This window comes from Erinaceus europaeus, chromosome 9 (assembly GCF_950295315.1).
Source record: "Erinaceus europaeus chromosome 9, mEriEur2.1, whole genome shotgun sequence".
In the NCBI taxonomy this organism is placed as follows: Eukaryota; Metazoa; Chordata; class Mammalia; order Eulipotyphla; family Erinaceidae; genus Erinaceus; species Erinaceus europaeus.
The window spans coordinates 81,653,616-81,797,794 of NC_080170.1; the positions used below are offsets into that span (position 1 = coordinate 81,653,616).

The 144,179-nt window shown below is 40.5% G+C and overlaps 3 protein-coding genes across 3 annotated transcripts; 2 read left to right on the forward strand and 1 right to left on the reverse strand.

The window, feature by feature from the left end:
• Positions 1–12,596: 12,596 nt before the first annotated feature.
• Positions 12,597–74,487, forward strand: FSTL1 (follistatin like 1). Its single transcript, XM_016192125.2, has 11 exons — positions 12,597–12,827; positions 12,976–13,032; positions 48,497–48,601; positions 50,016–50,145; positions 52,387–52,419; positions 54,151–54,281; positions 59,320–59,438; positions 61,042–61,154; positions 61,700–61,810; positions 65,115–65,191; positions 71,854–74,487. Exons 1-11 carry the CDS (start codon positions 12,612–12,614, stop codon positions 71,896–71,898), a joined length of 1,137 nt encoding a protein of 378 aa, XP_016047611.2. The 5' UTR covers positions 12,597–12,611; the 3' UTR covers positions 71,899–74,487.
• Positions 73,707–102,926, reverse strand: LOC132540312 (uncharacterized). Its single transcript, XM_060197110.1, has 8 exons — positions 102,875–102,926; positions 95,803–96,207; positions 93,995–94,279; positions 91,094–91,197; positions 81,548–81,606; positions 78,566–78,582; positions 76,497–76,619; positions 73,707–73,834 (listed from the first exon to the last, which is right to left on the reverse strand). Exons 1-8 carry the CDS (start codon positions 102,924–102,926, stop codon positions 73,707–73,709), a joined length of 1,173 nt encoding a protein of 390 aa, XP_060053093.1.
• Positions 102,927–114,537: 11,611 nt separating this feature from the next.
• Positions 114,538–138,991, forward strand: LRRC58 (leucine rich repeat containing 58). Its single transcript, XM_007532097.3, has 4 exons — positions 114,538–115,426; positions 128,311–128,439; positions 131,502–131,779; positions 132,622–138,991. The coding sequence occupies exons 1-4, from the start codon at positions 114,927–114,929 to the stop codon at positions 132,828–132,830; spliced, it is 1,116 nt and encodes a 371-aa protein (XP_007532159.1). The 5' UTR covers positions 114,538–114,926; the 3' UTR covers positions 132,831–138,991.
• Positions 138,992–144,179: the final 5,188 nt, after the last annotated feature.

The following is a 144,179-nucleotide window of genomic DNA, read 5'->3' on the forward strand; positions in this document are numbered from 1 at the left end:
TGGAGCTCAGCTTCCCCAGAGACCCACCCTACTAGGGAAAGAGAGAGGCAGATTGGGAGTATGGACCGACCAGTCAACGCCCATGTTCAGCGGGGAAGCAATTACAGAAGCCAGACCTTCTACCTTCTGCAACCCACAATGACCCTGGGTCCATACTCCCAGAGGGAAAGCTCTCAAGGGAGGGGGTGGGATATGGAGATTGGGTGGTGGGAATTGTGTGGAGTTGTACCCCTCCTACCCTATGGTTTTGTTAATTAATCCTTTCTTAAATAAAAAAGAAAAAAAATATTCTAAATAAAAAAAAAAGACAGATTTCATAGAGTTGCTATGCACTTTAAATTATGCCAGTGACTTTGACAATGTTGGGGTTCAGTTTTTGAGATTTGCCTGTTCATGCTCTTTATTTTTTTATTGAGTTTACTGTCTTTTATTTATTTATTTATTTATTTTAATGTATTCCTTTTTGTTACCCTTGTTTTTTATTGTTGTAGTTATTATTGTTGTTATTGATGTCATCGTTGTTGGATAAGACAGAGAGAAATGGAGAGAGGAGGGGAAGACAGAGAGAGGGAGAGAAAAAGAGACACCGGCAGACCTGCTTCACCACCTGTGAAGCTACTCCCCTGTAGAGGGGAAGCCAGGGCTCGAGCCGGTCCTTGCACTTTGCGCCACCTGCTCTTAACCCGCTACGCTATTGCCCGACTCCCTATGGTCTTTTTCTAATTGCTTTGTAGAGAATTATATTGCTGTTATAATTTCCCTATCAGTTTCAGACATTGTATATATTTTTTAAATTATTTTTCACTTATTTCGGGTAGAGATAGAAAGAAATTGGTGGGGGGGGGGAGAAGGAGAAAGAGAAACATCTACAGTAGTGCTTTACCACTCATGAAGCTTCACCCAGCAGATGAGGACCAGGGACTTGGACCTGGGTTTTTGCACACTGTAAAGCATGTCTATCTCTTTCTGATCTATCATTGTATTAATGTTATCTTTGATGAACAAGAATCTTACAGATTTTGATATAACCAAATCTGTCAAATGTTCCCCTAGTCTACTGAACATAAAAAATATTTTTTAAATTGTGGCCCTGGAGATAGTATAGTGAATAAAGTAATGAATTCTTAGTCATGAAGTCTGAGTTCATTCCATGGCATTGCATGTGCCAGAGTGATGCTCTGGTTCTCCCTCTCTCTCTCTCTCTCTCTCTCTCTCTCTCTCTTCTCTCTCTCTCTCTAATAAACAATATCTTTAAAATATATTTTAAAATTATGACCTAAATAATTTGAAAGTCTATTTGTAGAATTGCAATTCCTCTCCTGGGGATATATCCTAAGGAACCCAACACACCCATCCAAAAAGATCTGTATACATATATGTTCTTAGCAGCACAATTTGTAATAGCCAAAACCTGGAAGCAACCCAGGTGTCCAACAACAGATGAGTGGCTGAGCAAGTTGTGGTATATATACACAATGGAATACTGCTCAGCTATAAAAAAATGGTGACTTCACCATTTTCAGCCAATCTTGGATGGACCTTGAAAAATTCATGTTAAGTCAGAAATAAGTCATAAACAGAAGGATGACTATGGGATGATCTCACTCTCAGGCAGAAGCTGAAAAACAAGATCAGAAGAACAAACATAAATAGAACCTGAACTGGAATTGGCATATCGCACCAAAGTAAAAGACTCTGGGGTGGGTGGGTGGGAGAGTACATGTCCTTCAGAGGACATAGTGGGAGTTGTATTGTCATATGGAAAACTGGTAAATGTTATGCATGTACAAACTATTGTATTTACTGTCAAATGTAAAACATTAATTCCCCATAAAGAAATTTAAAAAAATTAAACTAAATAGTGCCAAGTTTTTTTTTAAGTCTATCTGTAGAATCAAGAACTATCATGTGAACAAGTGCTAAGCATTCTATAATTATATACTATCAAATACTAAGTTGTAAGACTATCTATTAACTTTGAAAAATTATCCAAATTATTCTGAGCTTCATTCTCCTTATTTGAAAAATGAGAGCAATTAAAATATATTCCAGTGTGTTGTGACAATTAACTAATACAAGATGTATGAATGTTTCTATAGTACATGGCATATAGTGTCAATTGCAATTCCAGTGCAAAGCAAATCAGTCATATAATTACATATGGAACTCTACAACCTGGCAGGCACTTTCTATAAGGTGCCATATTTCAGTTTCACAATCCTCTAAAATGCATTATAGGTTGTCATTCTTCAAATGCATAAGCCTAGGACAGAAAGCTTAAGTAATTTAACAAGGATCACACAGCTAGTAAATGGCAGCCACCAGATAGAAAGCCAGGTTTATTTTATCTCAGACCTCCTGTGCTTTCTGCTATGCCAATTATTGTAGGAAAACATACTAGAGAAATAATGAAACTTGGGTTGGGGGGTGGGGGGGAGTCGGACTTTGAATACACAAAAGGAGGAAGTGAGGAAGCAAAAAAAGGAAAGTATACCAGATTCTGAGGGGAAACAGTGTATATGCAGGTGAGGAAAAAGCATTGTGAGTTATAGGAGAGCAGAAGCATAACCTTGAGCATCATAGTTTCCTCAGCTCTGGCACCAAGGCTAGGACAGATTAACTGGTAGGCAGGGGGATCTATGCCCAGCTTCTCTTATTTCTGTAACAAGGATGTAGGAGTGTGATGCTGACTAGTGAATTTGGAGAAGAACTAAGATGTATCCCTCTTTTTTTTTCTAGATGTATCCCTCTGATCCCACAAGTTCAAAGAGAAAGTCTGTCCTAGGAAGCAAGGATTTTTTTTTTTTTTTTTGCATTTGCACTCAAGAAACAGTAAAACTGCAGCAGTTTTACATAAGCCATCACAAATCTGCCTGTGACTGGGGGAGGGAGTAGGGTTCAATCCTGAGGTGAAAGACAAGTAAGTCAATAGTCCTCTAAAATCTAAAGCCATGCCTATACTTCAGCATTTACCAAGAACAAACCTGACATTTTGCTCACCATCTGTCAAAGCCTGTGCCAACTCAATGAATGCTGAATTTAACATTGACTCCCCCCCATTGGAAATTCTTTTTATTTATTTGTTTGTTTATTTATAAAAAGGAAACATTGACAAAACCATAGGATAAGAGGGGTACAACTCGACACAATTCCCACCACCAGAACTCCGTAGCCCATCTCCTCTCCTGATAGTTTTCCTATTCTTTGTCCCTCTGGGAGTATGGAGCCAGGGTCATTATGGGTATAGAAGGTGGAAGGTCTGGCTTCTGTAATTGCTTTCCCACTGAACTTGGGTGTTGACAGATCAATCCATACTCCCAGCCTGTCTCTTTCCCTAATGGGGTGGGGCTCTGGGTAAGCAGACTCCAGGACACATTGGTGGGGTCGTCTGTCCAGGGAAGTCTGGTTAGCATCTGGTAGCATCTGGAACCTGGTGGCTGAAAAGAGAGTTAACATAAAGTCAAACAAGTTGTTGACTAATCATGAACCTAAAGGCTAGAATAGTGTAGATGAAGAGTTGGGGGGGGGGTCTCCATTTTGTAGATAGCTAGTAAGCCTATTTTAGTTACATTCCAAAAAGCCTGTGACTATACTAGATTTTTTGTTTTGTTTTGTTTTGTTTTGTTTTCACCTGAGCCTGAATTCTGATATGCAGGAAGATCCAAGTTATTGTCTGGGGAGATGGTGTCATGGCTGAGAAAATTAGCAGAAAGCTGCATCAGGGAAGAGAGAGTAGCTCCCAAATATGGGAAAGGTGTATAAATATTGTTGACTGTAAACCCCATTGATTTGATCTGATCTGGGGCCCATATTTAGCTTAGGAGCCTATGTGACCTCTGCATCTCTGTAGATATGAGTTCATATTCTGTGGTTGTGAGTAGGAACATTCCAAGATGCCCTGATTTCAGGACCCATTTTCCTAGGGTGGAACATAGAGTATGTTGTCCATCTTTCCTTCAGAGGATGGAACATTCTCTGCCATTGTTGATCCACAATGAGTACAAGGTCCTATGGGGTTCCACAAAGGGGTCTATTCTGTTGTTCCTGATAGAGATGACTGGTACCAATGGAGAGAGGGATTTATTCAAGATCTAGGCCCATCATATCTGTTTGGGAATCTCAGGACTCCCTGAATAGGGCCCCGGCTGATGGGGTAGCCTGATAGTGACTAACAAGTCATTGCTTAAATATGCCAGTCTCTTGCCCTTATTCAGCTTTTGCAGTCCTTGCTTTGATAAGGTTAGCTTTGGTGTGAGTGAGGGAAGTGTAATAGGAAGTAGTTGAGGAGGGTATCTAAGTCACTATTTATATATTTATTTATATATATTATAAATATATATTTATAATATTTACATATATTTATATATACTATTTATATATTTATTTATATATATTTATAAGTAGACAATATTTCATTATGAACTTTATACTGACTTAATGCAGACTATTGTGTACTTTTGCTTTCAGGTATATATTTTGCCCTAATTTATATATACAAGTGAACATATGCTCTAAATATGGGACCTGGTCTATATCTAGGTTTTGGGACTTTGTTAGGAAGTGAGCCACCTGAAATGGAATTAGAGAATCCTATGAAAGGAAAGGTCTCACCTGAGTAATGAGTCTGAAGAGTTGACATTTCATGCCTGACGTCTCTGGACAGTCTTTTTTTTTTAAAGACTTTTCTGCCTGAGGATATTTTTTACTTATTCCCTTTTGTTACCCTTGTTGTTTTATTGTTGTAGTTGTCATTGTTGGATAGGACAGAGAGAAATGGAGAGAGGAGGGGAAGACAAGAGGAGGAGAGAAAGATAAACACCTGCAGACCTGCTTCACCACTTGTGAAGCAACTCCCCTGCAGGTGGGGAGCCGGAGCCTTGAACGAGGATCCTTATGCCAGTCCTTGAGCTTTGTGCCACCTGAGCTTAACCCACTGCACTACCACCAAACTCCCTCTGGACACAGTCTTAAGTGAAGTATGCTGAGGTGGTACTCGCTGTGTTGATTAGGTTGGCATCAGCAGATGCAATATCATTTGGTATGAATTGAGAGAAGCATGCAGGAAAGTGAGCCCCACCCTAGGGGTTCCAGGACTTAGGGAAAAATATAGGCTCTATAGAGGAAGTAGGAGGTTCCTGCTGTCTTAGGGTTTAAGAAGCCAATAGATAGTTATTGCTATAATCACATTATTTGGCAATTGGGTTCACATTGAAAAATCCCTTTGTTAGGATTTACTGTATCATATACAACATTACCATAATTTCTGTCCTTTGACATTATTTGTATATAGCTGTGCCACCAGTTGCTTCTGTTCTCCCTGGTCTAAGCTTTTAAGAGAGTCAACATAATCAAAGACTCAGCCTATAGTCTGTGCATTAAAAAGTTTGAGACAGGGAGTCGGGCTGTAGCACAGCGGGTTAAGCGCAGGTGGCGCAAAGCACAAGGATCGGCATAAGGATCCCGGTTCGAACCCCAGCTCCCCACCTGCAGGGGAGTCGCTTCACAGGCGGTGAAGCAGGTCTGCAGGTGTCTATCTTTCTCTCCTCCTCTTGTCTTCCCCTCCTCTCTCCATTTCTCTCTGTCCTATCCAACAACGACAACAACAATAATAACTACAACAATAAAACAAGGGCAACAAAAGGGAATAAATAAATAAAATAAAATTTAAAAAAAAGTTTGAGACATTCAATCATTTTTTCCCTCTCATATTAATTAAGTAGTGACTTATATGACTACAAATTAATAGGAGTATATATAAACATTTTTACTTTGGTGCCCTACTCCAAATTCAGTCAAAACCTGCTTTAAGTTTCCCTTTCTGTTCTCTTTCTCAACTTCTGTTTATGAATGGGATCTTCCCATACTTGTCTTTCTCTGACTTAGCTCACTTAACATAATTCTAGCTCTATCCAAGATGGGTCAGAGAAGGTGGGTTCATTGTTCTCCATAGCTACTTAGTATTCCGTTGTGTATATATACCACAGCTTTCTCAGCCACTCATCTGTTGTTGGGCACCTGGGTTGCTTCCAGGTTTTAGCTATTATGAATTGTGCTCCTATCAACATAGGTATACACATATCTTTTTGGTTGGGCATTGTGGAGTCCTTGGGGTATATCCCTAGGAGAGGAATTACTGGGTCATATGGAATGTCCATGTCTAGCCTTGTGAGAGTTCTCCAGGCTGCTCTCCACAGAGGCTGGACCACCAGCAGTGCAGGAGGGTTCCTTTGTCCCCACAGCCTCTCCAGCATTTGTTGCTGCTGTCCTTTTTGATGTATGCCATTCTCACAGTGGTGAGGTGGTATCTCAATGTTATCTTTATTTGCATTTCTCTGACAATCAGTGACCTGGAGCAATTTTTCATGTGTTCATTAGCCTTTTGGATCTCTTCTATAGTGAATGTTCTGTTCATATTATCTGCCCATTTTTGGAGGGGGTCATTTGCTTTTTTGTTGTTAAGTCTGTTGAGTTCTTTGTATATTTTGGTTATTAGTCTCTTGTCTGATGTATGGCATGTGAAGATCTTCTCCCATTCTGTGAGGGATCTCTTTGTTTGAGTGATGGTTTCTTTTGCTGTGCAGAAGCTTTTCAATTTGATGTAGTCCCATTGATTTGTTTTTGTTTTAGTCTTCCTTGCAATTAAGTTTGTATCATCAAATATTTCCCTGAGGTTTAGGTGGGAAGGTGTTCCACCAATGTTTTCCTCTAAGTATTTGATAGTTTCTGGTCTGACATCCAGATCCTTGATCCATTTGGAGTTGACTTTTGTTTCTGGTGAGATAAAGTGGTTCAGTTTCATTCTTCTGCATGTTTCAACCCAGTTTTCCCAGCACCATTTGTTGAAGAGAGCCTCCTTCCTCCATTTAATACTTTGGGCCCCCTTATCAAAGATTAGATGTCCATAGGTGTGGGGGTTTACTTCTGGGCTTTCAATTCTGTTCCACTGGTCTGTGTGCCTATTTTTGTTCCAGTACCAGGCTGTTTTGATGATGATGATGGCCTTATAATATGGTTTGAGATCTGGGAGTGTGATGCCTCCATTTCTGTTTCTTTTCCTCAAGATAGTTTTGGCAATTCTAGGTGTTTTCTGGTTCCAGATAAATGACTGTAATTTTTGTTCTATTCTCTTAGGAAACTTTGGTGGAACTTTCATGGGTATAGCATTAAATTTGTTTATGGCTATGGGAAGAACATTAATTTTGATGATATTAATTCTTCCAGTTCATGAGCATAGGATGTCTTTCCATTTCTTGGTATAATTTTCTATTTCTTTTAATAGTGACTCATAGTTCTCAGTATACAAGTCTTTCACTTATTTGTTCAGGTTTATTCCTAGGTATTTTATTGATTTTGCTGCAACAGTGAATGGGAGTGGTTTCTGGATATCCTCTTCTTTGGATTTAGTATTTGCATAAAGAAATACCATTGGTCTTTTTGTACATTGATTCTGTAGCCTGACACCTTGCTATATTGCCTAATAACTTCCAGTAGTTTTCTGCTATATTCTTTAGGTTTTTCTATGTATACTGTCATTTCATCTGCAAATAGCAAGAGCTTGACTTCTTCCCTTCCAATCTGTATTTTGATTTCTTTCTCTTGTCTGATTGCTATGGCAAGAATTTCCAATACTATGCTGAAGAGTAATGGTGATAAGAGACAGTCCGGTCTAGTCCCTGATATGAGAGGGAATGTTTTCAGCTTCTGTCCATTCAGTATTATGTTGGCTGTAGGTTTGCTATACATGCACTCCACTATCTTAAGGAATTTCCCATCTATTCCCATTTTTTTGCAGTGTTTTGAGCATGAATGAGTGTTGGATTTTGTCAAAAGCTTTCTCTGCATCTATTGAGATAGTCATGTGGTTCTTGGTTTTGCTTTTATTGATGTGGTGAATGACATTGATTGACTTGCATATGTTGAACCAGCCTTGCATTCCTGGGATAAATCCCACTTGATCATGATGAACCATCTTTTTGATATACTGCTGTATCCAGTTTGCTGGGAACTTGTTCAATATTTTGGCATCTATGTTCATCAGAGATTTTGGTCTGTAGTTTTCCTTTTTTGTTGTGTCCCTATCTGCTTTTGGTATCAGGGTGATGTTGGCTTCATAGAAGGTGGAAGGGATTGTTCCTGTTTCTTTGACCTTGTCAAAGAGCTTTAGCAGTATAGGTATTAACTGTTTCCTGGAGTTTTTGTAGAATTCATTTGTAAAGCCATCTGGTCCAGGACTTTTGTTGTTGGGGAGATTTTTTTAATAACTGTTTCGATTTCTTTGTCTGTGACTGGTATGTTTAGGTTTTGTAGTTCTTCATGATTCAGTTTTGGAAGGGTATATGTTTCTAGGAATTCTTCCATTTCTTCCAAGTTCTCTAGCTTGGTGGTGTATAGTTATTCATAAAAGTTTTGCATTATTTTCTGGATTTCTGTGGTTCAGTTGTAATATCTCCTCTGTCATTTACAATTCTATTTATTTGAGTCTTTTTTTTTTTTTTAGTGAGTCTGGCTAGGGGTTTGTCAATCTTGTTTAATTCTTCAAAGAACCAACATTTGTCTTCATTGATCTTTTGTATGTTTCTCTTATTTTTGATGTTGTCTATTTCTGCTCTAATTTTAGTGATTTCAGTCCTTCTGGTTGCTTTAGGGTTCCTTTGTTCCTCTTCCTCTAAGTCCTCAAGGTGTGCAGTAAGGCTGGTTATTTAAGCTTTTTCTAGTTTTCTAATGTGTGATTGTATGGCCCTCTCAGTACTGCTTTAGCTGTTTCCCAAATATTTTGAGAGCTTGTGTCTTCATTTTCATTTGTTTCCAGAAACATTTGAATTTCTTTCTTATTTCTTTGATCCAGCAATTATTGAGCTGCATGTTGTTGAGTTTCCAAGTTTTGTGACTTTGAGTAATTTTCTCTTTGTTGTTGAATGTTAGCTTTACTCCTCTGTAGTCTGAGAAGATACTTGGGATGATTTCAATGCTCTTGAATTTGTTGGTACTGTCTTTGTGACCTAACATGTGGTCTATCTTTGAGGATATGCTGTGTGGATTTGAAAAGAATGTGCATTCCAATGTTTTTGGGTGAAGAATTCTGAAAATGTCCAGGAGGTCTTGTCTGTCCATCTCTTCATTTAATTCTCTTGTTTCTTTGATGGTTCTCTGCTTCATTGATCTGTCTAAGTGTGAGAGTGGGGTGTTGAAGTGTCCCACTATTACTGTTACTATTGATGTATTTTTGTAGTTCTTTCAGTAAGTGTTTGATTTATTTAGATGGGCCCTCATTGGGTGCATAGATGTTAATAATTAAATCTTCTTGGTTGATTGATCCTTTAATCATTATGTAATAGCCTTGCCTATCTTTTATTACTATATTCAATTAATTAATTTTTTATTTGTTATTATCTTTATTTATTGGATAGAGACAGCCAGAAATCAATAGGGGGGTTACCAGAGAGGGAGAGAGACAGAGAGACACCTGCAGCCCTGCTTCACCACTTGTAAAGCTTTGCCCCTGCAGGTGGGGAACGGGGGCTCTAACCCAGGTCCTTGAGCATTGTAATACATGGACTCAACCAGGTGCGCCACCACCCGGCCCCTAATTTATTTAATTTAAAGACTATTGTGTCAGAGGTGAGAATGGCTGTTCCTGCCCTTTTTTGTGGTTCATTAACCTGTATGATAGTTTTCCATCCTTTCACTTTAAGTCTGTGTTTATCTTGTTGTGTCAGGTGGGATTCTTGCAAGCAGAATATGGTTGGGTTGTGTTTTCTGATCCATCCTCCGACTCTGTGCCTTTTAATAAGTTTAAGTCATTGACATTTATTGATATTATGGATTTTAGGTATTGCAGTGCCATTATTCAGCAGTTTTTTATTTGCTTTGATATATGGCAAGTATTATAGTGATGTTCTTGTTTATAAGAGGTCTTTTAGAACCTCTCAGGGCAGGCTTGGTTATGGTTGCCTTTTTTAACTGCTGCCTGTCTGCGAAGGTTTTGATCCCTCCACCTTAATAACTGTTTCCATTTCTTTGTCTGTGATTGATGCATTTAGGTTTTGTAGTTCTTCTTGGTTCAGTTTTGGAAATGTATATGTTTCTTCGTCTAGTTTGAATGAAAGTCTAGCAGGATATATTATCCTTGGTGAAAACCCTTTTTCATTGAGGGCTTGATAGATATCTTGCCATTCTCTTCTGGTTTTTAGAGTTTGAGTGGAGAATTCTGCAGATAATCTTATGGGTTTTACCTTATATGTGACTTTTTGTTTTTTTCTTGCAGCCTTCAGGATCCTTCCTTTATCCTTACTTCTTTTCATTGTAACTTTTCATTGTAACAAAGGTCTGGGTTGATTCTGATTGGGACTCTCTGGGCCTCTTGAATCTTAATGTTCTTTCTGTTATTTATGTCTGGGAAGTTTTTTTTTATTATTTCCTCTAGGATGTTTACTTCCTCTTCCTCTCTTTCTTCTTCTGGTAGGCCAATTATATGAATGTTACTTCTTTTGAGATCATCTTATATGTCTCTGTTGTTTTCAGTGTCTCTCAATATTTTTTTGAGCTCTTTTACCTCTTTCTTAGTTTTCTCTAGCCCATCCTCTGTCTGGATAATTCTGTTTTCTGCTTCTGTTAATCTGCTTTCCCTTCCCTCAGCTTCTTCAGTTCAGTTATAGTATTAGCTTGTTCTGCTAATTGCCCTTTTAGTTCAGCTATTTTAGCTTTCAGTTCTCTAATTACCTCAACGTAGCTAGTATTTTCCTTGAGGGCCTCATCTGTTGTTTCCCTAATTCTGATAGCCCTTCCCTCCATAGTTATCTTAATTTCTGTGATTATTAGGTTTATTATTGCTTGCATATTTTTCCTATCTATGGTTACTTCTGATGTGTTTGGAGTTTCCTGTCTTGATTCATTGTGGCAGAACTTTTATTTGATCTTGATTTAACCATTTTTTTATTGATATGGTTTGTATTCTTCTGTTCTGTCATTCTTCAGTTGTGTTTTGAGTACAAACCACGCTATACTAAAGACTTTTCACAAATTCAGTCACAAACCTCAGAAATTACAACAGTAGCAACTAAAGCAAGGATTGATGCAGTTCAACTAATGCCAGTTAGCCAAACAACACTTCCAGTCCAAAAAAAAAAAAAAGCAAACAGAGCCAAAAGGAAAAGAAAGAGAAAGGAAAAAAAGGGAAAACAAGAGTAGACAATTATGCAAATCTACTGTCCACTGTAAGTTCTAGGGATAGCAAGAGGAGAAAGGAAAGTAGAAAAGACACACACACACACAACTTCATTCTGAGTCAGATTTCTTCCAAAAAGTAATTCGTAAAGAAGTATAAGTGAATTCAGAAGGCAAAAGAAGGAAGAAAAGAAGAAGAAAGAGGGGGGGAAAAAAGAGCAGTTGAGGGGTTGGGCAGTGGCGCAGTGGGTTGCATGTGGCACAAAGCACAGGGACCAGCTTAAGGATCCTGGTTTGAGCCCCCAGCTCCCCACCTGCAGGGGAGTCCCTTCACAGGCGGTGAAGCAGGTCTGCAGGTGTCTATCTTTCTCTCCCCCTCTCTGTCTTTCCCTCCTCTCTCCATTTCTCTCTGTCCTATCCAACAACGAACAACATCAACAATGGCAGTAATAATAACCACAACGAGGCTACAACAACAAGGGCAACTAAAAGGGGGGAAAAATGGCCTCCAGGAGCGGTGGATTCATGGTGCAGGCACCAAGCCCAGCAATAACCCTGGAGGGGAAAAAAAAAAAAGCAGTTGAAAGGAAAGTTTTTTTTTTTTTAATTAGCTAGGAGGAAAGGAAAAGGAGGGTGGAGGGAAGTGGGAGAGAGAAACAAGTTCCTTTCACAATGGATAGGACACCCAGTCACCTATCAATGTAAAAAGCAACAGCAGTTAATTTTGCTCAACCTGAAGAGGAGGGTAAAGGGACACCCCTATATAATAATAGTAATAATAAAATAAGATAGAGTCAAAAACCCCTAACAGTCAGTCTGCAGCTTGGATCACTCCAGAGTGGGTGCATGCAGCCTGAGCAAAGACAATCAGTTATAAGAAGTATAAAATAAATAAATAAATAAATAAAACCTCCAGGTAGTTGAAGCCAAAGCAGCTTGCCCCACACTGGACCTGCTGCCACTTCCTCGAGGTCTGGCTGCAGTGACCTCCCAGATCCTGGGCTTTGGGGGGGGTCCCCTCTATATCTCAGGATCTCTGCTTATCAGCGGTGTGTGAAGGGGGTGCTGTGCTACCCCCTACCTCCTAACCCCCAGGTGTCTGGGCGTCAGTTTCTCCAGGTTCCCTCTCCAAGTCCTTCCGAGTGTCCCTGGCAGCACCACACACCTGGTCACAGCCGCAGCCTGCAGCCTGCAGCCTTTGTAGCTGCGGCAAGCCTGAGGCCCCTCTCTGGTATGGGTTTCACCACCACCACCACCCCAAAAAAAAAAAAAAAAAAAAAAACAACTGCAGTCTTTGTTGCAGCAGACCCCTTCAGCTCTGGATACTGCCTGTGTTGCCACGTAGTGGGGGCCGAAAGGCTGCCCGCCCAGAGCGGGTGCGGGGCGGGGGGCTCGGGCGGCGCCAGGATGCTCGCGGGCTCCGGGCGCTGAGAGGCGGGGAGCCGGGCATGGAGCCCGGAGCCCGGAGCCGCTGGGGCTGCTGCGGCAGAAGGGGGAGGAGACTGGGGAGGAGCTGGGGGGCAGGCTGTCGGGAAGGAGGGGTCTTAAGGGGCGGCAAGCCCAGGTCAGATTTCCTCGGAGACCTGCTAAGCTCCCACCTTCCCTCCGAGCGCGCTGTATCCCCCCGCCTGCCCCGCGTCCTCCTGACACCCGCTGGGACCATGGTGAGAGCGCGGGGCGCGGCGCCCGGGGTAGGGGGGACCCGGGCTGGCCGGGCGGAGGGCGCGAGCCTGCGGGACCCTAAGAAGTTTCCAGGGCCGGCGCGGGGGTGCTTCAGCCTCTCTGTCTCTCTGTCTCTTTTTTCTCCTGTAGATGTGGACACGCTGGCTCGTGCTCGCGCTGGTGGCGGTCGCCTGGGTGCAAGCCGAGGTGGGTGCGCGGCGGGAGTCGGACCCGAACTCCGGGGCCGGGGCTCTGCGCCTGGGCGGGAGGTGTGCGCGTCCCGGCCTTGCTTTCCAAGGCTGGGACCGGGAGTTTTCAGTGTGGGGTGCGCGGGGCTCTCGGAACAGAAATGCTACTTAGGAAACTTAACCCTCCAAATGAGTAAAAGTAGTTTGGGCCGTAAACTAAAGCCCCGCCGCCACTAAATATGGAGGGAGGTGGGGAGGGGGAGAGGGCATGAGCCGGGACCCTTTGGGACGGAGGCAGCGACAAGAGCAGCAGCCAGTTCAAAAAGGCGTCTTGAGTTCTTGCCTTCACTTATTAAGAGGAAATTGAGGACGTTTTGGCTACGCATGTCTGCTGAGGAGCGAGAGAGGGGGATAAAAAGATGTCCCTCTTAGGGTGAAATAATTTTTTTTCTGTTTTACAAAGTAGGATTATGCTTTTCTGATTTTTTTTTCCTTTGTAAAACGCCCAAGGATTTTGTGTTACTAACATGACTCAATAAGGGCCTTTTAAAATCTTAGTTTTCCCTTAAACTGGCCTTGCGCAAGTGTGAGCAATGTATTACTCTCTCTTTGGGGGCTTCGTGTTTCCAGTTAAACTATTTCAGCACTTTGGGGGGGGGATATTTTCATTTCAACTCCAATGACCTTCCTCAGAAGTACCAACAAGCCCTTCACACACAAACCCCTCCATTAACTCAAAGGTTTATGACCAGAAAATAAACAATTCTAAATTCCCTGGGCTCTACTCTCCAGAAAAGTGAGGTCAGAAACCAAACATTTGATAATTATGGCAGGAAATGTGGAAGGAATTAAAAAGCATGAGGGAGAAGAAATGGAATGTACAGTTACAAAAGAAATAGATCCCTGGTGGGTGGTTATCCTCCCTCTTTGAATTTTTTCCTTCATACTGCATTTCAACCCCACCCTTAACATCACAGCTTGACTATGCCCAAGAAAATCCCAAAAGCAAACTAGGCCTTTATTATTTAAAAAAAAAGTTTATATTTGGGGCCATTGAAATAGCTCACTTGAATAGTGTTCTGCTTTGCTGTATGTAGGATCCTGGCCCCACAACATTGGTGAAGCTTCCATCCATACTTTGGTGTCTGCCTGTCTGTCTCTCTGTCTCTCCTTCTCTCTCCCCCTCTGTCTAAAAAAAGTTTACAACTCTCAATTAACTTATTAACAGGAGGTGGAAATAAAACTATTTTTTATTAACAGTGAAATTTTTAAATAGCTAATTAATTAGATATTTACTTTGTATTGTAATAAAACTCCATGTTAATGACAGGGAAACTCAGGCAGAGTTGCTACATGATTTTATGCAGTGGCCTAAGCAATTAAGTGGTAGGAAATGCAATTTTAGCCCTAGCATCTTGGCAATATATTCCAGGCTTATTATTTATTTATTTATTTTATTAACAAGAGACAGAAAGAGAACTGAAACATCAGTCTAGCACATGTGCTGCTGGGATGAAACTCAGGAAGTCATGCCCAACACTTTATGTGGACTCTTAGGTTGCAAACCTCAGACTATTAACCACTTCCCACACAGGTGCCAAGATAGCACACACTGACTTTATGTGTCATTTCTTTTCCTAAGTCTTGTCTTGTAGGCCTTGTTATTTCCATTTTACAGAGGTGGAAACTTGTGGAGATTAGGTAGCCTACTCAAGATTGCACAATATGTTAGTTCTCTCAAGAATAGCCTGAGCCCAGCTCTCCCTCAGCTTTTAGAGCCCATCTTGAACTCCATTTCTCATAATCCCCACCTCACCACCCCCCAATTTGAATTTGGAGGAGTCTCCCTCATAACTGACTGATTTGCCTCTGGTTGAGGAATACCCCATCCTACTATCTTGGTTTTGTGACCCTCAAAAGCCAGCAGCAGTTCAGTGATGGATGAGGTGAATTCCTAGTTGGTTTTACTGCAGCCTTAGGAATTGCCAGCTAGTGTGTAAAATCACTTTGGGAACTGGAATGCAAGTATGAGGTGTAAGGAGCCTGTTGCTTTGCTCACCACAAGCTTGTGTGGCCCAAGAACCAGCATCTATTCTAGGCAGCCTGCTCTGCACTCCCTTCCCCCAGTGCACTACAGAGAAAAGCTTAGCTCATAGGAAGTTCCCTACACAGCAATTTCCTGCTTCAAGTGAAAGAGCAGAAAGTACTCTCACAGAATTCCCAGACAAAATCTGTGGGGAAAGAGTCAAAATCAAAGAAGTATAGATGCATGAAGATGAAGGAGTTGGTGCAGAAAAGAAACTATGAATTCGGTAGGTATGATCTAGGTTACATTTCATGACTCCAGAATAATGAGGAGTATATTTTAATCAATCCCTTCTTCTAGTGTCTAGCTCTGGTAACATTTTGCAAGTTTTCAGTCTGTAGTTTAATAATAGTATATTTTTAATTAATGAAAAAGATTAAAAAATTTGATACTATTTTAAGCATTTTATCATGTAGCTAATACTTGCTATAGAACTTTTTTCCTTGTTAGCTATATCAGTGGCAAACAAAGCCAAATGATAATATTTACAGTCTTTATTGGTATGATTCCACTTGAGTAAAATTTGGGGCTCAAACTGTACAAATACTGATTGAATTTTAGAAGAATGAAACTTAGACAATACACTAAAATTTTTTTAGTGCGTTTTGTGTTTTATAAGCAAAAAGATTCAATTCAGCATATTGAAAAATGGGATTGGTTGACAATTTTTTTGAAGAAACAAACCTTTGACATGATAGACTTACAGAATTAGAGGTGTCCCAAACTTGGATGGGTCCTTGCCATCATTATTAATGCCAGTCTGTAAATACTCCTAGGCTAGATTTAAGAAACTATTAACAAATCTTATTAAGGAAGATTAGATTTTGAATTTTGTCTTTGATCTCTCATTAACTTTCACCCCTGCTTTGCCTTTTTAATTGCTTTCTCTTGTCTTTATCTTTTATTTGTCTTAGTACTCTGTCACCATTGTATTCCTTCAGGCAAACTCTTATCAAAATTTAGCTGCTGTGGCCTAAGAGGTGTCACAGCAGACAGGTTGTTGGATTTTTCAGTCCTGAAGTCCTGAGTTCAGTCCCCAGGATCACCAGCAGTTCTCCAGTTCTTTATCTCTCCATCTTTCTCTCTCATTAATTCATAAAAAAAAAAAAGCCCCATCTCCCTGACCCAACACCACTCTTTAGTCTCTGCTCAGAAGGGACTTTGGGGACGTTGCACACGTCTTTTGATGACTGTATGTTAGCACCTGGAATAATTGAGGAATGAGAGGGAGCAGCAACAGAGGAAAGGCTGTGGGGAGGGGTCTTCTCATTCTTTCTGTCATCCACTCCCCCATTAAGAATGATTCCAACTTATTCAGATTGATGATGGAGGCGTGGTTTGGAAAAACTGAGAGACTGAGAACTAAGTCATTGGTTATGTGCTTTTGAGTCTGAGTAAGTGGGTCTCAGTTGATGCTAATGCAGCCTGTGGGAAACCCTGTAGCCCAGCTGCCTTCTCCCAAATGAGATAGCCTTAGCAAGTGTTCAAGCAGATCCCCCATCCCACATCTTCCTTGATGGTTGTCTCTGATGGCATTCTTTTGCCAGCACTCCATTATTACAAGCCATATGTATGAAGGACTAAGTCACAAATCAGAATACTTTTTCCAGTAAATGCATGCTTGACCCAAGAACTGTGAGTGCACTGCTGAAGATAATAACAAGAACAATAATATTGGGCTGTCGGAAAAGTCATGACGCATAGAAAAACATAGAAAAATACATCATGACTTTTCCTATAGCCCAATAATTATCAAACAGAAGATTGCTAGGACTTTGTCCCTCTAAAGCCAGCTTTCTTAACTTGCAACTATTTCCTGTTGTCAACATGCAATTAATCAACCACATAGGGTTTTACTGATTGATATGAGGTCCTCTGTGTTGTACTTAGAATTATTCTAATAGTAGGTTTAATATTGACTCATATCCTCTGACTGCTGCTTCCTGGAGCTACAACAAAACTAGAATTTTAATATTTACTTTGTATATTATCCACTAAAATACTTCGGCAAATAAACTTGTTTGCTGTGATTCTAGAGACCACTGTTGGAAATTGTAATGTTAAAACATAGCAGGACTTGAGTAGCTGAAATAGAAGAGCAAGCATATTGCAAGTTGAAGCCCTGACTACTGAAAATGTCTTTAGTAGGGAACATGGTACCATTCTGAATTGAGTGGTGAAAAACTGGGGTAGGTGACCTGTGACAGAAGGTTAAAGCTGATGTAAAGTCCCAAAGAAGAAAATAGAATCGTCCATGTCACTTCAGCAGAGCAGCACGTTTCCACAAGAACAGGGAAAGTAAAGGATGGACTGTAAATACCCGTGGCCACACATGGAGAACTGAAAGCATCATGGTATCTTTTTTTCTGATCCTCTTCAAATAACTGGGCATCCAAACATAATGTCTAGCAGATACATAAATATTAGTAGCTCAGTGATACCAGATAGTGTAGGATTGGGGAAGATAAACCTCAACACTTAGATGGGTTCATTTTTCTAAGTTACATGATTAATGCCCTGTGGGTCAAATACCTTCCTGTTAGGGGATGTTTTGGCACCTGTGACTTTGGTGCTGCATACTTGCTCCAGGATTGAGTCATTTACTTCAAGGACCTTCCTTCTCTGTTGCCCACCAGGTACTCTTCTCTGCAGTGGGCTCTACACAGAGCAGTCATAGCTGAATACAAGACTGGGTCTCTCTCTTCCCACTGCTCATAATCTAAGGGTGGGTCAGATGCTTAAAACTGACAGCTACAGTGTATTATTACAATTATTATTATTGTATATAATGCAGTTATGTAATATATAATTTTATATAATAATATAGTTTTGTATCTTTACAATTATCATGACTGTTTTTTCACCTTAGCATAAGACTTGCCTTACTATTTCTTTAACATTCTTTTACATTAATAAAGTGCACATTTTTAGCTGTGGATACATCCATGTAGGTACAACCCCATCACAGTTAAAGGAGTGGACTCAGAAAGGAGATGTTGGACTCAGAGAATGTGAAGACAGCTAGAGTAAAAAAAGTGAGGAGTATATAATAATCAAAGTTACATCTCATTTCACCACTCCTTACCCAAGCGTTATTATCATTTAATTGGTCTAGTCTTAATGTCTGCCCTTTGTAACACTTGGCAAACTTTTAATTCCTTTCTTTTAATGAAAAAGGTAAATTAATCCTCTTCACACGACACCTGCAACTTGAGTGTTATTTTAAGCATTTTAATTTGATTTAACTATGCCTACAATGCAAACTTGTTTTCCTTCTTATATATAAGGCCACAGAGTTACATAGTTAAATATAGCTAAATAAATAAGAATCCATATTATCGATAATCATGAGATCAGCTTCAGGGGAGCTGGTTTACCTCTTTTGAAGATTTATTTATTTTTATGAGGGAGAAATTGAGATCAGCACCACTCAGCTTTGGGATATGCAGTAATGGGATTGAATCTGAGACCAGAGAGAGGCAAGTTCTGTGTTCTAGTACTGAGGTCTCCCTCCTATTAAGTAAGATCTTTTTTACATTGTTTATGATAGCTAAAGATTTAAAACCTACTATTTTTCCTACTAAAGGAGTTAGAGTTGATGGAAATAATATGCACTAAAAGTCATGTTTGCACACATTTTTAAAATAATATATTTTTTATTATTGGATAGAGACAGAGAGGAGTTGAGGGGGGGAGGGAGAGGTAGAGAGGGAGAGAGACAGAGAAACACCTGCAGCCTTGCTTCACCACTCAGGAAGCTTTCCCCCTGTGGGTGGGGACCAGGGGCTTGAGCCTGTCCTTGTGCACTATAATGTGAGGACTTAACCAGGTGTGCCACAGACTGGCCCCAGGTTTGCACATATTTTTAAGCTCTGGAAATTTAATTTTATTTAGAAGACAAAACAAGTTCCCCATGTCTTACCGTCTAAATGTATAAAAATTTATAGAGTAACATAAAATATCTTAAAATCCATCATGATTTTTTCACCCTTCTTTTTCAAGAGAGACTTAATGATCTTAATATATACTCTTTTATTTAAATTAAAAGTTGTGTTTGTGTTTTCATGGGAAAGACATAAACAGCACTGAAAGAAGCTCCTTGGTTGGTAGAATAGTGCTGTGGTGTCTCATCTCTCTTACTGTTCTGTCCATCTCTCTTGCTCTTTGAAGTAAAGGAAAAAAAAAATCTAACTCAGTGGATCACTTAGCAGTGACATCATGCACACATGGAATTCTGGGTTTGTTTCCTAGTGTCACATAAATAATAAATTAAAAAAAATAAAACATTATAGAAGAAGCGCTTTAAAAGCAAAAGCCCTTATTAAATGTGAGTTATTTTTTACAAAAGTTGAATGATTTCCTGTAGTCACACTTTTAAGTATGACGACAGCCAGCACTTAAGCTCAGTTTATACTTCTAAACCCTTGGTTTCTTATATACTGTCTCCATACCCCTGAAATAGGATAAGCTTACTCTAACAGTTGACAAAGTAGAATATTCTTGTTGTCACAAAACATAGTAGCTAGTAAGTCAACAGATACTAATGAATACTTACTAGGTGCAATATTTCATATCAGATATTACATCAATGAACTTTTTCCTCACAAAGTTTCTGTCTTTGAAATTTAATTCTAAGAATGCCATTAAAGGATATACATAATTTTAATTTGTCACATTACATGTACTTCATATGGAAAAAAAAGTTGTGTTTGGTAAAATAGGCTTAGATAAAATAGGTTTGATAAAAAGCTTAGATGTAGAAAAGACCAGAGTGGGGGGGCTGAGGAGTAGTGCACTGGGTTAATAAGCACACATAGTACGAAGCACAAGGATCCTGGTTCGAGCCCCCAGTTCCCCACTGCAGAGGGGATGCTTCACAAGTGGTGAAGTAGGTCTGCAGGTGTCTGTCTTTCTCTCTCTCTCCCTCTCTGTCTTCCCCTCCCCTCTCAATTTCTGTCCTATTCAAATAATCAAAAAAAAAATATATCAGAGCACATCTGCTAGGAGCAATGTATTCGTAGTACAGGCACTGAGCCCCAGCGATAAACCTGGAGGCAGAAAATGAAAGAAAGAAAAGACTAGAGCAAAGAGTAAAATCAGCCACAAATCCACCACCTAAAAATAAACCAGCCCTTCATTTACCCAGGGTAGGACATGGAGGTTGGATGGGGAGATTGAAACTGAGGCACCAGTCTTATGTATATCCATCCTGCTGTCTTCCTGGCCCCTTAGTAGCCAGTAAAAGTAAGTACCCCTAGTCTGGAGACAGAACACACCAGGTAGTTTGCTTTGCTCTGCCCACTACTCTACTTGCAGTCCTGCCAACACATGGGAGAGCCGTGGCACCAAGGGAAACCCTGGTGTTTCTCCTCTCTGTATGTCTTTCTTTGTGACTATCTAAATGAAAACACATTTGTTCCAGATGCCCTGGCTCCATACCTCCCTACATTACAAGATAAATGAACTACAAAAAATAGCACAGACATAGCATCCATTGTCCCCACTGCTCACCTCCTTACCCACGGCAGACAGTCAGTCATAAAATTCTTTTCTTTTTAGTATTTTATTTATTTACTAGTATGAGAAACAGGAAGAGAGAAAGAGAACAGACATTACTCTGATACATATGCTGCTAGGGATCAAACTGAAAACATCAGGCTTGAAAGTCCAACACTTCATTTACTACACTACCTCCCAGCCCACACTCAAAATTCTTTCCAGCTGAACCTGGGAGAAATTTGAAGTCTTTCTCAGCAATGTTCTAGGTAGCTCCAGCAGCGACTTTCATCTGTATGTGAGATAAAAACTATTTTTCATTCCTGCTTGGAAAAGTCAATCCAGTGTGACAAATATTGGTGTGTCTTTGGCAAAAATTAAGGTAATTAAGAAAGTAGAGTTTGGAACTGTACTAAGCAAAGACCACGTGAAATAATGAACAACAGTACTAGGATAGCAAGTTAGTGAAAATGAAAAGGAAACAGCACTTCATTTCTGGCCTGAGCTTCTACATTCTCTAGATGAAGTCAAACACCTTCTGAGAAACCCTCTAATGTTGTCCATCAACAAAAATATGGCAGCGAGAATTTTCTTGGCTGTTCTGCTGGCATAAACAGTGCTCTTGCTACAACTCTTAAGAGCTGCTTCTGTCATAGATAACAGCTTCTGCATTAGCAGCTGCCTGGCAGTAACTTACTAATAGAAAGCTTTTTAGGGAGTTGAAGTACAAAACATATCCTATAAATCTGCACTTTCTGCTGTGGTTGGAGGATTTCCAAGTAACATCTTCACAGACCTCTTATATTCTCATTTGGAAGTAATTTCCAATAAGCTATTCCCAGGATTAAGCCCAAATTCATGACCCTTAAAATGTTCCCTGAATAATCCTGAACACTATCAGTGACCAATGAAGAAGTTGCCCAAACAAGTCTCCTAATACATGGCAAAAGCCGGGCCATATTTCAGGCCCATATTAAATGTATGCATCCAAGAATATTGACATCACTTGATATGGGGAAAGTGTCTCTCTGTCTTTTTTTTTTATTATTATGTTCAAGATTTGGTATCCTTGAGTCTGATACAGAAATAGACTCCCCCACCCCCTTTAGTTCTACAGTGGTGGTGGTGAGTGTAATTCCTGGATTTCTTCCAGAAGTTCCAGGCATTATATTAGTCACTCTGCACATTTACTGCTATTAAAAACACTGTGAGGGGGGTCAGGCAATGGTACACACAGGCGAGCAAGCACATGTTACCATAAGCAAGGACCTTGGTTCAGTCACCTGGCTCCCACCTTCAGGAGGAGCATTGTGAATGGTGAAGCAGGACTGTAGGAGTCTTTTCCCTTGCTACCTCCCCCTCCCCTCTCAATTTCTCTCTGTCTTATCAAAATGAAAGAAAGAAAAAAAAAAAAAGAAGGAAGGAAGGAAAGAAGGAAGGAAGGATAAAAAGCAATGGCTTCTAGGAGCAGTGGACTTGTTACCCAGCACTAAACCCCAGCATTAACCCTGTTGGTAATTCAAAAAGGAGAACAATAGCATGAATCTAAATGAAAGACTGCTACTCTCAAAGCTGTAGTATAGCTCAAGGGAACCTACTGGACGACATACATGGCTCACACCAAAATTAAGCGCCCACTGCTTACCCTGCTGCTGCTGATTCAGAGAACTCTGAAAAGCAGCAGTGGGATGGACAGAGAGGCTCCACTTGAGCAGCTGGCATCACAGGCTGAAAGTCTGTCCACATTGTCTGCTTGACCAGTCTGTCCAGTAGATGGCAGGTTTTTGTGTGAAGCCGTAAGATGAAATAACTACCTAGGCTATTGGTGTTTTTCTCTTTATTTTTATATCATTGGAGCCTGAGTTACTTCAACTGAATTACTTTATTCAGTTCTCCTTTTCTTACATCTGTGTGGGAATGTGGTTATTTACAATAAGTAATATAGTTCAAGGGGCTGGGTGGTGGCACACCTGGTTGAGCACACATGTTACAGTGTGCAAGGACCCAGGTTCAAGCCCCTGGTCTCCACCTGCAGGAGGAAAGCTTTGCAAGTGGTGAAGTAGGGCTGCAGGTGTCTCTCTCCCTCTCCACCTCCCCCTCCTCTCTCAATTTCTGGCTGTAAAATTTAAAAAAAAGAAATATAGTTGAAGGGGCTAGGCAGTGGCACACCAGATTAAGCACATTTGTTACAGTGCACAAGGATCTAGTTCAAACCCCCGGTCCCCACCTGCAGGGAGAAAGCTTCACAAGTGGTGAAGCAGTGCTGCAGATGTCTCTCTGTTCCTCTCTATCACCCCCTTCCCTCTCAATTTCTGGATGTCTCTATCCAATAAATAAATAAATAATTTTTAAAAAGAAGAAGATTGGGGACATCTTTGTTATATTTGGTCTCTTGTCCTCAGTTCCCGAAACTGCTACATCACCATAATAGTACAGTGGGTCTCTTATTCATAGCAAGACCTTGCCACTACATCTGAGTTTATGTGGGAAAGCACCTCAGGATGGGTTACCAGTGGACCCAGCCTTGAATCAAGAGTTGGAGCATACAGTTCTGCCCTCTGATGAGATGGAGGTGAAGGTGGGGGAGAGGAGGGAGAGATTGAATCAATCACCAAGTGACCAATGATCTAACCAATCACAGCTTTGTAATAAAGCTTATTTTACAAAGTTAGGGGCTAAACTCAATAGAGCTTCTTGGTTAGTAAGCTCATTGAGAAAGAAGGCATGGAAGCCCTATCTCCATGTTTTGCTCTATGCCTTTCTTCCATCTGACTGTTCTGAGTATATATCCTTTTACAAGAAGTCAGTGCAACTATGTAAAACAATTAGTTCATTTTGGCATATACAAAATATGCCAAATTTGAAGTACAAGTAAGTATTAGCTATTATCATTCTTGTGGCATCTCTACTTACTGGACCGGCTCCGCAAGATAAGGTGTCCATGTGTGTGTTGATGAGCTTGCCTTGTCTCTTTTACCTTCTCCAAGAATTAAAGATTGCCTTCTTCTAAAAGAGAACTAGGATATTTATTTTAGTGGGTGCTTTGATGCCCAGAATTTATATCAGAACCTCTGCTTCTACTGAACCCATCTTGCCTTCAAATTTCTAGATAATGTTTCCTCTGTGAAAATTGCAACTCTTTCATTCCTCCAGGAAGAGAATTAAGTGCCTTTTGTGCACAGCTGTGCAGGGCAGCAGAAGTTCTCCCCAAAGAGAGTGAACAAAGGGAGAGAGGATTAGAAAGGAAAGAATAGTGATATGTAAACCATATTCCTTTTTCTTGTTTCTTCCTTACATATGGAAACAGATACTAGACTTCTTGGATTTTTTTTCTGAGATGACAGGACAGAAAGAAATTGAAAAGGGGGAGCAGCGGGCTAAGCATACATGGTGCAAAGCACAAGGACCGGCGTAAGGATCCTGTTTCGCACCCCCAGCTCCTCACCTGCAGGGGAGTCACTTCACAGGCATTGAAACAGGTTTGCAGGTGTCTATCTTTCTCTCCTCTCTCTGTCTTCCCCTCCTCTCTTGATTTCTCTCTGTCCTATCCAACAACAACGACAGCAATAACAACAACAATAATAACAATGATAAAGGAAAAAAATGTTTAAAAAATAAAGTTTCTTTAAAAAAATAAAAGAAATTGAAAAGGGAGGGAGAGAGACACCTGCAGCACTACCTCATCACCTCTGTAGCTTCTCCCATGCAGGTGGGGATTAGGGACTTAAAACGTGGTTCATGCACACATTACATCAACTGTAAGTATGTGAGTAGAAATGTCAGAACTGGTTGTTCTGGCCACATAGACATTGGTGTGGTCTAGCCTTGATGCAGGTCCTGCTGCTTCTGTGACCCACAGTGAAGTGTAATTTTTACATCAGAGCACTTGCTGCACCATTGTCAGTGACTTAGGAGATGTTTGTCCTTCATAGGTAGTTACAACTGTTCAACACTAGATAAAACTAACAAGACTGTTGTAAGGCTCTAGTAGACTTGCTGAGTCTGGTTGTTCAAACTGTCTACTGCACAAGTGATATCTACCCAGAGGATGGGCGTTTGCTTCTTTGTTTTGATAAACACAGAAAATGTCTGAGCAAGAGAGAGAGAGATTACAGCACCAAAGATTTCTTCAAAGTGGTGGGGGTTTGACTTGAACCTGGGTCAAGCACATGGCAAAAATGGCACATTATCCAAGTGAGCTATTTCTCTGTCCCTGGGGCATCTTTTATCTAACCAATATGCAGAGCTCCCCAGAACCATCATTTTCCTTGAGGTATATGATGCTCACTGGACTATAATGTTCATTTCTCCATGTGTTTATTTTTATTAATGAATAGCAATTCAGAATCTTAGAAAATGTTTATAATAGGTCTCTAACAGAAGTCAGCTTGTTTGTTTTATTTTGTTTTGGTTTTGTTTTGTTATGCTTATGGTACTTACTCCTGAACTAGCTAAAATAATACAAATGGAAAATTTAAAAATCTGTTCTTTTGGACCCACAATGTGCTTCTTTTGGCTGTTGCCAAAGTAAATCTAGTTTGAGAACTGTGATTCCCCAGGAATTAAGAAAAGCATTCCTAACTCCCTTCTGATTTCTGGATAGCACAACTTTCCTCAGCCCACAGCTGAATTCCAGCCCTGAGGAAGAAATGTCTTAAAAGTGAACTCCCAGCCTGGAGCCTGTCAGAGGTTGTGTCATGTGTTTGCATTAGCCGAGCACAAAGCAAGCAGGCTTTCCTGCCTTGCTCTCCCTCCACCCACAGCCCCCTCCGGAGAGGCGGGTTAAAGTCTAGACAGTGTCTGCTTGGCAGTGTGCCTTTACAGCACAATCTGACAGTTCCACAGCTCTGGCTTAGGTTGCCTCTCCTCACTCATTTCCTCAGTTTTCTCAGTCAGCCTTAAATTGTCTCAGGGGGACTGGCATGAGTCACACACATATATAGCAGGTGAGTGAATTTATGGACTGTCAGAACTCAACTGTCTTGAGGGACTCAGAGTTGACAAAATATCAGCAGTACTAGTTGAAACTTTGCAGAGATCATTGACATGAGCTGGCTTCAGTCATCTCCATGCATTGGCCAGGGATGGTACCCAGATAATGAACCCCAATGTCTTTCATTGGAACACTTCTGTAGTCATGGGACACCTTTGTCTAGAAAATAGGGGGTTAACAGAGTGAGCTCTGAAACTCAGCTCTGAAATCTTACCCATTTAGAAGTATACAGATGTTTTAAGTAGGATTCTCAACATAACTTACTTAATGGGAATGCTGGGGAGATAGCATAATGATTTACTTTTATGCCTAAGGTTCTGAGGTCCTAAGCAATGCCATAAAGTCAGAGCTGAGCAGTGTTCTGAAAAAAATATATGCTTAATAAAGCGAGGCTATTTGGCTAGCTCGTGTTTTAATTGATGACCCAGTGAGTTGTTTTCAAGAAGCTAGCCCACCAATGGGAAAAGAGAGCCAATAAAGACTGACACTTTATATACTGAATGTAATGTAAGCAATAAAGCACATGGCACCATGGCATCAAGCATCTTTATCCCTAGGAATCCCAAATACAGTTTACGGAAAGGAATAGTATGATTTTCTTCTTCAGAAGCAAGCAAGTGAAAAATAATGGAAACAAAAAAATACTGAGGCCTATCAGATAGTGAATTCATGAGACTCGAAATTCAACTGTCTTGAGAGGCTCAGAGTAGACAAAAGAGCAGTACTGGCTGAAGCTTTATTGGCTTTATCACTGGCTTCGAACAAAAGAAAAAAGAAATGAAAACTCCACAAATTGCAAAGTGTGCTATTGGAGCTTTTACTGAACCTGTTTTTTAAAAAGCAAAAATAAGTAAAACTTTCCTCTGGGCTTTGTAAATGCTCACATTTTCTTTTTAAAAATAATGATCTAGTGTCTGAAAAAATGTTGCATGGACCCTGACTTTATTGTCCAGAAACCTTTTTTTTTTAACCTCTGACCTTATTACCAGACAAATGACCAGGTCCTACCCTTCCTGAACAGGGAATCCTACTGTCTAACTCATTTCAGGGCTTTGGCTTCTGACTGTAGCCCATGGACACTAGTCTTCAGTCTTGGCCTGAGTGGTTAGATCAGGTGGCCTGTGAAGATACATGAAAACAGGCCAGTGTAGATGTTTTAGTCCTGTTTTATTGCTGGGTACCTTAACTACATTCCTACTTGATAATCCCCGTGTGCTAAATTGTACTGACTGTTGGTCCTGAACCAGAGGCAGTTCCAATGTTCTGTGTGGCTTTCCTAATAAGGTTACTAGTGTAGTATGAGAATTGAATTAAAATCAGCTTTGTCTCTCCTTGTGTTACCCTCTATTTAAAGAAAAAATTACTTTCCAGAGCAGTGGAGTTACTGTGTATCTGTGCAGGCCCTAAATCCCAGCCTTTAAAAAAAATATATTTATTTATTCCCTTTTGTTGCCCTTGGTGTTTTATTGTTGTAGTTATTATTGTTGTGTTATTGATGTCATTGTTGTTGGATAGGACAGAGAGAAATGGAGAGAGGAGGGGAAGATAGAGAGGGCGAGAGAAAGAGAGACACCTGCAGACCTGCTTCACCACCTGTGAAGCGACCCCTGCAGGTGGGGAGCTGGGGCCTCGAACCAGGGTCCTTACTCTAGTTCTTGCGCTTTGCGCCACATACGCTTAACCTGCTGTGCTACCACCCGCCCCCCCCTTTTTTTTTTTTAGTAAAGCCATATAGGCAGAATCCTAAGTCCCTACGCTGAGCACAAACAGGCATTCCTCAGTTCCCTTTCCTATTAGCTCATTAGAAGGATCCAGGAATGGACATTTCAGTCATGATCACAAAATCTGCTTTATGGTAAAGACAAAATTCTCAGATGCTCAGCGTCACTTTTCTAAAGGCAGCCCCATCTTCTAGGCTTCACTTTATGCTGTAATTACCATGCTGCAATTCACTGGAGCAGAATAAGTTCTACTTCAGAAACAAGAAATGTACCTGGCTTCTCCTTAGAATCCTAAGAATCTTTCAGAAATGTTCATTTGTCGTTCCTCCATCCCCACCCACCACCCCAGTCTTCTGTCTTTGGAGTATTCTATTTTCTTTCCTCTTTTTATCCTGTGTGGTCTTGGCCTTGCCAGCAGCCACACATAGAGGAGCTGACTTCTTGGATTAGTTATTTGTTTTAAGGATAAAGTCTATGCTGTAGTTGGTGTCTGCATTACATTCAACAGAAGATTTAACATTCTGCATGGCACTGAGGGCTGGCTAATGACAAAACAAAAACCAAACCAAACCAAACAACAACAAAAAAAACAGCACAGGAACACCCATTTCAGGTGTGAGTTCATTTTAGGGTTTCCCTCAGTTTTTCTAAGAGATTGGAAGTGGGAGGGAAATGGAATTGGGAAGAGTTTAAGGTAAAGAGTTTAAGGTAAAGACTAGACATTCAGACCATCGCTAAACATTGGATCTAGTAGATTTGGTACTTAACCATAGACTTACTTCCTAAGCTATTTGTGTATAGTATCGTTACAAAGCTAATAACTTTATATCTAAGAAATACAACTGGAAGAGTCTTGGATTTTTTTCTACAAAAGCATATGTATAGTGCCTGTGTAGGTGCTACATGACCATGCACTCAACCCGAGTTTCAGCCCTGGCACCACATGGGAGGTTCTATAACAATAGAGAAAGTTTTGATGCTACAGTGTCTTTCTGAATTGAAAAAGTAGTTGAGTGATGGGTGGCCTGGTGGTAGTGCAGCAAGTTGAGCGCACATGGCGTAAAGCACAAGGACCAGCGTAAGGGTCCCGATTGAGCCCCCAGCTCCCCACTTGCAGGGGGGTCGCTTTACAGGCAGTGAAGCAGGTCTGCAGGTGCCTATCTTTCTCTCCCCAGTTCTGTCTTCCTGTCCTCTCTCAATTTCTCTCTGTCCTATCAAACAGCAGCAATAATGATAACACAACAATAAACAACAAGGGCAACAAAAGGGAAAAAATAGCCTCCAGGAGCAGTGGATTCATAGTAAAGGCATCGAGCCCCAGCAATAACCCTGGAGGCAAATAAATAAATAAATAGCTGAGTGATGAAACTGCACAGGTGTGGAACCTGCCCCACCTCCCAGTTCCATTAAAATAAGAAGAATATATAATATAACCTGGGTTAAAATAAACTGAAATTGTGTTATATATCCTGTAAAGGCAGTCTTTTCTCAGACAAAAAATGTGTAAGAATAACCAGTGCCTGTAACCCCACTGGGTTAGTGATTTTACAGCCTAGGTAATTGTATTTCCCCTCTAAATTCTCTCTTTTTGTTTCCTTTGCACATTTGATCAAATAGAAGGCTCTTTATTTCCTGCTTAAGTTGCTTCATCTAATTGCTGTGTGGATTAGAGAGCCTGCTGACTTCCTCACCTGTGGCTGTTTTTCAGTTGGTGACAGTGTTATTTTTCTAAATAATGTTACCATTATTTTGCCCAGTATCAATAGCATTGTCATTTCATGGGCATAATTACTTACGTTAAAGTGACCTGGGTTGGAAAAACCTTATTCCCCAATAACCTGTTGTTTAACTACAAGAAAATGTCTTCTCTCTGCTTAGATTGGTAAAGTGTAAGAGACTGTGTGTGTGTGTGTGTGTGTGTGTGTGTGTGTGTGTGTGTGTGTGTGTGTGTATGTGTGTTCGTGTTCTGTCTCCATCACCCTCATCCCATATACCACCATTTTGTGCCTGGATTCCTGCTATAGTATCCTGACTGCTCCCTCCCCCCTTTTTCCCTCTTATTCCTGCCCGTCTACTTTTCTACATAGCTGCTGGAGTAATCTTTGTAAAACATATGTGATCATGTCACCCTCCTGTGTAAACTTTCCCAGAGTCCCCTGAGAATAGAATAACAACTCAGCGCCTACAAGTTCCTTTACATGCTTCAACCCTTGCCTGCTTATCCCAACTTATCACTCACTGCTTTCTCTATGACCCTGTATCACAACCACACTGACCTTTTTTGCTCTATAGATGATCAGATCCCACGGTGCTTCAGAGACTTCTTGCTTTTCTTATTTAAACTGTTCCTTTTCCTCCTTTTCTTCTTTTTCAAAATGCTATTTATTTATTGGTTTGGTTAGAAACAGAGAGAAATTGAGATGGAAGGGGGAGGAAGAGAGAAAAGAGGCAACTGTAGCATTGTTTCACTGCACATGAAGTTCTTCCCCTGCAGATGGGGACCAGGTCCTTGAGCACACTAATGTGTGTGCTTTGCCAGGTGTGCTACCCTCTGGCCCCTTCAAGTCCTTCAAGCCTCTAAACACCAACCAATTGGTGCCCTAGTCTCCCAGAGAGAAGTCAAACATACTTTCTCTGCTCTTCTAAAAATTCATCACAATCTGAAATGACCCTGTTATTATTCTGTATGTGTACTCATTGTTCTCTTTCTAAAATATGTCTTCCATCAGGGCAGTAACTTCTGTCTCATTCATCAATCATCCTTAGTACCTAGATCTTAATTGGGCATATAGCAGGTGCTAATAAGTACTTGTCAGATTAACCCCTGCCCAAACATCATTTATGTAATATGCAGAAGCGCTTATATGCTTAGTATTCTGTCTATAATCCCTGTACTCCAGTTATCTCTGTGCCACATTCTTCAAGTATGCCATGTGCCTGGGAAGATGCTTGACATCACTTGCCCATCAGCACTTTATTTAACCTTGGGCATGGGAGTAATACCAGACTTGCTTAGTCTGACACCTAGATTCTGATTGCTGTCAGCTCCAGATGAAATTGGAATTTAAGCAGAGGCTAGCAGAATAATAAATATTTCTTTTTTTTTTCTTTCTGTGATCAGCAATTCTAACTTAACTGGGCACCATTCCCAGAGTTAACTAAGAGCCTGAAGAATAGAAAATAAAGCATTATAACTTTTTATTGGTGATTCCTCATTATAAAGCCTCTGGTCATCTTATCCTGACCTTCTGATTTGCTGAGACATGTCCTATTGAGATCTTTTCCTGCTCTTTCTGTCTCAGCTATTTCATTTGAATGATAGCTGTGATGTCTTTAGTATGGATAAAACAATGCCATTGTATTTATACATTAGATCTCAGTGAAGTATTTTTTCCTAGGGGAAAAAAAAAATCCCACCAGTCACACCGTGAGCATTAGTGGGTAGAGTCCTGGGAAGCAAACCCCACCCCCTCTTACTCACACCCTTGTTCTCTAAACCCACTTAGAATTGACACACAAAGTTTCCTGGCTTTCATACTACATTAGTCCACTTTTCAACAAAATCATAGTACTCAATAACAGGGCATTTCTCCAGTGGTTAGTCAGTTGACAGTGAAAGAAGAATTTTGAGAACTATACTGGTGCACAATACTTGAGTGGGTTTCATTCACAAATGAGAGTCTGTCTGTAGCAATTGAGCTAGTGGAGTTTTGTGTAATTTCTAATGCAATCCTTGTGGGAGAACAAAATGAGCAGAAAGGAGGTCTTTGTGCATTGTTGGTACAGTATAAGTGTCTTACAGGACTTCAATCTCTGGAAAAAAAAAAAAGCTACAATGGAAAGGCAGAATACCTGGCAATCTCTCATTGGTTCTTTTAGCTAAGGCCTGATTGGCCAGTACAAGTATGTTTTACAGCTCCTTCCCCCCAGCTGTGACTGCTGCTCTAAGGAAAGAATGCAGGGCAGGAATGTCTCAAGAATAGAATGTGCATGTTTTCCTTGAGTTTAAGCTCCAGTCGAGAGAGAGAGAGAGAGAGAGAGAGAGAGAGAGAGAGAGAGAGCTGAAAACTGGTTACAACAAAATGTAAGAGGGAGATATTGCTGAAAACTGGTTACAACAAAATGTAACAGTTGAATCAAGATGAAAAGACTTTTTTTGAGAACTACCCACTTGAATTATCAGATTTGTTCAGGATTTTTAAGGCAGGAAAGTGCATTTAGCTAAGTGAAAGCACAACACATGTATTTAATTAGTTCTTTATCTTTTTCCATGAGTTGAACAAAAGCCACATGACAAAAAAAGGCAAATGCTTTATTTTACATAGAGAGGAGACCAGAAGGGTGAAGTGACTCATCCACAGGCATTGAACAGCAGAGCCAAAATTGGGCTTAAGTTCCCATGATGTCTGTCTCTTTGCAAAGGACTCTGTATATTCATTTGTTTAGTATCCTGGCCTCTTTCAGAGGAGCATGCTGCCTTACCCCAGTGTTCAGATACTGTCTGTTGGTTTTTTACATGCAGCACTTCTAAAATGTTCCAATTAAAGAAAGTTGTCCTTTTTCAACCTAAACGCTTTTTTCTAGTCAACCCTCAGTAATACATCAGAACTCAGAATTACCTTTTAGTGAGAGAAAAAACTAGCCTCAGAGGGCTTTCAAACACTTGAAATGTGACTGGTCCAAATAAAAATTGCTGTCAGTGTAAAATACACACTGAATTTCAGAGCCTTACTATGAAGAAAAGTATGTAAGATAATTCAGTAATTACATGTCAAAAATAGCAATACATTGGCTTATATAAAAAGAAAATGACATTTTACATATTTCTTTTTAAAATGTGTCAGCTAGAAAATTTTAAATCATCTGTAAAACTGATAGATTTTTATTAAAATTTCTTTTTTAATGCTTATCTACTTTTTATTAATTTAGAGAAAAAAGAGAAATTGAGAGGGATGAGAAAGAGAGAGAGAGACCTACAGCACTGCTTCGCCACTCATGAAGCTTCCCTCCTGCAGGTGGAGACTGGGGGCTTGAACCTGGGTCCTTGCACAATTTGACATATACACCCAATCAAGTGTGCTCCCCCATAACCTATTTATGTTGCGTAGTGCTGCTCCAGGCACGTTTCACTTATCCACATATTGTACTTATCCACACTATTTTTCTAAGATATTTCTCACTAGGTTCTATATTTTGTTGTTAAGAATCTCATGTATTTATGCCACATTTCCTTATCAAAGGTGTTAGCTTTATTCTTCTCTGAGTCCTCATTATGATGTTTGGCATTGTATTCCTTGATTTTTCTGTATATTGCTTACATGCTTAGAAATGGGCTTTCTCATAACAACACCAATAATAACTACAATAATAAAACAACAAGGGCAACAAAAAAGGAATAAATAAATAAATATAAAAAAAAGAAATGGGCTTTCTCTAATTTCACTTTTGGATAATAATAAGGAGTACATATTAGTTTATGTTTGAAGCATTGTTTTTTCTTCTCACCCCCCAAAAATTGATTTAATGTAGCCCTTAATTTGTTTTACAGTAGTTCACATTCCTTTAAACCAGGCTATTAAAATCTAGGGAACCTATAGTGGGTGCCACAACTTCCTGATACACATGCCCAGCTGACAGCAATAGTATAATTGTTACTAGAGGCTATAAGCAGCCCTTCATTGTCTTCCAAACATGGGGGTGAGGAACACTACACTAAGTTCAGGGGTTTGTAACTCACTTTCCAGGGCATGCCAGGGCACAGGACAAATTATTAAGGCCCTACTGACTCCCAGCCTTGAGCCAGTTTGACAAATAAATGCCAGTAACTTCCACCAGATGGCTATGCTTCCCGGAATTCCTGAGAAAATACTAGGGGATGCACCCTGTGTGAGCCTTTATCCTTGACACATCCTACAATTTTGTAACAGAGCTTGTGGCCAAACCATATGCTCATAATTTCTAGGCTGGCTATCGTATGCCTAGAATAGTTATTTCTGCTGCTCCCTTACTCTAGTCTGGCTTCATCACCACAACGGGATCCAGGAACCACTGGTTTGGGTTAGGTTAAGGGATATATAAGTATGTGCCCCTGGAAACCTCTACCCTTGGGTATCTCATTGAGTCCATGGACTAAGATCCCCAGGACCAGGAACTACATATACATACACAAATTATTTTTTTCCTAATGTTTTGCTAATTTATTCTTTTAATGAAGAGAGATACAGAGAGAGACCAGAGCCATGATCAGCTTTGGCTTGTGGTAGTGCTGAGGATTGAACCTGGGACCTCAGAAGTTCAGGCATTAAAGGCTTTTGCATAACCATTATGCTGTCTCCCCAGACCACCTATCAAAATTCTACTCCAAAAATCCACTTCCTTTGCATGCCATCTGAAGGGTGTGCTTTATTTGATTTTGATATTGCTCTGAATATATATCTGGGTTGCAGAAACCAAGAATGAGGAGAAATTGCGTTCTGCAGGTTCTCATTGTCTAGGAATAGGCAAACTGGAGGGAGAGGCTGGTGGAGCCAGAGGGTGATGAATACCACCTGCCTCCCTCCAGTATTTTCTTGGGAAACTACTCCTCGGATTCTAGCCCCCCTCCCCTTCTTCAGGCTAGCAGTTGCCATAGCAACACAGTGTCTGAGAACTTCTAATTACATCTGTCTGCTTCTCCTAGAACCATACCGAGCCACACATGTGGAGGCTTCATTTACCCTAAGTTTCTTGCTGGGTTTTAACCCTTTCTGAATTCCTTGGGCTGAGAATAAGCACCAGGATGCTGGAAACTTGACAGCTGTGTTGCAAATTACACTGGCCCCAAAAATTCCCAGGGCTTTGTCCATGATTTTGAAAGTTAGGGGCTAGTGCTATTCTGTTCTGCTAGGTACTGTTGATTTCTCTGCTTGATCTCTCTATTGCATTTTGATCGAGTCAACTCTGAATTCCCTGCTCTCCTCCCAACCTGTGCCCTCTCCATCTCTCAAATGGTTTCAACTCTTTGTTGCATGTTATACTTTCTCTTAAGATACTCAGATCCCCAGGAAAAACAGTTGTGGGCACAACTAATGCCCCATCCTTAACTGGCAAGATAAACCTAATGGATAAACCATAGGGGTGTGATTAGAAATCCCCAGGACATTGCGGGGGACCTAATGTAGAAAACTTCTGTTTTAATCTAGGGAGATTGACCAACATGACTCCTTTCTGTTTTACAGGGTAGTGATGGGGCTGGAACTCCTTAGAAGAGTTAACACGAAATAGCTACCTTGGATTATAAACCCATTTTCACGATTTCTCTTGACGTCTTCTCACTTAGTTCTCTTCTCTGTTTCTCCCTCATATAGGAGGTTGACTTCTGACTGGCCCCACCCTTTACTTTAAAGTCCCACCTAATTTTACCTTCTTGAGGTACCTAACATTCCCATATTAATCCCACTTTCCATCCTTTTTCCCACCACTAGACTTCCATCAGATTTTCATTAAGAGAATGACTGAAAACTTCTTTAGTCCCCTGTTCTCATATCCATTACAGACACACACACATCTACACAACCTCAGTGCCTTTCTGTGGGAAAGTCAGTCTAATACTGAAATTCTAGACTAGTGAAATTCTTAACTGGTGAAGGGTGGAGTCTTTAGGCTATTACACACACACCACCACCACCCAGGAAAGGAGTGTACATAAACTGTTTTTCTTTCCAGTTCCTCAGGGTCATGTGGTATAGTTTCATGTTTTCCATGAATGTTGAATAAGTGGTACAAGATACTACACTAAGATTTACAAAATAACGCAACATAATATTTAATTTATAGCTGCATTGGGGAAGACAAATCTAAACAATCAATTAATTTTTTAAAAGATCATTTGTTTTTATTGAGAGAGATCAGAGCACCGTTTGACCCTTTCTTTCTATTATTTATTTATTTATTTTGCTTCCAGGGTTATTACTGGAGCTCGGTGCCTGCACTACGAATCCACTGCTCCTGAAGGCCATTTTTTTCCCCATTTTTGTTGCCCTTGTTGTTATTATTGTTATCGCTGTTGTTGTTGTTGGATAGGGCAGAGAGAATTTGAGAGAAGAGAGAAAGACAGAGGTGGGGAGAGAAAAATAGTCACCTGCAGACCTGCTTCACCACTTGTGAAGTGACCCTCCCTGCAGTTGGGGAGCCGGGGGCTTGAACCAGGATCCCTGAGCTGGTCCTTGAGCTTCATGCCACTTGCACTTCACCTGCTGCGCTACCGCCTGGCCCCCCATTTGACCATTTTATGTGGTGCTGAGATGAAACCCAGGGTCACATGCAACCAATGCTGCATCACCTCCCCAGCCACAATTCTGGTGTTTTTGGTTTTTTTTGACATGACCAAAATCAATTCATGAAAAAATGGGATGAACATTTGGAGAAAGTAGAAGGCATTCCTGCCATGTGAAAGGAAAAGGCCATTGAGGCTGAAATGGTGTAACTTGAGCTAAACTTAAGGAAGAATTTGTGCAATCCAGATAATAAATCAGACTTTCCAGATGGTGACATTATTTTCTTAGCTGGTCTTGTGGGACACTCTCTGCTCATCTAGAGGTTAAAGAAACACCTAACAATACCTCATAGTGCTGACATTTTCAAAGGGTAATGAGTTCTTTCAAGATGTAGAACCTCAGGAGCTTTATACCTTTTATTTCCTTTTCATCTGCTTATAGCTTAGATCTGCTGTGGCTCCTCACAGAGCTCCTGAAATTCTGTAGCCAGAGGAACTAAGAAGTGAATATTTCTGAGGCCGAGAGATAGCTCATTAGGTAGGGTGTCTGCCTGGACACCACATGGGACCACATGGGAGGGCTATGGCAAAGGAAGAAGGGAAGAAACTTTGATACTGTGGTTACATCCCCACTCTCAGTTTTTATCTCTCCTCTCTCTCTCTCTTTTTCTCTCTCTCTCTCTCTCTCTTTCTCCCTCCTTCCTTCCCTCCCTCCCTTCCTCCCTCTATACATAAACACACACACACACACCTCTTTCATGGCCTGGAACAATTAAATCACTGGAGATCCCATTTCCATCAAAAAAGAAAGAAGATTTCTAGAGGTGAGAAAACCAGAGATCTCAAAACCTCATAAACAATAAAAAAAAATCTAGAGAGAGGAAGATGACTACATTATGTGCCAAAGACCTTGTTAAATGTGACCAACAAGCACCAGAGTCAGTGCCAGGTCATATGAGCCCCTTGAAGGATGGTAGATTAGTTTTCAGTTTTAGGGAGAGGCATCTACAGATTGTGATAAGGAAAGGGGCTGCAGACGTGGTAGGAGCACTATTCCCTAGCTCAGGAAAGGTTCTGTCAGGGAGTTTCCTTCCAAGGAGGTATTTATCAGAACTAACCATGGGTATACCTGAATTCACTAGAGCCTACTGGCAGGAAGAATGGAAAGAAGTTCTTAGACTCTAAAGTTCTTACAGTTCTTAGACTCTACCTAAATTTCATCTGCCTTCCATCAGAGCAGGGGAGCAAATTCGACATTCCATTTAGAAAACAAACAAAAATGTGAGTTTTGTTTAATTCTGGGCTTGGGAAACATGGTAAGGGAGAGGGTGGAGTGCCTAGAATGTGCAGGAATGTTGGCTGGACCAGATGTGGCAGGCATTGCAGGGGACACTTCTGAAAACCAGCTCTCCCAGTCTCTCATACAGCTGTCCTAGGGCACTCTCCTCTTTAGTTAAAGTGTATTGGGATTTAGGTATGTGTGTTTCTTTACCCTTCTTTCTTTCTTTTTTCTTTTGCTCATTTGTTCTTCCTTTCTCCCTTTCTTTCTCTTTCTTTCCTTCTTTATTTCTCTTTTTCCAACTTTTCACCAGCCATTTTCCTTGAACTACATGTGGAAATAATTAGAGCGTGAGTGCTAAGTAAATGTGAGCCCTGGCAGTCCCAGACATACTTCAGTGACAGGTTCTTGGCAGGAATGAAGACTTGTGAATCTCATGTGAATTTCCTTTAGCCAGTCTCTCTTTTATTTTCCCTTGCATGTGAAACAGAAATAGAATAAAAATGTTATTAATGGCATTCTGGGGGAGTAGGGGGTTTCATCCAGTTAACTAAGAGTGAAATCAGGCCATTCAGTTGGGGTCCCATTATTGCTTTCCTGATTTCCTCTGCCAGGACCCAGGAGGGAACAAAAGGCATAGCTTAGGAAAAATCCTTTAACTACAAAAACCCAGCCGTACTATCTCTACCTAGAAGAAACCTTGAAACACCTTTGAAAGGCTCTATACATAGTCAGTCTCTGGTTTGGACATTTAGGTCTGTTTCTTTGAGAGATTCTTAATGTCTGACATTCAGAAATACCTGAAATAGCAAATTCCTGTGCCCTCTAGTTATGAAAACTCAAACAGTTTAAGGGATTTGGGTCTCATCTACCACTTTCTCATCTTATAGATGGGAAACTGAGGCCCAGGAGGTCAAGCACTTTGCACTAAGTCATGTAGTGAGCTAGATGTAGAATACATCAAGCTCCTGCATTCATTCTCCTTGAATAGTAAATTGTTGCCTCTGTTCTTCTTCTAGCATTTGCCCTTCTTCCATAGCCAGTTAAATGGCTTTGAAAGTGACTGGGATCCATGTGGATTCAGTCGGCTAGGAAGGATCGTCAGTTTCCCCAATGAATGGGTACTCACGGGATGCACCCTGTATGTTCTGTCATCTAAATTACTGATTCAGGTTTCAGTAAAGATTAAAAAAAATTTTTTTTTGATATTTTATCCTGATGTTTGCCAAAGCATTTTGCATACAGTGGCATTGCTTTTCAATTTCTTGGTACTCTCTGGACATCCTGGGTTTACTCCCAGTTTTCTGAATGTACCTAGTTTACTTTCTTGGCTGTTTTGCCTCCAGCGCTCTCCTATAGTTGTGCAGACAGACAATTGTTGCAAGAGGAGAGGAGGAGGGCTGAACTCCAGCCTGTGCTCTGCTTGCCAAGTCTAGTAGTCTGGTCTAGTTTTACATTTGCTTCAGACGTGAAGACACCTTTTGTGATGGTGATTTGCATGAAGTCCCCATGTGAGCTGCTGGCAGCCTATTCTTCCTGTTCTTGTCTGTCTTAGTCTTTCCCTTTTCCTCTCCTTAGCTTTCTCAGCCCTCCTTTTCCACCCATTCTTTTGAGTTCCTTTGTTCTGTTGGCCCCATTTCTCACTCCTCCATGGATGACATCCAGATGTGAATCTGTGGTTCTTTGTTTTCACTTATCAGTAGGATGTTTTATCATCCCCTTAGATTTACTGCCCATAATTTGAGTCATCATTGCCTGCCCCATCCCAGTTCATCCCCTCACGTCTTCAGAACCAAGGTCTTAGAGCTCCCTGAATACTTTGATTCCACTCCTCCACCCAGCTGCTGCTATTTCTCATTGTTCTTTAGAAATTTCTCTTAGATTCTTTTCTTTCTCTCTAGCTACACCATCACCTCACATGAGACCTATAGTCCCTGGCTCTTCCTAGATGGCTTCCTTGTGGTCCCAATTCCTTTCCACCCATTTTCCCATGTACCACTCCAACCCACTCTTCTTAAAACTCTCTTGCTCAAACACTTAGAGGTTTTTCCATCCCAGTTCTGCCATTCTTTCTTTTTTTTTTTTTTCCCTCACCACTGGCTAATGGAGGTCCTAGAGACTGAACCTGAGACCCTTGGTACCTCAGGGCAGAACATCTCTTTCCATTCCATCTTTTTTAGTTTTTTTATTATTACTATTTATTTATTTTCCCTTCTGTTGCCCTTGTTTTTTTATTGTTGTTGTAGTTATTATTGTTGTTGTTATTGATGTCGTTGTTGGATAGGACAGAGAGAAAATGGAGAGAGGAGAGGAAGACAGAGAGGGGGAGAGAAAGACACCTGCAGACCTGCTTCACCGCTTGTGAAACGACTCCCCTGCAGGTGGGGAGCCAGGGGCTCAAACCGGGATCCTTCCGAGGGTCCTTCCGCTTTGCGCCACGTGCACTTAACCTGCTGCGCTACCCCCCCGACTCCCCAGTTCTGCCATTCTTCAGGGCTCAGCTCAAGTTCTATCAGGCTCGTGATGTGCCACCACCTTCAGTCTGTATTCCATTGTGCTGGCTACGTTAGAAAGCCAATGGAGGGGGCTGGACGGTGGCGCAGAGGGTTAAGCGCACCTGGCACAAAGTGCAAGGACTGGTGTGAGGATCCTGGTTTGAGCCCCCAGCTCCCCACCGGCGAGGGGGTCGCTTCACAAGTGGTGAAACAGGCCTACAGGTGTCTGTCTTTCTCTCCTCCTCTCTGTCTTCTTCTCTCGAATTCTCTCTGTCCTATCCAGCTGTGGCACTGGCTATAACAACAATGTCAATTACAACCACAACATGAGCAACAAAATGTGAAAAAACAGCCTCCAGGAGTGGTGGATTCGTAGTGCAGGCACCGAGCCCCAGCAATAACCCTGGAGGCAAAAAGGCCAGTGGACAGAGGAGGACCTAGTAGGGCTTGTATTGTTATATGTAAATGTTATGCATCTACAAACTATTGTATTTCACTGTTGGCTGTAAACCATTAATCCCCCAATAAAGAAAAAGAAAGGAAGGAAGGAAGGTAGAGACAGAGAGAAAGAAAGAAAGCCCCAATGGAGATAGAAGCCACCCCTTTAGAAGTTATGCCATGGAATTTGCACCATCCTTGCTTTGATATTATAGGCATCCATCAAATAGGGTTTCTGGTGGATTCACACCACTTACTCTGGCCTTTACTAAAGGAAACTGGAGGGCTACCCCTGCAACCTTATGTTTTCTTTCAATGCAGACACATTTTTGACTGATAGTTAGAGAATTGGAAATGAATAGCATGCTCAAATGTAGCAGAAAGTGGCTTACAAAATTCTACCCAGGCATTCTAAAGAAACTTGAGAGTGAAACTGGGGAAAGACTGCTTAAAAAAAAAAATTAGCAAGACTGACCAGCTAGATGCTGTGGTGAGGACCATAGGCAGACATAGGAGAGCCTGATAGTCCTGTCAGAGTAGAGTCATTGGCTGTGCCTGAGTCAGGGAGACAGTATGCACTCCATGGGGAGATGCCCCAACAGGTGGTTGTGGACCATGCCATGAAGGCATGAGATCAGGAAACAATCTGCTGAAGTGCTAGAGTCAGAGCTTCCTAGCTAGACCCTTTTTATATATAGCCTCCACACAACTTGGGACTTGATTTCTCCTCACTACCCAAAAGGATCAGTTCTTTGATCCTTCTTATGTGATTATTTTCAGATCTGTAGAAAAGATTGGACATATTTCTAACACTATAAATGCTTGCTGAATAATGCTATATTTCTGTTGGGGCTGGAAAAAAATTACAGGAAATTGAACTTAGCATTATATAGAAACTGGGCATCTGATTTGTGCTGCTGGGTCTGGGCTGCCTCAAGGAAGACCTAAGTCCATGGAACAGGAGGTGTTTTTGAGATAGTGAAGAACAGCCAGGAAGGTGAAAAAAACCCTCTATAAGATGGCCATTTAGGTCCTTCAACCTTAGAGAATGTGACTGAATAAAATAATAATAATAATAGTAATAGATATGTTTTAGGTAAACAGTCTTGTCCCATTGAAATTTGGAAGTAGTAACATGCAACATATTATCACATAATGAGTAGAAAATGTCAGGAACATGTTATCTCATGAGTTGTGATAGAAGATAAACATGGAAATTAAATCAAAGGAGAATTAAATAATTCCTGAATTATCGATTCATAATAGAGTTCTTTTTTTAACATATGTATTCAACCAGGTGCTCCAACATCCAGCCTCAGTTTATTTATTAATATGTCTTTTTTTTATTTAAGAAAGGAGACATTAACAAAACCATAGAATAAGAGGGGTACAATTCCGCACAATTCCCATAACCTGATCTACACATCCCACCCCCTCCCGATAGCCTTCCCATTCTCTATCTCTCTGGGAGAATAGAGTTCTTTTTAAATCTTTAAGCTAATCCTCTTGGAGAGACGTATCACCTTCTCTCAACTGTGTACCACTGTCACTGACCACTGATATCGGCCATAACCTGCATGGACCCCAAGTGACACTGACTGTAAAATACATTTATTGAAGAGTCTTTTAGGCAAGACACAAGTGGGTGTGTGGAAAGCCAAATTGTACATGCACAAGTCTATCTGAGATAGGTTATGTGTAAACAGATTATTAACTGGCACCCTACCTAACAGATAGTGAAATTTACTATGAAACTAAACTTTAGACCTTTTATGTATAAGGCCCTGTGCCCAATTTTGCAGTTAGAATTATGTATCCTCTCCCCCACTCTTTCCATATCAGAATACTGCTCAGCTCTAGCTTACGGTGGGGTTGGGGTGGGAGGTTGAAACTTTTGCTTAACCATTATACCAACTGCCCCCCCCCCCCATTTTCTTTTTCTTAAGGAATGTCCCTCAAATTGTTTGAGCTTCAAGCTCCCTAAAAGCTAGATTCAGGATGAGGGACTGCCTAGTTGTGAGCAAAAGATACCACCATGTAAATGCAGTGACTGCGGCCAAGCACATCAGAGCTATCAGAAATCACTCCTCCTTCCTCCTCTCTCCCTAGAATATGTAGGACACATTAAGATATTCTTTTTGCAGGGAATGGGGGTGGGAATGGGGACAGAGAGCCTAGAGTAAGGTCACATGATGTCCCAGCTAGATTTCAAGGTCCTGAAATGGCTTGGTTTTCAGCCACCTAGAAGTAGACAGCCAGCACCCCACCCTTTGATAGCCCTACCCTTCCCACTTCAGTCCTCCTCCCACTCTCCCTAGTTCTGTGAGTTTCTTTGTCCCATGGTGCTCTTCCGTATCTGAGGGGCCCTGGTGTTCCTGTGTAGTTTCTATGACTAATTCTGGCAAAGCAAGGAGAGCCTTTTTCACATCAACAAAGCCACTCTGTCACAGAATAGTGGTTAAGTGGAGCCAAAATTCTACCTTGGCAGATGTAGGACTGTTAAAAAGAAAAAAGGAAAAGGATGCAGAGACAGAGCTGACCCAGTTCACTTTAATGAAATGATGGAATATTAAGCTGACAGTTTCACAGCTTTGTTCATAAGCTCCCTCCTCTGCCAGAGCACTGTTATTCCAGAAATTGTTTTTACTTCAGAGGGCTTCTTAGAAAAATATTCAAAGCATATTTTATGTTCAGATTTCATGCTGACTGGTCCAGAGGTTCAGACACACTACCACCTCTATTGGTGGTTTTACAAATAATTTGTTTTTTCTCCCTTTGCTTGTAAGGACTATTTTTCCAAGTGTAGTTTTTTTTTTTTAATTTTTTTTAGGCTTTGGATTCAATACATCTTTTTCTAAAATATATATTTTTAAATTTTTACTTATTTATTATTGGATAAAGACAGAGAACATTGAGAAGGGAGAGAGAAATAGAGAGGGAGAGGCAGAGAGATACCTGCAGCTCTACTTCACCACTTGTGAAGTTTTTCCCCTGCAGGTGGGGACCAGGGGCTTGAACCCAGTTCCTTGTACACTGTGGTGTGTGTGCTTAACCAGGTGTGTCACTGCCTGGCCTCTCAAAACATCTTTTCTAGTTTTGACCTGTAAAAGAGCAAAATGGCTTAATGTAAAGAAGGCTGGAGTCAAAGTCTGCAGGCCTCAGGCCAGGACTTGGAGCCTGCAACCTCAAGGTCTTGAATCAGTCACAAACCTCACTTTCTTCTTCCTCATGCACTGTTAAGTCTAGAAGGGTAAGGTAATCCTGCCTGTCTTTCATGAAAAGATATTAGAATGAAAAATCATAGTAACAATGACTAGTTAGTCAAAATTGCTATACAGGTGTGAAATTGTCACCATACACAGCTGACAGGTGCTTAGAAAGAACCTGGTAAACGTCAGCAGTGTTCCCTGTCAGTCCATGGAGGATATGCATTGTGAAAATTTATAAGACCAAATCCTCTGGGCATGACAATAAAACCAACAGGCAAGTCAAGGAAATAATGCAAATGGATAAACTAGAAACCTAATGTTTATTTCAATGAATGTTTTGTTGGTTTTTATCGATGTATCAGCCACACTCTCACAGACATATTCAAATTTCTAGGCTTATTGACCTACTGCGACCCTAGAAATCTGTGATTCCTACAGAACAGCCCTGTGCCAATGTGGTTATCTCTGCATAGATGGAATTCTGATCTGGACTTGGGACTTAAGTTCTAAAAATTATTCTAGTGTAAATTAACTGTTTCATATGTGAGACTGCACTGTGCCCTGTAACCTTTGCCATTCCTTATAGTTCTCCTTTCTGAGAGCTCTTGGCAGCTCACTACCCCAACTGTTACCCAAAATGGAAAACTGAGACTTGGGAGTAAGACAGATCTGTGTTCCTGTCCTGACTCAGTTCACTAGTTACATAACCTACGTGCATCACAAAGCTCATCGAATCTTAACTTCTTCCCCAGTCTGTTCCATGACTAAAAACATGAAAGCATTTATAACAGCATAGATGTAAGGATAGATATCTGTGAAGACTCTCATCCAGTTGTGGATGCTTTAATTAGTGTTGGGTGCTCAGCCCTAGTGTCTCTCTGTCTTTCTCCCTTTCTCTCTCTCTCTCTCTCTCTCTCTCTCTCTCTGACACACACACACACAGTGGCTGCCTTACACCTGACAGGTGTCTTTGCTTCCAGTCTCTCCATCCAAACTGCCCTGCACTTTGAATCAGAATTTCTGAGTTAGAAGGGACCAGACAAAAATTAATATTCCAAAGCAGGGCACCACATTCATTGTGTAAACTACCTGATCCCAAACTTCTTACAGTCTGTACTGACCTTCAGATCCATGGAGAACTCCTTAGGTCAGTTGGTGAACCTGCCCTGACTCATCCCTCTCTTCCTCAATTATCAGCCCTCCCCCAATCATTGCTCTATTCCCACATTCCTGTCACACATATTTCTCCTCTTTTTTTAAAAGGTTATTTTCATGAGAGAAAGTGCCAGGAATTGAAGCTAGCAAACAAAGCACATGCCCATCCCCTTTTAAAATGTTCTTGCAGCTGGGGAGGTGGCTTACCAGGTAGAGTGCAGAACTGGGATATGTGAGGCCTTGGGTAGGTACACCCCACCCCCGCCCCCAGCCGCCAGCATAGCTTAACATTTGCTCTGGTCTTCCAGTCTTTTACACACACATAAATAAATCTTAAATTAAAAAAAGAAGAAGGAGGAGGAGGAGGAAGGAAGGAACAAAAAGGCTGTTCTCCACTCAGAATCAACCTCTTAGCCAGCCAACAGATGAGACCACTTAACTCTAAGAAACTCTCTAGGGGCCTCAGGGGATGCTCCTAACACTCCAGCTCTCAGAAAAGATAGAACTAAGAGGACTTTAAAAGGCAAAAAAGAAGCTACTTCTTGAGAGAAATTTGTTGGTTTCTGCTTTAAAACCTGGCTGTGAATGGGAGGAATTGGGAGGATTAGAGGGGCTTCAGATAGAGCATTCTTTTCTGATTCTTTCCCAAATCCCCAAACCTTGATGTCAGCTGTCTGTGCCTGTGGGGTGTGCATCCCATTTTCTCTCCCTGCCAACACCTCATCTTTCTGGGGAGGGGCTGCCAGAGCAAAGGCTGCACTTCTGCATTGCGGCTCTGGGATCCTTCAGACAAAGAGAGAGATTGCCACCTATTGACAGATGCACCACCTGCAAAGAGGAATGCTGTGTAACTAGCAGCTTACCTTCCTTCCCTGTGTAGTATTAAAGAGCATGGTTATTAGGGCCTTCATTTTTTCCCCCCACTTAATCCATCCTGCTTTTCAGCATTATTCCAGAGAGGATGGGTGGGAACATGACAGCGCCAGCGAAGGAAATGGCTGAAAATCAAATGTCCATAATGCTAATGGCCACTATCAGTCGTGTTGCAGGCACTCTGCAGTATGCAGCACCATTCGATTTTCACACAAACCTGTAAGGGATTAGTGCTCTCATTTCACCTGTGAGGAAACCCTGATTTAAAGAGAGTGCCTTGCTCACAACCATGGCATACAAAGCAAAGGTGCAATTGAAAGCTCAATTCTTAAAACTGATGCCCTAAGCACCTTCTTCTGGCATTTGCTAATTGTGTAAGTCACACCCCCGTCATAATTTCCTTCACCTTGAACCATCTGTGTAAGAAATCAAGTATAAAAGCATTACTGACAGTTATTTAATCTTGAGACTCTGTTCTTTTTTTTTAATGTTTCTTGTTTTGTTTAATTAATTTATTGAATAGAGACAGAGAGAAATCAAGAGGGATGGGAGAAGATAGGGAGAGAGATACAGAGACCAGGAGCATTGCTTCACTGTTTATAAAGCTTCCCCCACCTGCAGGTGGGGACTGGGGCTTGAACCTGGGTCCTTGCACACTATAATACATAAGCTCAACCAGGTGTACCACTGCCAGCCCCAAGACTTAATTCTTGCATCTGTAAAATGGGGATTATTATGGTGTCTGACTTATAGCATTGCTGTAAAGCCCAGATAAGAGAATGTGAATAAAAATCACTGGTTGCCAGAAACTTATCAATAGGGATTTATCTCTTCTGTGAAGACCTGGGTGGGTTGTAACCCTACCTCCTCTCATTCCCAGCTTTGGGACAATGTACAAATTACTTTGACCTTTGTGATATTACATTTCCTCATCTAGAAAATGGGGTTAATGCCACAACACATATGTTCTTGCAGGATTGTCCACACAGTAAGATGTGATCATATTATGAAAACTTATTTTTTTGGTAAATTTTAACTGTGTTAATGAAATATGTATCCATTATACTATAAGAAACGAATGTTTCTTTACATGAAGTTTGAGAACTATTTCTGGAAAATGGCATGGTTGAACTCAACTCAAATTAAAAATGTTTATGTTTAGCACTTATTAAAAAAAAAAAGTTGAAGGAAGCCCCATAAATGCTGTGGGCTGTTCTGCAGGTAGCTCCGTCCACATTAACATTCTTAGCACTTTCCACAGGCGGCTTGCGGTCCAGTTCTCGATGCACTTCCAAATACTACCTCATTTCATCTTCACAGCAGGGCTGCCCTCCACTCCAATTAACATATGAGGAAACAGGCTCAGAGGACTCCAGAGACTAGTTCTGGACTCACTGCTAGTAAAAGATTATGGGTATCTGCCTGTGGATCTGTGTGCTGATAGATCTTTTGAGTGTAGGCATATGTCTGAGCTTGCTTTTCTATGCATTTGTGTCTCTGACTCATGTGACACACCTTAAAGGGGTATATTTTGTCTGCATCCTTCCCTCCAGTAGCATGCTGTTCATGAATGAGAGAAGAGAAATCATCTCATTTAAGGTGATGATACCCCCTCACCCACCCCACCCCACGCACCCCCCCACCCCACCCCCACCCAGTGATCAGCCATAGCTTTTTCCTCTTCCTTTTTAAGAGCTGCTTTCCATTTCCAGCAGTTTCCTGGACACCCCTGCTTGGAGAATATGTTTGATCTTATCTTCAATCCTGGTTTAGGAAATAACAGCTCTCCAGTCCAACACTCCCCCACCCCTGCCTGTTGTTCTTCCCCTGCCTGCCAGCTTTATTGAATTTCCCCTTAGCTACAAGGGAGAAAGGATGAGTTTAGCAAAAGCCTGTGGACCAATGAGATGTGGGCATGGGAAGGGCTTCTAGACCAATGGGAGCCGTCCTGCATGACCAGCGAGACGGCTCAGGAGAGAAAATAATAACCTGGAGTTTGCGAAATATCCTGCAGGTGGCAGCAAACTAGCTGAAATGGGCAAAGCCCCATTCATTCTCCCAGCATTTACTTTGTTTTTTTTTTTTTTTTTTTTTTTAACCCATTTTTAGGTATAATAATTTTACTGGTACAAGCTTTGTGGGTGTGAGTTCTCTACAGGACCTGGTAGACTTGATCTGAAAGGCAGACTCTCAAGTTCATCGGCACCTTGACTGTATTAGATCTATGACTCTGCTGCACCTTTGTCTCAGCCAGTGAAACCTCAGTAAACTGGAACAGTTTATGTCACGGAGAGCATAACATTCTTTGTTCAACCACCATTAATCCTGGCTTGGTTGACAAATGAGATGAGACTAACTTTCTACGGCAATTATATGTGAAGGAGCGCCTGCATTTTTCACTTCCTGCCTTGTCAGTTCTACCATACATGTCTCAACAGGAATGTTCACCCACAGATGGTTTGAGGATGGTTCTACCTGCAGTGTAGTGATTTAGCCGTCTTGGTCTTCAAGCCAGAGGCAGATATGGACAGGAACTGAATATAGCCATGTTGAATAATAGCATATTCCATGTTTCCAGTAGTTTAGCCATCTTTCAAAGGCCTTTTGCAATGTTAGTGCCTTTATTTTATTTTATTTTATTTTATTTTATTTTATGTTTGCCTTCAGGGTTGCTGGGGCTTGATGTCTACACTATGAATCCACTGCTCCTGGGGGCCTTTTTTTTTTTTTTTAAGTTTTATTAGATAGGACAGAGAGAAATTGAGAGAGGATGGGGATATAGAGAGCGAGAGAGATAAACACCTGCAGACCTGCTTTGCTGCTTGTAAAGCTTCCCCCTGCAGGTGAGGAGCGAAGGCTTGAACCTTATAAATTATGCACTCTACCAGGTGGCCACCACCTGGTGCCCTTCATATTGCTTTCTAAATGTCTCTTTCTGGGTTTTCTAAGAGAGTAATGGAGCTTGTTGAGTAGTTGTGCCTTTATACCCCCAGTCTTTAATGTGGTGTTGGCCTATAGTAATACACTAAATATTTTTAGAAGAAAGGAAACCGGCAAGAAAGGAGCTCTTAAGCCAGCAAGATAGCTTACCTGGATAGTATACGTGCTCTGTTATGCACGTAACCCAAGTTCAAGTCTGGTCCCTGTTGCACCAAGGGAAGTTTCAGTGCTTTGGAGCACCTTTCATCTCCCTTTGTCTCTATTTCTATCTGACAAAGTCAACCCAGAGCAGTGAAGCCCTGACAGTGACAAAAAAGAACACTTGCTCTTCAAGAAACAATCTTAGATACTCAGAGGTAGCCGGATCTGGGCTTAAAAAGTCCCAGAGAGCCCAGTGTCAGTCATCATTGATGACAGCTTCCAGATCTTCAGGACCCTCCACAGGACCTTGGCTTCAGACCAAGACTGAGCCCAAAAGATGATTGCCATCAGTCGATCTGTGAGGGGCTCATCTCAGTGACATGGTTTTCTTTATGACTTTCAGGAAGAACTAAAGAGCAAGTCTAAGATCTGTGCCAATGTGTTCTGTGGAGCTGGCCGGGAATGTGCAGTCACAGAGAAGGGAGAGCCCACCTGCCTCTGCATTGAGGTAAGTCCTGAGGTCTTCTGTACCACCACAAACAAGATTATCTTTGTGAAAATACCTTACATGCTGCTGCTTTTATTTTTGTAATTGATCACCACAAGGCCTTGCTAGGTCAAGGTATATATATATTAAGATCACAGGATTCGGGAGTTGGGCAGTAGTGTAGCGGGTTAAGCGCAGGTGGCGCAAAGCACATGGACCGGCGTAAGGATCCCGGTTAGAGCCCCCAGCTCCCCACCTGTAAGGGAGTCACTTCACAGGCGGTGAAGCAGGTCTGCAGGTGTCTATCTTTCTCTCCTCCTCTCTGTCTTCCCCTCCTCTCTCCATTTCTCTCTGTCCTATCCAACAATGACGACATCAATAACAACAACAATAATAACTACAACAATAAAACAAGGGCAACAAAAGGGAATAAATAAATATTTTAAAAAGATCACAGGATTCATATTTTTTCAAAGAAATTAAAAATCAAGGTAAATACTTTTTTAAAAAAGTCTTTGAGGAACTACTCTTTGGTGAGGATAAATACCCTAGGTGTGTGTTCTTCTGTCAAAACAATCCTTAACCTGGAAATATACCTGTGTTTCTACAGAGAAGTAGACCCAATTTAGTCCCCAGGTAAAGAATCCTGACCAATGACCCCAGAAAGGAAATCCCCCAACTCAGAAACCTGGAAACAAGATCAGCTGGGGACCCTGACAGGACCTCACTAGTACTACCTGGCCCATTGTGTGTTGACCTGAGCCTTGGAACCTAGGTGTGGAAATCTGGCATCAGATCTCAACTGTGTCACAGAAAGCTCTGTGATTTTAATCAAATTAGTTCTCATGAGTTCCATGAAGGCAAGCCATATTTGACTTTGCTCCTAATAGGAGTAACTCAGTAATAAATACTAGTTGAATTAAGTTCATCTTTCTGGGCTTTGGTATTCTCATCTGTGAATTGAAGGGGTTAGGCTTCCTTCCAGTTTTAGTATTCTATGCTTTTTACCCCATCTGCTCTGCCTTGCATTAAAGCCTCTATTAAGTCTGGTTGAACTTACTTTCCTTCTCCCCTTTCAAAAGTCTGAAGAAATCGAGCTTGTATTTTACCATGGCACTTTAAGCAGCCAAAGTAGAATTGAGTTGCCAAGTGAACTTTGGCCCGTTTCCCTATTCACAGTGGCTCTCTGTAATACTTCAGAGTCCCAGGCACCTTCATGCCCAGCCTCACAGCAGGCCTTGGGAGTTTAAGTGGAAAACAAAATTGCCCTTGAATACTTTACAAAAGCAAGAGAGCAAAGACCCTTATAGACAGGGCCCAGAAGAAAAGTGAGTTTGTGTGTGTGTGTGTGTGTGTGTGTGTGTGTGTGTGTGTGTGTGTGTGTGTAGATGCCAGTATCCTGGTAACACAAACATCCTCTGTTTGTATGTTTCAGCAATGCAAACCTCACAAGAGGCCTGTGTGTGGCAGCAATGGCAAGACCTACCTCAACCACTGTGAGCTGCATAGAGATGCCTGCCTCACAGGGTCCAAAATCCAGGTCAATTACGATGGTCACTGCAAAGGTAAGTCATGCTCTCACCACATAGCCAGCTCTAGCTGTGAGGATCCAGATAAACTGTGGCCATCCTTCCTGGAGGTCCTTTTTACCCTGACCCCAGTGCCCAAAGCTGTGGTGACCATCTAGGTGCTAGGAGATGTATCCTCTGGGTGTCCGTGAGCCTACTAAGTTAACCTTGGATGGTCCAGACTCCCAGGAAAGCTTTCAGCACTGTCCATAGCTCAGGAATGGGTAAGGGGATTCCAATAATACTCAGTGGTAATAAGGAAATATTCAAATGCATTCTGTACCTTTTAAGAAAATATAGTTTTCTATATTGAGAAATATTATGCATGTACAAACTATTGTATTTACTATTGACTGTAAAACATTAATCCCCCAATAAAGAAATTTTAAAAAAGAATAGAGGAACACAAGGTGAAAGAAATTTAAAAAAAGAAAATAGAGTTTTCACTTCTTCCATTCTTTTTTTTAATTTTTTTTTTATTTTTTGGATAAGACAGAGAAAAACTGAGGGGGGAGGGGAGAGAAGGAAAGACACCTGCAGACCTGCTTCAGCACTTGTGAAGTGACCCTCCTGTAGGTGGGGAGCCAGAATCCTTGAGGGGGTCCTTAGCTTCGTACTATGTGTGCTTAACCAAGTGCACCACCACCTAGTCCCCTTCTTCCATTCTGTTTTCAGTTTGAAGATCTCTCAGTCCTGGTAGTATCACCTTTGTTTTCGACCTCAATCACTGTCATTAGGATAAGAGGGAAGGTGTTGCAAGCTTATTGCTAATTAGACACCTGGTCCCTGCCAGCTTTTCTCATATTTGAATTTCCCTGGAGAAACAAGATGTTCTTGCCTGCTCATTGGTCTCTATTCCATTTCCCTGTCCATAGTTATTCTATATATATTTGTTTTAACTTTCTTTTTTTTTAATTTTTAATATTGATTTACAAAATTGTAAGGTAACAGGGTTATAATTTCACACCATTCCCACCACCATAGTTCTGTGTCCACATCCCCTCTGTTGGAAACTGCAGTAGTTCTCCCTAGGTTACCAATATGGGCTGATTCTATAACTATATTTATATCTGTATAGCTATATCTATATTTCCCCCTGTTATTCAATGATCCTACCTTCACTTCCTTTGTAAGTCAACCCTACACCTATAGAATTTCTTTTAATTGTGTTTTATTAGGGAAATAAGGAATTAGAAGACAGTGTTGTTACATGGGAACGGTATCTCATCCTTCCATGAGAGGTGTCTGTATACCAGTCTCACTACTAACTTAGGCCCTCCTCTACCTTTGTGCATTGGGCCTCCAGTGCCCTCTCAGTCCCCACCCCCTTCCTTCCCCTGCCTCTCCTCCAGGGCCTTGGCCTTACTTCAATGGCCATGTCGTCATGGATGGAACTTGAAAGAATCATATTGAGTGAGACGAGCCAGAGGGAGAAGAATGAACTCACTTAAAGGTGGAACTCAGAAACAAGGAGAGATAGGCAAAGCTGAAACTTGGACTAGACATGGTGGGTTCCATGGGAATTCTTACAGTCCCAGTGACACACTGGCCCCTCAACCTAGTGAGAGGAATGAGACTGGGCCAACTCATTGACCCCAAAATGTTAAGCAAAGAGAATGAAAATATCACCACCCCTGGGCCATGGAAGGAAAAAAGACAAGTTCTCATAACAAAATGATAAAGTTTAAAAATGACTCCTTTCAGGTGAGTAGCTTTAATCTTGAGAATATACAGACATCTTATTTTTAAATTTTTTTATTAGTGATTTAATATTGATTGACAAAATTATAAGCTAACAACAGGGGTATAGTTTCATACTTTCCCCATCACCAGAGTTCTGTGTTCCCATTCTCTTTATTGGGAACTGCATTAGTTCTGCCAAGATCACAGATATGAGTTAACTGTTATTTCTATAACTGTTTATCTATATTTGCACATTTTTTCTTCTGGCTCTGCCTTCTCTTCCTCTCTAAGTCACACCTACTACTTCTGAGTGTCCTCCCTTCACCTTTCTTTTTTCAGGGTACTGATTGAATTTCAGTTTAGAGTCCTCTGGTCATCTTCCCCTAACATTTCTTTCCCTCTGAGAGTATGGACCAAAATTCTTTATGGGGTGTAGAAGGTGGAAGGTCTGGCTTCTGTAATTGCTTCTTCCTGGGAGGGACATGGATGCTGGCAGGAAAGACTCCTTATTTTGCTTTCACTTTGTACTGTACATTTTCTCCTTTTGTCTTGCAGAGAAGAAATCTGTAAGTCCATCTGCCAGCCCAGGTGAGTGCCTGTTTTCCTTACAGTGTACATCATAGGGAGGATTCTTTTCAAGAATTCTTTCACAATCCCCATCCAACTTATAAGAGCTTATGTGTTAGAATATGTATGGCCCAGAACTAGCAGAACTAGTTCCCCTTTTACAGTTCAGTAAAGCTAAAAAAAAAAAAAAAAAAAAACCCTGCATTTTATTGTTGCTGTTCTTATCACTTGAAGTAGCTTGGTTGGGTCAGAATCTTGAGTGTATTTTCCTCTTTTGGTGAGTAGCAATTGAACTGCAAGGACAGGAAAGCCACTGAGTCTCCTGTATAGTCCTAATGATGTCTCAGGGTGAGCAGAATCAGAGAGCATAACTCTTTCTGAAAGGGGAGAGTTGTAAATGCTAGTAAGATTTCTCCTATGGTTTTCTCTGAATATAATTTTATTTATTTATTTATTTATTTATTTTTACCAGGGCAATACTCAGCTCTGAACCTAGAACTTTGGAGCCTCAGGCATGAGAATATCTCTCTCTCCCTCACACTCTCTGTCTGTCTGTCTGTCTCATTTATTTTTTGCTGCCAGGGTTATCACTGGGGCTTGGTGCCAGCACTACGAATCCACAGTGACCATTTTTTCCATTTTTTTTCTTTCTCTTTTATTTTTACTTGACAAGACAGAGATAAATTGAGAGGGAAAGGGAGATAGGGAGAGAAAAAAAAAAAGACACCTACAGATCTGCTTTACTACTCATGAAGTGTCCTCCCTGCAGGTGGGGAGTGGAAGCTTGAGCCTGGATGGTGGTGTGTGAACTTAACCAAGTGTGCCACTGCCCAGCCTAGCATGAGAGTCTCTCTGCATACTCATAATGCTATTTACCTCTGGTGAATAAAATTTTAAATTGCATCATGAATTCATGGCAGATCTCTTTAACATGTTTTTCTCTAGATTCTCACAATAACCTGATGAAATACATCTTTTGTAATTACTGTGTAATTGAGACTCAGAGAGGTTAAGTGAATTTCCCCCACATCACCTAGCTACAGAATTACAGAGTGGGGAGAAGAGATTTTTATTCCCTTTATTCATTGCTCTTCCCACACCCTGTCATGTATTGTCCTCAAGGAATTCCCCTTTGCCAAGGCTTTCTCTTCTCTGCTTCCCTACACACCCAGCTCTCAGCCCATCTGTTGTTTCCAGGTGGCTTACAACAGCTGTCCAGAGCAAGGCCGCAACATGGCTTTCCTTGCCCTCATTTTCTGCCATTGATAACAAAGAATCATGTAAATGGTGTGGAATACTAAGTGGGAGAAAGAGTTGATAAACTAAGTTGATGAGAGAGGGGAAAACTAGAGAATCCAGAAATCATTCTCAGTTACTATTTCAGCTCATCTTTAAGCCAAGAGAGCTATTCTAGTGATTCAATCTTACCCTGGCTTCTTAAAATTAATGAAAATGGATTTTAATTTATTTTCTGCTCTTTTTTTTGCTTAGGGAATACAATCTCTGTTTCCGTGATATCAGTCTTCATTGACTTTTTTAGAAACATGGATTTTAGTCCTGGGTTAAGCCACTTTACAGTGTGTGTATCCTGGGTTGAGTCCTGTAAAATGTCCAAGATTATTCAGTATCCTTGGGGTATCATGAAAATTCATAGAGCGACTCTCCCATTTGCTGAGTCCTGGGAAAGTAATGAGTACTGGGTGACACATGGTTCTTCGCTCACCATTCAGCTCTCTCCTTCCTTCTTGGCAGTCGTTTGCTATCAGTCCAACCGTGATGAGCTCAGGCATCGCATCATCCAGTGGCTGGAAGCAGAGATCATTCCAGATGGCTGGTTCTCCAAAGGCAGCAACTACAGTGAGATCCTGGACAAGTACTTTAAGGTAATCCAGAGTTGGATCAAATAGTGACCTCAAGCACCACACACATGTATTATACACACACACAGTACACAGACACATTTTGCCTGAAGATACATTTAGATATTCATGTTCTCACATAAGCACAGACAGGCATAAACAGCTCTCTCTAGGAAGAGTCTCTGGGACAGCCATCATTGCTTGTCTCTCGGCCTTCTATCCCCAGGCCAGCCTAGACCCCAGGCCCTACCCCTGAACCTTCCAACCCCCACCCCCAACATATACACACATACACGCACACGCACACGCACACACACACGGCTTCATGGAAGCTCTGCATCCACCATTGGAAGTCACCACCAGCCTCATGAGTATTTTCCTCCTTCCACCTGACATAATGGACCCTACAGACAGAGAAACATTGGGATAGGTTAAAATGGGTACTTAGTTTGGGGTCAGCAAGATAGCTCACCTGGATAGTGCACCTGCTTTGTCATGTGCATGACTCAGCTTCAAGCCCCATCCACTGAAAGTGATGGGGTGTATTTTCTACTCACCCTCCATCTGTTTCTCTCTGTCTGAAACAGTCAGCTTGGATAAAGCCCCAGGTGACAGCAGCATCAAAAGCCTTCTCTGTGTATGATTGCCTTTAGAGGTTTCTCTCTTCTATAGCAAACAGTAGATTCTCTAGGTTCCAAGAGTTTTGAGATGACACTGCGTCCCCAGTCTCAAACACTCCCACATTACAGGAGGCTGGGCAGTGGCACACCTGCTTGAGCACACATGTTACCATACCATGCACAAGGGCCTGGACTCAAACTCTGAGACCCCACCTATAGAGAGGAAGCTTCATGAAGGGTAAAACAGTGCTGCAGGTATCTCTCTTTCTCCCCCTCTATCTCCCCCTTTCCTCTCAATTTCTCTCTGTTCTATTAATAAAATAAAATAATTTTAACGGTATTAAAAACACTCCTACATTATAGATCTCTTAGGGCTGAAAGTGGTTCTTTTTCTACATGAAAAAAATAATAATAATATTGCTGGTCCAGGAGAGTCAAGCAGGAACAGAACTTTTTTTTTCCTTAGAAACTGGGCGATGGGTACCTTCTGTATTTGGTAAGTAGTGGCTTTGTGGGGGTCATCAAAGTGCGAGACCTGGGACCCAAGACACTCTTTACAAGAAGTCTCTGGGGACCTCAGAACAGTTTTTAGTGGCCCTTTGGCACCTTGCAGCAGGCATCCCTGACACCTCCTATAATTTTATTTCCAAGTAGTTGGGCCCCATACTCCCCTGACATTCCTTCACATCTGTCAGTAGCAACTTACTCTGACAGCCCTCCTGTCTGAAAGCTCCCAAGTAGTTTTTCTCTGGAGCATTGTCCCTCAAAACCAACACACACACGGTGTTCACTCTTCCTGGGAAACAGGCGTTTTACTACTTGTTTTTTGTATTGAAGTGACACTGATGTATCACATGCAGGATCTGCATGTAGTCTTGTAAAGCAACAGCTGTTGATTTATACATTGTGTAAACCATCAGAAATCAAGTTTCTAGCCATGACCACACAGTTGGTCTCTGTAGCCAGTTTGCTCCCTAATCCACGCCTTCCACTATTCTTATAATCTAAACACTTATTTATTTTGTTAAACCTTTGAATTGCATCAGTCACAGCCCCCCCCCAACCCATGTCCTTGGTTTCTGTCGCCTGAGGCTAACTGTGGTCTGAAAATATTGCATGTGATAAAAATTTGCTTTGAGAGAGAGACTACTACTATAAATGTTTTATTACAGTATATGGTTATAACTGTTGTACTTTGTTATTAATTGTTGCTATTTATCCTTAGGGTGCCAAATATGCAAAGCCAACTTTGTCATAGGATATATAGGGGGGTTCACGCTACCTATAGTTTTGTGCATCCACTAAGGGTCTTGGAATGCATCCCCCAAAGATAAGGGAAGATGACTACAGATGCAGAATCAGTGTAGACTTCTCAATAAATGGTAAAAATTGATCTTAAAAATAAAGTAGCCTTTTCCTTTTTATAAATTAAAAAAATAGAAATAAAGTAGCCTTAGTGGATGATGGTCCTATGACTCTGACTAGTTTTTATGATTTACGGAAATATGTAAATGCTTATTTTTTTTGTTTGTTCATAGTTTCCCTTTATTTATTTATTTTTATTTTATTTTTTTTCTTTTCCCTCCAGGGTTATTGCTGAGCTCGGTGCCTGCACCATGAATCCACCGCTCCTAGAGGCCATTTTCCCTCCTTTTTGTTGCCCTTGTTGTTGCAGCCTCATTGTGGTTATTATTATTGCCATTGTTGATGTCATTCATTGTTGGATAGGACAGAGAGAAATCGAGAGAGGAGGGGAAGACAGAGAGGGGGAGAGAAAGACACCTGCAGACCTGCTTCACCGCCTATGAAGCGACTCCCCTGAAGGTGGGGAGCCGGGGGCTCGAAGTTTCCCTTTTTTTATCTACCACATCACTGTTTACTTTTGGGTGGTAACCAGACTCTTGGGTGGTGTGTTCTTCATGTTGAGATTCCCTCCCACAAACAGCAGCTTGTGGTGAAAATCTGGTATCTCAGAAAACCACTTCTGAGCCAATGAACTGTGTCCACCCAGCTGGCATCCCTTACATCAAAATCAGTTGAAAAGCAAACCTAATCACTTCAGTGAGACCAAAATCTATACTCTCAGCTCAGCTTATGGTTCCATCCCTGTCTCTGAGGTGAAAGTATCCTAGAATGAAGAAGGGAGAATCTAGGTAGAAAGGGCCATGGCAAAAATAAATTAAATAAATAAATAAAAGACTAAGCTTTGGAGTACAGAAGATAGCATAATGGTTATACAAACAGTTTCTCATGTCTGAGGCTCCAACAACCCAGGTTCAGTCCTCTATACCACCATAAACCTGAGCAGTGCTCTGGCAAATAAATAAATAAATAAGTAAATAAGTAAATGTCATGTCTCTCTGTATCTCTTTCTCCCCTCTCCCCCACCTCTCTCTCTCTCTATCTCTCTCTCTCTCTTCTCTCTCTCTCTCTCTCTCTAACACACACACACACACACAAACAGACATACATGCACACATATACACACACTGCACTCCAGTTACCAGACCCCTAGTAACCAGGGCAGAAGCAGAAACAGGAGCTAGCCTGCTTATCTTGTGAGCCCAAGTGGTGTCCTTCATGACAAGAAAGCCCTGTGCATGACAAGAAAGGTGATTTCACTGATAGTGCTAGAAAATATAGGGTATATATAGCAATCCCTGGCCTTTATAATTAGTAGATGATCAGCAACTAGTGAATTAGGTTAGTTCAAGATTCAAGAGCTCTATCCCCAAATGTCCCACTGCTTCTGGGGCAGGTACCAGACTTGTTTTCCTTTGGATTCACATAGAGCTCTGACCTAGGGAGACCCAATAGAACCCTTATGAGATGAAAGTGTGTGCAAGGCTGCCTCTCCACTCAACTTAAGAAAGGATTCTTCGCTACTGCATATGAAGTGGACTCACTTAGTACTGCCTTTTGATAATTACCTGGGCTGTAGTTGCCAGGTTCAGGGAGTCCACTTGTGCCCTCATGCATGGATACTGCAGTCATGGCGGCATTGTCCCTCCCCCTGCAGACTCATTAAGCCCTGATGGTGTTGGCTCTAGGAGGATTGCTGTGCTCTGTCCAGCACTCGTGAATCCTATGCTACTAAGAATGGTGCCTGGCCAACCTCACTTAATTTCTCTCATGAGCTAATTAAAACACTACAAGGTAAACACTTAGGGAAACTTCCCTGGAGTGAATATATAGAGAACATTTGTAATCTATGTTTTGCAGTGAGGGCAAGGACAATAAATGGGTGCTAAGGAAGGACCTATAAAGCTGTGTTATACCTCCTGATGTTGTACATATCTTGGAAAGATTCACAACTATAGTTTAGAGTACCTGCAATTCATGACAGTCATGGAAGGAGAAGCAGCGGTGCTGTTCCATCCTCCCTAGAAAATGAGGCAGACTTTTTCTTCCAGAATCTCTTAAGACACCTGGGGAGCTGCTCTGAAAGTTGCATGATGGTACTGATGGTTTTTTCAGGACTGTGAAGCACCTTAGGGGAAGAAAAAACTTTTAATTGTTTGTTTGTTTGTTTGTTCTTAAAAAGCAGCTATTTCACCTTAGAATTTGATTAGACCCATGAAATCAACACCCTGCTCCTGCAACTGGGATCTGGGCGTCTTGAATGGTCCTAGCTTGGATGTCTAACCGAAGGGTGGGATGGGACATACACTCAGCTACACCCTCACCTGGAGCTCCCAGGATGGGGTGTCAGCTGGGTCATGAGGCTACTCATCTGCAAGGGGACTCACAGCAAAGAGGGGAACAGACTGGGTGAAGGACTTTGTAATACCTTCATTTACCTGAAAGCATCTCAATTCAGGGCCTTTGCCTGTGGCTTCTCACCCATAAGTTTAATTAAGGCTACTAATGTGACAATTGAGTCCAAGAAGAGGCCATTCAGGCTGGAAATAAGGCAGGAAGGAATGGCCCTATGATTCCCAGAGTGAGCTCTGAAGGTCATTTGTGTCTATGTTCTTGAGTAGTTTGGCTTCCCCCCCAAAGATTCTGCTTCACAGTGCCTTTGTTGTTACCTGAGTCTGAGGTGGTGGGGTGGTGGCCTTTCTGATCTTTGAGGTAGAGTCACAAATACCTGCATAATTGTGTCAGAGTGGGCTTGAGAGAGCTCTCAAGTGTACCTGGCTTTATGGGCAGCACAGGCCTGTGTTTAGGATGCTGTCTTAGGCAGTGCCTGGGTTTGAAAGATCCTCAGTAGCTTTTACCTGTCACCCTTGATAGAGGCACTTTCTACCTTTCACCTGAGGTAACAGGCAAACTCTTAGTTGACTGGGGGCTCCTAGTCTTTATAGCTTTCTGAGGCCAATCCAGGGCAGGGCTGGAATGTGTCAAGAACAAGAAGAACTGAAGATGTGTTAAGCTAAGTAGGGAAATGATGAACTGGGGTTCTACAAAATGGGTTCTGAAGTCTCTCCACTCCTTCCTAGAACTTTGATAATGGCGATTCTCGTTTGGACTCCAGTGAATTCCTGAAATTTGTGGAGCAGAATGAAACCGCCATCAACATCACCACATATGTAGACCAGGAAAATAACAAACTGCTTAGGTGAGTGAAGTGAGGGGCTTTGGGTGGGTCCCAAGAAGACAAGGTAATGAGAAGGGATTGAAAGCCCCTTGCTACCTACAAAGGAACCATCACTGCTGATAGGAAATGAAAAACAGAAGAATTCTGTCCTGCTCTAGTCTGTGAGCTCTGTATTGAGGACCACTGATATTTGATCAAGTGGTTATTGTTTTGGACTAGAACTTGCAAGGAATAAAATAGCATAATTTAAGATAAATTATCATGGTCACATCAGATCCGAATTATTTCTGAACATTGTAGGTGATTATTTCATGACTAATTTTCTGAAAGGATTACTTTAATATATTCTTTAACTAGCTTTAAAATAGCTTTGACTTTGATAACTGGGGGGCACACTCAGTTGAACAAATACATTACCATGTGCAAGGACCCGGGTTTGAGAATCCATTCCCCACCTGCAGGGTTAGTAATATTTCATGAACAGTGAAGTGGGTGAGCAGATGTCTACCTTTCTCCCTCCTCTCAGTTTCCCCCACTCCTCTCAATTGTTCTCTGTCCTATCAAATAAAATAGGGGAAAAAGTTTTAAATAACAATAAAATAAGAGGAAAAAAGTGGCTACCAGAAGTAGTGAATTTGCAGTATAGGCACTGAACCCCAGCAATAACCCTGGTGACAAAAATAAATAAGTAAAGAAGAAAGAGAAAAAAATAATAACTGGAACTATCACATTGTAGAAAAAGCCTAACTATTATAAATGTCAGCACATGCCTCTTTCTGACATCACTCCAAAGTAAATATTAATAAAAAAATTGACCCTAAAGAACTTGTGGTATAGTTCAAGTACATTAACAAAAACAAAAAATACATCTTTTGTTTAAAAGAAGTATATAGCATGAAGCTCAAATTCCAAAAGGAGCCTTTCTTAATAATAGTACTGTGGGCTTAAGGTATGATCCCTTCAAATCCTTCATATTTTGATACCCTGAAATTAGATAATGCTTTATAAATTCAACATTCGATTCTCATAAAACCTCAAGGAAGAAAAACTCCTTGTCCTTCTTTTACAGATGGGAAAAACTGGCTTACAATAACTAACTCCAGGCCATCTGGGTAGGAAGTGATTGAGACACGGCTCAAATGCAGGTAGAGGGTATAAGTGAAGGACTGAAGTTCCATGAAACATTTCTGAATAATCTTGTTCTATAATAGTAATAGTGGAAATACTGGCGTGAACTCTGTGCTCTCTCAAATTACACATTTCTTTACTGTCATCTATTTCATCTTCTGTTTTGATTTTCTACTTTAGGTGGCTGGAGACATACCAAAGACAAAGGTAGTTGCTAGTGAAAACTTTTGCCAAAGTGCACAAAAGTTCAGGAACAACCTTTAGTTGTCTTGGAGGAAACATTTGCTTGAGTCATCTAGCATCTGGTTTCAAACCATTAAGCTGGATGCTTACAGGAATCAGGATGGGTAATGGTGGGGAGAGTCACTGTGTTGATAGATACCTTCTCAATTAACCTCCTGTGGAGACCCCAGGTATATTGGATCCTGATGTTTACTTTCTTTCTTATGGAGTGAAGCTGAGGCCTTACTGACACATTTTTCCTTTTTCATTTCAGAAGTCTCTGTGTTGATGCTCTTATTGAACTTTCTGATGAAAATGCTGACTGGAAACTCAGCTTCCAAGAATTCCTCAAGTGCCTCAACCCATCTTTCAACCCTCCAGAGAAGAGTATGTGTAACTTAAGAAATAGGGAATATGGGGCATTTTGATGGAGCCAAGGTAGAAAGGATTGGTGGTGTGCTCCAGAATTTGCTAAGAAAATTACCTTCTATGATATTAAACTGGGCTCCAGTTCCTCATCTTCTTAGTAAGAGAAGAGTACAGAAATCTTTGGGTTAATAGTAACATTTGCTCAGATACACTCACTCTGAGAGATAGGCAAGTTCTTAATCTAGAAAAGGCTAAGATATGTCCTGGCAAATAAAATAGAAAGAAAAAGGAGGAGGGCAGGGGAAGAAAGAAAGAGATGACTTCCTCCAGGAGTGGTGGATTCATAGTATCAGCACAGAGCCCCAGCAATAACTCTGGTGGAAAAAAAAGAAAAGAAAAGAAAAGAAAAGAAAGAGAGAAAGAAAGAGTGAAAGGAAGAAAGAAAGAAAGAAACAAAGAAAGAAAGAAACAAAGAAAGAAAAGGCTAAGATACACAGACTGTAGCGAAGAAGCTGGTTTATGCCCACAACTGAATTGTTGCCCCTTATTTCTGATGCTGACAGAATGTGCTCTGGAGGATGAAACATATGCAGATGGAGCTGAGACAGAAGTGGACTGTAACCGTTGTGTCTGCGCCTGTGGAAACTGGGTCTGCACAGCCATGACCTGTGACGGTGAGCTGTGCCTCAGGCAGAAGGAAGCAACAGCAGGGAGAGTGTCTTTCATAAAAATCACCATGAGAGAAATCGGGGTGACGGTGATGGGAGAAAAGTATAGTGGCTAGGAGTAACTGAGGTTCAGATTTAAATATTAGAACTCCCAGTGGACAGCATTAGTGGCAAAGCATTTTTGTTCCATGCATTATATTAAAAAAACATCTCTGGAGGCTTGGTGCTGGGCTAGCATGGGGGTGCCTCTTCCCGGGCACTTACTCTCTGGGTTAGAGAAAACTCGACTGGAGCCAGCCTGGGCTGCTACTCACTCAGCAATGTGAGGGAGATGACTCAGGAACAAACTCATGGTGGCGAGGCAATGCACTATCTTTATTGATCAGAGAGCCAAGGCTTTTAAAAGGGCAAACTCGGAAGTGGCAAGTCAGAAACAGAAATGGCTAGGAAAGGGGCTGAGAAAGGCAAAAGGGGCTGGAAAGGTTGGAACTTCCTTAGCAACTGTTGCAAGGGTTTTAACTGGTAGGTGTTGTTAAAATTTCGGAGGCTCTTGCCGGCCGGGCTGGCTTCACAGCGGGTAACAGAGACGCGGAGACAACGGCTGGGCAGGGAAGCTGTATTTCTTTATTCAGGAACAACGATTCATAAACTAAGACAAACTAATCACCAAACAGAACTCGGCTGTCTCTTTGCGGCGGCGCAAGCACTCTTTCTTTTTCTCTGGAACTCAGGAACCCTCTCCCTTACTCTCGAACTCAGGAACTCAGGAACTCTCGTACTCGGGAACCCTCTGCAACTCTAGCACTCTCGAACTCAGGAACCCTCTCCCAGGGTTCTTTGGGGCGGGGCCAAGCAGGCCCGCGAAATTAACAGGACTCATCCAATTCTCTTGGCAGGGGAGGGCTAGAACAAACCAATGTAAAGCATACGACAGGTAGGATTAATAATACCCTGCAGGCAGGGATGGTCTTGAGGGTAGAAAGAAGATAGATCAAAGGAATGGAATGGGTGGGGATCTTTCAGGCAAAACAATGATTATGTAGATAGGCCATAGTATCAGGAATGCAGAGTGGAGCAGGGGGAGCTGGCTTAATGTTTTAAGGAATGCCAGGCTTTTGGAGGCAGAAAATGCAGGGTGCTTTGTGACGCTCCTCACAATTTCCCAGAAGAGGCTATTTATTTAGAGACTATAAATATGTGACAGTTTCTAGAGATCAAGACTAAACACAGTAGCTACCGAAGCCAAGAGAACATCTCAAAACACTGGCTCACCCTTCCTCAACCAGAGAGCTCAGCTCATCTTCCTCAAATCCTTTACACTGCCTTTTCTCTACATAAACTGCTCTTTGAGCCTTTATAAGGCTTTTTTGTCCATTTCTGAAGCCCAGACTATTTTTCATAGCAGATATACAGAGCCTTAGGTATGACCCTGAGATAATAAGCCCTACTACTGACAAAATTCAAATGATTGCCCCCAGAGGAATATACTCCTTGGCAGAGCTATACAACCCTCAGTGCCACAGCTTTCCTCCTGGATAGCCAAGCTGAGAGCCCTAAGTGGGTGCACAGAACAGTCTAGATGGTGGTGTCCTAGGGACCTAAGCGTGCCGTGAGGTGTGGTCCACAGGTTTGAGAGAATATTTTAGAGATGGAAATGCCAAGTATTTACAGGTCAGTATGTGCAAGTTAGCAAAATCTCAATGAGGTAAACAAGAAGGGGACATTTGAATGTAAAGGCGGCAGAAGCCAGAGCAAAGGGGTGTCTTTCTATTTTTCTCTCTCTCTCTCCCTCCCTCTCTCTCTCTCTCTCTCTCTCTCTCTATTTCTCTCTCTCTCTGGATTTCTCATAAATAAATATAGTATAAAAAGATATATTACTTTAAAAGTGTTTTATTTTCTTTTTTCTTATTTTTATTGCTACCAGGCTTATCTTTTTTGGTCTCTATAAAATGGTATATTACTTTTGAAAGTATTTTATTGCTTTTCTGTGTGTTTTTTTTTTTTAATTGCCACTAGGTTATCACTGGGGCTTAGTGCCTGCACAATGAATCCATTTCTACTGATGACCATTTTTTCCTCTACTTTGTTTTCTCTTTTCTTTGCTTTCCCATCCTCAATCCCTCTCTCTCTCTCTCTCTCTCTCTCTCTCTCTTTTATATGATAGAAATAGAGAAATGGAGAAGGAAGGGGGAAAGAGAAAGGGAGAGGGATATAACAGTGTTTCACCACTTGTAAAGGCCCCACCCACATAGGTGAAGACTGGGGACTTGACCCCAGTACCTTGCACATGGCACCATGTGTGCTCCACTGGGTGTGCCCCTCCTCCCCCACTGCTCAGCTCTGGTGTGTAGTGGTACTGGGAATTGAATTGCAACTCTGGGACCTCAGGCCTGAAAGTCTAGTCTGTTATCTCCTCAGCCTCCTTTCTTATCTTGATTGCTTCAAATTTGAGAGCCATTGCTAGATGCAATGGTTACCAACCCTGGCTATACAGTAGAACCACCTGAAGAACCCATATAAAGTCCTGGTGTGCAGGTTCCCTCCTCACATCCATCAAATACAAATCTTTTCAGGTAGCATCTGAACACTCTAGGACACTCTTGGGGCATAAGAATCATTAAGAATCATCCCCTGGTGGTCCGGGAGGTGGCGCAGTGGTAAAGCTTTGGACTCTCAAGCATGAGGTCCTGAGTTTGATCCCCGGCAGCACATGTGCCAGAGTGATGTCTGGTTCTTTCTCTCTCCTCCTATCTTTCTCATAAATAAATAAAATCTTTAAAAAAATAAAATAAAAAATAAAAAAAAGAATCATCCCCTGAAGAACTTCCTGATCAGGATCCAAATTTTCTCCATAGCTTTCTCTGTAGGTCAGCCTCAAGCATGGTTACGCAGGGACAGTTGAAAGAGAAATACAACAGAAGCCAAAGATGAGCAGGGGTGAATTGCTTTGCTTCTAGTGCATTCCTTTGGAGATATCTGTTGTACTGGAGCACTTCATATTCTACACAAGCACAGGCCCACCAATAGCCAGGGCTGAGTGGTGCTCTGGTTAAATAAATACAAGAAAGTATCACAGAGGTAGCACAGAGGACCTACATGTGAGAGGTCCTAGGTTGTAACCCTGGCACCAACAATAGCAGAACTGAGTGTTACTTGGGTCAAAGGAAAAAAAAAATACAGGAAAATACAGGTAGTTCATCTCTCCTTCCACAGAGCATAAAGATGAAATTGAAAACCTAAAAGACAGATATTGGTGGGATCCCTGACTTCCCTCAGCCTCCACTGCTCTGAACCTTGGTTTTCTTTTCAGGAAAGAATCAAAAGGGGACCCAGACTCAGACGGAGGAAGAGATGACCAGATATGTCAAGGAGCTCCAAAAGCACCAGGTGAGTTGCAGCCTCCAGACCTCCCACCTGCAGCCTCTGCCTGATGCCCAAGGAGACCCAGGAGACTCGCTTTGTCCAATACAAAAGATGCCAAATGACACGCCTGGACTGTCAGGCTTTGACACCAGCAGATCCCAGCATATGCAGGCTACAACTTAGTAAATTTCTTTACAAGACTCAGCCAGATGGTTTGTGAATGAGTCAGGAGTAGTTTGCTCATTATTGTGATCTAAAGAAGTGTTACTTTTTCTTGTCACAACCAGTACCCAGATCTGAAGACCCAAGAACTCCCTGAAGGCAGATTCTGTGACAGGGTCACCACTATATCTTTGCCTTTAGCAGAGAGCTTAATTTATAGCTGACTGTTAATAAGTATGAAAGTAGTCCATTGGGACTACAGCAGAAAAGTTTAAGTTAAATGCACATTGGCTAGGAAGCAGCCTGGGACCTAAAAATTCCTATTCCTTGAAGAACTAAGAAGATAGTAAAGAAAAAGTTTCTTCAGATTTTGTGATTAAGTTGAAGATCTCCTTGGGAAGGTTCTTAGTAGCTTAATTAGCTGCTGATATATTTTGCTAAGGATCTAGAGAAAATGCATGAGTATTCCAGACTCTTGTTCTGTCCTTCCACCCAATGGAGCATAGTCTTAAGAAAAATATTGTGACCTGGTAGACCTATGTGTTTCAGTGCTCAAGGACCCAGGTTTAAGCCCCCGGACTCCACCTATAGTTGATAAAGCTTCTTGAGTAGTGAAGCAGTGCTGCAGGTGTCTCTGTTTCTCCCTATCCCCCCTCCCCTCTTGCTTTCTGTCCTATCAAATAAAGTATTAAAAGTTTAATTTATTTAAAAAAAATGTTGTAGAGTAGGGGGATAGCATCATGGTTATACAAAAAGACATTCATGCCTGAGACTCTGAGGTCCCAGATTCAATCTTCTACACCGTAAGCCAGAGCTGAAAAAAAAGAAAATGATTGCTCCTTACATAACTTGTCTGTAGAATGGATCTGGTAATACAAACCTCCCAAACAAGTTGGGTTTTTTTCCATTAATAAGCTATGCCTTAATAAGCTGTCTTTTGACATTATTACAGCTTATCTTATTATTCATTTATTTCACAAATTCAATCAGACAGTCTACAAACTGTGTTGATTGTAATCCTTTATTGAACATTTCCTGCAGAAAAAAAAAAGTGACCAGTTAAGAAAAGGCAAGTTTACAAAAGTATCCATCAGGAAGAACCCACAATTTGAGACTAATATCAGCCACACTACAAGTTTTATTTAATGCCATCCATGAGACCTGCTTTTATTAAAGGGACCCATTAGAGCAGGGGAGACAGCAAAATGGCAGAGACTCTCATGCCTGAGTCTCCAAGGTCCCAGGTTCAATCCCCCACACCACCATAAGCCAGACCTGAGTAGTGCTCTAGTAAATAAAAAAATTAAAAATAAATTAAAAATAAATAAAGACCCACTGAAGAATGCAGAAGAGCAGAACCTAAATTTTATTCAGTTGATTTGATATAATATCTGGGTATACACTTCATTCATTCTCCCCCATTCAAATTAGGTTAAGGGATTAGTTATCTACCAGATCAGTGTCAGAGGCAGTAGATTTGAGCAGAGTTCTCATAGCTCTGAAAAATGGAATTTTTCAGGAATATAATGGTCACAAGAACTGCTAAATTCTTGAAATGAAGTAGTTGAATATCAAGGGTTTTATTAGGGATAGAGTGCACACTTTGCCATATACACGAGTCAGGTTTGAGGTCCTGACACCACATAGGAGCACCATGCACAGCACTAGAGGAAGCTTCATGAGCAGTGGAGTCTCTCCTCTAGTTCTTAAGTTCTTCCTATATGTGATGTCCTCTGGTATTCATCCTTCACCTTCTGATGACATGCCACTTAACATGATTCCTGCAACTGCCATCCACGATGATGCAAGAGAGGTAATTTCAACTGGTTTTGTATTCCATTGCAACACCACTATCTTATTGTAGAATATTTTCATCATCCACAAAAGAAATCATCTTTTAGAAGTCATTCCATATTTTTTCTTCCCCATGTCACTGGCAGCTACATCTGCTTTCTAACTTTATAGAGTTACCTATACCAGCACACACAGGTGAATTATACAAACTACATCTGACTTCTTTCATTTAGCGTATTTTTTAAAATTTTTCAATCAGTCCTATCATTATTATTATTAGTGATTTAATAATGATGGAATCATATCCCTTTTATCCTATAATCTTGTCAAGCATAATTTTTTATGGTTTATCCTGATAGCATGAAATTAGTACCTCGTTCGTTCCTTTTTTTTTTTTTTTTTTCCTCTCTTCAGGTCCTAATGAAATTGGAGTTCAGAGCCCTCTGGTCGTGTGTGTGTGTGTGTGTGTGTGTGTGTGTGTGTGTGTGTGTGTGTGTGTGTGTGTGTGTGTGTGATTTAATATCGATTGACAAGATTGTGGGATAAGAGGGGCACACACAGTTCTCACCACCAGAGTTTCACATCTCATCCCCTCCATTGGATATTTCCCTATTCTTTATCCATTTGCAAGTATGGACCAAAGATTTTTATGGGGTGCAGATGGTGGAGGTCTGGCTTCTGTAATTGCTTCTCCTCTGGATATGGGTGTTGACAGATCATTCCGTACCCCCAGCCTGTTTCTGTATTTCCCTGGTAGAGCAGGGTTCTGGGGAGGTGGGGTGCTAGAACACACAGGTAATGTCAGGTTTGCCTCACAGTAGAATCTGCAACATGGTAGCTGAAAAGCATTGAGATATAAAGCAGAACAAATTGTTTAATAATCAGGAACCTAAAGGTAAGAAGATAACAGATGAAATTTGGGGGTCTTCATATTAGAAAAAGCTAGGGAGTCTATTCCAGGTATATTCAAAGGGACCTATGACTTTACTAATTTTTGCCTGAGCCCAACAGCTAACATGCAAGTGGGCTAAAAAGTATTATTTGTGATGATGGTGTCATAGTTGGGAATAAGACTAGAAAGCTAGATCGGGGCAGAGAGTAGCTCCCAAATATGGGAAAAGTATATAAATGTCATTAACTGTAAACCCTATCAATCTGACCTAGGGCCCATATCTATTTAGCACAGGAGCCTGTGTAACCTCTGCATCCCTGTTAGTCTGAGCTCACATTATATGGTTACAGCTTAGGAACATTCTAAGCTGCACTCATTTCAGAACCAGTCTTCCTCAAGTGGGTTTATGATGTTGTTCCTGATGGAGATGGCCAATGATGGTGGAGACAGGAGTCTCTTAGAGTTCTAGGCTCATCATATCTGTATGGAAATCCAAGAATTCCCTGTCTAGGGCCCTGTATGATGGGGTCTCTCTGTTCATCTTCCCCTAACACTTACCCTATACCAAAATTCTTTATGGGGTGCAGAAGATGGTTTCTGTGATTGCTTTTCTGCTGGACATGGGCATTGGCATGTCAATCCATTATTTTCAGGCTGCTTTTGTTTTTCCTTAGTGGGGTAGGGCTCTGGGGAGGTAGGGTTCCAGGACACATACAGGGAAATCAGGATGAAATCTTAGTAGCATCCACAAGTTGGTGGCTGTGGTAATGAGTTAATTTCTTTATTGGGGGATTAATGGTTTACAATCAACAATAAAATACTATAGTTTCTACATGCATAACATTTCCACTTAACAATACAATCCCCAATAGGTCCTCCTCTGCCATCATGTTTAAGGACCGGAACCTTCCCCCCTACCCCAGAGTCTTTTACTTTGGTGCAATACACCAACTCCAGTCCAAGTTCTGCTTAGAGTTTTCCCTTCTGACCTTGTTTTTCAGCATCTGTCTTTGAGTGAGATCATCCCATATTCAGCCTTTTGTTTCTGATTTATCTCAATTAACATGATACCTTCGAGCACCATCCGAGAGGGGTGAAGAAGGTGAATTCACCATGAACCTGAGACTTTGGAGCCTCTGGAATAAGTTTCTTTGCATAACCATTATGCCATCTACCCCTGTTCACTTTTCTCAGTTTTCCACATAACCATTCAATGCCTCTCTAGGTCCTCCTCTGCCATCATGTTCCAGGACCTGAACCCTCCCTCGCCCCCTTACCACAGAGTCCTTTACTTTGGTGCAGTACACCAGACCAAGTCCAAGTTCTGTTTTGTGTTTATTGTTCAACTTTATTTTAATTTTATTTACTTATTTATTTTTGTAATTGGATTCCTTTCATTGATGGTGCATTTAAAATTTAGATGGAAGAGTTCTGCCAATATTTTCCTCTTAAGTATTTGATAGTTTCTGGTCTAACATCCAAGGGGTGTTGAAATCCCCTACTATTACTGTGTTGTTGTTAATTTACTGCTGCAGCCCTTTCAGTGGATGTTTGATGTATTTAGATGGCCTCTCATTGGGTGCATAGATACTAATAATCGTTAAGACCTTTTGATTGACATCCTCTGAGCATTAAGTAATGTGCATCCCTGGCTTGTTTTAAGGTCTATCGTACCAGATTGAGAGTAGCTGTTCCTGCCCTTTTTTGTAGTCCATTGGCTTGGATAGTAGTTTTCCATCCTTTCACTTTGAGTCTGTGTTTATCTTGTTGAATTAGGTGGAATTCCTGCAGATAACATATGGTTGGGTTGTGTTTTCTGATCCATCTTCCCACTCTGCCTTTTATTAGGTGAATTCAGGCCATGAACATTTACTGATATAGAATGAAGATATTTTAATGCCTTTAGAGTGTTCTAAATATATGACATGTTTATGATGTTGCAATTGTTTTTAAGAGACCTTTAAGAACTTCATGTAGGGCAGGCTTGGGGATAGTTGATTCCTTCAACTGTGGTTTGTCTGAGAAGGTTTTTATGCCTTCATCTAGTTTGAATGACAGTCTTAGCAGGATACAGTAGTCTTGGTTGAAAGCCTTTCTCATTGAGTACTTGGTATATAACTTGCCATTCTCTTCTGGCCTTTAGTGTTAGTAAGGTGAAATCTGCTGCTAATCTTATAGGTTTTTTTCTGTGGGTGACTGTGTTTTTCTCTTGCAGCATTCAAGATCCTTCTTTTATCCTTATTCCTTTCCATTCTAAATATGATGTGTCTTAGTGTCTTTAAGTCTGGAGTAATTCTGCTTGGGACTCTCTGGGCTTCTTGAACCGTTATATCTTTTGTGTTGTCTAGTCTAGGGAATTTCTCACTATTATGTCCTGTAGAATACTTTCTTCTCCTCCCCCTCTCTTTATTCCTCTGGCAAGCCAATAATGCATATATTACTTCTTTTGAAGTCTTTGTTGTTGTTTTCAGTATCTCTTAATCTCTTTTGGGGATCTCTTACTTTTTTAGTTTTCTCTAATTCATCTTCGACTTTGCTAATTCTGTTTTCTGCCTCACTTATTCTGTTCTGTCTCCCCACTGTTGTTTTCTATAGCTCAGCTATTTTGTTACTCTATTGTGATACTATATTAGCTTGTTCAGCTAGTTGTGCTCTTAGCTCAGCTATTTCAGCTTTCAGCTCTCTAATTACCTCAAGATAGTTAGTGCTTTCTTTCAGAGTCTCATTTGCTGTTTCCCCATTTCTGGTGATCTTATTTTCAAATTCTTTCCTCACTCCTATGACTAATACCTCAATTAGTGTTGGGATCTTGTCCTCAAAACCCTTTTGGGGGGGTTTATCTGGGTTTTTGTCCTGACTTATTTCTCCAATGTTTCTTCTTGGCTTAACCATTGTATATGATGTGTTATGAGGTCCTTCTCTCAATGCTTTTCAACCCACTGATCACACTTGCCTGGATTGACTTGTGTCTGACCAGGGAGAATAGAGAGATGCAGCTGCTGCTACTCTGTGCTGGTTATTGATGGCCAGCAGGTGGTGCTGTTGTGATCTCTAGGCTACTTTTGTTATGATCCACAGCGAGTGGGATGAGGTGTGTGTGTGTGGGGGGGGTGCTTGCTTTGTGTTGTCTTGTGGTCACAAATGCTCTGTTTTATGTTGTGTCCTTGCTTTAAATTCAGAAGGCTAAATACCCCGAGTCAAAAATTGAGAGGTTTTAAGCCCCTTTCTCTTTCCTTCCAGCACTTAGAACAACCTTCATTGCTTGGTGCACTTAAAGAGAAATTGCCAAAACGGCGCAGCTCAGCACTGTGCTGCCTGGAGCTCTAATTTGACTTTGCTGTTCTTCAACCCACACCCCTTTTGCCCCAACCACAGGAGAGGCTGCTTGAATCATGCATGGCTAGTGCTGTTTTCTAGAGAACCTTAAACTACTAAGCACTAGCCATGTATGATTCAAGCTATGGAAACCTACCTCCAGAACCCACTTATCTTACTGTTTCTCTGGACTCAGATTCAGAGCATCTTGCAGCACTTCCAACCAAGTGTCCTTCATATTTAAAAGTGGGAATAATAATGTTTGATCTGACTGTTTCTTAGGCTTTCACATGGGACCAACTCTTAACTCATAATGACCTTGACATAACCATGTATGTCATGAGTAAGACATGGTCCTTACCTTCAGCTTGTTTGCCATCCACAGAGGAGATAGATGAGTAAACAGGACTGAAGTTCAACAGGAGCATGTCTCTGTCAACATATATGAAGTCTTATAGACAAGATAAATGCCATTGATTATTTTTGTATCTTTATGATGCTAATTTTCTCTTACTTCTCAAAGGAAACAGCTGAAAAGACCAAGAAAATGAGCACCAAAGAGATCTAATGTGACCTCTGGAAAAAGGGTCTGGAGCCTGGCACCCTCACTTCCACTTCAGTGCTGAGTCCAGTATCCACATGTGTCTGCTATGACCACCAAATCACCAGTATTTGCTTGTATAGCAGCAAGTTTTGTTTTGTCTAATTGGTATTTTTTTTATTTGTTTGTTTTTGCAATAAAGGAAATGGGGTGGCCAGCTGGGAAGCTGGAAAGGGCCTTAACCTTCATTTCTAGGAGTGCTTTGAGAGAAACTGTAAATGGTTCTCGGGAGGCTGGAGTTCAGGAAAGAAACTGCATCGGGGTTGGGAGAAGAGTAGATCCAAATCTGAACCACTTCAGGGTCTGCCTCAATTATAAACACACTGTGGGGAGTGAAGGTTATGGCAGAGTGAACTTAACTAGCTGTTGTCAGAGGGTTTGAGGGAGTGTAATGAAGAATGCATTCTGCTTCCACTCTTCCTGATGTCATCAATGGAGCAGACCTCCAGTATCTATGCTTTTCATAGCTGCTGCCTCTAGATAGACACCCATCCTGCTAGCAACCCAGCATCCCTAAAACTTGATAGAGTTTCTGACATGCTGCACCCAAATGATGCAGGTATACACTTCGAGCCCTTTAGAGACCTGATTTTTTTTTTTTAATATTCTTAACCAAAGGTGCTATTTTTCTGTAAAACTTTTTTTTTGGCAAGTTAACTTCATTTTCCAACTATTGTCATTATATTATTGTTGTTCTTTTTAATATGTTCTTCTTGACAAGAAACAAAGCATTTGTAATGAGTTTTCTGCAGTCCTACCATTTCAAAGATGGGAGAGTTTGGTGTTCTTCCCACTGCAGGGATAGCTGTAACCTAGACTCACCTGCACATACTAGATGCAGCCCAGAGTTTGCCAACCCTTCCTGGCTTCCAACTTAATTGTTCTATCAGAGGAGTACTAGATGCCAGACAAGCTAGGGAGAGAAAAAAGAATCTTCATACAAAGCTTTCAAGATCCAGGAAGTCCATTTGTTTTCATTTATTCTGGTAAGCTTTTTCAAATCAGTATTCCAGAGTATGGAGACAAATGCAGCTAAGCAAACCTTAGATATTCCAGCCTACTTAACCCATTACTCATCAGGACTTTGACCCTGTTTCTTTCTGTTTCAGAGCTTCAGTTTCCTCAGTAAGCAGGTAGGAATTCATTAACTTTTCAGTTTGATAAATTATAAATTTTATGTTTCCAGAGGAAACAAGTTCCTATGATTTTTTTTTTCTATCTTTTCCTTTGGATGAATGAAACCATGTTATTACAAAAAAAGTCAGACTGTCCGAGGATGGCATTTGACAGTGGGTAGACAGAACCCTCTCAGGTAAAGCCTGCACAGAAAAAGTGGAGGATAGAACCACTCCATTTTGCTTTCACTTTTGCATTTCATGTTTTCCCTCTCCTTAGAAATAGTAGTGGCATTCCCTCTAGCAAGGAAAACAAAAGATTTCATACTTCAAGGGAAAGAAAATGGGTAACTAACTCTTAAAAGTGCTGGGGGGAAAGTCAGTCAGCCACTCCTTTGTCTTTTTACCTCTGTGATCATTAATTCCATTTAATATCATGCTTAAGATATATTTGGAAAAGCAGATTAAAAACTTGACCTACTATCTCATTTTCAGAAAGCAGATTACAGACCACCAGAGGGATATTGATTGGTTTGTATCTCACGGGCAACTGTGAGAAAGTTGTGCTGAGAATGAAATTCCTTCTAAATAAGTCTCCTTGTACTTCTTTGAAGAAAAAAAAAAAAGAAGAACATTCCACTTTGTGTACACATCTGAGTTTTAATAAGTCAACCCAGTTAAACTTTCTTTAAATTCCACTTGTGCAGCTTGAACTGGATCGTCCTGTCCAAGTGCCTTGGAGAACTCTTCATAGTATGCCTTGGTCAAGTTTTGCCACCCTTTGGATGCTGCAGGGGGGGATGCAGATGTAGCATCAGTTGGTTAATACAAGAAACACGGATGCTTCTTCACCAATTATATTTAGGGCAGTAGTAGCTAAGACTATCCTACCCTGCAACATTGAATTCCCAAGAACAAATTTACATTCTTTCTGTAAATAGGGAAACTGTTGTCTGCACTATAGAATCACTGGTCTGACGACCATTTATGGTAAGCTGCTAAACAGCCTAGTGTGGGGGATTTTCTGGAGCTTTAAGTGAAGCAAACAAGTCTAAACTGGGTTCTGGTCCTTCAGCTCTTTAAAAGCATGGGGCTTAAACTGCAAGCTTCCTTGGGCTTTCTCTGTGTGCAAATGGTTTTAAAAACATTACAGCACCTGCTAAAAGTCAGTGTCCATGGAAACCTAATGTTATGACTCTGGACTCCATCACTATTTTTGTAAAGCAGGCTCCTCCACCTGCTAATAAGCCCATATGTACTGAATTTTTTTTTTCTTTACATTTGTGTTCCTAAATAGTCCTATTTCAAGAAGTAATTTGAACAGGTTTCTGTTGCATATATGTTTGTGAAATATATTTAGCAGGCTTCCCTATTGCATTTAATTGTCTTTGTAATTCCTGGGATTTTTTTGGATTCTATTAATAAAGAAATTAAAATAATATTTTATTGATTCCCTTCTCTCTGGTTAGGGTCAAATAAGATGTGAGCATGTTATTCATTTATTTCATACAATTTTATTTGAGCTTCAAGATCCTTAAAGGAAGTCTAAAAAGTTTCTTCTTAATACCTGGAGTCCTCAGATGGAAATAAAAATTTACCCAGGGGCCAACAGAACAAGTTTAGTTGGTTTGTTTTCTCTTGTTTTTGAGATTTACTTATTTCATGAGAGAGAAAGAAGCCAGCATGGCAGTCCAGTATATATGGTGCGAGAATTGAATTGGAGAATTAGGCATGCAATTTTTGTGCTCTACAAGAGCTAATTTCCCTGTTTATGGCACAAATGTCTTTGAAGGAATCATCGATGGTGTGTCCGAGGTAGAAAGTGCTACGAAGTCAGAAGGAGCATTGTTTTTTCTCATTTCCAGGGTTTCCTACTCTAGGATGATTTTTTTCCAAATAAGAGAGTGAAAGAAACTGCAGCACTGAAGCTTCCTTCAGTGTGGTTGGGGGTTGGGGTCAGGCATTCAGATGAAAGCAGAATGTGTAAAAGTCAGCAGTACAAGAATTGTATTCATTGTGCCAGGGACTGGACTTGAACCTTGTTCACACACACAGCAAATCAGTACACTAGCACATTATCCAAATAAGTGATTCTGTTGGCCCAAAGGGAGAATTGGATAGGGAAAAGAGGTTAAACTAAACTACTTCTGAAGCCCCCTACTCCCACCATGGGTCTTATAAGATTGAAATGGCATCTGGTGAAACTGGCAACAGATAAACCTGGATGAGAAGGCAAACAAAGTTGGGAAAGTGGCGCAGGTTGCATGCCAGAATCTGCATGGGTTGGTTGCCTGACTGTTCACTGATATATACATAGCCCATAAAAACAGTTTCCAAATAGGCTGAATATTGGCAAATCTGGAAGACACATGACTAAGACTGTCCAACTTCCTGTTCTATGATGCAGGGTTGGTAAAATAGCTCACCTCGATAGTGCACCTGCTTTGCTATGTACAGGACCCAAATTCAAGCCTGATTTCTGTCTCCCTGGAAGATGCTTTGGTGTTGAATCTTCCTATCCCTCTCTCTTTTTTGTCTTCTGAAAAAGCTGGCCTGGAAAAGTGAAGCTCCAGTGACTTAGGGAAAAAAAAAAAAAGCCACAATGTATTCCCTAGCCTCCCATTCCCCAATGAATCTGTCCTCAAAAAAAAAAAAAAAAAGCCCATAACAGGGGGACCCAGTGGTGGTGAACTCAGTTGAGTGCACATGTTGCCATGTGCAGTGACCTGAGCTCAAGCCCCAACTCCTCACCTTTGGGGGTAAACCTCAAAAGCAGTGAAACAGTGCTGCAGGTGTCTTTTTCTCCTTATCTCTCCTTCTATCTCAGCTTCTGTCTCTAGCCAGTAAATGAATAATTCAATTTTTAATGAATTCATAACAGTTGACATTGCTTAAATTTTTTTTTTTATTTTAGTCCTAGATGTATCAGAAATTCTAAATTTTAATTCTAAAACTATAGACAGTTTACCTTGACTGAGTTTGGGGTATGACCCAAGTACTAATCTACTATTAAGGCACTCAGTCTCTGGTTATGCTGTTGCTAAAGATTATTGATCTCATTAATTGCCACTTAATTTTCATTTATTGATTCTCAGAAGAAAATCTAAACCCAGTTTGAAAAATCATCTTGTCCACAACCAGTCACTGGTCTCCCAGCCTTCTATTGTGCTCTGAGAGCACTTTCTGCTATTATAGCATAGATGTGTTCAGGAAACAAAAATGTATTGTAAAAGTCTGAAAAAAAATCTAAAAAGGTAAGTTTCCTATAGTCAAGATGTAATATTATGAATTACAAAAATGAGTCCAAATTAGTTTGATTTGCTTCAGTTTTGAAGCACTTGTGTCAAGTTCCTATCAGTCCTCTCAAATTACTTCTAAATAAGGGAAGGGGGGGAGTATATGAATTAGTAGATGCAAGTCCTTAAGAGTCTTTTTGTTGTTGTTGTTCACCTGTATTCATCTTCAAAGGCATGCATTTTTTCTTCACTTGCCATTTGGTGAACTGATCTAGCAGCAGTAGATCAGTTACAAGGCTATTTTCAGGAATAAGGTGATAAGTAGTGGTGACATGAACTAAGATTATGGCAGTAAGAATTCACAGTTAAGTAGGTAGACTTGACAGGAGTTAGATAATTAACTGATTATAGAAGTTAAAGAGCATGTAACAGTAAAGGACTACAAGATTCTAGACAACTTGGTAGATGGTGCCATTTCCAAGACTGAAGTTGCCTGAGTGTGGAAAGAGTGAAGAAAGGAAGTTGATGAATTCAGCTTTGCACAGGTTCAATCTGAATTGTCATATTTTTGTGGCTTGCCATAGGACATCCAAATAGAGGTTCTTGTGAGCAATTGGATAGAAATGCTGTAGAAGATAAATGGGTTGAAGGCGTACAACTGGGAATAGACAACAGAGAGATAGTATTCCTGTAGACAAGCAGGACTTTAAAGTATTAAGAACAAAAAGAGAAAAATGTTAAGTTGGGATTGCCCATCATAAAGAGAATACTTTTGAGAGACTGGATGGTTAACTCCTGATATCTCATGGTATCATTAACAAAAAGTGTACAGTCAGATTAAAAATGGCATAATGGGTTGGGCTCATATATGAGATAGTGTATGCATGTGGAACTATACCCCTATAATCTTATAATCTGTATACCATTATCAAATCACTAATAAAATTATTTTAAAATAAAAAATTAGATTTAAGGACTGCTGGAGGTGGGGCTATAGAGTAGCAGCAGCTGCATTTCTTTCCTTAGTCAACTAGGAATATCAAAGACCACCTGGGACTGCAACAAGACAAGACTGGGACTACTTTGGGAACCTGCCAAGTCACCGATAAGTGAAAACATGCATGGCTTCTGGACAAAGAGAAGCCTAAGGAGAGATTCCTGGGCTAAAGCAGTTTGCCAGTTGAGGAGCCACCTCCACTTTGTTTTACCAACAAAAAGACTGCTGAAGAGAGGATAAGACTCCCCAAATGCAACTGTGAGTTTGCTACTGCCCTCACAGGCTGGAGCAGCAGGGGGGAGGCCCTGTGCTGACATCTGGGAACAGAACTGACCATGAAACTCAAAAGAAGAGCTACACCCTGGTGGTCTAGCAGTCGGGCTGTATAGTGGGAGCCTTTCCACATTGTTCTCCTGATGAGAACATAGTGAATAATTGCCTCAGAACCTACAGACTATAAACGGGACTTGTTTAGAAACTCACAGGGTCCAGCAGTGCTGCCTGGCTTGGCAAAGAAGCTGAATTGAGCCCAGGATTTTGGATCCTTGGGGTGTGGGAGTCTCTTTGCATAACCACTGTGCTATCTCTCCCCCACCCTGCTTTATCTCATGGTCAGGAGTGATTGACTAAGCTAAAAAAAAAAAACCTACTTATAGGTTAAAAGCCCTCAGGCGATCATAGCCTACAGGAAAGAAAAAGAACAATAGAGGCTTTAACAGCCACTGTGCTTCTACTCAGGGATTGAGATAACATTGAAACAACTGTTAATTTCCACAACTGTGAACTCTTTAAGTGCATTCCTTAGTCAATCCAGGCAAGAGAGTTCAGTGGACTAAAAAATACTGAGAGAAAAACCTCATAACACACTATAATAATTGTTAAACCAAGGAGAAACATTGGAGAAGTGAACCAGGACAAAAGTCTAGCTAAAAGCCCCCCAAAGGTAGAAACATAGAAGAATGAGAATAACTTCCAAATGCTAGCTGAGGAATTAGTCACAGAAGTGAGGAAAGAGTTTACAAGAATTGTTATCAGAAATGCAGAAACAACAAATGAGACTTTGAAAGAAAGCACTATCTCGAGGTACTTAGAAAGCTGAAAGCTGAAATAACTGAGCTAAGAGCACAACTAGCTGAGCAAGCTAATGCAGTATCACAACAGGGTAACAAAACAGCTGAGCTATAGAAAAAAAACAGGAGAGAGAATAGAATGAATGAGACAGAAAACAGAATTATCAAGACTGAGGGTGAATTAGAGACAACTAAAAAAGAAGCAAGATATCTCACAAAGAGATGAAGAGGTACTAAAAACAAAAACAGAGACACAGGATGTCAAGATCCTTTATGGACCCTCCTTGGTCAGACCTGGTAGACTAACCCACTCTGTTGCACACCAGAGGTGGAGGCCGAAGAGGTCCAGGGTATGGGCAGCAGGGGTGAGCACACTGAGATCTCTCTCTGGAAACTGCAGCAAGAGACAGAAACAGATCACTCAGGATACCACTGCGGGGAATTTATTGTGTAGCAGAGCAGAGTTTTTAAAGGGTAGTAGGGGCAAGGAGAGGTCTGTTAAGGTATACCTTATATGGTCAAGACAGCAGGGGGTAGAGAAATGGTGAGGGTCTTTCCAATAACCATTGGGTAAGTGGTCAAGCTAGTTTGGGGAATGAGAAAGTGAAACCACCAGCTAGCACAGAAGGGATGTGGGTTCCTGCACAAGGGAGGCTGACATGGGGACTAGGACCTGTTAGGCAGGTTCCTTCTTGCTCAACCCATAAAGGCAAAAAGCTCCTGGAGAGACTGACAAAAGGCCTATGTCTCCCAGGCATTTAGGGGATCCCCCCCTGGATGGTCCATGCCACACTCCACCTCAGCTTATGCAAGGTCCCACAATAGGGGATGACTTCAAAAGAAATAATATATACATTATTGGCTTACCAGAGGAAAAAAGGAAGGGAGGGGAAGAAAGCATTCTACAGGACATAATAGCTGAGAACTTCCTAGTATAGACAACAAAAAAGATATAAAGGCTCAAGAAGCCCAGAAGGTCCCAAACAGAATTAACCCAGACTTAAAGACACCAAGACACATCACATTTATAATGGAAAGGAATAAGGATAAAGAAAGGATCCTGTAGACTGCAAGAGAAAAACAGAGTCACCTACAGAGAAAAACATAAGATTAGCAGCAGATTTCTCCACACAAACTCTACAGGCCAGAAGAGAATGGCAAGATATCTATCCAGTGCTCAATGAGAAAGGCTTTCAGCCAAGACTACTGAATCCTGCTAGACTGAATTCAGACTAGATGGAAGCATAAAAACCTCAAACAGCAGTTGAAGAAATCAACTATCACCAAGCCTGCCCTGAAAAAAGTTCTGAAAGTTCTCTAATTAACAATCAGATCACCATGAATATGCCATATATCAGAACACTCTAAAAATCTACAATAATGGCATTAAAATATCTTCAATCTATACTATCAATAAATGTCAGTGGCATAAGTTCACCTATTAAAAGGCACAGAGTAGGAAGATGGATCAGGAAACACAGCCTAACCATATGTTGTCTGCAGGAATCCCACCTAACTCAACAAGACAAATACAGGCTCAAAGTGAAAGGATGGAAAACTATCACACAAGCCAATGGCCCATAAAAAAAATGGGCAGGGGGAGTCGGGCTGTAGCACAGCGGGTTAAGCGCAGGTGGCGCTAAGCTCAAGGACCAGCGTCAGGATCCCAGTTCGAGCCCCCGGCTCCCCACCTGCAGGCAGGTCCCTTCACAGGCGGTGAGGCAGGTCTGCAGGCGTCTGTCTTTCTCTCCCCCTCTCTGTCTTCCCCTCCTCTCTCCATTTCTCTCTGTCCTATCCAACAACAAAGACATCAATAATAACTACAACAATAAAACAACAAGGGCAACAAAAGGGAATAAACAAATAAAATAAAATTTTAAAAAAATGGGCAGGAACAGCTATGCTCATATCTGACATGACAGACCTTAAAATAAATAAAATTTAAAAATATAGGGATGGACATTACTTAATGCTCAGAGGAATCAAGAGGACTTAACAATTATTAACATTATGCACCCAGTGAGAAGCCATCAAAATACATCAAACATCTATTGAAAGAGCTACAGCAATATATTAACAGCAACACAGTCATAGTAGGGGACTTCAACAACCCACTCTTTCAACTTGACACATCATCCAGGCAGAAAATCAATAAAGAAACAAAGGAGCTAAATGAAGAGATACATAAACTAGAACTATTGGGCATTTTCAGAGTAGAAACGGTGATTTCACTATTTTCACCCCATCTTGGATGGAGCTTGAAGAAATGTTAAGTGAAATAAGTCAGAAACAGTAGGATAAATATGGGATGATCTCATTCACAGGCAGAAGTTGAAAAACAAGATCAGAAGAGAAAACACTAAGCAGAACTTTGAGTGGAGTTGATGTATTGCAACTGGGGTGGGTGGTGTATGTGGGGGGCAGGGGGAGTTCAAGTCCTGGAACAGGACGGCAGAGGACCCAGTGGTGATTGTATTGTTGTGTGAAAAAATGAGAAATGTTACGTATGTACAAACTATTGTATTTATTGCCAACTGTAAAACATTAATCTCCCAATAAAGAAATTTAAAAGAAAAAGAAAAAAATTAGATTTAAGGAACTTGTCTTAAAACAACAAAACCAGGAAGGAGCAGAATCAGGATTCAAACCTAGGTCCCATTTATATGTGTTCCACCTCACTCCAGTGTTTCCCTTTATTTTTGAGATCATCAGATGACATGAATCATTAATTACTAATCTGAAGTCTCAATTATGTAATTGCTAAGCATGTACAATTCAAAAGTTTTTTCATTTAGTTCTAATAGTTGTACTTTCTCTTGCTTTGATCTCTGAACTTCTTCTGCTAAGTACTTAAAGGGGCCAGACAGTAGTTTACCCAGTTGAGCACATACATTACCATGTGCAAGGACCCAGGTTCAATCCTCCAGTCCCCACCTGCAGGGGAAAAGCTTCACAAGGGGTGAAGCAGTGCTGCAGGTGTCTATCTCTCCCTCTCTCTCTCCACCCCTCTAGACTTACCTGTCTTTAATATATACATATATGTGGTTATATTTTTTTCAAGATCCCTGAAATGTGACACCCACCTCCATCCCAATCCAACTCAGTCTTCCCAGACATGATACATGCAAGAGTCAGGCCAGCCAACCAGCATAGATCCTATAGCACAGACCTCAAAGGTTTGGCTTGGTGAAAACTTACCTTAGGGCTATGGTGTCAAATCTGTACAATTGCACAAATCTCCCTGTTAAGCCTTCTTCCTGTGATGTTCCATATGGAGGCTTTAGACGCAGATATAGGATCTATCTACACTAAAATTTCATCACCTGCATCCAGTGATTCAAATATTTAGATTTCAAGCTAATTAAAATCTCTGGTTCCTGGACAATTTTCTATCTTTTCTATTCTCTCACATGCCTTTTCCTCCTCTTTCCCATAGTATAGTCTAAGTCTGAGCCTAGAAAGTTAGCTACTCCCCACTTACAAAGTAGAGGTAGCCTGTATAAAAATCATAGAGATAACAGAAATTTGGAAGGTGGAGTGTAAAAAGAAGGAGTAGGAGGACTCTGAAATTGGGCTGGGGAGACAACACAATGGTTATGCAAAAGATTCCTGCCTGAAGCTCTGAGGCCCCAGGTTCAATCCCTAATACCACCATAAAACAGATCTGAGCAGTGTTTTTTATTTCTCTCTGTATCTTTCTCTCTGTGTCTCTCATTAAAATAAATAAAATATATTTTATATTTTTTTATTTATAAAAGGAAACACTGACAAAACCATAGGATAAAAGGGGTACAACTCCACACAGTTCCCACCACCAGAACTCTATATCCTATCCCCTCCCCTGATAGCTTTCCTATTCTTTATCCCTCAGGGAGTATGGACCAAAGGACATTACGGGGTGCAGAAGGTGGAAGGTCTGGCTTCTATAATTGCTTCCCTGCTGAACATGGGTGTTGACAGGTCAATCCATACTCCCATCCTGCCTCTCTCTTTCCCTTGTGGGGCAGGGTTCTGGGGAATTGGAGCTCCAAGACAAATTGGTGGAGTTGTCTGCCCAGGGAAGTCTGGTTGGCATCATGTTAGCATCTGGAACTTGGTGGCTGAAAAGAGAGTGAACATATAAAGCCCAACAAGTTGTTGACTAATCATGAAACTAAAGGCTGGAATAGTGCAGATGAAGAGTTGGGGGGGGGGGCGGTCTCTGTTTTGTAGATAGCTAGTAGGCATATATTAGTTATATTCAAAAGGGCCCATGGCTATCCTAGTTTTAAAATAAATAAAATATTTGTTAAAATAACTCTGAAATCAACAGAGCAAATCAGCAAAATTTAAGTTAATCTTACCTTCTTTAGATTTCCAAAGTTTTCATAAAGAAATTTACAGAAAACTATTTTACAAAGATGATAATTCCCATTACAATCATTTTTCAGTTCTTCTTGTATCATTAAAATGTTTATATAACATCATTTCCCCAAACTCAAAGCCCAATTTAAAGAAAACATGTTCTTCCTTGAGCCCTCCAACAAACTGTCACTAAAGTACTACCACATCGATGAAATACACACAAAATAGGTTAGCAAGATTTTAATTGTCTTTCATTTTGCAGTTAAGTGCTTTAAATTTTATGCAATGATCTTAAACATCATAGTCAAGGTGTAAGGTTAAATATAAGTAAATCTTAATAATAAAATAGAGACAGAGAGGCAAGCCTTCAAAATACAGTTCTAAGAGAGACAAACAGATGCACTTCAGTAGCTTCAGTTACTATTCAAACACATTGAATCTGTTAATCTCCTTACTTTTTCACTATTTATGACAGCTAAGACAAAAAGAATACCGTCCACGGGAGTCGGGCTGTAGTGCAGCGGGCTAAGCGCAGGTGGCGCAAAGCACAAGGACCGGCATAAGGATCCCGGTTCGAACGCTGGCTCCCCACCTGCAGGGGAGTCGCTTCACAGGCGGTGAAGTAGGTCTGCAGGTGTCTCTCTTTCTCTCCTCCTCTCTGTCTTCCCCTCCCTCTCTCCATTTCTCTCTGTCCTATCCAACAACAACAACAATAATAACTACAACAATAAAAAAAACAACAAGGGCAACAAAAGGGAATAAATAAATAAATAAAAAAAAAGAATACCGTCCACAAGAGAAAAACAGGAGCTTCAGTGGCAAAAGGCAAGATAGTTTGGTCCTTGGGTGGACGTTGTTCAAAGTGTTTGATAGTAGTCAGTCCTATGTGCCAGAATACTTTCTCTCTGTTAAAAAAAAAAAAGAAGAAGAAGAAGAAACAAAACATAGTAGGAAAAAGTTTTGTACTGCTTTCAGCCACAATATATTTCTGTTCCATTTTCCTTCTCCCCCAAGCACTGCTCAGCTCTGGCTTATAGTGTTTTTGGGGATTGAACCTGGCATTTAGGAGCCTCAGGCATGAAAGTCTTTTATATAACCATATGTCATCCTCCACCCTCCCCCTTCACCCCTTTTTTCATCCCCTTTTTCTCCCCTTTTTGTTCCCTTGTTGTTTATCATTATTGTTATTACTGTTGTCATTGCTGTCATTGTTGGAGAGGACAGACAGAAATCGAGGGGGGAGGAGGCAGAAAGGGGGAGAGAAGGATAGACACCTGCAGACCTGCTTTACTGCTTATGAAGCGACTCCCCTGCAGGTGGTGAGCCGGGGCTCGAACCGGGATCCTTACTCCAGTCTTTGCACTTTGCACCATGTACGCTTAAACCTGCTGCACTACTTCCCAGAGCCCACTCCCCCCTTGTTTTTAATGAGGTGTAAGGGAATGAATCCAGGGCCTCATACATGTGTATACCATTGAATCATTCCCAGGACATTTTTTTTATTTTATATCTGGGGGGGGGGGGGTGGCAGGCAGGAGGTATACACCAGATCACTCCTTATCCTGGAGTTTTCTTGGTTCTCTTAGTGTCATCTGTGGCCAGGAGTCTCAGATATAGGAAATCATACATTTTATTTGCTAAGGTATTCCCTGGCCCTACAATGCATTTCATAAAGTCATATAGGGAAGAAAAGTTGTGAGAAGTGAATTCTCTGTTTTCTTCCTAACAGCAGTAGTCCCCAAATGATTTTCATCCACCACTAAAAGCTCCTTTTCATTTATAGGGCAAAAGTCTGATTTACTCATTCATTCATTAATCCAACATATTGATCAGGACACAAAGACGTAAAAAGAGCAAAAGGCATAGGCTATTTCCCAACTTACAAAGAGAGAAGGGGAACGGAAATAAAACAGGAGTGCTTCTGGAATAGCACCTCTGTGTCTGTTGGGGTGTGGAGCTGAGACGTCTAAGAGAAACTGATGTCACCAGTCAGGAAGTCCCATTGATTTCAATATACTCTAGAAGGAACTTATCCTAGGCTGAGGAAAAACTGCAGCTTCTGCTTATTATAATGGGAGGAGGATTCCCTAGTGTACCCTTCAAAAGAAATAAAGAAGTCATAGGAGCACACCTAGTTGAGCGCACTTGTTACAGTGTGTAAGGACACAGGTTCAAGCCTCTGCTTGAACCTAGAGAAGTAACACAAGTAGTACTTCACAAGTAGTAAAGCAGTACTCCAGGTGCCTCTTCTCTCTTCCTCTCTCTCTCTCCCCTTCCCTCTTGATTTCTCCCTGTCTCTATCCAGTAAATAAAAGAGAAGAAGAAAGAAAGAAAGAAAGAGAGAGAGAGAGAGAGAGAGTGAGAGAAAGAAAGGAGGGAAGGAAGGAAGGAAGGAAGGAAGGAAGGAAGGAAGGAAGGAAGGAAGGGAGAAAGAGGGGCTGGGTGGTGGCGCACCAGGTTAAGCGCACACGTTACAATGCGCAAGGACGCAGGTTCGAGCCCCCAGTCCCCACCTGCAGGGGGAAAGCTTCACAAGTGGTGAAGCAGGGCTGCAGGTGTCTCTCTATCTCTCACCCTCTCTATCCCTCCCTTCCCTCTTGATTTCTGACTGTCTATCCAATAAATAAAGATAATAAAAAAAAGAAAGAAAGAAAGAGAGAAAGAAAGAAAGAAAGAAAGATAGATGTTATGCATTTCCATTTCAAGGTTTCAGGATATCTTTGCTTCTCTGGGATCATGATGATAAGACTCAAGAGATAAGAGCTAACACTTATTCTCAAAACCTACAGTGCATTTGGAGCCAGAAGGGAGATATCAAGGAATATAGTGTGTGATCATGACAACGTGAATAACAGAGACTTTCAGCAATGCACTAAGTTTACAAATGTAAAATTCTAAGGTGCTATGGAGAATATGCTTTTTGTATGACATTCACAATGAACTCTTTCAGGAAGGACATTCACAGGAGAGTCTATGAGAGTGTTCTCATAACCACCCATGAGCAGTAATGTGCACAACCTGAGCTTCACCTGGCGGTCATGCTTCTCTTTTTTCCGGTTTCCATACAATCCTCTTTAAAATGAAAGGGAGTCCCAGAGTTCCACATATTCCAGATAAGCCCTTTCACACTGGCCATAATACCTCTATCACTGAGTGAACATGGGACTCCATGTTGCTGACAGTACCCTCACCTTCTGTCTCCCCACAATATTCACAGATATATCATCACCGTCTACCTTGACTTTTTTAAAAAAATTGTTTAATTTATTTTTATTGTTGTTGTTGGATAAGACAGAGAGAAATGGAAATAGGAGGGGAAGACAGGGGGAAAGAAAGACAGACACCTGCAGACCTGTTTCACCGATTGTGAAGCAACTCCCCTGCAGGTGGGGAGACAGGGGCTCAAACCGGGATCCTTACGCTGGTCCTTGTGCTTTGCGCCATATGCACTTAACCCGCTGAGCTACCGCCCAACTCCCCCTACCTTAAGACTTCTATATCTCATGTCTTTCCCTGTTCTTGTTCAGCATCACAAGAAACCCAGGACCCCAGGACCCTTTTCTCCTTGAAATCTTTTCTTCATTTGACTTCCAGGTCATGACATTTTCCTATTTTTCCTTCCTACTATTATCTTTCTCAAGTTTCTCATTAAGTCTCCTACTTACTAGTCCCACTCATTGGCTTTTGATGTTTTCTCTTCATCTCCTTGACCCATAAATGTTGTTTGGTCCCAGGGCTCAATCCCCAGACTTCTATTTTCTCCTTCTATGTCTATTCCCATCATGTCTCAATATTTGAAAGATCAACTATAGGTTAACAACTGCCAGATTTGTGTTTTTAAAGCCTGAACCTTGTCTCTAACCTACAATTTCATGAAATTTACTCAGCACTGTCTCACAAGTATCTGAAATGGACATCTCTAAATTAACATATCCCAAATCAAACTCCAGGATTTCTTGACCAGAATAAAAGGCACCTCATTTTTCCACTTGCTCAGGGTAAAAACTCTAGTTATCACTGATTCCTCAGTTTCCCCTCATACTCACCACTAAACTGTTGAACAAATCCCATCTACTCTACCTTCAGAAATATACACACAGTGGGCCCGGCAGTGGCACATCTGGTTAAGCATACACATTACCATACAGAAGCAAGGATCTGAGCCCTGATTTGCATCTGCAAGGCAGGAGCTTCAGGAGGCGTGAAGCAGATCTGCAGGTATCTATCTTTCTCTCTCCCTCTCTACCTCCTTTTCCCTTCTCAATTTCTCTTTGTCTTATCAAATAAAAATAAAAAATAAAATAAATGACTGCAAGGAGAAGACTCATAGTGCAGGCACCAACCTTCACTGACAACCCTGGTGGCGAAATAGTTAAAAATATATATATATGAGCATATCAGATGTCAGGCTCAGGGGAAAAAGAAAAAAAAAAACTAGTATAGTCATGAGCTCTTTGGAATATAACTAAAATAAGACTACTATCTACAAAAATTAGACCTCCAAATCTTCATTTGCACTATTCCAGCCTTTAGGTTCATGATTAGTCAACAATTTGTTTGGCTTTATATGTTAACTCTTCCTTCAGCCACCAGTATCCTGCTCATTACTATATCCCTAGTATCTAAAGAGTAGCTGACACAGAGTCGCAACCCAGTAATTGATAAATTGATGAAATTTTGAATAAATCAAAGTGAGAGTGTAATAAAAAATTCCGTAATATAGCTCAAAAGTACCAAAGAATGAGACCTGAGGCCACATGGAGGGCAAGGAGTTAGTTTTTTTTTACATTAAGGGGTTACAGGCCGATTCCTAGCAGACCTGCACATGTGTGTCCCGCTGCATGAAGCTTTTTTTTTTTTCCTTTTTGTTGCCCTTGTTGTTTAACATTGTTGTGGTTATTAATGTCGTTGTTGTTGGATAGGACAGAGAGAGAAATGGAGAGATGAGGGGAAGACAGAGGAGGAGAGAAAGACAGACACGTGCAGACCTGCTTCACCACTTGTGAAGCAACTCCCCTGCAGGTGGGAAGCCTGGGGATCCTGACGCAGGTCCTGGCGATTTGCGCCACGTGTGTTTAACCCGCTGCGCCACCGCCCGACTCCCCGCATGCAGCTTTTATCAGTTTCAAACTGGGCGTGGCACAAGCTGATTGGTTAGAAACAACTTCTGTCAAGGTACTGACAATAAAGGTGAGAGTAGGCTGGCTACCATCAGAGGCAGCCACTCAGCTGCTGGAATGCAGAAGTGGGCATCCAACAGGAGCCTATGGATTTTTCATTTCAAGAGCAGGAGAGCTAAGAAGGGCTTAAGTTTTGAACCAAATATTCAAGGATGAGGAGAAACACACAAGGTAGCCCAAGGAAAGAAAGACATTTCAAGCCTAAGCAGAGATTCTACAAAGGTTTGGCAGAATGAAAACATAAACACAACCTAGAAACCACAAAAGTCAGTAAGCTCAGAGCAACGAGTATTGGCTGGATGTTAGAAGAAAAAGATTTTTGAGGCTGGGAAAATATGCTGATGCCAAATTTCAATGTGTTTTATACCAACAAGCTCATGAAAGGAGTTTTTTTGTTGTTGTTGTTGTTTTTTAAAGTGACATACTGGGACATTTTAGGTATTCCCAGGAGCTTTTTTCTTTTTCAAATAAGGTCAATGAATTCAGAATAGTATGGCCATAGACTCTCCAGAACCTTTTTTAGGTGTTGAAATTTAGAGGGATGTGAGGGAGACAGCATAAAGGTTATGCAAAGACTCTCATGCCTGAGGCTCTAAAATCCTAGACTTAATCCCCAGCACTACAATAAACAAGAGCTGGGAATGCTCTGGTAAAAGAAGGAGGAGGGGGCCAGGAGGTGGCACACCTGGCTGAGTGCATGCTACAATGTTCAGGATCCAGGTTCAAAACCCTGATCCCCACCTGTAGGGAGAAAGCTTCATAAGTGGTGAAGCAGGGCTGCAGGTGTCTCTCTCTTCCTCTCTCCCTCTCTATCTCCCCTTCCCTCTAGATTTCTCTCTGTCTTTATCCAATAAATAAAATAAAGTTGTTAAAAATAAATAAATAAAAAGAAGGAGAAGGGAGTCAGGCAGTAGTGCAGCGGGTTAAGCGCACATGGAGCAAAGCACAAGGACCAGCTTAAAGATCCCAGTTCAAGCCCCCACCCCCCACACACATGCAGGGGGGTCTCTTCACAAGCAGTGAAGTAGGTCTGCAGGTGTCTATCTTTCTCTCCTCCGTCTTTCCTTCCTCTCTCAATTTCTTTGTCCTATCCAACAACAATCACAACAACAACAATAAAACAAGGGCGACAAAAGGGAAAAAATAGACTCCAGGAGCAGTGGATCCATGGTGCAGGCACCAAGCCCCATGGAGGCAAAAGAAGAAGAAGGAGAAGGAGGAGGAGGAGGAGGAGACGAAAATGAAGAAGTAGAAGAGGAAGAAGAGGAAGAAGGAGAAGAAAGGGGGGAAAAGGAGGAAGAGGAAGAGAAAAATGAGGTCAAAGAGGAGGAGGAGGATGGAAGAAAGGAAAAGAAATTCATATAACAGATTTTCTTGACATCAGTTCATTAATCATTTACCATAACATTTCAGGAGAGACTCTTTGACTCCACTCTAAAACTCTAAGAACGGGGGGTTGGCCGTAGTGCAGCGGGTTACGTGCACGTAGCACAAGGCGCAGGACTGGCTTAGGGACCCGGGTTCGAGCCCCCTGCTCCCCACCTTCTGAGGAGTCGCTTCACAGGAGGTGAAGCAGGTCTGCAGGTGTCTATCTTTCTCTCCCCCTCTCTGTCTTCCCCTCCTCTCTCGATTTCTCTCTGTGCTATCCAACAATGAACGACATCAACAACAATAATAACCACAACAAGGCTACAACAACAAGGGCAACAAAAAAAGGGGGAAGGGGAATGGCAACCAGGAGCAGTGGATTCATGGTGCAGGCACTGAGCCCCAGCAATAACCCTGGAGGCAAAAATAAAAAATAAAATAAAAATAAAACTCTAAGACCTATAATCACCTCTGAATATACGGGAAAGACTGAATAGCTTAGAGAGTAAGTACCTCTTTTTTTTTTTTACTTCTCTCAAATGAAAAGGAAAACTCAAAACCCAGCATTTCAATCTCTGAGTCTTATCAATTAGACTTGTCTTATTGGATTTGGAGAAGGAATAAAACACTTGAACTTCAGATCAATAACAAATAATTTTGAGGCATACAACGGCAGTATTTGAACCTGTGATTCAAATTTAACTGGGTCTCTTGTATGTTGGTTTATTAAATCTGCCTTATCTTCATGTGTGAGCTCAGTATCTGTATTTTCCATGCTATACAAGGGCAGAAGCCCTATTTTAGAGTTGAGAGAGTCAATAATAACCTGCAGTTTCTATTAAAACACAATTTGTGGGGGCTGGACGATGGCCAACCACGTTAAGCGCACATAGTGTGGATCACAGGAACCGGAGCAAGGATACCGATTTGAGTCCCCAGCTCCTCATCTGCAAGGGGCGGGGGAGGCGCTTCACAAGCAGTGAAGCAGGTCTGCAGGTGTCTTTCTCTCCCCCTCTGTCTTCCCCTCCTCTCTCAATTTCTCTTTGTCCTATCCAATAACAATAACAGCAACAAAAAAAAAAAGGAAAAAAATGGCTTCCATGAGCAGTGGATTTTTAGTGCAAGCACGAGACTCAGAGATAACACCGAAGGAAAAAACAAACAAACAAACAAAACCCCACAAATTGCTCTAGTCCCCACTCCCCACCTACAGGGGGAAGCAGGTCTGCAAATGTCTTTCTCTTTCCTTCTCTTTCTATTTATTTTTCTATCAATTTCTCTCTGTCCTATCAAAAAAAAAAATGTCCACAGGAGCAATGGACATAATGTAGGCACTGAGCCCCACGGATTACCCTGGAGGCTAAATAAATAAATAAGATCTTTGGTTCATGCTTCCAGGGAGAAAAAGAATATGGAACTTTCCAGTGGATGGGATGGGATATGGGACTCTGGTGGTGAGAATTATATGGAATTATACCCCTCTGATCCCACAATCCTGTCGATCATTATTAAATTACTAATAAAAATAAAATTTGATATAAAGTGGATAAAAAACAAAACTAAAAAGAAAGTTGTTACTCTGAGGACACTGCTTAGAAAGTCACTATCAATCTACTGCTACCCTAGGTAAGGATACTAGGTAAGGAAGCTCTCTGCATGTTCCTGCTGTACCCAACTTCTCTCCATCACACCCCCCTCACTGTGTAATGCTCATTTGTTTGATCTGTATTTCTCCACTAATGTGCCTGCTCCATGAGAGCAAGAGCCCCATCTTGATTATTGTCATGGTGCAGTGTCCGTGTTTGGTGCTGACTACACATACTAGTAATTGTTGAGTTAACAAATGAGTTACCGTATATGGCTTCCCAAAGACACTAGGAGAACAAAGGGCCTCCAAAGACTGACAATTCCTCTGGATGTCATGATGTGCACTTAAAGTCCCAGCTACTCTGGAGACTAAATTTGGAGAATCACTTGAGCCCAGGAGTTTCTGGGCATAGCTGTGCTATACCAATCTGGTGTTCACACTGAGTTTGACATCAGTGTGGTGCCTTCCCAGGAGCTGGGGATCACCAGGTTGCCTAAGGAAAAGTGAACAGAGGTCAGAAACAGAGGCCAGGTCATAAATAGAATCAAAATTCTATATCCTCTTTCTTCTAATAAGCACAGAAAGTGGAAGCATTTTAGTTTCTTACAACATGCACAGCCCCTTCCTCTCCCCCTTCTCTCTACCCACCTCCAACCCCACCCCAGAAATACAATATCCTTCTATAACCTACTCCAATTTTGAATAACTTTTAAATGATATTTTGAAATCTTCATGCTGTAATTTGTAACTACTTTTTATTATCTTCTCTATGAATCTCATCAACAATAAGTCAGCATATACTTATAGAGTTCCTTTAAGTATTTGAAGCCAAAATAAAAGCATCTCATTCTCTTCTTAAGATAAAACTATAAGTATTTTATCTTTTTATATATGTTCATCTTCTCTAATTCCTACCTAATTTTTCACATTAGATTTTTTTCATTAGCTAAAAAACATTATGATAAACTCACAAGAAGGAAAAATGTTACTATTTCTTCTTGCAACAATTTCTGTGTATTTTATAACAGGTACATAAATAAAATAACCAACTGGGTTTTTTTTTTAGCTTTCTTTAGTTTCTGCCTTTTTATATGCAATCATGCCTTGTCAGCTTATTTAAACAGATTTAAGACAAATACTTCTGGACTGGGGAAACAGCATAATGGTTATGCAAATAATTTTCATGCCTATGGCTCTGAGCTCCCAGATTCAATCCTCAAAACCACCTTAAGCCAGAGCCGAGTGGTGCTCTGGTATCTTTCCCTCTGTAGCTCCCATTAAAATAAAATAAGTGGGGTCTGGCCGTAGTGCAACGGGTTAAGTGCACGTGGTGCAAAGCGCAAGGGCCAGCGTAAAGGATCCCTGTTTGAGCCCCCAGCTCCCCACCTGCAGGGGGTTCGCTTCAAAAGTGGTGACGCAGGTCTGCAGGTGTCTATCTTTCTCCCCCCCCCCCGTCTTCCCCTCCTCTCTCCATTTCTCTCTGTCCTATCCTATCCAACAACAACGATAGCAGTAACAATAATAGTAATAACCACAACTATGATAAACAACAAGGGCAACAAAAGAGAAAAAAATAGCCTCCAGGAGCAGTGGATTTGTAGTACAGGCACAGAGTCCCAGTGATAACCCTGGAGGGAAAATTAATAAATAAATAAATAAATTTAAATTTAAAATAAAATAAGTAAAATATTAATATATATTTTAAAAGAAAATAACAGGATCACTAGTAATGACAATAATGTCTAATATTTATTAGTAGTATATTATGTCTCAGGAACTATGAAATCATCTGCATAATAATGCCATGAGAAAAATACTATTTTATCAGTCCTCAGTCTTTTCTGCTCTAATAGCTGAATGGTTGATCCACTGAACTTCTCATGCTCACATCATGAAAAACCTGCAAGGCACTAAATGAGAAAAAACACTTTCTGTTCTTACCTAACCCACCCATGCATGTTGCAGTCACTTTCTCCTTCCATGCCTCTGTCCCTCCCCCTTGTCCCTCTTTGTCTCTCTCATTCTCTTTCCTTTCTCTTCATTTTTCTTGCAGTAGGGTGGGTTTGAGTCATCACACCCTGTAACAACACAAGAGTAGTAAATTGATATTAAAGTTAACTTCACTTCTCTAGTGTGTCACTCACTGGGCCTTGTTGTCTACAAATTTTCAGGTTCTCTATATTTTATTTTACATTTCTAAAGTATACTTTCAAATAAATGAAGATATATCATATGATCATAGGTCAAGACTTAATGCATGATGACAGTGCTATCCTTAGTCAAATCTTTTAATTCTGGTTTTCCTTACTTAGGATGGGGATAGCAATAACAATCACTTTGCAGGATTAGAGCAAGGGTGTAAAATAACATTTGTAAAGTGTCTGGCACATGAGAAGCTGCTAAATGGCAGCTATGACTCAGCCTGTTTCATCATAAAGTTGGTGTCCATAGTAAGAGGAACAGATGCCTCAGCTTCATGAAGATTAATAGCCACAATGAAAGCTGTGTGACCCTGTGTGAAAGCCAGACCTGTACCCTGTAGTGTGTGTGTGTCCCCAAATCCAAAGATGAGAGAGAGAGAGAGAGAGAGAGAGAGAGAGAGAGAGAGAGAGAGAGGAGTTTTTAATCTTCTGTCTGACAGTATCTGATACATTTTGGCATTCAGAAATTTTAATGAGGGCCTGGGAGACAGAATAATGTAAAAGACTAATGCCTGAGGCTCAGAGATCCCTGACTTGATCTCTCTCTCTCTCTCTCTCTCTCTCTTTCTCCTTTTTCCACCAGGGCTTGGTGCCAGCACTAAGAATCCACTGCTCCCAGGGGCCATTTTTTTCCTTTTTTTTTTTCTTTCTAATTATTTTTATTAGATAGGACAGAGAAAATTTGAGAGAGGGTGGGAAGATAGATACCTGAAGACCTGCCACTTGTGAAGCAGACCCTCTACAGGTGGGAGCAGGCGCAATCCTTACACTTCATAATATGTGCACTTAACCTGGCACCACCTTCCCCCTCCCCTCCCCGACCCGTTTTATCTGCAGCACTATGACAAACCATAGTTAAGCAGTGTTCTGGTTGGAAAAGAAATAAATGAAAAGAAAATGTAATGAGTGATAACTTCTTTGATAAATATCATGCTTCCACTCTCCCTTTGAATTTTCCACTTACTTGGGTACTTGTGGATGATTCTGAAGGGCTGGTTGTTGACATCAGTCTCTTGTATGTGGCAGACATATTTCTCATTTAACTTGACAGGGTATTTCAGAACAGAGAACACCCTGTAGAAGCCATTCATCTGCTCCTCCAGAACCTCCACGGTACTGTGGTTGCTCAAATTTCTCTCTGCCCGGTCCAGCCAGGTCACATTGGGCTGGAGGTACCAGCCTTTCGAGATGCACGTCACCACATCCATATCATCAATCCTATCAAACTGCACCTGTGGCGTTTCAAAGTCTGTGTGGAAAATTAATTAAATTAAATAAATAGTTTCTTTTTAACTAGAGCCCTAGGTGACTCAGACACATCTTGAAGGTCACAGTAGGTAAAATTTCCAAGGTGCAGTATGAGAACATCTGACATATATATGCTCCTGCTTCCCAGTGATAGGACCCCCTGCTATCTTTAGTATGGAAATCTTTTCCTCTTTGGGAGATTCATTTTAAACTCTCCCCTAACCTAAGATCTACAGGGATTTTCACCACCACCACTACCACCCCATCTCCATACTCTCAGCATGGAGAAATTTCTGCCACATCTTCCTCTATCCCATGAGAGTACTTGTGGGTAAAGGACCACTCTTTATGAAATCATAAGAAGAATAAGAATCTCTGGGGTATACAGACAGTCACTGACCCAGTGACAGCCCTAAGTTTTATGTGTGAGGAAATGAAGCCTAGACAACCTAAATAAATTGTCCAGAAATATTCAGAGTTATAATACAGACCTTCTAGGGGATGATCTCACTCAGGCAGAAGTTGAAAAACAAGATCAGAAGAGAAAACACAAGTATAACCTGAACTGAAATTGGTGTATTGCACCAAAGTAAAAAACTCTGGGGTGGGTGGGGTGGGGGGAAGAGTACAGTTCCAAAGAGGATGACAGGACCTAGTGGGGGTTGTATTGTTATATGGAAAACTGGGAAATATTATGCATGTACAAACTATTTACTGTCAAATGTAAAACATTAATTCCCCAATAAAGAAATTTAAAAAATAAAAAAGAAATAAAAAAAAAGAATACAGACCTTCTGGTTTCCAGTGCAGGGCTCTTCCTACTATACAATACATCATAATTCAGAGATTTCATGCAAGAGTACAACATTATATAGCATCTTAATTTTTCAATAATAGATTTGTCTGGTGGGTTTGATATATATATATTTTTCTCCATGGTTATTGCTGGGACTCAGTGCCTGCACCAGGAATCCACTACACCTAGAGGCCATGTTTTTCCCATTGTTGTTGCTATTATTGCTGCTGCTGCTGCTGTTGTTATTAGATAGGACTGAGAGAAATGGAGAGAGGAGGGGAAGACTGAAAGGGGGAGAGAAAGACAGACACCTGCAGACCTGATTCGCCACCTGTGAAGTGGCATCCCCCCCCCCGGAGGTGGGGAGCTGGGGGCTGGATCCGGGATCCTTGTGCCACGGGTCCTTGTGCTTTGCACCATGCACACTTAACCCCATGAGCTACCGCTTGACCCTCTTTAAGGTAATTTTTATTTGATTATTTATTTTCCACTTTATTGGGTGGAGGGTTAGTGGTTTACAGCATAGTTGTTGACACATAGGTGCAACTCTCACTCAGAGCAATATTTATAACTAAGGCGAATTGACAATAAAAATATCTGACTCTCGTGATGAAAATCTACACGAATTTGAGTAGAAAAGAAAAAGTGAAAACAGAAGAGATACACTACAATTTATCCTCATAAAGAGATAGAGCTTGTAACCAAGTACACCCAGTAAATTCTCTTACCTTCTACTACTAGCTTAATTGTACATTTTCCTCTTCCAATCGGTGTGACAGCTGAGCATTTATAGATTGCTTCATCAATGAAGTCCACATTTCTTAGGAAAAGCGATAGTGTCCCCTCAGGTATTTCAGCATGATCCACAGAAACTCTTCCCTCATACAAAGGATTTTGATCCTCTAGTTGCTCTGTGTTATTGTGAAACTTGTAAACTAACTTTGAGAAAACTTCAAAAAAGTCATAGTGTTTGAAAAAGAGGTAATATTCTTTGTCATCCTTTACCTCATATTCCTCTGTGATATCTTCTCTTTCCCAAGAAAACTCAAGATTTTCTGTTCCCTCCACAAAGGAGAAATGACAAGCTAGGGTAACATCAGTGTAAGGGCAGGCTCGTAACTCTTCTATAGACACTGAGAAAAAAGAAAGGAAAAAAGAAAAAAAAAGAAAAGAAAGAAAAATAAAAGCAAAGAAAGGAAGGAGAAAAGAAAAGAAGAGAAAAGACAAGAAAAGAAAGGAGTAGTTAATATAGTAGTCATAGTCTACACCATACCATCCTGAACACACCCAATTTCATTTCTTGGAAGCTAAAATAGTCATAATGACTAGAAAATTCCATATCAGGTAGGATGAAAGAAATAACTCGTTATTTCAAGAAGAAAGGGATTAAGTACAGGAAATTAGAATGTTTTAAAAATAATTAGGAGGCTGGAAGAAGGCATTCAAAGAAGGGCCAAATGAAGGTGAGACTTGCAGTGTGTGTTCTGCACTTCACTACATCTACATATGCTAGGCTCACTCAGGGAGCACTGCAAAGCTGCTCAAGTAGTGGAGACACACTTTGTCATGTCAGGAAACTGATAAGTCAGAAAGTGATCAGAGGCAGGGTGGTGGTACAACTGGTAGAGCATACATGTTATAATGTGCAAGGACCTGGGTTCAAGCCCCCAGTCCCTACCTGCAGGGGGGAAGCTTCACAAGTAGTGAAGCAATGCTACAGGTGTCTCTCTTGCTCTCTCCCTGCCCCCTTCCTTATTGGTTTCTCTCTGTTTCTACCCAGTGAATAAATAACAAAAAAGTGGTCATTAAAGTTAATAAATTCAGAGCCAAACTACACCTTGCTAGAGTCACACTAATTTAAAAAAGGATCTATCATACAGGATCACCTTTCTCCCTTCTTAAATCAGTTGTAGGGTGGGGGAGGTAGCATAATGGTTATACAAAGAGACTCTCATGTCTGAGGCTCCAAGGTCCTAGGTTCAATCCCCTGCAATAACATAAGCCAAAGCTGAGCAGTGCTCTGGAAGTTTAAAAAAAAAAACTATAAATGTAACCACGAGTAAGTGTGTATGGTTGAAAAAACCCAAACCAAAAAGGAATCTGGGAATATAGGTTTTTCCCACTAGTATTAATACATAGGAAAGTCAGAAACAGATTTTCAGACAGTCTATTTATAAATACCTACTGATCTGGACAGAGAATAAGGGCTGTGGGAAATACAATCATACACAAGTGTTACTCATAGAATCATATGGGGTAGAATACTACTATGTCAGAAGAAAATTTAATGTAATCTGATTCTATGTGTTCAAGCTATTTTCCTCCCCAACCATTGACAAGTAGATAGATGAAGACCAAATCAGTGAGACCTTCACTCCCTTGCCAGCTTAATCAGGACATTCTTTCTCTAATTTACTTTGTAAATTGGGCTTCCAAGTCAGAATTCCTCGATACAAGTATCTGCTACTAAAAGGCAAGACTGGAACTCTGGAAAACTCTTTAGGGTCACAAAACTAAGGTACTACTCTCACAATTTAAAAAGAACCTTTATCGGGGGTCGGCGATAGAGCAGCGAATGATTAAGCTTACGTGGTGCGAAGCGCAAGTCCCAGCTAAGGATTCCGGTTTGAGCTCCCATTTGAGCCCCGGGCTCCCCACCTGCAGGGGAGTCACTTCATAGGCGGTGAAGTAGGTCTGCAGATGTCTATCTTTCTCTCCCTCTCTGTCTTTCACTGCTTTTTTCATTTCTCTCTGTCCTATCTAACAAGAATAACATCAACAACAATAATAATTACAACAACAATAGAAAACAAGGGCAACAAAAAGAGAAAAATAAATATAAATAAACATAAATTGTTTTTTAAAAATTATAAAAAAGAACTTTTATCGTATCTTATGATGGAAAAGATGACAATTTATGGAGAATCAAGTGTACTGACACCTGACTTGCAGAGATGTGAAATTATACCTCTGTAACAACAGTACTATAAACCAGTGTTTTCTCAATAACGTCACAATCAATCCCCAAATTTTCATCTGCAATATTCCAGCCTTTAGGTTCATGATTAGTTAGCAATTTGTTCTGCTTTATATCTTAACTCTTTTTCAGCCACCAGGTTCCAGAAGCTACAATGATGCCAATGGACTTCCCTGGACAGATGACCTCACCAATGTGTCCTGGAGCCCTGCTTCCCCAGATCCCTGTCCCACTAGGGAAAGAGTGAGATAGTCTAGGAGTATGGATCAACCTGTCAACGCCCATGTTCAGCCGGGAAGCAACTACAGGAGCCAGACCTTCCACTTTCTGTACCCCATAATGACCCTGGGTCCATACTCCCAGAGGGATAAAGAATAGTAAAGTTTTCAAGGGACAAAATGGGATATGGAGTTCCAGTGGTGGGATTTGTGTAGAATTGTACCTCTTTTATCCTATGGTCTTGTCGGTGTTTTCATTTTATAAATAAAAATTTATATATATATATATTTATTTATATATATAAATATATATATAAATATATATAAATATATATATATATATATATATAGTTATATATATATAAATATATATAAATAAATATATATATATCACCTTAAGGGTCTTAGTAACTAAATTTTTGAACCTAAAAGGCCAGTTAAGTTCCTGACTAGAACAAAACAGAGTAACAAAACTTGGACATTATGAAGATGGGGACTCCAATAAGATGGCTTTTTTTTTTCCATCCTATAGTCATCATACTGCTAATAAGCATTAAAAAGCAGAGCCTGGTAAGTATGAGATTAAGGACACTGATGATGTATTTTTTCTGGAAAATCCTAATATATCACGTAGCACTTACCACATGTTTGCAGTATGCTAACACAGTGTAAAAGTATTTCCTGAACTAACTTATCTAATGTGTATATTTACACTGAAGAAAGCACCGTTATTGTTCCTAATTTCTTACTGAGAAAACCATGGCACACAAAGATGAATTAAGTTGCCCAGTGACACACAGCTGATGAGTAAGTAGAAGGGTTGTAATTCAAACCCCAGGGTGTGGCTCCTGAGCCCTCTATCTAAAATGTGGTTTTTCTCCTAATAATAGGCACTCTTTTCAAATCAGATGAATGAAGCAGTGACACATTAATGAAACCTTAATGAATATAAAGAGAGACAGATGGGAAGGAAAGGGGTCAGGGAGAAAGAACTTGCATAACCTTTAGGATAGATTTGGACTGGGGAGATATCATAATGGTTTTCCAAAAAGACTGGTTTCTGAGGCTTTGTTATCCTCGGTTCATTCTTAAGCACCAGCATAAACCAGAATTGAGCAATACTATGGGAAGGAAGAAAGGAAAGAAGGAAGGAAGGGAGGGAGGGAAGAAAGAGGAAAAAGGAAGGAAGAAAGATTTATATATAAAAATAATTGCTTCCTTGCTTCCTTGCTCACAGTGTTATTTGTCTGATATTATAATCAAGAAGCAACAGCATGTCATAGTCATTAAAAAACAAACAAACAAACAAAAAAATCTCTGGGCCTAGTGGTGGTGCATCCAGCTGAGTGCACAGACCCAGGTTGAAGCTCTAACCCCAAATCATGAATGCAGGTCTGCAAGTGTCTTTCTCTTCTCTCTCCTCTATCTCACCCTCCTTTCTGTTTCTCTCTGTCCTATGAAATAAAAATAGGGGAGAAAGAAAAGAAAGGAAGAAAAGAAAAGAAAAGAAAAGAGAGAGTGAGGGAGAGAAAGAGAAAAAGAAAAACTGGCCACCAGGAATAATAATCCTGGTGGCAAAAAAAAAAAAAAAAAAAAAACTTTCCTGAATATTTGTAAACCCAACATCTAGTCCCCCCCCACACACTAGTCATTTAGTCTAAACCACAGTTTCCTTATGCATAAATAGGATAATAGCACCTGTCTATACTTGTTATGAAATAAATACCTTGGGACCTTTGGAACTGTTTTTATGTGACATGCATCAGTTATTTTCCAGAGGGACAGAGAAGTGGACCAGATGGGTTGATATCATTGTAAGCTGCATCTCTTCTCAATCTCCCTCATGAAAATATGTGTTTTATTCATGAGGGATTCTTGATTCTAGCTTCTCAGGTTATACCCAGGAGGTCTTGCTACAGCTGTACCCCTTTCTGGCCTCAAGGGAAAAGGGCTCAGACTTAGGAATTCAAAGGCTCTAGCCAGTGAATCATGAAACATCATCTATTGATGATGTAATTGCTAATGTAAAGGTCAATTTCTGACTGATGTCTGCAGATGGTGTTGCTTGAGTCTGAATAGCTCCTTTGTCTATTCATTCTGGATTTTTTTTCAGACCACTGTGTCTTTGACTTCACAGGGTCTAAGATGCTAAATCCAAAGTTCAGCAAAAAGCTAGTAATGTAGGGAAACACTTTGAAAACCAAAGAATAGATAGTATATCTAAAAACCCATGAGAATATCTAGCACATGGAACAGGCAAGATTGCTCACCTGAAAGGGCAGCTGAGCAGCTTTGCCATGTACATGAAGTAGGTTTGAGCTTCTGGTACAACACATGGGAATACTATAGCACCATGTAAAGCTTTGGTGCTGTGATATCTCTTGCACTCTGTTTGTCTTTTTGTCTGTCTGTCTGTCTGTCTTTCTATCAAGGAGTCCAGAGCAGTTAAGTCTCTGTGGTAACAAAAAAAAAGGAAAGGAAAGAAAGAAAGAAAAAGAGAAATACCTAGTACATGTCAATAGTATTAGGTTGTTCATACTGCTACAAAATAAATATATTATTAGACTCAAACACCTGTTTTCCTTCTCACCTACATACATATGTATTCCTTTATTTAGTTGGGTTAGCTTTATTAGTAGATTTGTACTGAACTTGGGGGTTTGAGGATGCTGCCACTTTAACACAGTGTCAGAACTACTGTAGAGAGCGGAAAAATAGCCTATGCCAGAAGACTAGAAGATGTTTTATTGGGGCTGGAAGATAACTCACCACATGGAGGCACCATGATACCAGGGGAAGCTCTGGTGTTGTGTATTTGTCCCTGCTCTGGTGTTGTGTATTTGTCTCTCTCTCTCTCTCTCTGTCTCTCTCTGTCTCTGTCTCTATCTGAAGTGGAAAGAATGAAAAGGTTGGTCTAGGAGCAGTGAAATGAAATGGCACATGCACAAAGGTCTGGTGCTTCAAAAAAATGTGTTTGATCACTTCTAGAAGAGTAGTTACAGTGAATGTTTCAGATATATGTGGTTATTGTTTTTTAACAACAACAACAACAAAAAATATATATATATATACTTTCAGTTAACTGAAATATATTAATGTGTTCAGCATTTATATGCTGTTCCCAGTGTTTTTTAGAGTAGAATGAAAAATCATTTAAAAAAATACCTCTGTTGACTTCCCAAGACAAATCTGACTTCAAATATTCCCTGATACTATACTCTAAATTGGGACCTGCCCGAATCACTACAAGTATGGTATAGGGTGACTATATATTGGGGGTATAAAGAGTGTCTAAACAATAAGTAAAGAATGAATAAGTATATCCAGATATGACCTTAAATGTGACAAGCCAAATTGGGAGGTAGGTGTAGAAACTTTTTTTTTTTCTTACCAGAGCACTGCTCAATTCTGGCTTATGGTGGTGTTGGAGATTGAACCTGGGACCTTTGGTGACTCAGGACTGAAAATCCTTTTGCAGTGGCTGAGGAGATAACATAACAGCTATGCAAAATACTCTCATGTCTGAGTTTCTGAGGTCCCAGGTTCAAACCCCAACACCACCATATGTTAGAGCTGAGCAGTGCTCTGGTGTCTCTTTCCCTTGCTCTCTCTGCCTCTCTAGCTCTCTCTATTAAAATTAAAAAACTATAAAAAAATAAAGCCTTTCTGCATAACCATTATGCTATCTTCCCAATCCTTTTTCCTCATTTGAAAAATGAAAGGGGAACGGGTGGTGGCGTACCTTGTTGAGCACACATGTTACAATGTGCAAGGACTCAGGTTTGAGTCCTCGGTCCCTACCTGCAGGTGGGAAGCTTTGTAAGTGGTGAAGCAGTGCTGCAGGTGTCTCTGCCTCTCTTCCTCTCTATTTCCCCCCTGCCCTCTCGATTTCTGGCTGTCTCTATCTAATAAATAAATAAATAAGTAAAGGTAATTAAAAACATAAAAAAATGAAAGAAGCAACTGGAGAAATGGCTCAACTGATAGAGTGCTGGGCTGGTTTGCCTAAGATTACTGGTTCAAACCCCAGGACTGCATGTACCAGAGGGAGCTCTCAGCATGTGAGCTGCTCTTCTCTCTTCTCTCTCTCATGTGAAACTCATAAGCACTCAATAAAAAATAAATCTTAAAGAAAAACATGGTTATCCATGAGTTGATACAAAATAATGAAAGAATAAACAGTAATGCTTTATAATTTGTGTCTATTAGAATTTCCCATCTGTTCTTCACCATTTCCTATGAAACAAACATCGTTATTCATTCACATCCAACAAATGAAAACACTGAAGTTGGGAAAGGTTAAGTCATTTGCTTCTTGTTTTTTTTCTTCCTAATTACTATTTTCCTCACTGTCTCCAAAGCTGTCCTAAAATAAGTATAGGCTAGGGAAACAGCATAATGATTATGCAAAAAAAACTTTCAAGCCTGACGCTCCAAGGACCTAAGTTCAGTCTCCAGCATCATAGCTGAGCAGTGTTCTGGTCTTTTCTTTCTGCCTTTCTCTCTCTATCTCTCTCTCATTAAAATTAAAATATATATATATATATATATATATATAAAGTATTTAAAGAAATAACCACTAAGTTGTTTTGAAAAGTGACTCACCTGCATCCTGAACAAGTAGAAGTATACCGACAGTCACCAAAAAGAAAGACATTCTGTAAAGGGATGGGAAAAGAGTAGAAATTTTGCTTCAGCCAAGGGGAAAAACAAACAAACAAACCAACAAATGGGTCAGCATAATTCAGAACCCCCCTAGTATGTCTAAGAAGGCTCCACAAGAGCTTCATCTCCATACAACACAGCCTCCAGATGCATCTAAATTAGCAAATAAGCTACAGCAGTTCAGTATTCTATGCCGGGAGGACCAGAGTCAAGTTCATCCAGACTGACAGTGTACAGATCTGTGGGACTTACTCTGTGAGCTTGGAGCTCTGTGTAAGTCTCTCTTGTTGAGTCACTTTTGAACTAACGTCATGAGAATCAGCCCTGATGATATCTTGAGTATCAATGGCAGCTTCTCAAGCAGTGGTTGCTGGCTTTTCTGGACATGGTTGAGGAAAGTCAGCAGTGGAGGTGGTACAACTAGTAGAGCTATAGGTTTATGTGGGAAGTGATGGAGCGATGCTTCCCAGATGTAGAAAAAATAACCAAGAACAGTACTAAATGAGTGCTCAAGCAGGGTTAGACTTTATTGGTAATGGTATTAATCCAGTGAAGATCTAAGAAAAAGTGGGAGAGACATTTGAGGGAACACTCCGTCTGGCACAAATACACATCTACACACAGTGTAGTCTTATAAGGGCAGTCTTATAAGCTGGATCTAACCTTCCTCTCTTGCTCCATTCTCTCACTATTTTCCTGACATTTGAATCCTCTTTGTACTTTCCTTTTCTTTTTTTTTTTCATCTTAAGTCGTGGTGCTTGCTGTTCACACCCTCTGCATCTGGCATGTACCCCATTGTTACCACTCACAACATTGTTCCCGACTACTCATTATTCAAATGCCTAATTAGCAATTTTCCTCAAAATCCTCTCTGATTCCATGTCCTGTATATCAGTCCCCTTGAACATACTTATGTGATAATATGGTTCATACTAAATAAATATTTGTTTCTTTACATTTTTTAGTCACTGTTTCAAAGAAAATGATAAGCCATAGTCTCTCACCAAACTTTCTTACATGTTTCCTGTAATCCATTACATAAAAAAACACCTTTATTCCTCTATCATAATTATAGAAACTGTATATCAAGTGCTCATAAATATCTAATTTAATCTTCAGTTAGGACTCCGGTTCTGAGTATATATTCCTTCAATCTAACCACTTAAGTTTTCGAATCGGTAACCTGATTGAATTTTAACAGTGGGGTCAAATTTTTAATTCACTTCTAATAATGACTGTTTAATTGAAATATTAAATCACCTATAGTCTTAGACTAGAGAGACCAGAAGCAACTGCTTGTGTAGGAGCTCCAGTGGCGCGCGGTACTTATACAGCAACTGCTTGTGTAACTATATGAGATACAGCTATATGTAAATAGTATTAAATGGCATAAATCATGGTAAGGTCTTATATGATACAGCAAATCCTAACCATGGGATTTTAAAAGTAAACCAAGTTCCCAAATAACTTGGTTACAATAATAACTATCTACTGCCTTCTTAAACTCTAAGACAGCAGGAAACCCTCCTCATTCTCTATAAAACCCGTATTTCTCTCAGTCCTGAAAACTCTGGGGCATGGCATGTCTTCCTACATGCTTCACTGAATCCGTATCATTTGATACTGAATCTGCTGAGCTCAACCAAATCAACGCAACCAGTACCACCTCAACATATTTCACTTCAGATTGTGTCCAGAGACGCCAGGCGTGGAATGTCAACCCTTCAGGTCTATCACTCTGGTGAGACCATTCCTAGCTCATGGGACTCTTCAATTCCATATTGGGTGGTGGACCTCCTAACAAAGCCACAAAACCTAGATATAGATCAGGGCCCATGAGAGACAGAACACATGTGCACATGTCCCCATAAGTTAGGGGGAAATACATACCTTAAAGCAAAAGTTCACAATAGTTTTCAGTGACCCAAAACAACAAACAAGTAGAAAGACCTAAGAAAAAGACACCATAAAATGATACTTACGTACTTTTCCCATATTTGGGAGCTATTCTATGCCCTGATCCAGCTTTCTAGTCCTATTTCCAACTGACACCATCTCCCCAGACACTATCTTTGGTCCACCTGCATGTTAGCTGCCAGGCTCAGGCAAAAATTAGTAGTTGTGGGCCCCTTGGATTACACCTAAAATAGACCTACTGGCTTTTTCCAAAATGGAGATCCCAAACATCTGTTATATTGTTGCCTTTAAGTTCCTGACAATTAAATAATTCATTCTGCTTTATATCTTAATGATTTTTCAGACATCAAGTTGCAGACATTACCATGAAACCAACCTGACTTCCCCGGACAGAGGGCCTCACCAGTGTACTCTGGAATCCCACCTCTCCAGAGCCCTGCCCCACTAGGTAAAGACAGGGACTGGCTGGCAGTATGGATCAACCTGCCAATGCCCATGTCCAGCTGAGAAGCAACTACAGAAGCCAGGCCTCCCACCTTCTGTACCCCATAATGACCCTGAGTCCATGCTTTCAGAGGGATAAAGAATAGGAAAGCTGGGCGGGGAAGATAGCATAATGGTTATGTAAACAGATTCTCATGTCTGAGGCTCCAAAGTCCCAGGTTCAATAAGCCATAAGCCAGAGCTGAGCAGTGCTCTGGTGTTTCTCTCTCTCTCTCCTTCTTCTTCTAGCGTTTGCCCTACTCTCTCTCTCCCCCTCTGCATCTCTCTCAAAAACAAAATAAATAAAATATTAAAAAAAAATAATAGGAAAGCTTTCAAGGGAGGGGATGGGATAAGGAACTTTGGTGGTGGAAATTGTGTGGAATTGTACCCCTCTTATCCTATGGTCTTGTTGATATTTTTTATTTCATAAACAAATCAATAACAATAAAAAAGTGAATACAAGATCACAGAAAAAAGTGGGCAAAATATAAATAGATATAGACAGATGGATATAAGTCACCCTGTATCTGTGACCTTGGGAGAACTATTACAGTTTCCACTGGAGGAGGATGGGGACATAGAACTCTGGTGGTAGGAACAGTTCTCTTATGATTTTGTAAATCACTAGTAAAAATAAACTCTTCTTTTATTTAAAAAAAAACTACCTGTACAGAAAGTACTATTAGTACCTCCATTCTGTATGTGAGGAAACTAAAGAATAGAGAGGATATGGGATTCATCCCAATTCTCACAGAATCAAGACTTTCAAATTTCAGGTTAACTGAAGCCTGGGCGTGTCACTTCAGTTCTGTCCTGACAATTCATGGAAAACTTCACCTACACATTGTGGGAAGCCCTGTCATACAGGGCATCCATCAAAAGAACAGAAAGCTCATGAACTGATGAAGTTGATGGCTTATGAAATGTTACTACAGTCTCTTTCCTAGAGGCTTCTTTGACCCTAGAGAGTATGTGCCCTCTGGGCTGAATATTAACAGATAGAAAAAGAAGATAAAAGGGTAGCATGTCACAGTCAATGATCAAGCATTTCTGAAGTCAATGTTACAAGCAGTAATATCCTTTCTTGTTGTTCAATAGAGACAAGAAGGGGGAGACAGAGGGAGAGAGAGAGAGAGAGAGACACCTGAAGCACTGTTTTACCTCTTGCAAAGCTTCCTCTCTGCAGGTGGGGACCAGAGATTGAACTCAGGTTCATGAGCATGTGAGCTTAACTGCATGTGCCACTGTCTGGCCCCTAACTGGCATTATTCTTCAACAAGTCTATATGCCCCAACTAGGAATATGTCTAGTGATTAACAATTTAGGAAATTATTTCTGTGGTTAATGTAGTAAGAAATTTCAATGACATATCTAAAATAATATAACACTTAAAAGCTAATACATCAGCTAGTAGCTACGAGAGGTAGGGAGAAAAAGAGAGAGAGAGAGATTATAGTTAAATACTAGAGGTAAAAAGGTAGGAATAGGAGCCAAGGCTGGCACACCAAGTTGAATGCATGTGTTACAATGTGCAAGGAACCAGGGTTCAAACCTCTAGTCCTCATCTACAGGAAGAAAGTTCTGTGAGTGGTGAAGCAATGCTGCAAGTGTCTGTCTGTCTCTTTCTCCCTGTCTATCTCCTCCTCCATCTTGATTTCTCTCAGTCTCTAACCAATAAATTAAACAAAGGTAGGGGTATAATATACCTTTCAATTTGATGAAACTTAATAATTTCCAAGATGAAGTTTCTTTTTAAAAAAAATATATTGTCTTCATTTATTTGATAGAGACAGACAGGTACTGAGAGGGAAAGGGGAGATAGAGAGGAAGAGACAGAGAGACACCTGCAGACCAGCTCACCCTTTGTGAAGCTTTCCCCTTGCAGGTGGAGACTGGGGGTTTAAAGCTGGCCAAGATGAAGTTTCTTATCATTATGAAAAAACATAAATTCTCAGGGTTGGTTGAGGGCACACCAGGTTAAGCACACATGTTACAATGCACAAAGATCCAGGTCCAAAACCTTGGTCCCCACCAGTAGGGGGAAAATTTCACAAGCCACGAAGCAGTGTTGGAGGTCTGTCTATCTATCTATCTATCTATCTATCTATCTATCTATCTATCTCCCTTTCTCTCTTTACTTCTGTCTCTATCCAATGAATAAGAACAAAAAAGTTAAAAAAGGGAAAACATAAATCCTAAAAACTTCCAATTATCTCACCCAAACCAGATGTAATCTTTGTTCCACCGCAATTATGATGTATTTTATACTTTTATATACTTTCAAGCAATTAATAAAGTTTATTCAAATGGTTCTAAAAAGCATTGTAGACTCATTGTAAAATGTGTTTGGGAAAGGGGAAAAAGAATGAAAAATATAACAATCATTTTTTACATTATCACCCACAACCATTACCATCATTTTGGAGTATTCCTTTTCAGTCTTCTTAAAGAAAACTCAACTTGCCTAATTTTTCTCATGACACTGTTTTGTGAGTATTATGCCACCATTATATATTCTTATAATTACATCTACTTCTGGCTATCTTATATGGCTATATATAGCTCTTACATCTGTATCTATACCTTATAAACCTGGGCTGGTGGTGCACCTGGTTGAGTGCACATACTATAATGCACAGGGACCCAGGCTCAGACTCCCACTTCCCACCTCTAGGATGGTAGTGGGAACAAGTGGAGAAGCAGTGCTGCAGGTGTCTCTCATTTTCTATCTCCCCCTTCCCTCTTGATTTATCTGAATCTACCAAATAAATGAAGAAAATATTAATTTATACAATATTAACATATATCAGGTACTATTAATTATCACCCCTACTAGAATATATGTTCTTTAATCATTGGGCTAGGTTTTCCTTGTCTTTCATAGTGTTCACTAGGTCACAGGAAACCAATATTTTCTTATTAAGTTAAACTGAATTAAGTTTAAGTTGGGATGACATTCTAACAGAGTTTCACTATATAACAGGAAAAAAGAAAAAAAAATCACATTCTATCAAAGATGAGTATCGACTATGTCAAAACAGAAAATTCCAGCAATGGGCCACAATATTTCCTCCAGGCTTGTACCCTTTACAAGTCTGTTTACAGAAAAACTATGAGGCATCTATGAAGTAGCTTTATGTAGAGACATAAGTGTAAAGTTGGAGTAGATACATAAACATTTTAGTATCACATTATCTATCCAAAATCATAACCAACTATTTCTCCCAAATAAACAGTCCCTTTATTGAAGGAGCTTACCTGTGTCACAGCTGGTCAGCCAGATGAGAAGAGAGTGAAGTGGCATCAGTATGTCTTTGAAGGTGTGTGGCAATCCCCAGGGAGAAAGCTTGGCAGTATTGTTATTACTAAGCTGTTACAGCAGAAGCTCAGCAAACAGCTCCATGACACCTAATATCTTTAATGGTTGTATTTGTTGACTTAGTGTTGGGGGCTGGGTAATGGCACATCCAGTTAAGTGTACACATTACTAAGAGTAAGGACCTGCTTAAACATCAGAGTTTGAGCCCCCAAGTTCCCTGCCTATAGGGGAGATGCTTCACAAGTTGCAGAACAGGTATGCAGGTGTCTATCTCTCTCCCTCTCTATCTCCCTTTCCTTACCTCTCAATTTCTCTCTGTCCTATCCAATAAAATGGGGGGGGGGGAGGCTGTTGGAAGCAGTGGATTCACAGTGCCAGCACCCAGCCCCAGCGATAACACTGGAGGCAAAGAGAAAGGAGGAAAAGGAGGAGGAGGAGAAAAGAAGAGAAGAGGAGAGGAGAGGAGAGGAGAGGAGAGGAGAGGAGAGGAGAGGAGAGGAGAGGAGAGGAGAGGAGAGGAGAGGAGACAGATAAAAGTGTTTGGCCTTGGTGAGATAGGTGACTTGGTGCATATCTACTTTGTTTTGTTGTTGTTTTTTAATTTTGTTTATTTCCCCTTTTGTTGTCCTTGTTTTATTGTTGTAGTTATTTCTATTGTCGTTATTGATGTCATCATTGTTGCATAGGACAGAGAGAAATGGAAAGAGGAGGGAAAAACAGAGAGGGGGAGAGAAAAATAGACACCTGCAGGCCTGCTTCATCGCCTGTGAAGCGACTCCCCTGCAGGCGGGGAGCCAGGGGCTCAAACTGGTATCCTTATGCCGGTCCTCGCACTTTGCACCTTGTGCGCTTAACCCACTGCGCTATCGCCTGGCTCTCAGTGCATATCTACTTTGAATATGCCAGTGTAAGGGGAGGAGATTCCAGTCCAGTCCCAGTGTAGTATGGGATATTTCTGTGCTGTGATGCCATTCTCTCTCTCCCTCTGTCTTTGTCTGTTTGTTTGGTTTCTTTTTTAATTTTTTAAAATTTTATTTTTATTTATTGTTGTATGCTTTACATTGGGTTGTTCTAGCTCTCACCCGCCAAGAAAATTGGATCAGTCCTGCTAGTTTCACGGGCCCGCCCCTAGGAACCCCGAGAGGGTTCCAGAGTTCCAGAGTTGGAGAGTGCTTGGCGCTGCCGCGGGGGGAAAGAGGCAGCAGAGTTCTGCTTGGTGATTAGTTTGTCTTAGTTTATAAATCGTTGTTCCTGAATAAAGAAATATAGCTTCCCTGCCCAGCCGTACGTCTCTGGTTGTCTCTGTTACCCACCCGTGAAGCTAGCCCGGCCAGCTGGAGCCTCAAAATTTTAACAACAATTTATAATTTTTATGAAGGGAGGGGGAGATAGAGCGGGAGAGATAGAGACACCTAAAGTCCTGCTTCACCACTCATGAAGCTTTCCCCCTACAGGTGGGGACCAAAGGCCTGAACCCAAGTCCTTTAGCATTGTAATGTGAGCCCTTAACCAAGTGTGCCACTGCCTGGCCCCTTTTGGTTTCTTTAGATAGACTTAGAAAGACAGAGAGGTAGAAAGTAAGAGAGAAACCACAGAACTGAAGATTCCTTCAGTGTGGTAGAGGCCAAGCCTGAATGTGGGTTGTATGCATATCAAAGCAGCATACTATCCAAGTCAGCTATTTCACTAACCTGTCTTTCTTTTTCTATATGAAAAACTAAGTCTAGAACTATAAAACTGTGGTGGAAACAAACAAAACCAAAAAAATTTCAAACCCTTCAATTCCTTGTTTTCAACAGAGTAACTGGGAGGCTGGGCAGTGGTGCACTTGGTTAAGCACACATATTACCATGAGCAAGGACTTGGATTCAAGCCCCTGGTCCTCATCTGCAGGGAGGAAGCTTCACAAATGGTGAAGCAGTGTTTTGGGTGTTTCTCTGTCTCTGCCTCCTATCTCTCCTTTCTTTTTCAATTTTTTTCTGTCTCTATCCAATAAATAAATAATAACAATTTTTTAAAAAGTAAAACAAAAACAGAATAACTGTTTACTTGAGATTTGAAGTTTAATCTGTAGGAAGATGGCAGAACGCAAAACCACTCCAAACTGGGTAAGCCAAAACTGAGCTCAATTCAGCAAAGCTAAAATAATTCAGAATGTTGCCAGGTTAAGCAACCGACTTTCAGTTATAAATAATGAGGAGATATGAAAGATAACTTAGTGGTTATGTGTTATGCGAAAAGACGTTCAAGCCTAAAGTTTCTTTTCCTAATTTAATAGCCACCACTACCATAAACCAGAGATGAGCAGTGCTCTGGTCAAACAAGCAAACAAAACTACTTGAATCAGAAAGGGACTACAATGGAGGAAGGAGTCCAGTTAGGAAGCATGTCTTGATTTAACCAGGAGAGAGCATAATAAGTATACGCTTTGGAAGTCAAGACTCAGAGACAAGGAGAGTTCAGACCAACTTCTCAAACCCCAATGAACAAAGCATGGCATAAGCCAGAGCTGAAAATCATGGTTTACGCAAGAAATTGTGCCATCAGGAGTAAAGACTGTCCTCAATTTGTTTCACTTTACTCTAATCATGATCTAATACATGGAGAGAATATTTATTTTACAAATGGGAGACAGTATTATTTGGTATTGTTATAATAATAATTATTTTTATAATTTATGACAATATTAATATTAATGCTAATAATAAAATGACCACTAGTCATAGAATATTTATTCAATGCTAATATGATAAGTACTTTAGATTTAAGTTTTGTATGACCTCATATTCATCATAATCACATGATGAAATAAAAGTTTAAAGAGATTAAGTAACAAAATAAAGATTTAGTAAGAAATATCTGGTTTCCAGGTCAAATCTCTATGGGATGGGTGGTGGGGGTAGGCTTGTGTGTGTGGTGGGGAAGAGATAGTTAAATGGCTATACAAAAGACTTACATGTCTGAGACTCCGAAGTCCCAGGTTTAATTTCCCTGCACCACCATAAGTCAGAGCTGTACAATACTTTGGTAAAGAAAAAACTCTATTTTATAAAGAGCTAAAAGCCTATGTATACCAGTACAATGTGCCTCAGCTTGTATTTCCTGAAAGGATTCTCCACTCAGTTCTACAGTCAGATTCGGCAATAGGGGCTGCCTTAATCAGCTATGCTAAGAAGTACTTATACATTTATTTCACTCACTCACTCACTCACTATTTATGTATGAAGTGTTGACTATGTCTAATGTAGTGCCATAGCTAATAGTCACAGTCCTCAGAAAATCTCCTTTAGCTCACTTCCTGTCTACTAGGTGACAGCTGGAGGAAGAGTCCTTTGCTTGCTCTCCCTTCTTTTTCAATACCATTCTAGTCAGGAAATTTATCCTAAAGTAGTCAGCTTGGCATATGGTTGGCTTATTATAGTGAACTTATGAGAGGAAGCCAGATATACCATGTGTTTCCCCAATTCTCTGTAATCCATATACTTTTTCCTAAATAACAGGTTATGTTGTGTCTTTTTCCCTTCATACTTGCTGGGGGGCCCCACTGCCTCTTAGATATCTCCTTTGATCAGTCACAAGATCTATCACTATGAAGGTTCACCAGCCACCCAAGATCCTTCTCCTCCCAAAGGGTTTTCAGAACTCTCCAGATGGATTTAATGGTTTCAAAGCTCATTGCAGAATTGGAGGATATTATTTAGTTTGGCTTCTTTTGCTACAACAGAGAAATGCATTGATGGTAGCTAAAACAGAGTTTATTATTGTGAGAAGTAAGAGGATTCACACATTAAGTATTTCTTAAAACTTACTGCCAGGTAACTTTATTCTGTATTACTGGAGTTATTTACACCCCCTCCCCTTAATTTCATTGACTTGCTGTTTAACTCTATTTCTGAAGCATATTTGAATTTTCTTTTTCACTTTACATTCCTGTTACTGATTTTTATCACATTTACATTTTTTAGTTTTTTAAAATTTTAATGAGTGATTTAATAATGATTAAGAAGATTATAAGATATCAGGGGTACAATTCCACATAGTTCCCACCACCAGAGTTCTGTATCCCATTCCCTCGATTGGAAGCTTCCCTATTCTTTAACCCTCTCTGGGAGTATGGATCAAAATTCTTTATGGAGTGCAGAAGGTTGAAGGTATGGCTTCTGTAATTTCTTCTCCTCTAAACATGGACACTGGCAGGTTGATCCATACCCTCAGCCTGTTTCTATCTTTCCCTAGTGGAGTAGGACTCTGGAGAGGTGAGGTTCTAGGACAAATTAGTTTGGTTGTTTACCCAGGGAGGTCAGGATGGCATCATGCTAGTGTCTGGAACTTAGTGGCTTAAAGGCAGTAAGCTAGCAGGGCAAATTGTTTAATAATCAGGAACCTAAAGGTAGAATAGAGCAGCTGGAAGGGTCTTCATGTGGGAAGAGTCTAGGAAGTCTACTTTAGGTATGTTCCATGTGGCCCATGACTCTAGTAACTTCTACCTGAGCCTGATACCTTATATGTAGGTGGACTAAAAGTATTTTCTAGAGCAATGGTGTCAGAGTTAAGAATAGGACTAGAAATCTGGATTAGGGCAAAGAGTACCTCCCAAATATGAAAAAAAAAGTATATAAATAAACTGTTAGCCCCATGGATCTGACCTAGGGCCCATGTTTGTTCATATTTAGCACAGGAGCCTGTGTAATCTCTGTGTCCCTGTCAGTCTAAGCTCACAGTCATGGTCACAGCTAGAAACAGTCTAGGCTGCACTCCTTTCAGGACCAGTCTTCCTCGAGTAGCAGAGTATGTTGACCCAACTTCCCTTTGGAGAATGCACATCAACATTTTTATAAGACAAGGCTGTACTACTTAAAAAAAAAATTGCAACTTTCACATTTCAGGATTCAGGACAGAATGTGATCTTGATCCAAAACAAAGTCCAGTTTTTTTGTTGTTGTCATCACCAGGACTTTGCTGCGCCAGACTGACATTTTTAGACAGAGAGAGATGGAGGAAAAAAAACACAAATTTCCCAAAGTGCAGTGAGGGCAGTCTGAAAGCTGAGTGAGTTACTGGTGTGGTAAAGCTGACACACTATTCAGATAAACTGTTTTGCTGGCCCCCAAGTCTAATTTGAAACAGGTTTCAAAAACAGAATAGTCCCTCAATTAAAAAAAAAGAATTTCATCTCATTTTATAGTGATAAAATGCATCCTCTCACAATGATAATTCACTTAAATTTGGCAGGGATTAAAGAGGCTTAAAATGTCACACACAAATCACTCTAAAGAAGTTACTGTACTCTTTTTTTAGGAGGAAAGCAGTGTAGTGCCATAGATTATATACAGCACTTTTAACATTTTTATGCGCGAACTTTGTCAAAGTGCTAAATATTCTTCTCATTTCTGTTCCTGACTCTTCAAAATTTTAAGTAATTTCTGAAAAGACTGAGTTCAGGTAAAAGGAGAAAATATGTTCAATTGTTAAGTAGGAAACTAAAGCCAGACTCAGTTCAAGTTAGGAAGCTCTTTAACCACCAAAACAAATCATGATCCTGTTAACAAATCTGTGTTGTTAATCTGGTCAACAAATTTGAACTACTTCAAATGAACAAACTTCCCTACACTCATTCCTACACCCAGGTTCACCTGTCGGGCAAGTGCCATGTTTTTATGGACGGAGAAGCTGAAATCAAATCCCTTTGTCCAGGGATTTAAGACTTGTTTCACAGCAGGGCCAGAGGTAGAATGGGTGGCGGTCTGACTGCTAGTCCCGCTGTGTTCGCACTCATAAGTCAGTCTAGTTAATCCCTAGTTAGTCGCCCTCAGGGCGCTGAACACTGTAACCCCGCGAGGACTTCAGACCCGGGGCTCATTCCTAAACTGTAACCAAGTGGGCGGTGCCTAGTGACGTCAAAATCTCAAGGTTGAATGGTCCTTTGGGTGGTTCACCGGTGAGGTCGCGGACCTCGGAGAGAGGTCATCTTTCTCCCGCGAGTATAAAGCACAGTCGCCTTCCCCTCGCGGGGTTCAGAGACCCAAGCCGCCGCCACGTCTGCACCCCAGCCCAGCGCAGCCACGTGAGACGGTCCATACACACCCCGCCCCGGAGCGGCGCGCGCAGCCCCCGATGCCTCGCGTGACTCGGCGAGAGCGCGCGCGAGGTTAGGGCTCATTCCACTTCCGACGGTGCTCAATTCAGGTTCCGGGGCGTCGCGGAGGTCGGGCCTCCGGCTTCGCCCGCGGCGCTCGGGGGACTCGGGCCCCGCGCCACGGGCGGACAGAATGGAGGAAGCCGGAGCGGCTGTGGTCGCCGCCGGGGAAACCGAACTGAACTTGTCGCGCCTCAGCGTGTCCCTCGAGATGCTGGAGTCGGAGCTGGAGGTGCGGGGCGAGGAAAGGCGCGGCTCCCGGGAAACGATTCTGCGGCTGCTGCTGCCCCACAACCGACTGGTGTCGCTGCCGCGGGCGCTGGGCAATGGCTTCCCGCACCTCCAGCTGCTGGACGTGAGCGGCAACGCGTTGACCGCGCTGGGGTCCGAGCTGCTCGGGCTGCGCTGCCTGCGCGTTCTGCTGGCCAAGAACAACAGGTTGGGCGGGCCCGGAGCCCTGCCCAAGGGCCTGGCTCAGTCGCCTCTGAGCCGCAGCCTCCAGGTGCTCAACCTCAGCGGCAACTGCTTCCTGGAGGTGCCGGCCTCGGTGCTGGAGCTGCGCGCCCTGCAGACCCTCAGCCTGGGCGGCAACCAGCTGCAGAGCATCCCGGCCGAGATCGAAAATTTGCAGAGGTGAGTGGAGGCATCGCTGCTCTAGAAGAGCGAGGCCTGGGCGGTGCCCGGGAACCGTCTTGGTGAGCTTCTGCGGTCACTTTAACTGTCTTAACTTTTGGGCAGAACCATCTTGGAGAGTTCCCGTGAAGATTCTCGGTGTGTGGCAGCGTTTTGAATGTTCTGTTTGTTTCCTGCAGGTTTCCCAGGCAGTTTGTGGCTGTGTGTGTGTGTGTGTGTGTTCTCAAACTGAGCAGCTCCACAAAAAGTAAACAAAAATAGCACAGTGTGAGTTTGAAGGCGTCACGTTCTTGATCAGAACATTTTCCTCCCGCCTGGGAGATCAAAGTTTATGCACGACATACAAAGCACTCCAATCCTTATCCGTTCCTTGCTTTCTACTGCGTTTCTTGCTCCCTCTTCTCTGGAGCAGTGCCCATATTACAGTTTTTGTGATGTTTGGTGAGCCGGCACCGTGTAGGCCCTCACCAAATGTGTGTTGAGTGGATGCAGTTGTACCCTTGGCCTGGAATGTGGCCCGATGATGATCATTCTTCAAAACCTGTCTCTAGGATTATCTTTCTCGTACTGCTTACAGAACAACAGTTCATTATTGCCCGAATTATATTGATCCTTTGCCTTGGCATTGCATTTACCTTATTGATTACAATTCCTTGTTGATAAGTCTGCCTCAGACACTCAATAATTTCTTAATTGCATGTTGGGTTAAATGAAAAGAGAAAACAGAGAAGCATAAGTGCCCTAAAGGTGTCCTGTGGGAGAGTGAGAAATAGAGCTAGAGCAAGTATTTTGTCCAAAGTGAAAGGAACTTTTTTTAACATCTGGGCATTCTCTTATTTCCACAGCCCTTATTGAATTTGTAAGATAGCAGGATATTTATTAGAAGGGACTTCAGAACTAAGTAAAAAAGAACATTGGCAGACTAAGAACGTCTCTGTGTCCTAGCCTTTGGCAACTCAGTTAACATATTCTGATGACAGTTTCTTAATTTACAAATGAAATATTTGAACAAGCTGTGCCTTCTTTTGTTCATCCTGTGACTACTTAGTGAGTATGGAGTGTGTCCAGCACACCCCTAAAAGACTGAGAGTATAATAGGAACTTATTCTCTCGTGGAGCTAACATAGTAACAGAAGAGACATTAAATACCTAATTGTAAGGCCTGGGAAATGATGCAGTGGGTAAAGTGTTGAACTCTCAAGCATGAGGTCCTGAGTTCAATCCTGGAATCCTATCCTCTGGTGCTTCCTCATCTCTCCTCTCATAAATATTTTGGAATTGGTGTATTGCACCAAAGTAAAAGACACTGGGGTGGGTGTGGGGGGAGAATACAGGTCCAAAAAGGATGACAGAGGACCTAGTGGGGGTTGTATTGTTATATGGAAAACTGGGAAATGTTATGCATGTACAAACTATTGTATTTACTGGAAAACATTAATTCCCCAGTAAAGAAATAAAAATAAAGCAAAACATGTTGGGCAGGGGTAGATAGCATAATGATTATGTGAAAAAATATTTTAAAATTCCTAATTGCAAACCTTATTATTAAATTACAGTTGTATTAGTTCTGTGAAGATATATAGAGTGCCATGAAATAAATAGGACAATGGGATAACATAATGGTTATGTAAAGACTTTCTTGGTGTGAGGGTCTGAAATCAGAAATTAGACCACACACACACATACCTTTTCCCCCCCTCCTCCCTTTTAAGCCAGAGCTGTGCAGTGCTCTGTTAAAAAAATTAAAGTTTGGAGTTGGGTGGTAGCACAGCGGGCTAAGCGCAAGTGGTGCAAAGCGCAAGGACTGGTGTTAAGCATCCCGGTTCGAGCCCCTGGGTCCCCACCTACAGGGCAGTTACTTCACAAGCAGTGAAGCAGGTCTGCAGGTGTCTGTCTCTCTCCCCTTCTCTGTCTTCCCCATCTTTCTCCATTTCTCTCTGTCCTATCCAACAATGACGACATCAGTAATAACTACAATAAAACAACAAGGGCAACAAAAGGGAATAAATAAATAAATATTAAAAAATAAAAAGTTAATTAAATGATTGAAAAACGAGAAATATCAGGACTGAGCTTTTGAAGGTAGAGTAAAAAGTAAGAAAGGGTGCTACAGGATACCTTAAGGTAGAAGGAACAGCAATTGTGAAAGTAAGAAAGACTGGAGATCAACTTTTTAAAAATATTTATTTACTTATTTATTCCTTTTTGTTGCCCTTGTTGTTTTATTGTTGTAGTTATTATTGTTGTTATTGATGTCATCATTGTTGGATAGGACAGAGAGAAATGGAGAGAGGAGGGGAAGACAGAGAGGGGGAGAGAAAGACACCTGCAGACCTGCTTCACCACTTGTGAAGTGACTCCCCTGCAAGTGGGGAGCTGGGGGCTCGAACCAGGATCCTCACGCCAGTCCTGTGCTTTGCGTCATGTGAGCTTAACCAGCTGCACTACTGCCCGACTCCCTGAGATAAAATTTTTTAACAATATTTTTTATTATCTCTATTTATTTATTGGGTAGAGACAGCCAGAAATTGAGAGGAAGGGGCAGATAGGGAGAGAGAAAGAGAGACACCAGTAGCATTGTTTCACCACTTAAGCTCTCCCTTTGCAGGTGGGAACCAGGAGCTTGAACCCAGGACCTTACACATTATAACTTACTCACTCAACTAGGTGTACCACCACTAGGTCCTGGAAATCAATTTTTTTTTTTTTTGCCTCACTGGGGCTCAGTGCCTGCACAATGAATCCACCACTCATGGAAGCCATTTTTATCCCATTTTTGTTGCTCTTGTTGTTGTTATTGCTGTTGTTGTTGTTGGGTAGGACAGAGCGAAATTGAGAGAAGACAGGAAGACGGGGGAGAGAAAGACACCTGCAGGCCTGCTTCACTGCTTATGAGTCGATCCCCCTGCAGGTGGGGAGCTGGGGGCTCGAACTGGGATCTTTAAGCTGGTTCTTGCACTTCACGCCATGTGCACTTAACCCACTGTGCTACGGCCTGGTCCCCAAGATCAAATTTTTGACATGAGAACATTGTAGTAAAGTGTAGTGAGGAAGTGGTCAAGAGGGAGAATGGCAAATATAAATTTGGACCAGACACCAGGCTACATGAGCTCTTAAAGGCCAGTTATAGTTTGAAATTTATTCTAAAGTCCACATGAACTTGAAATGCACCTGTCCTCTTACTGTTGTGGAGATAGAATGGAGAGATGGGATTTTTTTGGGATTCCAGTTGAATGAGAGATGATGATAATTTGTGGGTGATGATAGGAAGGATGGTAAAAAATGAAAGCTTAGAGATTCAGGTATATCAGTAACATTGACAGGCCTTGGTTATTTTTTATTGTCACATCATTTCAGCCTTCTCAGCATACTAAATAAAAGGGGGTGTGGGAGAAGCGGTGGTGCACTTGGTTGAATGCACATGTTACTACTATGTCCAAAGACTGAGATTCAAGCCCATTTTCCACAAGTGAAGTAGTGCTATAGGTCTCTCTCTTTTTCTCTCTCTCTCTCTCTCAGAAAGAAAGGAAAGAAAGTATGAATTTCACTTTTCTATTAGAGGGTTTTTAAAAAATATATATATATATTTATAACAGGCATGGTTTGTAATTCTTTTTGCTTATAGTCAGTAGACAATGTATTCCTAACATGTTAGGGTAGGAATTTATTGACCTTCAAGGAGAAAGTTTTTTTTAAAATGAAGTCTGTAATTTCAGGCCTTAATTATTATTTTTTTTATTTTTTTATTTTTTGCCTCCAGGGTTATCGCTGGGGCTCAGTGCCTGCACTACAATTCAACTGCTCTTGTAGGCCATTTTTTCCATTTTTATTGCATAGGACAGAGAGAAATTGAGAGAGGAGGGAGAGATAGGGAGAGAGAAAGATAGATGCTTGTAGACCTGCTTCACTGCTTGGGAAGCAACCTCCCTGGGGCAGGTGTTGAGGGGACTGGGGCTCCAACCAAGATCCTTACACAGACCTTTGCGCTTTGTTCAGTTAACCTGGTAGGCCACCACCCAACCCCCGGCCAGAATTCTTTACAAGCAACCGTACTGCTGCTCAGTATGGTTTTCTAATAAAGGAAGAGTCATTAGTAGCTGCAGCCTTTACATGGTAACAAGCAATTGTCCCTCACTTTTCTAGGAAGAGAACCATCATACTGTTTATTGCATATCCTAAAAATACTGATCCCAAAATATCAAACCAGGGCCAGTGAAAGAACGCACTTAGAGAGTGTGCTGCCTTGCCTGTGTAAGACTTAGGTGTGAGCTCAGCCCCCACCCCATTGAAAAAGGCTTCAGTGCTTTGGTCTCCTTCATTTCTTTCAGTTTTCTGTTCGTATATCTAAACAAATGGGTCGAAGATTTGGATATTATACCAGAAGCCATCAAATTTTGAGAGGAACATTGGCAAAATGCTTTTTGATGTAAGCTTTAAAAACATCTTTGATGAGTCAAGTTCATCTGCAAGGAAAATAAGAACAAAATTAAGTCAGTATGACTACATCAAACTGAAAAGCATCTGCATACTAGAAGGAACTATCCGTAAAGCAGAGGCTTCCCAAGAAAAGGCATGGTATGGTAATACTGGTGTAAGACAGTTATCAAAATACACATGGAAGCATCAGGGCTGCCTAGTGATAGATAGCCTACCCTTTGTGCAGTTACTTTTCATTTTGAATTACTTCCCAGTCAATTTGCAAACATATACCTACAAATAAAATATTTTAAAAATCAGATAGGTATATATAGTAGATTAAAAGCAATCTCAAAATTTAGTGCTATCACAGGCCTCCTAGTTCCACCTCAGATGTCTCAGGTCACCAATTCAGATGTCTGCAGGGATACGATAAAAGAGTGAAGCCTCCTGCTAAGAATTCCTGGCAGAGGGAGCTCAGGACCTGCTCACACGGGGCAATTCTTCCCAGATCCAGAGGTTTGTTACATTGTGGAAATGCTAGTGTGATTCTTATGTCTTTTTTTTTTTTTAATTCTTATTTAATTTTTTTAAATTGTATTATTTATGTTTTATTTATTTATTGGATATAGACAGCCAGAAATTGAGAAGGAAAGGGGAGAGAGACATCTGCAGCATTGCTTCACCACTAGTGTAGCTTTTTCCCAGCAAGTGGAGACTAGGAGCTTGAACTTAAGTTCTAGTGCACTATAGTGAGATGTGCCATCACCTTTCCCCTACTAGTTTTAATTTAATACCATTTACAGATGCAAACACAATTTGTGTATTTCTGTGGAGGTGGGGGATATTGATGAAAGCTAGTCCCTAACCAAACAACTTTTACATCTGGGCTAATGGACTTTGTAAATTCTCCTTATTGTAAATGTGCTTTTGCTGTCTCACAACTGACTAAATAATGAGAGGAAAAATGGAGACTTTGAAAGGTTTAGTCGTAAGATTACAAAGAACTGGATTTGACCTTTGGGATCTCCAAACCCATGAATAATCTTATACTCCAGATCTGATCTGCTCTATCCTATTCTAGTAGCTCTCACCTTTGAAAACTAAAGATGTCTATAAATAATAGTATTAACTAGTTATACACTTAACTGAAAAAAAATAATAATTAAGCCTTGTCTAAGAACCTTTCACCAGTGCTTTAGCACATATGTGTAGGAGAAGGTTTCATATTCAGGCATTTGACTTTACCCATGAGGAAATCTTTGAAAGAGAAAAACACACATTCACAAAACAACAACAACAAAATCCCGAATCATCAGAGTTAAAGCTGTCTGCTTAATTTTACTAAGCATTACAAATTTTGAAATGTAGGGGGTCGGGCGGTGGCGCAGTGGGTTAAGCGCATGTGGTGCAAAGCGCAGGAACCGGCGTAAGGATCCCGGTTCGAGCCCCCGGTTCCCCACCTGCAGGGGAGTCACTCGCTTCACAGGCGGTGAAGCAGGTCTGCAGGTGTCTATCTTTCTCGCCCCTTCTCTGTCTTCCCCTCCTCTCTCCATTTCTCTCTGTCCTATCCAACAACGAATTGCATCAACAAGGGCAATAATAATAACCACAATGAAGCTACAACAAGGGCAACAAAAGGGGGAAAAAAATGGCCTCCAGGAGCAGTGGATTCATGATGCAGGCACCGAGCCCAGCAATAACCCTGGAGGAGGAAAAAAAAATTTTTTTTTGAAATGTAATCTTAAAAAACTCTGGTAAGAAATAGGAAAAAAAATGGACTGGCAGAATTGTTCACCTTGGTAGTGTACCTGCTTTATCATGTGCACACCCCAGGTTCAAGCTTGGCCCCATAAAATTAATTGGTAAAAATATGTTGGTGAGTCTGAATATTGATTGGAAGTACATTTTAATTTATTTTAAAATCAAGATAGAAAAATTCTAGATGATATGAAGCACAGAGAAGGTGAGAGAGAAAGAAAAAGAGAGAGACAAAGAATTGAAGACGTTCCTACTAGAAAACAGAAGCAGTATCTGTACAATTCAAAACTAGAGGGAAATGTGACAAAAAGGAAACTTGTTGAACACAAAACACAGAACTGAAGGAGGGAAAGAGGATGGAGTATACTACCGGGATAGAAAATGTAAGCGTAAGCATATCAACAAGCAAGATGTGTTCTATTTATCAGAGGTACATTTAAAGTATGAATACCCCAGTAACTTAATATATAAAGAGATAGTAAAAGATGTACCAGACTAATCTATCATTACCCGTCCTGTCTGGTCTTCCTTCTACTCCTGCCCATAGTACATTCTTCCTCAATTATTTTCCATACAATAGCTAAAGTGATACAAAAAGCCTTGGTTCAAAGGCCTCTCTGTGACCTGGCCTTCCTAATTCCCTCTCTGACTCTTTGGACTATCTCTTTTCCACCTGATCTACCCAAGCTGCCTTTGTTGCTCTAACACACCACTCATTTCCCCACCATGGGGATTTGTGCTTAAATTATTTCATTCAGATCTCCTGTCTAGGATGTTACTTTATCATCATCTGATTGCCACCTCCCTTTTTCTTGATAGAAATTAAAGCCATCGGGAACAATATATACGTCTGCATTGATACATTGTCTGTGTCTCTCATAATCTAGAACATAAGTTTCTTAAGGTCAAGAGCTTGCTTATGCCTTCCAGTGAAGGGAGATGACACTTTGGTGGTGGGGGTTAGGTGTGTTAAAACATTATAGGGAAATTCAAAATTGTATCTGACATTACTGCAGTCTGGTAAGTCAGTATTTCCTTAATTTTAAAAAATGATCTAGAGTGGGGAAGATGATTAATGCAAAAAGACTCTCATGTCTGAGTTTCTGAATTCCCGTGTTCAAGCCTCTGCACTACAATAAGCCAGAGCTGAGCAGTGCTCTGGTAAAGTAAATCTATACACTGGTGTATTTACAGTGTATCCCCTGTACTGATGTCTAAAACATGGTAGGCACCTAGCTCATATTTGTTGGGCCTTTGTGTCATATGTGTATATAATAGTATTGCTTCATTTTCAAGAAGAAACTGGCATAATGAAATGAGCTATTAATAGCTTGCCCAAATTCCTAACACTGGTAAATAGTAGACCTGGGATTAAATGAAATAAATACTAGGAAAAATGAAACCTATAGGCAGTATTGATAATATGAGAAAGTAGATTGCAAGGCAAAATGGAGTAAAAGAAACAATGACGGGAGTCGGGTGCTAGCACAGTGGGTAAAGCACAGGTGGCACAAAATTCAAGGACTGCTGTAAGGATCCCGGTTCGAGCCCCTGGCTCCCCACCTGTATGGGGGGGTGGGTCGCTTCACAAGCAGTGAAGCAGGTCTGCAGGTGTCTATCTTTCTCTCACTCTCTCTGTCTTCCCCTTCTCTCTCCATTTCTCTCTGTCCTATCCAACAATGACGACATCAGTAACAACAATAATAAAACAACAAGAGCAACAAGAGGAAATAAATATTTTTTTAAAAAAGAGACAATGGCATGCTTCCCGTAAAGTAAGGGAGTCTGGTTTTTTTTCTTTTTCTTTTTTTAAATTTTTTATTTATGAAAAGGAAACATTGACAAAACCATAGAATAAGAGGAGTACAGCTTCGCACAGTTCCCACCACCAGACCTCCGTATACCATCCCCTCCACTGATAGCTTTCCTATTCTTTGTTTTATTATTATTTTTTTTATTTAAGAAAGGAGACATTAACAAGACCGTAGGATATGAGGGGTACAACTACACACAATTCCCACCACCTGGTCTCCATATCCCATCCCCTCCCCTGATAGCTTTCCCATTCTCTATCCTTCTGGGAGTATGGACCAAGGGTCGTTGTTGGTTGCAGAAGGTGGAAGGTCTGGCTTCTGTTATTGCTTCCCTGCTGAACATGGGCTTAGACTGGTCGATCCATACTCCCAGTCTGCTTCTCTCTTTCCCTGGTAGGGTGGGGCTCTGGGGAAGCGGAGATCCAGGACGCATTGGTGGGGTCCTCAGTCCAGGGAAGTCTGGTCGGCATCATGCTGGCATCCAGAACCTGGTGGCTGAAAAGAGAGCTAACATACAAAGCCAAACAAATTGTTCAAGCTTTCCTATTCTTTAACCCTCTGGAAGTATGGACCCAAGATCATTGTGGGTTGCAGAAAGTGGAAGGTCTGGCTTCTGTAATTGCTTCCCCACTGAACATGGGCGTTGACAGGTCGATCCATACTCCCAGCCTGTTTGTCTCTTTCCCTAGTGGGGAAGGGCTCTGGGGAATAGAAGCTCCAAGGCACATTGGTGGAGTTGTCTGTCCAGGGAAGTCTGGTCGCATCCTGCTAGCATCTGAAACTTGGTGGCTGAAAAGAGAGTTAACATACAAAGCCAAACAAATTGTTGAACAATCATGGACCTAAAGGCTGGAATAGTGCAGATGAATTGTTTGGGGGGAGGGTTTGTCCTCCATTTTGTAGATAGCTAATAGACATATTTTAGTTAAATTTCAAAGGGCCTGTAGCTATACTACTGTTTGTTTGTTTGTTTGTTTGTTTTGCTTGAGCCTGAAATCTGATATACAGGTGGATCCTAATTATTGTCTGGGGAGATGATGTCATGGCTGGGAAAAGGACCAGAAAGCTGCATCAGGGAAGAGAGTAGCTCCCTAATATGGGAAAGGGGTATAAATATTACTGTAAAGCCCATTGATTTGATGTGATCTGGGGCCCATAATTAGATTAGGAGCCTGTGTGACCTCTACATCCCTCTAGATCTGAACTCACATTCTGTGGTCATGAGTAAGAACATTCCATGCTGCCCCAGGATCGACCCATCTTGCTCAGGTGTAGTATAGAGTATGTTGTCCAGCCTCCCTTCGGAGGATGGAACATTCTCTACCATTGTTGATCCAAGTTGAGGGCAGGGTGCTATGGGGGCCTACAAAGGGGGTCTCTTTTGTTGTTCTGATAGAAATGACCAGTAACAATGGAGAGAGGGATTTGAGTTCTAGGCCCATCAAGTTTGTTTGGGAATCTCAGGACTCAGTAAGGGAGTTTTAACAGCCATGAATTTGGGAGTATCTGTAGTGTAGCTTCTGTAGTTTGAGGGGAGAGCAAAAGTTGACAGAAATATAAAGGGAGGAAAGGAAAACAAGGTTCTGCTGGTATACTAGCCATCAGAGCAAGAAAGTAAAATAATAAGCGTGATAGTAAAAAATTTTAATTACTGAGTTAAGAAGCTTAATTCTAATAGGTGTACATTCTTGTGAAATGTAAACAAAAATTCATCATGCTCTAGGGTACAGAACTTAATGTAAAATTTTTTAAACCCCAAAGCTACCAATAACTTAATTGAAAATCATAAAATGGGGCCAGATGGTGGTGCACCTGGTTGAGCACATTAATATTAGTGCAGGGACCTGAGTTCAAGCCCCTGGTTCCAACCTGCTGGGGGAAACCTTCACAAGTGGTGAAGCAGGTCTGCAGGTGTCTGTTTCTCTCCCTCTCTGTCCCATCCTTCCCTCTCGAGTTCTGGCTATTTCTATCCAATAAATATAGTTTTTTTAAAATGAACAAATCGGGAGTCGGGCGGTAGCGCAGCGGGTTAAGCGCAGGTGGCACAAAAGTGCAAGGACCGGCTAAGGATCCGGGTTCGAGCCCCCGGCTCCCCACCTGCAGGGGAGTCCCTTCACAGGCGGCGATGTAGGTCTGCAGGTGTCTCTCCTTTATCTCCTTCTCTCTGTCTTCCCCTCCTCTCTCCATTTCTCTCTGTCCTATCCAACAACAGTGACATCAATAATAACTACAACAATAAAACAACAAGGGCAATAAAAGGGAATAAATAAATATAATAAAAAAATGAACAAATCATAAAATAAGTGAGGAAAATGGGCACCAGGAACAGACTAAATATGTACAAGTGGGGAAGAAAGATGACAGAAGAGATGGCTCAGTGGTAGAATGGCGGAGACCCTGGGTTTCCAGTACCTCAGATGCCATAGCAAGCACTCTGCCCCCTCAATACACATTCTAGCTCTGTTGCTCAATTTTAAATGCACAAATGCACATATTTAAAATATATATACTAAATTTCAGTGTTGCTGAGGAGTTATTCTGATGCAGTCACCGCCCCCAGGTTTTACTACGCCGCGCGAAACCCTGCCATTGCCCCCTTCAACCAATCCTGACCCTACACGTCACCCCTGGTTGTTGCCCAATAAAAAGCCCCTTCACCCCCCCCTCCCCTCTCTGGGCTCTCAGCTCTCCCTCTCTGTGGTCTCGCTCCCTGCTCTCCCCGTGGTCAGATAGTGGGGATGGCCATTGCCGGCTGGCTCCACGTGGTCTGAACCAAACCCCCCCCCCATCCTATAATAAAGATTTGTGTACCCCTTTGCTCTGGACGTCCGCTCTCTTCGCGGTGCAGCCCGACACCAGACCACCACAACAACATTCAGTAATAGAGAACTGTAGATTCAAATAGAGGTGCCTTTTTTTTTTAACACCATTGAATCATTAGGAAAAAATTAAGTCAGGTGGTAGTGAAATTAGTAAAGAAGTAAAAGACAACTACTGAGTGGTTTTGCTGGTGTGGGATCTAGAGAATTGAAACACATAGATTTAAAAAATAGCCAAACTGTCTCTTAAGACTTTGTAAGAACTACGGTGCTGGGTGTGGTGTGGAAATATACCATGTAATCTTATATAAACCACTATTAAATCACTAATAAAAAAACCCTAAAAATAAGTTAAACAGGTGATGATGCTCAGTGTTGGCAGGGTTGTAGGGTAATGAGTGCTCCTGAGTGTTAATTGTGGGTTTGTAATGAGCTATTACAGCTCTGCAGCATAACTTGGCATTTTCTTTTAACATTATACCTTGTACTCTAAAATCTACCACTTCTGGAACTCTGATTTAGTGGATCTGGTTGGGCCTGGATTATGTAATGTTAAAAGTATCCCAGATGATTCCTACCCTACACGTTTGGGTAACAGTTTAGTAGTCGTACTTTTTTTTTTATAACGTTTTTTTTTATATTTATTTTTATTTATTTATTCCCTTTGTTGCCCTTTTTTTTATTGTTGTAGTTATTATTGTTGTTGTCGTTGTTGGATAGGACAGAGAGAAATGGAGAGAGGAGGGGGAAGACAGAGAGGAGGAGAGAAAGATAGACACCTGCAGACCTGCTTCACCGCCTGTGAAGCGACTCCCCTGCAGGTGGGGAGCCGGGGCTCGAACCGGGATCCTTATGCTGGTCCTTGTGCTTTGCGCTACCTGCGCTTTAACCCGTTGCGCTACAGCCCGACTCCCAAGTAGTCGTACTTTTCTCTTACTTTTAAGAGTATCCTAAAAGTGATCATGTCTGCTGAGTTACCAAATTTAAAAGGAAGACCTACAGGAACATCATAATGAAAAGACCTGTGTTTTCCCTCTATGCATATATATATATATATATATATATATATATATATATATTCTACCACCCCTTGCAAGAAATTTTTGGAGAGGATTTTTTTGTGTGTGCTAATTTCTTTTTTTTTTTTTAATTAGGGGGATTAGTGGCTTACAGTCTATAGTAAAATACAGTGGTATGTAATAGTTTGTACATGTGTAACATTTCTCAGATTTCCACATAACAATCTGAGTCCCTCTAGGTCCTTCTCTGCCATCATGTTCCAGTCATTTACTTTGGTGTGCAACACACTTTTTACAAAGATTAACAATACTTTGTGGTACAATATATACCATGTGTACAATGTTGCTAAATTATTTTGGAAAATAAGATATTTATCTAAAACTAGTTTTATGATATCGGTCAGTTCTATATTATTTAAATAAACAACTATCTGAAGAATGTGATTTTCCAGAAAGGTTAGTGGTTTCATTATTTAGATAAATAATTATCTGAGGAATGTTTCCACAAAGGTTAGTGGCTTTCCCATTGCCAAGGAACATAATAGCTTCATGGAGTTTAACATTCCTATGATCTGACCATTCTCTAGATTCCTCAACATGATTTTCTTCCATCTCAAAAGTTCTGTTTATTGTCTCATAAAAACCCTCTCCAAAGAGAAATACCCTTTCATCTGGCTGGGTTATGAATTCATAGTTAAGTTGGAGTCACAGCATATATAGAAGTCTTTTCCAGGAAATATGTACTGTGTCCTTTTATTTCTTTGCTTTTTTAAGACCCTGTATAATTTATGGATTGTTCCACTTATTTCATGTTTTAAGCATACTACACTCATTTTTTTACCTTGTTTTATGTTAAAATCATATAATCAGACATAGATCTTACCTGCTTGGTTATTCTTGCTTATAAATTCTCTGAAGAGTGCATTATTTCTCTAGAGACACTTAGCAGATCCTAAGTAAAGTGTTTGTTGGATGAATTGATGAAACGTGGTCATTGTAAGAAAGGATATCTTGTACAAGTTATGTCTACTTTTTTGTTTTCTCTTATTTTGCAGTCTAGAGTGTTTATATCTTGGAGGAAACTTCATCAAAGAAATTCCACCAGAATTAGCAAATCTGCCTTCTCTAAATTACTTGGTATTATGTGACAACAAAATCCAAAGTGTGCCACCCCAGCTTTCACAGTGAGTAGTTTCCTGTAATTTATTTTTTTTTTTTTTTTTTTTTTTTGCCTCCAGGGTTATCACTAGGGCTCGGTGCCTGCCCTAGGAATCCACTGCTCCTGGAGGCTATTTTTTCCCACTTTGTTGCCCTTGTTGTCGTTATTGTTGCTATTGTTGTGTTGGATAGGACAGAGAGAAATCGAGAGAGGAGGAGAGACAGGGAGAGAGAAGGGCATCTGCAGACCTGCTTCACCACTTGTGAAGCTACCCCTCTGCAGGTGGGGAGCCAGGGGCTCGATCTGGGATCCTTACATCCTCGTGCTTCGTGTCAAGTACACTTAACCTGCTGCACTACTGCCTGACCCCCAGTTTCCTGTAATTTTTATTTATAAAGATACACTTAGTAATGATAGGAAGAGAGTCAGCATCACTCTGGCACTAGACATGCTGGAGATTGAACTTGGGACCTTATGCCTGAAGGTTGAACAATTTACCCATTATACCACCCACCTTCCTGGCTGCTTAAGTAGAGAGCCATGCTTAGGAATTACTGACTTTGCTTCATAGGCATGCTTTATATATAGAAAGAAATGAGGTGGCCTTACAGTAAGTGATGGACAATTCTGAGGTTTTTCTATGAATTGGGTGTTTGTTTTTATGGAGCTGGGAACCTATACATACATGATTGCATTGCCAGCCTTTTTTTTGGAAAAAGTTCTTCATAGAGAGAGGTAGAAGATTAGAGAGAGAAAGAACGATACTAGAGCATTTGAGCTTCCTCTGATGCTGTGGTACTCCCATGTAGTACCAGTGTTTGAATCTAGGCCAATTGTATGGTAATACTCTTACCTGATGAGCTATCTCTCTCTCTTTTTTTTTTTTTTTTTTTTTTTTACCAGAGCACTGTTCAGCTCTGCCTTATGGTGGTGTTGGGGATTGAACTTGAGACTTCTGAGCCTCAGGCAGGAGGGTCTCTTCGCATAACCATCATGTTCTCCACCCTACCCCATGAGCTATCTCTCTGGCCTCTGGATTGCTTTTTTTTTTTTTCTTTTTCCTGGAAGCAAGGCTGTATGCATGCTGGGTTTCACCATTTGAACTGCTTTTGAATATAGAAAGGAAGAAGCACTACAGCAGTAGGACTTCATCTATTGCCATAGCACCTCCTGTATTGTGCCAGGACTTGGACCTGGGCTGCATGCTTGGCCAGGAATGTACCCTACCCAGTTAACTTTCTCTCTGATCTTTTTATTTTTAATGTTACTTTAAATATATCTATATACACTTTATGAGAGAGACCAGAACACTGTTGAGCTCTAGATTATTGTGGTGCTGGATATTGAACCTGGGACCTCTAAGCCTCAAACGTGAGTATCTGGTATACTACCATTATACTTCCTTCCTGGCCCTTTTAATGTTGCTTTTATTTTTAAATTATTTTAGTGTTACTTTTAAATTTTCTGCATTTTTTATTTAAAATGTTTTTCCTGGTTTTTGTAATCAAAAATAGTTTTTTTATGATGTAAATTTCCACAGATTTTTATTTTATATTTGATGTGAAGTATTCCTGTGCTACAGTGACCATGTGAAGGGTCCTTAATCCCTTTGCATTCAAAAAAGAATTTTGTAGGACTCTGAATGAATGATAAAAATGTTAATTTAAGAAGCCCTTTCCATCTAAAATGAATATCAGCTAGCACATCAGAATACTTTTTTTAAAATTTTATCTTAATTATTATTGGATAGAGACAGAGAGAAGTTGAGAGGAGGAGACAGAGAGGGAGAGAGACAAACACCTGTAGCCCTGCTTCAGCACTCATGAAGCTTTTCTCCAGCAGGTGGGGACCAGGGGCTTGAACCTAGGTCCTTGTGCACTGTAGTATGTGCACTTAACCAGCTGTGCCACCACCTGGTCCCTCAGAATACTCTTTAACTATCTAAGGTCTTTAAGATACCAAAGGCGGGGGTCGGGCACTAGTGCAGCAGGTAAAGCACAGGTGGTGCAAAACGCAAGTATCAGTGTAAGGACCCCAGTTCCAAGGGCTCCCCACCTGCAGGGATGCCCCTTCACAGGCGGTAAAGCAGGTCTGCAGGTGTCTTATCTTTCTCTCCTCTCTCTTGTCTTCCCCTCCTCTCTCTATTTCTCTCTGTCCCATCCAACAACAACAATAACTACAACAGTAAAACAAGTGCAACAAAAGGGTATAAATAAATATAACTATTTTTTTTAAATCTTAAAAAAAAAAAAGATACCAAAGGCAAAAGATCTTCATGACATTTACAAATCTGTATCACAATCTAGTTTGAGCATCCTTTTTACTTCTGCTGACCTTTTTCTTTTCTTTCTTTTCTCTTTCCTTTTGTTTCCTTTTTTTTTTTTTTTTTGCCTCCAGGGTTATCAATGGGACTCCGGCCAGTGCTATGAACCAACTGCTGCTGACGGCCATTTTTTCCTTTTTTTTTTTTTTTTCCATTCAGTAGGACAGAGCGAAATTGAGATGGGAGGAAGAGGTAGAGAGGGAAAGAGAAAGATAAACAGTTGCAGACCTGTTTCACTGCTTGTGAAACATCCCCGCTACAGGTGGGGAGTGGGGGCTCAAACCCAGATCATTGCAAGGGTCCTTGCACTATGTGTGCCACCACCTGGCCCCAACCTTTTCTTAATTGCTCACTCTTATAAGACAGTTAAATTCTTCATTTAATTTCCTTGGTAATTTGTCGGGCTGTGCCACGGAGAAGAGAGAGAGGAGGTCGGGAGCAAGTGGGGTACACAAATCTTTATTATTGGATCAGGAGGGGGTGGCTCAGGCCACATGGATTCAGCCAAAAATGGCTTCCCCACTACCTCACAACTGGGCAAAGAGCAAGAGCGAGAGCCCAGAGATGGGGGGGGGGGGGAAGTGGGAGAGCTTTTATTGGGCAACAACGAGGGGTGACGTGATGTGTGGGGACAGGATTGGTTGAAAGGGGCACTGCGAAAGCGGGGTGTGGTAAAACCTGGGGGCGGAGACTGCATCAGAATAATTCCTCAACAGTAATTATCTTGTTTACTGACATTGATTTTTATACTGTGTTTATTCTAGATTACATTCCCTGCGTTCTCTCAGTCTTCATAATAACTTGCTAACCTACCTGCCTCGTGAGATCCTCAGCCTTATCCATTTGGAAGAACTGAGTTTGCGAGGAAATCCACTGGTTGTTCGTTTTGTTAGAGATTTAACCTATGACCCTCCAAGTCTTCTGGAATTAGCTGCACGGACCATTAAAATTCGAAATATTTCCTATACTCCCTATGATCTCCCTGGGAATCTACTTAGGTACTTGAGTTTAGCCAGTAATTGCCCAAACCCAAAGTGTGGAGGTAAGTTAATTGTTTTTGTTTTGCATTAATTTACTTATTTTTCAAATTGATGACTTAAATGACTTTTTAATTTTTTTATGAGAAGGGAAGAGGCAGACAGAACTTAAAATTGCTTTATCAAATATGGTATCAGGGTCTCATGTGTGCTAGGGATGCATTCTACCTTCTCACCTATTTCTCTGACAGCTAATTTTTTAAAATTATCTGTTTTCTTTCAGAGAAAGACAGTTATTTCTTTATTTTCTTTACCCCTTCACCCTTATGTTATTGGTCAATACATATGTGTGTCTCAGTTTCTCACCATTACCCTGGAATTTTTAATTATTTTGAAATTATAATAAGTCTGTTGTTCAAAATTTATTACTATTTTTTAGAGAATTTGGGAGAATTAAACAGGATAAAAATGCCAGGCAAAATAAAATGGGAATTCAAGGACATGAAAGAAAGAAAGCTAAATAAATAGTATCTTTTTTAATGCAAACTCCTTTTAAAATAAGTCTCCTGGTCTTCATTTTGCAGCCAAATTACGATCTCTAATACATTTCAGTATTTTTATAGGCAGGCATGGGAGTGACTACTATCATGCTTAATATTTTAAAAAGTATTATGATGATGAATGACATAGTGGGGGTTGTATTGTTAAATGGTAATCTGGGGAATGTTATGCATGTACAAACTGTTGTATTTACTGTTGAATGTAAAGCATTAATTCCCCAATAAAGAAATAAATTATTTTTAAAAAAAAGTATAAATTGTATGGTAGTTCTTCAGAATGCCGCAGAAAAGAGTTGCAAAAGAAATGTAACTCTTTGTCCTGATTGCTTGTGCTTATTCTTTTGCAGGAGTCTACTTTGACTGTTGTGTCAGACAAATCAAATTTGTGGACTTCTGTGGGAAGTACCGCCTCCCTCTGATGCATTACTTGTGTTCTCCAGAGTGCTCTTCACCTTGCGGTTCTGCCTCTCATAGCTCCACATCCCAGAGTGAATCTGACTCGGAGGATGAAGCTAGTGTTGCTGCACACAGAATGCAGAAAGTTCTTCTTGGTTAAAAAAGAGTGTGGGGTGGCATGAAATAGTAAGAGACTGACCAAAGAGGATTAGGGAGAGAAAAAAAAAGGCTTTGGAGTTCCTTAAAAAGCTTTCTTTCATGTACTTACTTACATTTTTAATGTCCACGAGTATGTTGGAGATTATGTAAAACAGTTTATATTTCACTTATTTAGTTACCAGGAGTGATTTAATTTCCACATTTGGATTCTTTGAATGTACTTCATTCTGAGTGACAGTTTGAAATATGACTGCTTGTTGCAGTTTTCACTCAAACGTCACATAGATCACACAGCAGAATGGAAAATTCTAAAGAGCAGTGCTATAATAAATCATGAATATGACATCGTGCAGTGAAGAAAACAATTATCTAAGCTGAAATTACTACCAGTTGCCCTTGGTTTTAGATTGGACCACTGTACCATATTTGGATTAGCTCTCCCTTCTTGTATTACTTGAATATCTAGATCACAGAGCTTTTCTTTCTTTTTTCTTTTCTTTTCTTTTTTTTTCCTTTTTGCCTCTAGGATTATTGTAGGGGCTCATTGCCTGCACTATGAATCTATTCCTCCTGGAAGCCAATTTTTCCCATTTTGTTGCCATTGTTATTGTTGCCATTGTTATTGTTGTTGGATAGGACCTAGAGAAATTGAGAGTGGAGGGGAAGACAGAGAAGGGGAGATAAAGATAAGCACCGCAGACCTGTTTCACTCCCTGTGATGCAATCCCTCTACAAGTGGGGAGCCAGGGGCTCCAACTGGGATCCTTATGCCGGTCCTTGGGCTTTGCGCCATGTGCACTTAACCCTCTGTGCTACTGCCCAGCCCCGATCACAGGGCTTTTCAAATAAATTTACAGTTAATCATATTAGGACCTAAACTTTTCTGCCCTAATTGGTAAAGTAAGCGATAGGATTTTTATGTGTAATCTTAAAGTTCTTTCATTCCGTTCTGTACCTTCATTTTGTGTAACTATTGTTACATTACTTAGTCCAGCAAGGATTGTTACAGTGCCTTAATTCCAGTAAGAATTTAAACTTTTTTATTTTTTGTTGTCAACTGGAACTTTACCACTCCAGGATGATTCTTTCCCCTCACTCCTTATAATAGAGATAGAGAGACAGATACCACAATAGCTTCCTTCAGTATAGTTGGGGCCTGGGTCATGTGCATGACAAAGCAAGCTCAGCATCACAGTGCTTGCCAGCCTAGACACAGAAATTTTTAAAGAAACTTTGGGACATTTTAAAATATGCTTTAATAAATGTAGGCAAACAATTCTATATCTGAGGTTAATTTTTGTTGTTTCAAGTAAATTACTTTTGTACATAATGAGGGACTCCAGTTTTTATCAGTCTATTCATTATAGGAGAGAATAATCTTTCTAGGAAAATGAGATCTCTTTTCAGAAAAAACTTATATAAACTAGGAAAATTATTTATATTTTATAGTAAAGGAGTGGGAAAATTATTTATTTTTTTAATTTCAAGTTACCTGTATGTACTAAACTGTAATCTATGTTCTGTACACAAACATTATCATATATCAAATAAAACAAGGGCAGCAGTTATGCTTGTGTATAGTAGGATAGTTAATAACATGGAATACATTGTGAAAATAACAATATTAAAATTTAAAAATAGATACCCTTAAAATATAACAGAAAAATGTTTAAAAATTAACTTGTTATTAGAAATGACCAATTCTTAACTAGCTTATCTACAATAAAAGTTAGATGATAGTACCCATATAAGTTAATGTTATAAAATACACAGCACATACTAGTAGTCAAATAATTCACCTATAGTGACATGATGAATTGTTGGTACATGTTACTTAGATAGTAGTGCACAGGTCAGAAATAAAACATCAGGTAATTTCTCTTATGGAATACAGGCACTCATAACTGAACACACCAGTTCTTAAAAGCAGATTGTTGTATAATAGTGTTGTGTACATATGTTAGTTTTACATATATATTATTTTTATTCTAGAAGAAGATATACATAGGATAGTTTGGGGCTTGTGTCCTGTATGTTAATTCATGAAACACAAGAGTTTCATGATTGCAGTTGTGAAACGCTGCTAAAAGGTGAATTCCTTCACCTTGTACAGTAGAGTAATATAGTAAGATTCATTATTCCTTTTGATTTGAGAGATTCTCTATGCCTATAAAAAGTAATACAGTATGTCTGCTGCCTAGAAAAGTAGTTTTGGATAGATATAGAATAGAATAAGAAGTCTCTACTAATTCAGTGCCTACTAATTTTCTAATTCATTATCAGCTTTGATAGAGAGTTCGTCTTTATAAAAAAAGCGAGTAACTTTGTAAATATAATAGTTAATAGCACTTAGCTTTTTTCACCTTCCCAGAAAGAAGGTATACTGATTGATCTTTTATGTTCATGAAACATCATGAGTTTCATGACTGCAGTTGTGAAACGCTGCTATTTGTAAATAGGTAGAACTAGAAGTAGTTTCTAGTCTTTACTATATGATGTAGATTAATGTAGTATAAAACAAGATGACTTTCAACAAAATACTATGTACATTTGAAAGTCTGATTGGTAAGGAGCTATCTTTGGTGACTTACTAAAAGCTGCATTTTAGCTGTTTTGTCTTCTTAAACCTTTGATATCACCCTTTAGAAGAGTTGCTAATAATTTCTTAGATTTCCTCTATTTCCATATATATATATATATATAACCAGAGCTCTGTTCTGGCTTATGGTAGTGCTGAGGATTGAACCTGGGACCTTTGGTGCTTCAAGTATGAAAATCTTTTAGCATAACCACTATGCTATCTTCCATCCCACTACCTTCTTTTTTTCTTAGCTAACAATTATAGAAATTTCCCTAAAAGCTACATACAAGGGGCTTGATAATCTAAAAATCAAATAATCAGCCCCAGGATCACAACAGAGTATGTATTTAAAAGGATAGTTTTTTTCTCTTTCATTGCTAAGTCACACATTTGTGTGTGAATTACAGTTATTACACCTTTTTTATATTATTCTATTTGAACAGTTTTAATGACCAAAGTTTCTGTGGGTAGAATGCTTAGTCAAAGTATTAATATCTTTATAATGTAATTCTGCACTGCTAATATTTGTATTTTAAAAAGTTACATTAAACATTCTTGGTAATTCTTATTCCTAGAATTAAATTCTCATAGTACCACCAAACTGAGTTTATGAAATAGTTTTAAGATTTTAGGGAATAGGAGGTTTAAACAATGTTTTATTTCCATAGTACCAGGGAGTCACTGACTTAAAGGATAGACTAGTCAGCATTCTCAGTACTCCATGTATTTGAGGAGTGGAGGTAAACTTGAGGGTAGCTGTATACTTTTCACTTCTGAATGTGTGCTAGAGAAGTCTCTTCTAAAACTCTTTTTTTAGAACTTTAAGTTACCAAATTTAAAAGACTTGTATTATGAGTTGTAACAAATATGGGAAGAAAAAAAACTTTGTGCTAAGTGTAAATAAACAGTTCACATTAATGCAGTGTAATACTGTAGACCAGTTGTGTCAAATATTGTAAATATTAACTTTAAACAAAAATAGAAAAAGATTTTCATTGTTGAAGTATTAAATCAGCAAAAAGCAGGGAAGGGAAGCCACCCAAGGATATGATGTGATATACTTCCCTAAGCAAAGAAGGCTTCTTAATAATTAATTGTTTTAAATTAAGTGGTCCACTAACATCTGGATTTATTTGGTTTCTACTACTGGGTGGTTGACCACATCCCTCCATAATAAAGGGCCAGTAACAAGATTATCTTATAGCCAACCTTGCTCTTTCCACAGAAAGAAAGTAATACCTCATTAACCTAGGATTTGTGGTTAATGTTTACTTTTTCACTATGTAAGAAAAAGAGAAAACACTAAACAAATAGTGAAAATGAAGTTTGACCTTTTAGTAGTAGCTATTTACACAAAAAATTCTAAGTGTTAAGATTCTTTGTAAGAAAAGCTATCAGTTATAATGTATATATGGTTAGTAAAGCTGCATTTATTTAAAACCTAGTTTTACCTAAATGACTTTTTTTTTTTTTTCCCCCTCCAGAGTTATTGCTCAGGCTCGGTGGTGCAGGAATCCATTGCTTGGGGGCCATTTTTCCCATTTTGTTGCCCTTGTTATTATTGTTATAGCTGTTGTTGCTGTTGGATAGGTCAGAGAGAAATCCAGAGGGGAGGGGAAGACGAGGAGAGACAGACAGACACCAGCAGACCTGTTTCACCACTTGTGAAGTGACCCCCCTGCAGGTGGGGAGCTGAGGGCTCAAACCAGGATCCTTAAGCTGGTCCTTGGGCTTCCTACTATGTGGGCTTAACCCTCTATGCTACCACCCAGCCCATGACTCCTTTTCTTTATCCAAAGTAGAGCTTTTTATTAGATCAGTATAAATATCATACCATATTTAGTCCACAATAATAAGCTTTTAAGTTGTGCTGATGCTTAGCAATAAAAGCCACTGTGTAGATTTTTTGGGCAGTGATCTTAAAGACATGGTTTTGATTCTGTGTATAGAAAAATAAAGTAGATGTTCCTGGCATTAAGCACTATAAACAAACATTAGTATAAACAATAGTCTGCATTTATATCCATCATCTTTGTATTTTCATTAGTTATCTTTTAAAAGTAGTGTTATCTTCTATTGTGCTCAATGTGGATGTGCCTTTAAATCTTTTCACTCTCAACTTAATAGTTTAAGGAACTGTTGTTTAATAAGTTGTTTGTGACAGACTTGTGACCCTTTGTAGAGAGAAAAGCTGACTTTGAAAGACTCTTTAGTCTAAAGCAAGCCTAAGAGTTTAAGGCAGGCTGGGGTGGATAGCATAATGGTTATGCAAAGAGTTTGAGGCTTCAGGAGAGAGAATCCTAGTCATTTGTATCATTAGAAAAAGTCCAAGCCATAAGGACATAAGTACCCTGAAATAGTATCAGTGAAAAAGTACATTTTATGTTACTTTTATCAAGAAATTATTATATATTACAACTAAGTGACAACAGTGGTTCCTAAGCTACTTCATGTTAAAGAGCATCATACAGAGAGATTGCTGTGAGGCTTAGCATATTCCATTGACTTTCTTTGTGATAGTATGTCAAAAGGGTGTTATTTTAACTTTTTTGCATGTAAATATCTACATTTTTCTGTCTCCTTGGTTTGTATTTGCTAAGAATGTAAAACAAAACAACTCACTAACAAACACTACAGATTATTGAACATTCACAGGGTAATACTGATTTGTGTGCTAATAGATTTTTACCCAGTATTGGTCAATCTTGATTTATTGTAGGTAACAGTATTAAATCTAATAATAAAATTGTTTAGTAATGAAGGTTACTTATATATCATCATACAAAAAAAGCCATGGTGGAGAGACTGAATTTGCCAGAATGTCCCTCAATTGTGAATAAATTGTTTAAAAAATGCTTTCTTCTGATTCTGTTTAGGGGAAGAAACTGTAAGATTGACATTGCTATTTGTACCACAAAAACACTGATAATAAATTGGTTAATACTTCTGTTTACAACTGATATTTTTAAGAAATTCCTTTCACTAACTTAAATGATTGACATTGATAAGTAATTGTGAAGGAAAATTAACCTCAGTGGTCATTTTATAGCAGTCTTGGAGAGATCTGTGTGATTGCAACTTAGATTAAATGCCTTTCTTAGCCCACTTTGTATTCATGAAAAAATTAATAGAAATATCTTAAATAACCAATATTTTAACTTTTTATAAATTTTGAGATTTTAAAAATATCAACACAAGATACTGAAAATAGACTTTCACTTGGATGAAATTATCACCTGATTTCACTTTCTGTATTAGAAATCTAAAGAGTTCAGTGTATCTGTAAGTATATGGATATTTTAAATTTTAATTTTAACAAGTGTGATTCAGCAATTAAATTTTGATTCAACAATTAAATCTTGTTTTATGACAAGATAGTGTACTGCATTAAATGTACATGCTGTGCTAATAAACATTCTAAAGTGAATGCACTACTTTAGTTCCAGCAGCTCCTTTCCCACCTCACCCTCCAGAACATACAAAAGAATATGATCTTGTATTAACTGTGGAATTAGCTCTGTGAATTTTGCCTTATCAAACATGGTGCCTTATTTTATTAAAAGTGTTTTGTTGAGATCTGATTCTATATTCTAGAAAAGTATTTATTTTAATTGATAAGCATGTACCTTAAAAAGTCTAATATCTTTACAATGTTGGTATTTGCCTGATGACTTGCTGCACATTTGCTCATACATTTATGGGATTTTTCAAATTGTGAATACACACATTAGCCTGTATTAGCATTTACTCTATGTAAGGGATAAGAGGTAAGATCTTGTTCTTCATTAGAGTTCCATCTGCTTCCATTGTTATAAAAGATAAATATGGAATCTATTAAGTTGGTTATATTTTGCTTATTAAGGATAATTGCTGTATGCACTTATGAATCACTCATAACCCAAAGTAGTAAGGTGCTGAGTATACTTAGTAGCATCCTTGTGTACTACTCCCATCTAAGTACTAACCAGGTCCAAACCTGCTTAACTTCTGAGATCAGACAAGATCAGATACATTCAGGGTGGTATGGCCATAGACTTCTTTAGTACTAAGTAGTACTGAATATACTTAGTATATTTTTAATCATTTTATTGGAGGGGTGTTTAGTGGTTTGCAGTACAGTTGTTGATACATGAATACAATTTCTCATCATTAGTCTATTAGAAATTGTGCTGCTATACGAAGAAGTGTACATAGATCTCTTTGGACAGGTGTTGTGTCCTCTAAATTCCCAGGAAAGGAATTACTGAGTTGTAGCACAGGTCCATTTCTAGTATTCTGGGAAATCTCCAGACTGTTTTTCACAAGAGTTGGACCAATTTATATTCACAACAGCAATGTAGCATTTGTTGTTTTTGTACTTTATTTTCATATATATTTTTTAATTTCGTTACTAGGGATTAATGTTTTACATTCGACAGTAAATACAATAGTTTGTACATTCATAACACTTCTCATTTTTCCACATAACAATAGAACCCCCACTAGGTCATTCTTGTCTTTATTTGTATTGCTGTGATAATTAGTGGCTTTGAGCACTTTCTCATGTCTTTTGGCCTTCAGTGTCTGAAAATTCTTTCCATGTCTTCAACCCATTTTTAATAGGAATTTTTGTGTTTGCATATTGTTGCAGAGTTTAGCAAACTCTCCTGGTGTTTTGGTTATTAGACTTTGTCTGGTGTATGTATGGTGTATGTGGTAGTTGCCTTTTGAAAACATTTTATTTATGTATTAGAGAAATTGAGAGGGAAGGAGGAGATAGAGAGGGAAAAATAGAGACACTTGCAGCACTGCTTCACTGCTCATGAAGCTTTCCATCTGCCAGTGGGGACTGGGGGCCTGAACCTGGCTTGGTCCTTGAACCTTATAACATATGCATTCAACCAGATGAGCCACCACCCAGCACCTAGTAATATGTAGTCTTAGTGTCATTATTTGGTGATACTGGACAGTTTTTTAATGGTGCATTGGGGATTATAAAAGATGAACTAACAATGTAAAATAAGTTTTTCTTCTTGGAATTGCTATTTTAGAAAGCTATAATGCTAATATTTTGTCTTTACTATTAATTTCAATCTCTTTATAACCTTTATAATGTCCTTCAAGGTGCTTTAAGAGTCTACCACTATGCCCAAAACTTTTATTTAAGGTTTTCCAATATTTACTTGCAGTGCTCACTGTGCCCTTTGAGTGAGGGCCTCAATGCATGCATGACTTCACAGCTTGCCTGACATAGCTGTATTCGTTCACTTGTGAAGAAAAAAACTTGTAATAAGTTAGAAATTTACTATAATTGATAATTCGATGATTAGAATTAGTATAAGTATCTTTATAACTTTGGAAGGCCTTTCTAGTATGATGTTAAGGTTGTTTAAACAATTTAAGCACAATAAAATGTGGAAAGGTAAAGAGAAGAACCATTGTTAGAAGCCTCAAGCATGAGAATCATTAGCATAACCATTGTGTTATCTATCATTCACCCAGGCTGGTTCTGCCTCTTTAGTTGAGACGGTATTTGAGAGCCTTACATATCAATAACATCTTTTCTACCTTTTGTCATGTCCATTTAAGGTGGAGACACCCTTGGTGTGCGATACCTATTTTGAAAGACTCTGAATTTTAAAGAAAGTAAATTTAAAGGTTAACCTATTTAGTCACTTGTAGGAATCTCTGTGCAGCAGGATCTTCAGACCAAATTTAGTTAAATTATATTGATTTTTAACTGATTTTTACCTTAAACTTTAAACAAACTCAGGTTACTTAGAGAGTTAACACGTTAGTGACAATGTTTCTTAGAACATTTACAATGCCAGATTGATGCCAGATTTGTTGTGGATTAATTTCCACAAGATCAGTTCACAGGGCATTTTGGGGGGATCCTCCAAAAATGTCCTTTATAGAGAATTTGTATTTTAATTTAGGAGATGGTGAATTGTCACGTTAAATATTTAGACTTTTACCTTACTCAGTTACTTTAGCAAATTAATTTTACCTTTATAAGAATCATGTTGAAAACTCCTTCATTTAACTTTGCCTGGTAAGAATGTAGCTTCAAAGTTACACTTTTAACCTTAAAGTTAATGTTTACCAAACGTCAAACATACACATAAACATGTAGTCTATAACACACAAGAGGAGAAAAACTTTTGTTACGAAGACATATAATGTCAAAACAAATTTAGATCTGTAGTGTCTTAGTTGATCCATTTTTACTCACAGTTTTCAAGACTAAACGTTTCACATTTATACCAAGACTTTAAAAAATCAAATTTTTTAAATTTATTTATTTTTCCTTTTATAGCCCTTGTTGTTCAACATAGTTGTGGTTATTGTTGTCATCGATGTGGTATAGGACTGAGAGAAATGGAGAGATGAGGGGAAGACAGAGGGAGAGAAAGACACCTGCAGACCTGTTTCACCGCTTGTGAAGCGACTCCCCTGCAGGTGGGGAGCCGGGGGCTCGAACCAGGATCCGTATGCCAGTCCTTGCACTTTGTGCCATGTGCGCTTAATCCACTGTGCCACTGCCCAACTCCCAAAAGAAAAATCAAAATTTTTAGAACTGTTTCTGGACGTCTCCAGAAACCTCTGCCACATCCAGCATTTCTAGATAAGGTCAATTAAGTTTCAAAGTACTCTGAGCAAAATGGGTCTACAAAAAATTCAGTCATTCAAATCACTCTCTTACAAAACACAACTGGCCAGTCATAGCATGGAGCAGGGGTTTACAACTGTACTTTCAAAGGGTAACAGGTGAAGCAGAGGGGACAGACAGCCACCTTAAGATATTCAGAGAGAACGAGGGAGGAAAGAAGCGGTAGGGGTGTTTTGTTTTTGGGTTCTATTCCAAGACAGGAGTGGCCCACAAAGCACTAAGCCCTGTGTCTGGGGTTCCTTTTGGACACCGGGCTGAGGGCTGTTCCTGTTTCCGGTAAAAGCGGTAGGTGTGTACCAATTTTATAAAACTTAGACCAACCAGCTTTCCTCCAGCAAAAACCTTTCTGGCATCTAGGACAAGGCATTCAGGGCTTCTGGGAATCCGGCTGGGGACAGAATTTATGCCTAGGAATGGCACAGTCACTTTGCCAATGGCCATGACTGCTGCACCCAAAGCAGCCCCCTTTTCTAAAGCAGTGGCAAAGACTTGTGCCATGGTGGTTGCCTGATAAGAGCTTGATCCCATCTCCTAAGTCTCTATAATCCAGCGGTCTGGATGTTCACTTTTTAATGCAAGGCACGCCTGCCGGAAGTCTGGTAGCATTCGGTCCCAGATTGTGGATTTTAATAAAAGTTGGCAGGCGTCTGGGTCAGACACCCAGATAAGTATATGGCTACTTTGCTCTCTGCAGGCTGTGTTTACGAAGGCACTACAGTTCTTTTTTTCCCTCTTTTTTTCCTGAGACCCCTTTGTCATGGGTGTCTCCGTACGTCTGCTGTGTGTGAAGCTGAGGGGGATAGGTCTCATATTGGTGTGCCAGATGCCAGGCTAGTGTGGAGGTGCTTCTTCCCAGTGCGTACTCTCTGGGTTGGAGAGAACTCGACCAGAGCCAGTCTGGGCTGCTCTCACTCAGCGACGCAGGAGATAGATGACTCAGGAACCAAACACGTGGCACAAGGTAATGCAGCCTTTATTCATCAGACACAATGCTTTTCTAGGAAAGAACTGGAAGTGGCAAGTTGGAAACAGAAATGGCTAGGAAAGGGGGTGGAGAAAGGCAAAATTGGGCTGGGAAGGTATAAACTTCCTTAGCAACTCTTGCTATGTTTTTAACTGATGGGATTAATGTTACCCTGCAGGCAGGGCGGGTCTCAAAGAAGATAGATCAAAGGAATGGAATGGGTGGGGATCTTTCAGGCAAAACAATGATTATGTAAATAGGCCATAGTATCAGCAATGCAGGGTGGAACAGAGGGAGCTGGCTTAATGCCCAACAACAGCTCCCATGTCCCATTTTCATTCAGATAGACCAAGAAAGAGAAGTGCCCTACCTCATGAGCTATTTCTCTGGCCCTGCACCACATCCTCTCTCAGTCACCTCTATTTAAGTATTTGAATCTTTCTTCCTAAGCCAAAACATATGCAACCAGGGATAGAGTTAGGCATGTATAGAGAATTTCATACCCTTGATCTGCAATCTTTTACATCAGTTCTAAGGGTTCATTGCAGTAAGTGACAAATATCAATGAATAGCTTTAAAGTAATCCTAGTGTCATCCTCTTCCTCCCCTCCTGCCTCCCATCTCTCCCCCTCCCTCTCCTTTCTTGTTTTCTTTATTATCCTTTCTCCCTTTCTCTCTCCCTTCCTCCTCTCTCTTTCTTCCTTTCTTCCTTTTTTTTTTTTTTGTTGAAGGCAACAAGCCATAAAGTAAAAGTGTGTAGTTGACCAATGGATCAGAATGAATCAGATGACTACTAGATGTTTATAGCTTAAGCTGTGTTAAAGTTTATCACTATATTTTTAGCCCACAGAATCTAAGATTTAGCAGTAAGTTTGAAACGTTATCACATTATGCAAGAGGACAACTCAGCCATCAGAGTAAAAATGTGTAATAATTTTAAATACTTTAGAGAAGATTTCTATAGCAAAGAAGCACAACAATAGTACTAGGAGTGTGTGTATGTATGCACACTACACATCATGTTGCTCATACCTTTTTTTTTTTTAAAGATTTTTAAATACTTATTTTTTGTTGCCCTTGTTTTTATTGTTGTAGTTATTGATGTTGTCATTGTTAGGACAGAGAGAAATCAAGAGAGAAGGGGAAGACAGAG

What these genes read in the sequence shown, in the direction of transcription:
- FSTL1 (XM_016192125.2), top strand. Translation starts at nt 12,612, where the DNA reads ATGGAGCCCGGAGCCCGGAGCCGCTGGGGCTGCTGCGGCAGAAGGGGG. An exon ending in TCGCCTGGGTGCAAGCCGAG is followed by an intron (nt 13,033 to 48,496) that starts GTGGGTGCGCGG and finishes TATGACTTTCAG; the next exon opens with GAAGAACTAAAGAGCAAGTC. An exon ending in TTTCAACCCTCCAGAGAAGA is followed by an intron (nt 61,155 to 61,699) that starts GTATGTGTAACT and finishes TGATGCTGACAG; the next exon opens with AATGTGCTCTGGAGGATGAA.
- LRRC58 (XM_007532097.3), top strand. Translation starts at nt 114,927, where the DNA reads ATGGAGGAAGCCGGAGCGGCTGTGGTCGCCGCCGGGGAAACCGAACTG. An exon ending in GTGCCACCCCAGCTTTCACA is followed by an intron (nt 128,440 to 131,501) that starts GTGAGTAGTTTC and finishes TGTTTATTCTAG; the next exon opens with ATTACATTCCCTGCGTTCTC. An exon ending in CCCAAACCCAAAGTGTGGAG is followed by an intron (nt 131,780 to 132,621) that starts GTAAGTTAATTG and finishes ATTCTTTTGCAG; the next exon opens with GAGTCTACTTTGACTGTTGT.
- LOC132540312 (XM_060197110.1), bottom strand. Translation starts at nt 102,926, where the DNA reads ATGTCTTTCTTTTTGGTGACTGTCGGTATACTTCTACTTGTTCAGGAT. An exon ending in TCTACTTGTTCAGGATGCAG is followed by an intron (nt 96,208 to 102,874) that starts GTGAGTCACTTT and finishes CTTTTTTCTCAG; the next exon opens with TGTCTATAGAAGAGTTACGA. An exon ending in AATTAAGCTAGTAGTAGAAG is followed by an intron (nt 94,280 to 95,802) that starts GTAAGAGAATTT and finishes TTTTCCACACAG; the next exon opens with ACTTTGAAACGCCACAGGTG.